At 38.5% G+C, this 137,823-nt stretch overlaps 15 protein-coding genes, 2 long non-coding RNA genes and 3 other non-coding genes across 26 annotated transcripts; 7 read left to right on the top strand and 13 right to left on the bottom strand.

The window, feature by feature from the left end:
- Nucleotides 1-12,549: 12,549 nt before the first annotated feature.
- LOC103999120 (uncharacterized) lies at nucleotides 12,550-14,980 on the bottom strand. The gene is made up of 4 exons (XM_018831400.2): nucleotides 14,717-14,980; nucleotides 13,909-13,978; nucleotides 13,087-13,146; nucleotides 12,550-12,968 (listed from the first exon to the last, which is right to left on the bottom strand). Exons 1-4 carry the CDS (start codon nucleotides 14,791-14,793, stop codon nucleotides 12,846-12,848), a joined length of 330 nt encoding a protein of 109 aa, XP_018686945.2. The 5' UTR covers nucleotides 14,794-14,980; the 3' UTR covers nucleotides 12,550-12,845.
- Nucleotides 14,981-17,885: 2,905 nt separating this feature from the next.
- Nucleotides 17,886-18,790, bottom strand: LOC135594402 (uncharacterized). Its single transcript, XR_010480086.1, has 2 exons — nucleotides 18,431-18,790; nucleotides 17,886-18,328 (listed from the first exon to the last, which is right to left on the bottom strand). It is a non-coding gene; the product is annotated as an uncharacterized LOC135594402 (long non-coding RNA).
- A 2,431-nt stretch (nucleotides 18,791-21,221) lies between these two features.
- Nucleotides 21,222-22,989, top strand: LOC135593845 (protein JINGUBANG-like). The gene has a single exon (XM_065084153.1). It carries the CDS (start codon nucleotides 21,270-21,272, stop codon nucleotides 22,746-22,748), a length of 1,479 nt encoding a protein of 492 aa, XP_064940225.1. The 5' UTR covers nucleotides 21,222-21,269; the 3' UTR covers nucleotides 22,749-22,989.
- Nucleotides 22,990-30,353: 7,364 nt separating this feature from the next.
- LOC135594155 (wall-associated receptor kinase-like 14) lies at nucleotides 30,354-33,689 on the top strand. Its single transcript, XM_065084564.1, has 2 exons — nucleotides 30,354-31,266; nucleotides 32,644-33,689. Exons 1-2 carry the CDS (start codon nucleotides 30,531-30,533, stop codon nucleotides 33,687-33,689), a joined length of 1,782 nt encoding a protein of 593 aa, XP_064940636.1. The 5' UTR covers nucleotides 30,354-30,530.
- Nucleotides 33,690-36,307: 2,618 nt separating this feature from the next.
- Nucleotides 36,308-42,723, top strand: LOC135593844 (NASP-related protein sim3-like). Its single transcript, XM_065084152.1, has 6 exons — nucleotides 36,308-36,607; nucleotides 38,494-38,729; nucleotides 41,089-41,307; nucleotides 41,384-41,474; nucleotides 41,609-41,975; nucleotides 42,205-42,723. The coding sequence occupies exons 1-6, from the start codon at nucleotides 36,348-36,350 to the stop codon at nucleotides 42,514-42,516; spliced, it is 1,485 nt and encodes a 494-aa protein (XP_064940224.1). The 5' UTR covers nucleotides 36,308-36,347; the 3' UTR covers nucleotides 42,517-42,723.
- Nucleotides 42,724-46,515: 3,792 nt separating this feature from the next.
- On the bottom strand, nucleotides 46,516-47,933 carry LOC135593843 (uncharacterized). Its single transcript, XR_010479848.1, has 2 exons — nucleotides 47,796-47,933; nucleotides 46,516-47,609 (listed from the first exon to the last, which is right to left on the bottom strand). It is a non-coding gene; the product is annotated as an uncharacterized LOC135593843 (long non-coding RNA).
- On the top strand, nucleotides 47,738-50,513 carry LOC135593842 (BTB/POZ domain-containing protein At5g66560-like). Its single transcript, XM_065084151.1, has 4 exons — nucleotides 47,738-48,215; nucleotides 48,289-48,358; nucleotides 48,435-49,817; nucleotides 49,905-50,513. The coding sequence occupies exons 1-4, from the start codon at nucleotides 48,178-48,180 to the stop codon at nucleotides 50,403-50,405; spliced, it is 1,992 nt and encodes a 663-aa protein (XP_064940223.1). The 5' UTR covers nucleotides 47,738-48,177; the 3' UTR covers nucleotides 50,406-50,513.
- A 2,100-nt stretch (nucleotides 50,514-52,613) lies between these two features.
- On the top strand, nucleotides 52,614-56,896 carry LOC103999114 (cold-regulated 413 plasma membrane protein 2). Its single transcript, XM_009420772.3, has 4 exons — nucleotides 52,614-52,885; nucleotides 54,371-54,478; nucleotides 55,086-55,156; nucleotides 56,438-56,896. Exons 1-4 carry the CDS (start codon nucleotides 52,689-52,691, stop codon nucleotides 56,689-56,691), a joined length of 630 nt encoding a protein of 209 aa, XP_009419047.2. The 5' UTR covers nucleotides 52,614-52,688; the 3' UTR covers nucleotides 56,692-56,896.
- Nucleotides 56,897-57,268: 372 nt separating this feature from the next.
- Nucleotides 57,269-59,318, bottom strand: LOC103999113 (RING-H2 finger protein ATL65-like). Its single transcript, XM_009420771.3, has one exon. The coding sequence runs from the start codon at nucleotides 59,030-59,032 to the stop codon at nucleotides 57,830-57,832; it is 1,203 nt and encodes a 400-aa protein (XP_009419046.2). The 5' UTR covers nucleotides 59,033-59,318; the 3' UTR covers nucleotides 57,269-57,829.
- A 10,447-nt stretch (nucleotides 59,319-69,765) lies between these two features.
- Nucleotides 69,766-73,584, bottom strand: LOC103999111 (pentatricopeptide repeat-containing protein At2g15980). Of its 2 annotated transcripts, XM_065084150.1 has the most exons (3): nucleotides 71,571-73,584; nucleotides 71,364-71,442; nucleotides 69,766-70,849 (listed from the first exon to the last, which is right to left on the bottom strand). In XM_065084150.1, exon 1 carries the CDS (start codon nucleotides 73,561-73,563, stop codon nucleotides 72,040-72,042), a length of 1,524 nt encoding a protein of 507 aa, XP_064940222.1. In that variant the 5' UTR covers nucleotides 73,564-73,584; the 3' UTR covers nucleotides 69,766-70,849; nucleotides 71,364-71,442; nucleotides 71,571-72,039. The 2 variants fall into 2 exon arrangements, with proteins under 2 accessions (XP_064940222.1, XP_064940221.1); XM_065084149.1 differs by lacking the exon at nucleotides 69,766-70,849 and having other exon boundaries at nucleotides 71,224-71,442.
- A 1,224-nt stretch (nucleotides 73,585-74,808) lies between these two features.
- Nucleotides 74,809-74,882, bottom strand: TRNAE-UUC (transfer RNA glutamic acid (anticodon UUC)). The gene has a single exon. It is a non-coding gene; the product is annotated as a tRNA-Glu (tRNA).
- A 194-nt stretch (nucleotides 74,883-75,076) lies between these two features.
- Nucleotides 75,077-80,470, top strand: LOC103999110 (BTB/POZ domain-containing protein At3g50780). Of its 3 annotated transcripts, XM_065084148.1 has the most exons (4): nucleotides 75,077-75,812; nucleotides 75,977-76,353; nucleotides 77,817-78,598; nucleotides 79,298-80,470. In XM_065084148.1, exons 3-4 carry the CDS (start codon nucleotides 77,960-77,962, stop codon nucleotides 80,240-80,242), a joined length of 1,584 nt encoding a protein of 527 aa, XP_064940220.1. In that variant the 5' UTR covers nucleotides 75,077-75,812; nucleotides 75,977-76,353; nucleotides 77,817-77,959; the 3' UTR covers nucleotides 80,243-80,470. The 3 variants fall into 3 exon arrangements, with proteins under 3 accessions (XP_064940220.1, XP_009419041.2, XP_009419043.2); XM_009420766.3 differs by lacking the exons at nucleotides 75,077-75,812; nucleotides 75,977-76,353 and adding an exon at nucleotides 76,365-77,502; XM_009420768.3 differs by lacking the exons at nucleotides 75,077-75,812; nucleotides 75,977-76,353 and adding an exon at nucleotides 77,525-77,670.
- Nucleotides 80,471-90,888: 10,418 nt separating this feature from the next.
- Nucleotides 90,889-91,895, bottom strand: LOC135594400 (probable calcium-binding protein CML41). The gene has a single exon (XM_065084781.1). The coding sequence runs from the start codon at nucleotides 91,764-91,766 to the stop codon at nucleotides 91,158-91,160; it is 609 nt and encodes a 202-aa protein (XP_064940853.1). The 5' UTR covers nucleotides 91,767-91,895; the 3' UTR covers nucleotides 90,889-91,157.
- An 862-nt stretch (nucleotides 91,896-92,757) lies between these two features.
- Nucleotides 92,758-95,081, bottom strand: LOC135594399 (protein DETOXIFICATION 29-like). Its single transcript, XM_065084780.1, has 8 exons — nucleotides 94,763-95,081; nucleotides 94,148-94,689; nucleotides 93,993-94,079; nucleotides 93,861-93,917; nucleotides 93,541-93,779; nucleotides 93,262-93,380; nucleotides 93,105-93,191; nucleotides 92,758-93,017 (listed from the first exon to the last, which is right to left on the bottom strand). The coding sequence occupies exons 1-8, from the start codon at nucleotides 94,958-94,960 to the stop codon at nucleotides 92,946-92,948; spliced, it is 1,401 nt and encodes a 466-aa protein (XP_064940852.1). The 5' UTR covers nucleotides 94,961-95,081; the 3' UTR covers nucleotides 92,758-92,945.
- Nucleotides 95,082-100,427: 5,346 nt separating this feature from the next.
- Nucleotides 100,428-101,810, bottom strand: LOC103999106 (probable galacturonosyltransferase-like 2). Its single transcript, XM_009420763.3, has one exon. The coding sequence runs from the start codon at nucleotides 101,760-101,762 to the stop codon at nucleotides 100,686-100,688; it is 1,077 nt and encodes a 358-aa protein (XP_009419038.2). The 5' UTR covers nucleotides 101,763-101,810; the 3' UTR covers nucleotides 100,428-100,685.
- Nucleotides 101,811-104,810: 3,000 nt separating this feature from the next.
- LOC103999105 (uncharacterized) lies at nucleotides 104,811-115,228 on the bottom strand. Of its 3 annotated transcripts, none has more exons than XR_010479845.1 (4): nucleotides 113,930-115,228; nucleotides 105,797-105,909; nucleotides 105,434-105,701; nucleotides 104,811-105,359 (listed from the first exon to the last, which is right to left on the bottom strand). It is a non-coding gene; the product is annotated as an uncharacterized LOC103999105 (transcript). The 3 variants fall into 3 exon arrangements; XR_010479844.1 differs by having other exon boundaries at nucleotides 105,797-105,894; XR_010479846.1 differs by having other exon boundaries at nucleotides 104,811-105,354; nucleotides 105,797-105,894.
- Nucleotides 115,229-122,106: 6,878 nt separating this feature from the next.
- On the top strand, nucleotides 122,107-123,966 carry LOC135593839 (fatty acid elongase 3-like). Its single transcript, XM_065084147.1, has 2 exons — nucleotides 122,107-123,184; nucleotides 123,624-123,966. Exon 1 carries the CDS (start codon nucleotides 122,173-122,175, stop codon nucleotides 123,127-123,129), a length of 957 nt encoding a protein of 318 aa, XP_064940219.1. The 5' UTR covers nucleotides 122,107-122,172; the 3' UTR covers nucleotides 123,130-123,184; nucleotides 123,624-123,966.
- Nucleotides 123,967-125,172: 1,206 nt separating this feature from the next.
- LOC103999102 (uncharacterized) lies at nucleotides 125,173-125,604 on the bottom strand. Its single transcript, XM_009420758.3, has one exon. It carries the CDS (start codon nucleotides 125,602-125,604, stop codon nucleotides 125,173-125,175), a length of 432 nt encoding a protein of 143 aa, XP_009419033.2.
- A 2,760-nt stretch (nucleotides 125,605-128,364) lies between these two features.
- On the bottom strand, nucleotides 128,365-130,916 carry LOC135594398 (glycine-rich cell wall structural protein-like). Of its 2 annotated transcripts, XM_065084779.1 has the most exons (2): nucleotides 130,841-130,916; nucleotides 128,365-128,824 (listed from the first exon to the last, which is right to left on the bottom strand). In XM_065084779.1, the coding sequence occupies exons 1-2, from the start codon at nucleotides 130,914-130,916 to the stop codon at nucleotides 128,610-128,612; spliced, it is 291 nt and encodes a 96-aa protein (XP_064940851.1). In that variant the 3' UTR covers nucleotides 128,365-128,609. The 2 variants fall into 2 exon arrangements, with proteins under 2 accessions (XP_064940851.1, XP_064940850.1); XM_065084778.1 differs by lacking the exon at nucleotides 130,841-130,916 and having other exon boundaries at nucleotides 128,365-129,124.
- A 2,973-nt stretch (nucleotides 130,917-133,889) lies between these two features.
- Nucleotides 133,890-134,448, bottom strand: LOC103999100 (uncharacterized). The gene is made up of 2 exons (XR_010480085.1): nucleotides 134,206-134,448; nucleotides 133,890-134,125 (listed from the first exon to the last, which is right to left on the bottom strand). It is a non-coding gene; the product is annotated as an uncharacterized LOC103999100 (transcript).
- Between the last annotated feature and the right edge of the window lie 3,375 nt (nucleotides 134,449-137,823).

The following is a 137,823-nucleotide window of genomic DNA, read 5'->3' as shown; positions in this document are numbered from 1 at the left end:
TCGATGACTTCTCATTTGTGTAGGGAGAAGAGAGACGACGTCGCCTCAATGAAAAAAAAAAAATATATATATATATATATATATATCGAGCGATATATCGAAATATATTGCTCGATATATAATATCGTATCGTACCGAGCGAATCTCAAAACTCCAATATGATATGAAATTTATCCTTGGTTAATACTTTATCCTTATAACTTATATGATTAGGGTTTGAACCCTCATTTTTTATTTTTGTTTCTCGATATTAATAAATCATAACTTTGTTCTTAATTTATGACTTAGGGAATTAAAATTCTATTTCTATATACATTACTTTATCTTATCTTTACAACAACCGATAGATCTTATGATTTGGAAATACTTTTATAATTTCTTCACAATCTGAATGGCCAAATTTCAGCGGATTCACAAAGTTATCTCTATCCCAAAATTCTCATAAGAGGCAAATTGCACCTAATTTCTTATCCAATTTTCATCAATTGTTCCTAGTGAGACCAACCTATGGTTGGCATGCCAAACCTCCTCACGCCGAAGCCGCCGTCGTTATCAATGACGGCGTTCACCGACTCTCCGTGACCGTTCCAAAAACTCGGCGGCTTTTGGGATTGTGATCGGGGCCGCTCTCGGTCATCTTCCACTTACACCCTTGTTAAAACTATAATTTAGTATCTACCCCTTCCTTGTGTGTTCGAATAAACGTTTTCATAATTATCATAAATCAATCTTGCAAAGGGTAAATATGCAAAAGACACCGAACGGTAGGCGTATGTATGTATACACACACACATGGGGGAAGAGAACAACATTGGTGTTTGGCGACAATTTGAACCTTCTTCTTTCTTCGTGTTCTTCTATCAGTTTTCGGTCGCAGTGTATGTTCTCGAACCATGGTAACCTCGGATTCATGGGAGTAATTTTAAATCTGCGTTTGGATTTAGTGGAGTTCTTCGAATCTTGCAGTTTTCCACTATTTTTCGGTATATTATTTGGTGACTTCAGCGAAGAAGGTATCCAGAATGGATTATGACGCTTCTGCCTTGATTCATCAAGAATGCTGGTTTTTTTAGCTAGATTGGATGCAAATGAAGTTCAGATTTTGGACCATAGAGTTTATGTTCCCTCCCTCTATTTTCCATTTTTGGTGGAGATTCTGCTCGGTTTTATGTTCTTGGGGTTGCAATTTTTTTCAGTATAGTGAAAATTCAAGCCAGTGGTAGTGTAATCTCTCACTTACGCCTCATATAACATCTGTTCTAATCTTTTTCTGGCTTCACTCCTAAAATCAAGCATATTAGGCTTGCAGTTTTGATTGGAGACTTCATCGTCTCAGTGGGAAACTGATTTTGATTTGGAGAATGTAGTTCATCAAGTGCTTGGTGTTGTCAAAACTAATTTTGAATTTCTACACAGTGGTCATCTTCATCGAGAGAACGTCCTTTCATGACTTTTCAGCCATGTTTGGCCCACTGGGTATCAATCAGATGGCATTTTGGGTAATTTTTCATGAAGGAACTAATGATCTTTCATCTAAGAGTTACCAATCTCGTAACATTTGTAGCTTTCTAGTAAAACCTAGGAGGACTGCGATTTGGTCCCTGATTAGAACTGCCAAAGTCGAGAAAAGTTTAAATTTTTTTCTGAACTCGAAATGGTCTCTTAGGGAAAACTGGATTTACTCAATTTGGACTGTATTCCGGTGAGCAGTGAAATTAAATTAAGACATCAACGAGAATACTTTTGAGAATGTTCTTCGCACTGGGTGCTGCTACTCTGTTAATATGGCCTTGCATTGTGCTTTTAAACTTGTACAGATCTTTCAATTTTCCAGTTCAATCCCTGTGACCTTCACTGGAACTCCATTTATTCTTCTGTAACCAAAGTTGGATATATGTTTTCTGATTACAAGGTAAGGTTGTTGACATCTAAAGATTTCTCCACACTAACACAATGTTGAATGATTTATTTTAGTCCAAACATGCTGTTTGAAAGTGTCAATCTTTTGACCTGTGAAAATATCATAGCGACACTGACATTTTTGGATTTTTTAGGAGAAACTGGAACACTTTGAATTCTGGAATATTTTCTAGAGTGGGATATGTACTTAATACGTCTGTACTGGTGAACCAGATAATCTTTGCTGAACCAATGCAAATAAACTGATATGACGACCGCACAGGTGGGATTCTTGATAAACTCAGTATAATATTTTAAATTATTCATCATCTGTAGTTTCTTTCGTTATTAATGTATATTCTATGGTCTTGCTTCATGTCTGTTTACTTGAATATACTACATATATGAGAAATGTTAAATTGATCATAATCACAGTTGTTTGAACTTGCATAAACTATGAGAAATGTTTCTTTGTTATGCACTGGGCTGAATTATGTCTGTGTACACCAAATGGATGACATGTTCTTTCTCTAACTACTTTGCCTCGTTTCCTTTTCTCAAGGAGTACATTTCTGCAGGATTCACAGAGAATAGCAGAGATCCAACCAGACTCACAAAATTTACATGAAATACAAACTTCAGTTACTGAGTCTCCAGGACAAGATCCAGGTTCATCATCCATTGCAGAGAGTAATAACAAAAATGTTTCTCGTGAAGACATTGAACTCGTAAGACATCCAGCTATTAGTGGCACCAAGTGTTATGAGTGCACTAACTTCAAGAAATTTTGTAACAGCTCCTTATTATTTGCATTCACTTGCAGGTCCAAAATCTGATAGAACATTGTCTGCAACTGTATATGAGCAAAGGGGAGGTAGTTAAGACTCTGTCTAGTCGAGCTAGTATAGAACCTGGTTTTACTGCACTTGGTGAGTCTTTTAATTTTGGAGAATTTGAATTCATCTCAAACTTTCTATGAGGTTGTAACTTGTAGTACTATTCTATTTATTATTTTGTGCACATTTCTTTATCTAGTTAAACTAGTTAAACTTTTATGAACATGGACATTCTTGTTTGTTGTGCTGATCAAAAACATTTCTTAGAGGTTCTTTTTTTTTCAGTTTTATTCTTGAGGATATATTCAATTGAAGCTTTATGGTACTGGTTGAGTTTGGAAACGGTCAGATTGGTTTTGCAACAAGTGATTATAAGATTATGTATACAATAGGTGTCATAGTTGAAATTGTGAAACATGAAGCCCCAAAAATCTAGGGTCAGCTAAGTGAATTTTTTTTCCCCATCATTGAGTTCCATTGAGGAAAAAATCAAATCACTATTTATTGTTATAATAAAGTTTTCTTAGATTGTCTTAGACCTTTCTTCACACTATTATTCATGATTGACTTGTATTGTTTGACTCGTTCATCTATGAGTTTCATTTGGAGATGGCTATGCCACCCTATTCCCTTATTTTGTCCTCTCAGAACTATTCCAACTTGTTCTATTATTTTATCTTTTACAGGAAACCCTTACACATGAAAAACTAAAGCTAAGCATACTAATCTTTTCCCTATCTTTCATGGGAAGAATGCACTATTCTTTGGTCTGATACTATCATTTGTTTTGCAGTGTGGCGGAAACTTGAAGAAGAAAATTCTGAATTTTTCAGAGCTTACTACATAAGGCTGAAGCTGAAGAAACAAATCATTTTGTTTAATCAGTTGCTGGAGCATCAATACCATCTGATGAAGTGTCCTATCCTTCCTAAGGTTCCATTGGCTCCAATGCAAAATGGAACTTACACGGTACATGGTGATTATTTTCACATCAGACCTCTGAAAAGTTATGTTTGTGAAGTTATAAAGTTATTTTCTTATCATTCTTTATCTTACTTACTGTATTAGGCTTAAAAGACCTTATGATTGCAATGCTGTTGGTCTTTCACAATGTTATGGATCCTTACATGACATGAGAACTTCATAATAAAAATTTGATGACACTGGAATAGGAACAATTCACAAACTGGCATCTTAGAGTAGTATCAGCAGCTAAACGTTTTAAGGCAGCATTATGTTTTACATGTAATTAATTTAACAAATTTTTTTTGTTTTTTGAAATCTTATATGTATCCTACAACATAAAGAGTATGTTGAAGAAATTATTACTGACAGAATCATAATGAAATGATTGAGTTATAGACAAGAATCTGTACTGTTACTTGGCCATTGGGTACCCTTAAATTAAAAGAAAAGTTATATTCACAATTGTAAGTTTTCATTGCTTTTTGGCTAGAATGTTTTACAGTTGGAACATAAAATATGCAAAAAATAAGGTTAAGATAGCAGAGACAAGGACATTGACATGACTGTTTGGTATGATCAGAAGTGTTAGAAAGAAATGATTATCTGTCAAATTTTAAGGGATGGAAAATCAAAGATAATTTGGATATGACTAAAAATGGCCTATAGATGCACTAGTAAACTAACTAATGTGAGTCAATTATTAAGATAGAATAATAAAGGGGATATGATGGCACTTAAATTATCTAGTGACATCCCCAATAATACTTGACAAAAAAAAAAATCCATGTAGCCAACCCACAGAATTGAGAGATCATCACTTGTTATCAACAAGTTATAAATAATTTAGTGATGCAAACTTAACAATACTCTCTTGTTTCTTCAGTGTCAATCTATTTTCAAGCTCCCTCATTAAAAATCATTAATAATCACAGGTAGATGATAATTCTTCACATTCTGGTGCCACTTTGTTCTTCATCACAATGACTATCTCATGCATTGGCCAAGTATCCCTTTTTATTAGTTCTTACATTCCATTTTTTTCTTGGAAAACTGAAACAAATATTTTGTTTCATCACATCAAACAAATCATTTTGTTTCCCCAAGTAAAAGACATTGGAAATTTTCTGAATTTTGTAGAGCTTACTACATAAGGTTGACGCTGAAGAAACAAATCATTTTCATGCTGGTCTATTCGGATAAAAAGTTTTTTCTTTATTCCAATTGCTAAAAACAATATTAAGAGAAAGTCAAAGAGATTCAATTTGATAATTTCTATTGCAAGATAGTCTAAGTTGCTGTTTCACTATAACTGGTTGTGACATTCATCATGACTTCCTTCTCCACAAGTTTCTTTTGGCAACTTTCATTTGGCATGTGCTGTCTTGTGACAACTTTCATTTGGCATTCATAAACTTCTTGGCAAGCTAGTATAATTTGCATTGCTAGGTAAGTAACACATAGTCAAATCAATCTGATCTGAAACAACAAAGGATTAACTTTTCATTGAAATCACATTATGATCTTGTATATAAATACATATGTGATAACTACTTTCTTTGAAATTGAATCTTGTTCTATAAGTTCCGGAAACTCCATTACTTTTGTATCAGTTGAATGTAAATATACTTTTTTCTTTGTAAAATTTCATGTCCATATTTCATAAGATTGTTGTTGAAGCGATCATGTTCTCGTAGGCCCAGTGGTATTGACTCTTTTATATAATTATTTCCTCCCACTATAACAAGTTATATACATATAGGACACTTCTATAATTTCATAGACTCAAGTTTTCTTCTGGAAAAAACTTTCAGAAATCATTCTAGATAAGTAAGAAGCATGCAGTCTCATCTCACTCTTATCATTCTTATTCAATGTCAACCTGTTATCAGTGCAGTTAACAGTTTACCTATGGGGTATTCAGTTCTTCAGTCTCAAACTCCAACTACAGGTCAGCTTCATGTTGATCCTATGGGCTGTGGATTGTCCTGCGGTCATGTAGTTAATGGATTTCCTGCTCCAGGCAATTTTCATCCCAATCACATGAATACTGGAAATGGGTAAGAGTGTTTTTGTAGCTTTACAGGATTTCTCCAGTTGTAAATGATTTATTTGGGATTGGGCAAGAAAAATTCCCAATTGGCAACCTTTAGTAAAACTCAAACCCAAAACTTATTCAGTCACATACAACGAGAAAAGAAAAGAACAGAAAAAAATAAAAACATTATTTGCCTTTCTTTACATGGGTATGGCATGGGATCTAAGACTTTTTATTCATATGTATGTTACTTATCAGAGAAAACTAGAAGTAATTGTGACTATGAAGTAATCCTGACTTTTAATACCTCCAAGGAAGACCCAGATTGAACTGGAAATTTGATTTTACAAGACATCTTTTATCTTAGCTAGCGTAAAGTCTAATTTATGGATGGCAAATTGCAGTCTTCAAGGAAGAAACAATTTTAGTTTCACAATTTCTTTGTACTTCTCCATTTCTGCAAATGGTATATCCATGCATTTTTAGTTTCACTTATAATGCTAAGATGGTGGGTGTTGCCATCCATTTTCTATAAAAAGAAAATAAGATTGACAAATAGATGCATTATTCTTCCTGCCGGCATGTCCATGTTGTTCATAGTATAAAACCATACCAAGATATACCTTAGTCCCAAGTTGCTGACCGGACTTGTATTATGCCTGTTACATTGTTATTCAATTGCAACTTGGCTCAATTCATGTGGTGTTTAGGTTCAGATTATATTTTAGAAAACTGTTACCGCAGATTTGATGACCATTCTTTCTTAACATAAAGGACTTATTGCCACTGATGTCCCATACTTGATCTTCCAACAGTAGGTCATCTTTTAAGATTAATTGTGTCAAAAGAAATTACAGCCGTATATTTCATTAGTTACCAAATTGCATATGGTGCTGTGTTTCATAAGGCACCTCTCTGATAAGATCCTAAAGGTCTTATCGTCGCTCTGATACCAAAAGATAAGACCCTAAAGGTCTTATCGTCGTTCTGATACCAAATGATAAGATCCTAAAGTCTTATCGTGGAAGAAAGAGGATGATAATGATCGTTTCGAGGGGATCGGCCTCCTTGATCGCTTCGAGGGGATCGGTCCTCCTTGATCGCTTCGAGGGGATCGGCCCTTCTTGATCACTTCGAGGGGATCGACCTCCTAGGATTTGTCCAAAGACATAATAGTATTTTTCATAGATTACTGAAAAGAAGCAGTTACATCCCTATTTATAGAGTTCCACCCAAAGTCCATCGGGACTTGAACTCTAATAATAAATAAATATTAAATAAACCTCTACTTCATTCCAACTGAATCAAACCAACTCAATAAACAACTGGACTAAACAGACTCAATAAACATTATTCAAAAGCTCAGAAAAAGGGTCCTAACAGTTCCTCCCTCTTCAAATCAGCCTTGTCCTCAAGGTTGAGCAGCATCAATCTCGAGGAACTTGTCTTTTAGCACTTCAGTCATAGGCTATCTGCAACGCATCACAACCCGTTGATCAAGTAAGTATGGTCTCCACTTTCTAATAGTGTAAGCAATAGGTCGATCTTTCAATGTAGTAATCGTTGCAAGAAATTCCTAGCCTTTGCTATCATAAGTTAAAATCTGTCCATCAGCATCGAATATATCACAACCTTCAATGTGGTGGGCTAATTGGACTACAATTTTCCTATCCACAAAATTATTAGTGTTATCTGTATCAATCAAAATAGTGATAAGTTGATGCTTCAAAGTTCCTCCGATTTTCATAGTTTGTGGGTTAGTGTAGCCAGCCAATGCATGTACTGTATGTGTGATGGCTTCAATATCTTCATCGGTTTTCATACCTTTATGATCGAAGTCTAACTCTTTTACTTCCTGTTCCTCTCTAATTGGCTCAATCATCAGAAGTTGCCCTTGTTTACATCGGTGCTCCATTCTCCAATTTTCATCATAATACAAGTCCCTTGCTGATCTTTCCTTGCAAATTTTTTTCTCATGTAGATTTGCAAATGAGATCGCAACTATCATAGTGCGGGGTTGACGAGCCTTAACTTCACACCGGATCTTTGGAATAAGCCCTTCAATAAATGTATCCAGAAGTTGTCGGTCTGACCAATCTCTAGCTTGATTTGACAATTTTTCAAACATACTCTGATATTCTAACACTGTAGTAGTCTGACGAATTTTGGCAAGCTGACAATCAACATTCTCATATTCGGATGGGCCAAAGCGAACAAGAAGTCCTCTTTTGAACTGCTCCCACGAAGGAACTCCGTGAAAAGTTTCATACCAATCATACCACTAGAGTGCATCTCCCTCGAGCTGGATTGAGACCACTTCTACCTTGGATTCTTCTGGGGTTCTGTGAAAATGAAAAAAATTTTCTGCCTTAGAGATCCAATTGGTCGGATCTCCATCTTTCCATCTCGGAAATTCCATCTTCATGTGTGAGTAATTTGTGTCACAATCTTGGGGCCCTGTATTTTCAGATCTGTGCAACGTAGAACTTGAGCCCCCATTTTGTTGAAATTTGTTGAGACTCTCCAGTAGGTTCTTTTTGAAATCATTAAGTGTTTCTTGCAATCGGTTCTCAATTCTGATTTCCAATGCTTCCATTTGTGCTTTCACCGAGTTATCAGTGGCTATTGCGTAAGACTACAAATCTGTAATCTCAACTCTTGTTTTTGGTGTCGATCAAGGGCATCAATACTGTCGATGCGAAGTTGCCGAGGAGGTGGACGCCAACGACAGTGCTGCAGTCGCTGCGTTGGAGGAAGAGTAGCTGCCCTGTTTCTATCGCTGCGTGAGGTGAGAGCGCCGAGGTTGGAAGGCGACTACGTTGATGTGGTTGCAGTTGCTGTGACCCAAGGGGCAGCGTACTTGCTGCGGTTGCTGCGTTCGCTGTTGGAGGGCAGCTGCTGCAGAACGAGGGGTTGGTCGTTGGCCGGGAGCGACGACGGTGGTTACAATCGGCGGCTGCGGCAGCAGAGGGTGCCACTATTTTTGTTGATGCATACTCTGTTTTTATCGCACCACCGAAGGAGTTGGATGGAAGGATCACGAGCAGTTGAGGAGAACGCTGCGGTGACTGGCAGCAGCGGTGGTCGCTGGCCGGAGCGCAGCATTGGCGGTGGAGAAGGAGGCAGCGAGGGTCGCGACCGGGATCGACGGGGGCTGTAGCAACAAAGGAAGCTCTGTTTCTGCAACCGTTGCAACGAGGGTTGCGGCAACCGGCGACTGTGGCTGCGACCCAAGGGGGGGCACGGCGAGGGTTGCGGCTAGGAGGCGGGCGACAGTGATAGAGCGATCGAGAAGCAGCGGCAGCGGTGGAGAAAAAGGCAGCGAGTGTCGTCGTTGGTCGGGAAGTTGCGATGCTGGAGATGGGAAACAGGGTGCTCTGTTTCTATCGCACCACAGCCGGAGCCGCTGGCGATGCTGGCAACAATGGTGCGGCAGTGATCGTGCGACCGAGAAGCAGCGACAGCGGTGGAGAAGGAGTAGTCGGCGGCTATAGAGGCGACCGACGCCTACGGCAGCAGAGGGACCGGCGGCTGCTCTGTTTCTATCGCACCACAGAAACAACGACGCCGACAGATCGCACGGCCGAAGCTGCAACCAAGGGAGGCCAGCGATGACGGTGCGGCTAGGGCTGCGTCGCCGACGGTATAAGCAGCGATGGGTGGTCCATTGGCTGGGAATCGGCGGCCGCGGCCCTTCTCACTCGAGCGAGATGCGGGCAGCGAGGAGGCGAGGTGAGAAGGTTGTTGGCCGGGGCATAGCGGTCGGCGTCGGGAAGCAAATGTTCTTCTTGGTTGAGAAGGAACAGCGTGCGTGGCTGCTGGCTTCGCACTCACAATTTTTTTTTTTTTAATAACGAACTACAGCGAGAATGCCAAGGATTGTCACTCTGATACCAAATGATAAAACCCTAAAGGTCTTATCATCGCTCTGATACCAAAAAATAAGACCCTAAAGGTCTTATCGTAGCTCTGATACCAAATGATAAGACCCTAAAGTCTTATCATGAAAGAAAAGGGAGAAATGGGGATGATAATGATCGCTTCGAGGGGATCGGCCTCCTAGGGTTTGTCTAAAGACAGAATAGTATTTTTTATTACATATCTATTTATAGAGTTCCACACAAAATCCATCAGGACTTGAACTCTAATAATAAATAAATATTAAATAAACCTCTACTTCATTCTAACTGAATCAAACCAACTCAATAAACAACCGGATTAAACAGACTCAATAAATATTATTTAAAAACTGTCCTAACTGAAGAAGCTCCTTCAGTTAAATATTGTGATGGACAGCAGCATAACTGAAGAAGCTCCTTCAGTACCTCAATGCAATGCAATGTTATCCATGTCAGAGATGGCTGTGAGTTCTGCATCAGCAGCATCAAGCAACCATTTCCCGTTCACCCCATCTGAGATACCTACAGGAATGGACGCATCAGTACTTGATACGACCTTCACATCAGATGTTTTAAGTAGTGGAGGATTGCAACTAGGAGCAGATGGTGTTGCATCATCAAGAGATTCAATCAGGTCATCAGGACAGTTTTGGAACTTCAGTTTTTCAGATCTAACAGCAGATTTGACAAACTTAGAAGGTGAACATTCCATTCCTCGAGTATAAAACACATTAATTTCAATCCTTGAAGGAGAGTGCTTTTTTATCATTCTAATTAAATTGTGACCCAAGGGTATTATAGGAACACATTTAAGCATGAACACTGCTGACTATCAAAAAGAAGGAACAAAGTCCACATGGGAAAAACCTATTTGATAAATTTATATTTGTTACAAAGTTAAATGTGGATATCCTTGGTTGGTATCTACGTATGGTATGCATGATTTCTGAGCTAAAGAACCAGAGTATATTGTATGGATAGAATATCAAGGAAATTACAGATTTGTTTTTGTTGAAATGCTGGCACTGTTAGGATCATGATTCTGTGGGCTCTCATATAGAGTAATTGAAATGAAAATTCTTAGTTCAAGAGGTTCTTGGAACTAAAACAGAGGATCTGAACCACAACTTGATTTCAGTGGGTGCTTCATTACTAGATGATAGCATGCCATAAGCCATTGCATTCTGAATAGGGAGAGAAATGATACTGAATGCAATTTCCTCTCCATCTCCCCTTCCTATAGAAGCCAATTTTTCCACAGACACTCCGTTCCTAATGTGTCCTGAGATTTCTTTGTTCAGATACCTCATTGGTGGAAATTGTAGAATACATGTCCATCATCTGAAAATTTAGTGAGAGATAAACATGTTGTCCTTGTACCTGGAAAACCTACATCTACTCTTACTAGAATAAAAACAGGTTTCGCTCCGTCACCGTGTTCTCGTTTGAATAGTCTCTTATCCCTTTCCGGTCCGATCCTTGTGCAATCCGCTCAAGTACGATGCCGTCATATTTCGCCGACCAATTGTTTGTAGATTGTCCACAATAAACGAACACAACATACTACTGGTAGACTAATCTTAGAGGCAGCGTGATACCGTGGGAAGGACAAGACTAATCTTAGATGACAATAAGTATGTTGGAATGATACATGGTAATAAATATGTTTCTAAGCATTCAGGAGCTTGCTTTGGACCATGACTTATGATTATGCTAAGTGGCATTTAGAAACACATGACAGATTGCGATAGGTTAATTACATGATTAAAAACATGACTGTAGAATTTTACAAATAACTATATTTACTAGAGATCACCAAACCAAAAAGATTCTCAAGGACCAAAAACCTTGTTATCTTCTGAAATCATATATGTCAATCTTTCTTTTCCAATTCTCTTTAGTTCAAAACTTCAAATCACTTTTAGACTCAAATATTTACATTTTGCGCGTTCACACTCACTGTGACTTACTATTTTCTTTTCCTGTGTGCCAACCAAAAATGAAAAATCCAAACCAAATCCAAGAATCCTCACTCCTCATAACTTTTCAGCAACTCTCCCTGTAATAACCATTCTCTCACCAGGCAATCGAAGGCCTTCACTGTTTGCTTGGTTGGATGACTCGTGCGCATGAACATCAGGCAAAATTTCAAGTATATCTGTTGTCCACGAGTCAAAATTTTAACACTCTTTAGTGGTGGTTTTTAGATATAGGCAGGTATGAAAATATTAGAAATTAAACATCTTGGTTTTTAATGTTTACCATAAACTTATCTTTGATTTTTCACATCCTTACAAGGTTATCAAATATAATTTATTAGAATTACTTTTCTCCTATTTTCCCGAAACTCATTTTCATCTCCATGCTGACCCAGACACTTAGGTGAATATCCACATCTGATTCAGTCATCCATATCTTGAGTGAATAAATAATGGGATCAAACTAGATTGCACCGATTTTTCCATTTGCTATAAAGCATGCACTTGCAGTATGTGACTTCATCCTTAGGAGTCCAACAGATGAAGAAGAAATAATCAGACTAAAAAACAAACAACATTGCGCACAGAACATGCTTTGACCTAGGAGTCCATCTGTGTCCCATATTGTTGCTGGCCTTATATGGGATCTAATTTGTGTCTAAACTGCATCACAACAGTCTGAAGCAAATATTTCTGATAACATGACATGTGCCCTGGTATCATAGATTAGGAAGATGTAACTTCTAGGAAATTCCCTAGTTCAAAGTAAGGTGCCTTTAGCATCAATAGAACTTGTCATGTAGATGTGCTAGTCTTCATTGATACTTGCAGGATATCATAATTATTAAACCTGGAGATACTAATTTATAAGTTGAGAATGTAACACCTGGATCTAGCTAAAAGCGAACTAAGAATATGTGCACTATGTGGGAATATGAAGATGAACAGAGGAGGAAAAAGATCAAAAAATATTAATCAGAAGGCCTTCTCTCATCATATTGACAGGGGACTCAGCTGACTTATACATTCTCCATTGTCTAAAGCTGACAATACAGCGGATAAAGAACAAATTATGAGAATGAGGTAAGAGAAGGGTCCATGACAAAAGTGAAAAACCGGTTGGTATTCAGGTATCCTCCATTGTTATGATCTCACTACAAAAACTACAGCTTTCAAAAATAATAGCTAGAATGTCTACCAATCATTAAACCAAAAAACAGACATTCTTTTCTTACTTACCAAGACCAACAGCCTGGAACTTATGATTCTGAGAAATGTTTCTGTGAGTCAATTGTGCCAATGCAAAATAAAGTCTGGCAACATCTATAAATCCAATTAATGCTTTGAGCAGTTCCTAATGAACACAACAAGCAAATTAGAATTTCTAGCAGGATGTATCAATATATATGTGTGTAAGTTTATGAAATTAAAATGCTCTAATTTTAGACATTCTAAAAGACAGGAGAAAGCACCTGATAAGGATCAAAGTTATCATTCTCTGGTACTTTAAGAAATGTTGCTAGGCAAATAAGCTGCATGTGGACTATGATGAGGTTAGCATAGGGAAAAACTAATCGCAAGTAAAGTGACATGCCTGACCAGAACATTCTGAGGGAAAATTTAATTCAAATAAATTGATATAGAGAGAAAATAACCATAAGACAAGGAAAATGAAATTTAAAAATACAACTTTTTTTTTATAAATGAATAAGTATGCATACAGCTCACCCAAGAGTAAAATAGTACACAGTTAGAAAGCATAATTGCACATTGAATGGTCTACTGTGTAAAATGGAGAAAAAAATAAAACCAACATGCAATAAATCTAAATGAGATACAATGACTCGTTAAAAGAGGAAATTTTGACAAAACAATGCAATAGTTCCACTGTGTAAGGTTTCTTGCAAGAAAAGAAAGATAAAGAGGTCCACTGCAATTTTCTCAAACAAGAAGAATAAGAAAAGAAGGGCAAAAAGTAGAAGGGATATTCGCCTAAGAGCCAAACTAGTATGTTTATTCATGGTCTCTACATTATCTCTATTTGAAGAAATGATGCAGATTGTTAATATCAAAGTTTTGAAGAGAAGAGAATATTGTTCAGCTTGGAAGTTGACAGGATTAATTTGTTCTCACTCAAAAAATATGTGGACAATCAGATCAACAAGGAATACCAAAATAAATTGAAAAGTGTATAGCAAGTTCATTGAAACTATAATTTCACCAAAATAATGAAATAAAATTACTCTTTTTTGCAACATCAGCAATACCACCACACAGAAATTGTGTTCACAAACCTTTACCAATGCAGTTCCCAGATAAACTATAGCAGCTTTAACAGATGTTCCAACTGTATCATACTCTGACCTGTATGCCAAAACAGAATGAGATCCAAGATTTACAATAATGCATAAAATGTGTTATAATAATCATATAAAACACATGCAAACAAATGGATGAAAAGGAATGCATAACGGATGAGATACAAATATATGTTATAATAATCATAAAAAACACAAAATGAGATACAAGAATTATGTTTAAAGGCATTACCCTCGCCCCAAAAGCTAAACAAGAATTGCACAACAGATGCACTAACTTCCAGAAGACACTCCAAAAATTAACTAACTTCCCATCCACTGATCATTGTCTTATAAATAATACATTGCTTGCCTAAAGAAGGGAAAGTTCATCTACTAATATGCCAGCACGAAGAGTATGGAGAGTCGAGCAAAAGAAATGTTATCCAATACTCTTCTTCAAGAAACATGAATCAACTCCAATGCCACAAGGAAACACCATAACGAGATCCGACCTGCATTCATTCACCTATCATTAACTCCACCAAGTAGCGAATATATCTGATCTGGCCACACAATTCTCAATGCGAACTTGACGACATTGGCATGATTACCAGATATATCTAAATATATCAACCGAATCAAAGCAAGCAGAACATAGGGTTAGGTTTCCGGTAATAGTCGCGTTCCAGTAATCTGGAACAAGGAGACACGAGAAACCTTCCATCGACGAGCGATAACGGGGAGATGAATTGGGGAAACAGATCAAAGTAACCGATGGATGAAGCGGGGTGTTGGGGCTTACAGAGGAGTGGCGGAGTAGTAGACGGCGTGCGGGCCGAAGGTGAGGATAGCGCAGTTGAAGAGGTGGAACACCGTCATCGCCCTCTCTCCTCTCCTTCCTATGTCCCTTGCTCGCCGCTGCGTCACCGATGTGATGGCCTCCTTTGAGTTGCTCGTTTCAACGGCGATTTGAGAGATCAAGAGGAGAGAGAAGACGAACAGCTTCTTAATGGGCCGTACTCTGTTAAGAGTAACACTAAACCTTTGGAGTTGTATTCAGACCGGAAATTAAATTGAAGCTTTTTAGGGCCCATAATTTTAGCGGGCTTGAAATTTTTTTTGGATTATTATTATTATTAGTATTATTATATACAGATTTTGAAAATAAAATATTTATTATTACAGATTTTAATACAGAAAATACATCCCTTCAAATAATAAGATACTCCAAGATAACTTCTAACCAACATTAACATTAATTTTTCAAAAAATTAAACGAATATATAAAATATCAAAACATAAGATATCTCTAGTTTTTTTTAAAATTACCTTTGAAAATATCATTTTTGCTATTGGAAACCATTTACTTTATATAATCATCTAAAAAATAATAAAATATAATTATATTAAATGCAATCCCTCAATTACCCTTACTTTATAAAACTCATTTCATTCATTGGTCAATAATCCTAGCGACAATGTCGGAACTCTAACAATGTCCTTTCTAACCATCTTCAATGATTAAAACGAAGAATTAAAATAAGAATTAAAGAAAAGAAAGGAAAGAAAAATGGTGATGATGAAATGAAGTGAAAGAGGGTTGGAATTAAATGATGAATTAAGAGTATTTATATTTATTTGTAAAGGGATATCTTATAAATATTATAAATTCTTAAAATGATATTGTAAATAACGAAAAAAAATTATCGATGCAAATCCATATGTTTTTTTGACCTCATAACTCCATGGAAATTAAACATTAAGATACCATATCCATAAAAATTATAATTCCATATCTTTTTAACCTCATAAATTCATATGTTTCAGTAACTTTTGAAAGAATAAAAATTGAATACTAATGATAGTTAATTACAAGGGATAATATATAATTAATCAGTTATACAACATTATCAAGCTTTTTAAGATCATCTTATCTTTATGGAATAGAGTTTTGAGTTTGAGTTCGATCGTTTGATGAAATGACAGATATCATATCCATTATCATCTCTAATCTTTCAGTGAAGCTACGATTAGCGACTAACTGTAGTTTGTGAAGATTAACAGCTTCGTCTACTTGATAGACCAATCAAAGAGACAAATTGATTGTTGGAAGAAACAAAGGGCTAAGACAAAAAGCCAATTTCCATTTCATTGATCTGATGATCTAATTAGTGTTCCAAAGTCCATTCAATCCTATGAAGGTGGTGGAAAAGACAACGTTCTAGAATGCATGCAATGCTATCATAGAACAATATTTTAAGCAAAAGGTTGTGATCCAAAGTACGTCCAACTATGTCAGAGAACAATAATTAAGTACTTATCTGAAACAAAATGCGGCGCTTAAGCAGGAAGAATAGACACATCATCTTGGAAGTATAATTAAACATAGTTTCAATATCATACAGGAACTGTTCCCGTTTAAGAGGACTGTTCCTCTCAAACATGCACTACATAAGGAACAATGCATCAAACCTTAGCCAAGTTGATGTATCAATAATTGGGTTAATTATAAATTAGTAAAAATATCATACGTGTTCAATGATAAATTGAAATAAGACAGAATCAACAAGTACTTAGTAATAAACCCTACAGTATATTCGTCAACAAAGTCAATAACATAAAAAGAAATAATATTAAATATTTTAATTTCATAAATATAGAGATCCTAATAATTTTTGAAAACATAACGAGCAAGATGCTAAAATAGCTAACTACAAAAGGATAATCTATAATTAATCTTGCTATTTAATTTAGTCTCATGAAGGATCACAATCGAGTGGATGAGACATTTAGAAAACTAAATGAATCATCATCAGGATATGTACATATTCAGAAATCATTGTCACGTATCTTGCTGCAATAACACACCACCTGCATAAAAGTCTATAGTACCTATATTTAATATACACTGACATCAGACACCTTGAAGCACATGCAATTCTTCCACTAAAGTTCCAGATTGTAAATTGATTCCAGTCAGCTACTAATATTATACACACTGATTTCCTTTGATTGATATGATAAGATCTGGTGTGGTTAGTTTAACAATTTGTGTACAAGATATTTTGCCAAGTCACACATATCAAAGGCATGACAAGATTAATTTACTTGAACCTGACGATACCCCCTAACCTAGCAAGCCCTTCCACTTCATTTGGTTGAATGATCTCATCCTTGGCACTTAAAGTACACTGAGAAATAATTTAGGAAGGTGGCATGATATGACTTGACAACTAAGATTCAAATATCTCAAAAGCAAGGTTTTCTACTATTGTATAGTGCAAAAAGAGTAACACAGATTGCTTACCATAGATTGCCTGCATAAACTAGTACTACTGTCATTATCATAGATGAAGAGTATAAGCATTTATCTAAACCAGCATGCCACGTTTCAGAAGCGCACACACACACATAATAGCACTGATGTCACTCACTTAGAAGTATAACTAAACTATGTTTCCACAAGATATGCATATATGTACATGATACTGCTTCCATTCAAGAGTTCTGTTTCCTCTCAAACATGCACTGTATAAGAAAATACTAAACCAGGCAACGTAGCAGTATAAATAACTATAGTCTTCGCACATTAGTTTCATCATCTGAATCTAATGATGCTAAGAAACTGTACTGCTGCAGGATGCACAGAGACATAGAAGCACTGCTGTCATCTGGATAACATCATATCCATTTTGAGTACTGTTTCCTTTCCAAAGTGCATGCACTCTGCAAGAAACTATATTAAACCTTAACCATTGAGTCATGGAAACAGGCCAGGTTGCACACTCTACAAGAATCAACATCAAAATATTGCATGTAGGTTTATAATCAAACAACTACTTTTGATCCTTTAGCTTAATCTTTCTGGGTCTTGTGAGGAACACATTAGTCAAAGACGCAAGTAGAGTGGAAAAAGGTGATCTTAGAAGGCTATATAAGCTGCCAAATAGTATCATCATCACAAAGTAACATAAGAAAATCTTTGTCACATTCATTGCTGCAATATTAAAAATGCCATTGGCATGATATATATCTTCCAAAAAGTGAAACAATAATGAAACTGTTTCCCTAATCCCAGTCTAATAATGATAAGAAGAGCACAGTAAGTTTTTGAGGGCACTAAAATATGAAAGTATGTTTCAGGTGGACAGAAGAAAAGATAATAGTGAGTTATATATACAGCTGAGAGGGGTCGCCACTCAAAGTGGCGGTTGTTGATATGGTGCCTGTTTGCAACAAGAGGACTATAGGGTCGACGAAGTAGAAGCTAACCGTGTACCGAAATGTGGGTAAGCTGGCTCCCAAAAGCTCCCTCCTCGGCTACTGCGCACAAAGATGATGGTCTTATCCCGTTGCGAAGGTGACAATGGCACCATCAGACTTTGACATCCACAACAAGGACAAGCGACAAATGCTGCGCGACACAGAGGGGCAAATTATCGAACAGTGGATGCGCATATCTCGGACTCTTTTCTATCGAAAGGTAGCAGGTAAGCACGGCGTCCCTGTCGCGTACCTCAATTCGATCAGACGCATCTGGGCGATTGCAATGACACTGCCTCCGATCACGAAGCTATCGGCTGCAATTGGGGCATGCATCGTTGTCTCTGCCTACCAAAGTGATACGTGGCCGTGGAAAGCAAATAGCTCGCAGCGGTGAGGTGTGGTTGTAATAATCGAACGCGCCCCGTTATATGCTACTGTTACGTGGCGGGTCACTGGCGCTGTGGAATCCGCCGGCTGTAGATGACGACGACGGTGGTGGCTTTCGGGACGTCAAAACCTAGAAAAGAGGTGCACGTTACGAGTCATAGGCAGCAGTCTGGCTGGGCATTAGACGGCCACTGTTGAATCGCGATCATGGCGCTGTGTTCACTCATTGTTTCTGTGGTGTCCATTAAGTTATGATTGATATCTTTGGGAATAATTATGGTCTCAGGTTCACGATTTGGAATAGCAATTAGTAGAATGTTCGAGAATGTTATTTTACCTATTTTCGGATCTAATGGATTATTCAAATGTGGTCGATAAGTACATTGATGTAACTTAAGTGAGTTGGATAGCTGCAAGTTTCCAAAAAAACAAAAGAAAAAAATTAACCTGTTGGATGAATGACGAAAAGATGAAAGTAAAATATTTTGATTTTTTATTATGAGATGGAATCTCACTTTCATCATTTATTATTTATATAAAAATTAAAAAAAAATATTATGAGAAAAATAATTATGATATGTAAGACTTGATGATAAGAAAAAAGAGGATAGATAATCGAAGAAGAAAGATGAGCACGAGAGATGAAGACGAGTATTAATCTTAGAATTTTATGATGAAATGATAATTTTTTTACTAGTCAAACTATTTTGTGCCATTTTTTATCTTGAAAATGTAATGATTATCACCAAATTTCTTTTATGATATAATTATTTTTTTAAGATGTAATTTAATTATATTACATATAGAGAAAAACATGAGATAACATAATAATAATAATAATAATAATAATAACAGTTAGATGATTCTGCGAAAAGAAGTGCAATCGGAAGGTATGTTTTATATAACAACCGTTATATAACAAAATCAATGTCATCTTCAAATTAATTAAAATGGACAGTATTTTGAGTGATTTTTTCTTGTTATCTCTTGTCGTGTCATAGTAAAAGTAGTTAAGATAAGCTTATTTTTTTATAAATATTTCATGTCAAGATGTTGAAATAGTCAAATAGGATGCACCTTTCCGATCTCATATCTTTCAAACATCATCATATGTTTTTAGTCGAATTAGCTTTGATAGGAAATATACTAATCGTAAATCATCATCTAATATATTAAAAAAAATTCAAATCGCCTTTCATCTATTTATTCTTATAGATAAATGTCTAAGATAGATTGTCTAGGGTTGTTTCTCTTTTTGTCCGTTAAACTAAATTTTTAACCATCTTCCTTCCTACCACCGGTTTCCTTGAGGATATTAGGGAAGGATGGAAGAAAGACCTAGATATCAACAACATCATAAAAAAATTGGAGGATCCAAGTGCAATAGTCTACTACACTTGGGATTCGAAGGATCTACGCTACAAATGTCGCATTGTGCTTATACCTGACTCCACTTGCATCAAAATCATCCTGTTCTATACCTTTATGCTCATTTTTGTCACATTGTAGTTGATTGACTTATGAAATATGCTCATTTTTGTGCTATGAGAAATCCCTACACTACTACTTGTATTACGTAAATTTTTATAGAAAATATTGTTAAACTACATGGGATGTCAATGTCCATTATAAGTGATCGTGATAGGATCTTCACTAGTAAATTTTGGACCGAGTTATTTTAGTTACAACGCACCAAACTCAAGATGATCACAACATATCATCCACAAACTAACGATTAAACAGAGATGATAAACATGTGTTTATATACCTTCGGTTAAACTGATAGTAAACATTTCTTGAAAAAAATTTATAGACTTCAATCATTAATCTGAGCGTTAAAGAGATAGAGTTGAAATTTTTTTCCTAATATAGACTTTTTGGTATAGATATCACCTCCAAGTCATTTCGAACATTCTAACACTCACATATTTGGATCATGTATAATTGACTCATTTTCTCAAACAAACTTATTGCTTAATATTTTTATTACCTTTCAATCATGAGATCATTTAACACTCATCTCTAAAAACCAACAAAATCCTAATTTAGATTGTATACACCATCTTTTTCGAGATGGAAAGGATCTCTTTTGTCATTAAGCATTCTTACACTGCACTCCATATGATGCACATCTACCTAACGATTGTTAAAGATCTGTGTTGTTTGCATTGTGAATTCGTGTTCGAAGGCTTGTACAAGTTAAACCGTGCCAGCAAATTACTCTCCGCGCCACTTTTCTACCCTTTTTCTTTTTCTTTTTCTTTTTTGTTCTTTTAATCCAAATTGATTGAGCGGTGGGCTAAAGTAAACACGCGTCACCAAAGCATCAAATTACGGCTTTAATCTAACGTTTGGTCCGACCAATAGAAGCCGAACGTGTCGTCCTTCGAAGTAAAAGCTAAAAACGCAGGGTCCACGGAGGACCTTCTCACCGAAAGTGAGGGCCCAGCGTCCTCGTGAAGCCAAAATTGTGTTTCGTGCCTCGGGCGAGACATGGGTCCGCGTGTTTCCCCCTTTAACAAGCGGTTCCGCTCCCGCAGTTTACCGAACGAAACGTTCCGTACATCTTGGAGTCACGTTTATCCACGTGGCGTCGCTTGGTTCTTTTCCTACCCCTATTTATACACCATCGGCGGCCTTTGGGTTTCGATCGCAGCAAAGCCTCCACCGTAGTCTCTCGCACACACTTTCAAGTTTCAATTATGACGGACAGAGAGGATGGCACGGCAAGCCGACCGCGCACCGCCAACCTGTTCGACCTTCTCCAGACCGATACCACGTTCCAATCTGAGGACGAGCTACCCCGTGGCAGAAGCAGTGGCCGCGGCCTGGGCTCCTCCTCCGCCAGCCTCGGCTACGACTCCGACTGCAACTCGGCCAGTGCCCGGGGCTCACCTTATGACCTGTCCCCATGGAACTCGGCGGCCGCCTCCCCCTTCGCCAAGTCACCTTGGGCCTACCACCCCGTCCTCTCCGACGACGCGGCTGACCCCGACGCCACCGGCCTCGTTGGGTCGCTCGTCCGCGAGGAGGGCCATGTCTACTCCCTCGCCACCGCCGGGGACCTCCTCTACACCGGGTCCGATAGCAGGAACATCCGCGTCTGGAAGGGCCAACATGAGCTGTCGGGCTTCAAGTCCTGCAGCGGCCTCGTGAAGGCTATTGTGGTCGCCGGCGACACGATCTTCACTGGCCATCAGGACGGCAAGATTCGTGTCTGGAAGACTTTCGCGAAGAACCCCGTGGTCCACAAGCGCGTGGGGACGCTCCCAAAGCTCAAGGACTTCTTGAAGAGCTCCGTCAACCCATCTAACTACGTCCAGGTGCGGCGGCACCGCAAGACAGTGTGGCTTCGGCATTTCGATGCGATTTCCTGTCTCAGCCTCGACGAGGAGGCCGGGATTCTGTACTCTGGGTCTTGGGATAGGACGGTTAAGGTGTGGAGGGTATCGGACTCCAAGTGCCTCGAGTCCATCAAGGCGCACGACGATGCAGTCAACGCGGTGGCGACCGGATTCGGTGGATTTTTGTTCACGGGATCGGCGGAAGGCACGGTTAAGGTGTGGCGTAGGGAGGCGGCAGGGAAAGTGGGTGCCACGAAGCACGTTCTTGTGCAGAGGTTGCTGCAGCAGGAGAGCGCGGTGACGTCTGTGGCCGTGGCGGAGGTTGCTGGGGTGGTGTACTGCGGATCGTCGGACGGGACGATTAACTACTGGTGGTGGGAGAGCGGGCAGTGGCAGCTGGCGCACGGCGGGGTGCTCCGTGGGCACCGGATGGCGGTGCTGTGCCTCGCGGCAACCGGGAGACTGGTGGTGAGCGGATCCGCGGACAAGACACTCTGCGTGTGGCGGAGGGAGGAGGGTGACGGCTCTGTCGGAGGCCCAGGCCACACCAAGCTGGCGGTGCTCGCGGGCCACGAGGGGCCGATCAAGTGCCTGGTCGTGGAGAAGGAAGACGGCGAGGTCGGCGGGGCCAGCGGTTGTCCCCGCTACGTGGTGTACAGCGGCAGCCTCGATAATTCGGTGAAGGTATGGCGCGTGCCGGAGCAAGGTGCGACGCCGTCGCCTCCGCGCGCGCGGCGCGTGGAGGCGCAGCCGCCGCAGAGCGAGAGCGAGGGCGCGAAGCTGATGGAGTTGGGCTCGCACGTGGGACAAGACTTTAGCGTGCCGGCCGCTGCGTGAGCGGACGTGCGGAGATGCACCCCCTGTTTCATGTACGTATTTGTTCCGATCTTGGAAAGCATGTCTTTATGAGTGTGTGTGTGTGTGTTGTATGAGAGTCCGTGTTGTTGAATACGTGGTGGGGATTAGATACTGCCGAGGAAGCACCACAGCAAGAAGTAATAATTCAGTGGCAAATGCGCAAAATTAGGAATCCTTTTGTGAACCAAAATAGAATGTTGCATGATTTCTTCTGAGTTCATGTTTGTGTGAAGTTGTCAATGTGCATGATATCAATTATATATGTGGATACGATATATGTGGAGATCCAATTTTAAAGTGTTCCTATCACTCAATTAGATTGAATAAATCTTGATTAAATCGATTATAATTTAATTAAAAATTATTTGATTCAATTAAATGATACGAGACATCTCATAATTCAATAGCAATAATTTTGTCACACGTGCTACGTGTATTTAATCCATAATCATAGACGATGTTGACCTTTGTATTTTTCTCTTTTTTGTTTTTTTCTTTTCTTATCACATACTTTTTTCTCTTGTCTATTTTTCTTTTGACTTCTCCTTTGTCGTAGTATCTCTCGCTCCTTATCATAATCATCCTCATTATCCTCTCATAATCTTGCCTCATCGATCATTGCAACTCTCGCCCCTTCCTCTATGATTTTTTCCTAATCCTCTTCATCTTCCCCCAATCTCTCCTTCTAGTTATAATTTTTTTAAATTTATTTAAATTTTATTATATATAAATTTAGTATTATTAATTATATTTGAATATTATTATTTTTAATTAAAAATTAATTAGAATAATATGAAGAACATATAGATACTTCGCTATTAATGGGGATTCCTAATCCTTACCCCCACCCATCTAAATGGGGATTCTGAGTTTATGTTTGTGTGAAGTTGTCGATCAATATGTGCATGATATCGATTATATCCGTGGATACGATACATGTGGAGATCCAATCTTAAAGTGTTCCTATCACTTTATTAGATTGAATAAATCTTGATTAAATCGATTATAATTTAATTAAAAATTATTTGATTCGATTAAATGAAACGAGACATCTCATAATTCAATTACAATAATTTTGTCTCACGTACTAATGTGCACTTAATCCTTAATGATAAACGATGTCGACTTTTGTATTTTTCTCTTTTTTGTTTTTTTCTTTTCTTATCACATACTCTCTTCTCTTGTCTATTTCCTTTTGACTTCTCCTTTGTCGTAGTACCCCTTGCTCCTCATTATAGTCACCCCTATTATCCTCTCATAATCTTACCTCGTTGATCATTGCAACTCTCACCTCTCCCTCTATGATTTTTTCTAATCCTCTTCATCTTCCCCCAATCTCTCATTCTGGTTATAATATTTTTTAAATTTATTTCAATTTTTTTTATATATAAATTTTAGTATTATTAATTATATTTAATATTATTATTTTTAATTAAAAATTAATTAGAATAATACGAAACATATAGATACTTCGTTATTAATGAGGATTCCCAATCCCTACCCCCACCCCATCTAAATAGGGAATGAAATGAGGATGGAGACTTATCTTATCTCATTCACATCAATAATTATGTGTTAAGTTGATTTATTATTATCTTTGTGATTTGAACATACTTATATAATATATGCTAATTTATTCATGATATATTCATGGAGAATTCAAAATTCTATGTAATAAAAAGCATGAAATATGACAATAAATGTGAATGCAAGCACATACAATATAGTGGATATGAATAAATAATGTAAACTGTTCTAAGCTTTTAAAATAAAATATAATCCATTAGATATATAAGATTTATCTAATGGTATTAAGCAATAATGTCCTAAATGATGATAAAATATAATCATACTGGATCTAAAAATACAATTTTAATGGAATAAAAATGCAAATAATTAATTTTAGAGGTATATATATATATATATATAATCCTTGAATCATAACAATAATAATAAGAAACTACTGTTACGGCAATGACAACAAAACCGGCCACCGATCGACCGAGAGCACGAGAGTGCGTTTCTGCCTTGTTTCCCGCGATCGAATGCCTCTCCGCCGTAGTCTTCCTTCCCCATCGCGCATCAGGCGATCTCATGCTTGTAGTGGTAGCCAGCGCTGTCGACCGGAAACGCCGGTTGGTTGGGTGTCGATCTCTTGGTTCTCTTGGTTGGGCGTCATTCCGGGCTGCATGAATTGTGTTCCCCGAAAAGCATGTCCTAATCCTCGCGCCGGCAATGACGCATGTGGTCTGGCGCCTGAGGGCGTTCTCGGTCTGCCTCTTGGAGTTCGCGGCTCTCTGTTCTGGTATAAGGTCTTCTCCTTTTAAGTTGTCCGAAAGGTGTTTGTGGAAATACAATAGATTTTTTTGTTCCCATCTTAATGATTGCGACATATTCTTGTGAAGGTGATCCATGGTTATGTCTAATACTTGGTGCTCTCTGTATGCTACTTGCTCCTCCATTGATGCATCTTTTGCATGGGTTCATCTTTATCGTGGAAAGAAATTCGAATTTGACGCAGTCATATGGAAAAGAACCACTTAATTCCATAATGTTATTTGTTGAATTCTAACCAAAAATCGTCGCAGTAACAAATAATGCCGTTTGGTTGGATAAACCTTGTTTCCACAGACAGTGCTGTGTTTTGCAGTTCGAACTTATGTAAGTTTTACAGGTTTCCTTTGAGATGACAGATAGTGACCATCTTGCAGCTTAGGAATCTTCTACTCATGATTGGATTCTTACCAGACAAGACTGCTGTTGTTAAGGCGATGGGAAGGAACTTGTCAATTCTTTTCTTTTTGTTCAAAAAGAAAACACATAAAAAACAACAACAAAGAAAACATGTGCAATTGAATGCACCTCGTGAACCTAACAGAAGGCACTGTTGCCAAAATCTTATTTGGTTTCCTTTCAAATTATTATGGCTTTCGGATCTCAAGATTTATCTAATCATACTTTTTCAGATATGGCATAACAGTTGAACCTGCAAAAAGAGAAAGGGCAGACTTTATGTCATGCATTTGAAATAAACATGGTAATCTTCTTTCAAGTTTGAATTCTCATAGAATGAGAATAACTATAATATGCATAAATTAGCTTTATCTTTGCAATTATCTGTTTTTTTCCTGGTATTAGTCATGTTTCCCTTCATGTTTGCTTTTATGAGATTAATGTACGTTTTTTTATACATGGTTGCCATGTTTGTGTGAACTACAAGTTTAGGATTTAAGAGAGCTTGAGTTGTATGATCCAACTCAAAATAATGAGAATATCTTAATGAGATAGCTGAAGGAAATTTTGTTAAAGAACATGAGCTGAATTTTGAAGATGAATCAGCTTACATGGACTATTTCCCTGGTCTCTAGTTTGCTGTTTTGTTTTCTTTCTACAAGGTAGTCCTTTGATTTATTCTAATAAAGACTTTTCACCCAAACTTAGAACTACTTGTAGTAGCTTGTTGTTGGAACATTGGAGGTACGTTTAGAAATCATGCATTTGTGCTACTATTATGAGGGTGATGCCAGTGCATATGCATTTTAATTGGCTGATGTGGACTGCAAAAATCTAATGCTGACGCCAGAAGAATTATCTGTGATTTTGGACAAAACTCTAAAATAGTTGGTTTCCTTTTCTTTTATAGAGCTGATATTAGTCTTATTAGAGATGGTAGCACTTTTAGTTTGCTCCTTGTTGTCCTATGGTATTGTTACGGTTTATATTCACTACCAATAGTGAAAAACTTAAAAGTACATACAAAAAACATGTTTGAGAGATTTGTTCTGATTTGTTGATTTTAGGAAATATGTACAAGTTTCTCGGAATTGAAAAAGAATTTGCTACTTTTCGAGGAGTAGATTGAGGTTTGGAGGCGAGCACAAGAAGACGTCAACATCAGACTTCCATGAAGTGTAGGACGACTTGATGGAGTAGAGACACAGCCCAAGTGGTCCAGACTATGGAGATATCCAAGCTGGTCATCATAGATAAATTGTGATCAAGTTAGATGGATCATTGCAGCAGTGAGAACAATTTGTGAACTGAGAGATAAAGCACAACTCAGCAAAGATCTTAACTCAGTGCCAATTACACACCTACCTGTATTGATTTCTTAGAATCTATGTAGTGTTCTCCAAACTCCCAGAGAACCTTAAACCACCTATTCTAGCCCTCATTAGCTTCTGGCCCAGCTGAGAATTGCTCACCAAAAAAAGTAGACATTAATTAATTTGATAATATGGAAATGTGGTCACAGAAATAAATTGTTGAAAAGTAGAAGTTAATTTGTAGCCCATAGGAGATACTAATTGTTGAAACAACCAATGCTAGGTGGACTCAGAACTGATAGATGTGGTAAACCAGGAAAAAGGAACATCTGCAGAACTGCTTATTCAAATTGGATCTGAATACATTGCTCAATAATTCTTCAAGCAAATGATGCTGCCTCTTCAATATCAACCTGAATGCTAGCAAATGAGAAGAGATCAGTATGTGAAACCACAGCCTATGTGTTGAGGCCATTGTTAAAAGATACCTAATAAGTATCACTCAACATAACTCTGAAAGAGGCAGCTACAGAGAAGCAGAATCTCACTCTACATATGATTAGAATGAAGCTCTTAATAGCAAGCATCTAAAAAAAATGTCATGAAGATTTCAGATCCAGAAATCATGGTTCATGTATTCACATCATATGTTTTGGCTTTATAGCTCCCCACCAATGCAAGAAAACCAAGGCATTTTTTATGATGTTCCACTGTCTTCAACTTCAGTGTGCTTTTGATCATGTCTTTGAAGTTTCTTATCCACATGCTTGATTTCTAGATTTTCATAGCAGATGGAGTTTTAGGTGTCCATAAATGATAGATTATTCAGACCTCAAAGGAGAAATCATCTTCTGTTACCACCAAATTCAAAATAGAAAGAGAAGTTAATGATTCTCAGTCCAATATAAGTGGAAATTAAGTAAAAGCTGGGGTAGAAAATGATGACCACCAAATATACTTTCTAAAAAACCGAGAAACATGAGCAATATTTGTGTTTCTAATGTTAAAAATAATTTAAAACATAAACAGTGCCAATCATGCAACTGATTACTTAAGATTAGAATGAGTGTGTTCAATTGTTGTAAACTTGCATTCTCGGATTAGATGCTTCAAGGGTGTATGCTCCACTTCTTGGTATTCCTCTTTTTAGCCTGGATTCATCTGATTTATCTGGGTAAGATAGATGAGAAACATGTTTGGGTAACTATAATTATCTACTAATGGTTTCTGTATCTATAATTAGTATGCATGCACTAGTGGCACAAAAAAGTCTTGTTAGTTATGCACATTATGAATATGTGGACTTCCATCTAGCATAATTTATCTCACGTTCTTATTATTATGTTAAGTATGTGGAATTTTCTAATTCACAGGTCTTGATGATGATGATGATGGAGTTCAGTGGAATGGATCACACACGGTGTGCAGCCACTGGCAACATCCAATGCTGTGGACCTGTAAGTTTGTTTACAGCAATTTTTTCATCTAAAACATAAGGATGATCTTCTCTTAAGCTTTCTTAGTGTTTGAGGAGGTTCCAATGCTGTTTATATTTTATCAAGAGATTATTTCCACATAAATATGATCAACCTTATTTGTACCTTCTTTCAACCCTGGAATAGTAGAAAATTGGGGGAGAAAATACTTCATGTTGACATTGCTACCCAGTCGCAGTATAAAAATACTCTGCAGAAGCTAGGTTTAGCTGTAGGGTGATTATGAAGAAGAATAGTAATCTTTGAGATCAATCATATTGTACATAAACTAGATCTATCAAAACCATTAACATGTGCCATAATCAATCCCGATTTCTGTTTCTTTATTTTGTTGCCAATGCAATGTCCCTCAACTTTGTGTAGTATCAGTTCACGAATCAATGATTATGACTCAACTTTGGCCTCTACTACTCTGACTGGAACTCTAGTAATTGGCTGTTCAAGACTTGGTCATCTCCTTGTTCATACTTGGCTGCAACAGTGAAGGATAGAGTAGAAACTATGGGTGTTAGTGTAACATCCCATTATTCCTACATCGGAAGTGGACAATGTGTATGATTAACTTATAAGGACCTGATGAGTGTACTACGTTAACTCCCGCTTAAGCATTTTGGTCCGTGGTTACAAGGACCAAAATGGAGTTATTAGCCAGTTGGCTCATCAGACCCGGGTCGTGAGATTTGGTATCAGAGCCGACCTAGTATTTGGGCAGGGTGAGAGGGCTCGAGTAGGAAAGGGCTACCCGTGGATGGAGTCAAAGAATTTATCACGGCGTGGAGCCACCACTGAGTTAATCCTCACATGCACTATTCTAGGGTTCGATCTGGGTTATGTCGGGCCTTGACGAGGATGTCAAGCTAATTGAGTTAGGGATATTGTAACATCCCATTATTCCCACATCGGAAGTGGGCAATGTGTATGATTAGCTTATAAGGGCCTGATGAGTGTACTATGTTAACTCCCGCTTAAACATTTTGGTCCGTGGGAATGTGTATGATATTGTAACATCCCATTTGTCCCACATCGGAAGTGGGGAATGTGTATGATTAGCTTATAAGAGCCTGATGAGTGTACTACGTTACCTCCTGCTTAAGCATTTTGGTCCGTGGTTGCAAGGACCAAAATGGAGTTATTGGCTAGTTGGCTCATCAGACTCGGGTCGTGACATTTGGTATCAGAGCCGACCTAGCATTTGGGCAGGGTGAGAGGGCTCGAGTAGGAAAAGACTACCCATGGATGGAGTCAGAGAACTCATCACGGTGTGGAGCCACCACTGAGTTAATCCTCACGTGCACTATGCTAGGGTTCGATCTGGGATATGTTGGACCTTGACGAGGACGTCAAGTTAATTGAGTTGGGGATATTATAACATCCCATTAGTCCCACATCGGAAGTGGGGAATGTGTATGATTAACTTATAAGGGTCTGATGAGTGTACTACGTTAATTCCCGCTTAAGCATTTTGGTCTGTGGTTGAATGATCAAAATGGAGTTATTGGTCAGTTGGCTCATCAAACTCGAGTCGTGACATGTGTTATACAGTTTAAGGATGAATCATCGGCATGACAATTTATGTGCTCGTTGGCTCATTAATCTTCTTTTCTTTCCCTTTCTCTAGTGGCTGTAAGTTTCTATTCTCTCTCTTCCTAACTACCATAGGTTTCACTAATAAGCTGGAGAGGCAAATTAAGCTAATCGAGATGTATTTTGCCTCTTTTCTTCTTTCCCAAAAACTTTAAATTATTTCTATACTTTTTCAGTATAAAGGATGAACATCAAGCAAATCAAGAGAACTGAACCAAAAAGGCATTATCCACCAGAGCTTTCATTGTTAAGCTAAGGAAGTCATCATCCTGTTTCCAATTAAGAGGTTTTCCATTTGTATATATTTTGTTATATAAAATTTTCCAAGCATAAAATGTGAATACCTTGATTTGCTAACCATACAACCTTCCTGCGCAGGTGACAATTAGTGTAGCGACCTTATCTTAGTGGGCGAAGAAACAATGGATCTGTTCAAGGTTGACATCCTTACACTAAAATGCACACCCCCTTTTACCATTTGGCAGCACCCACCAAGTCATCCAATCCTACTGTCCGACTTCCTTGCTTCGCCAACAACGAAGAAGAGAGAACCACAGACGCTTTATTCTTCCCAGTCTTCTTCTCCACTTTCAGTTTGCTTCCATTTGTTGTTTCCGCTGATCGACAGATAGAGAATGTCTTCGTCCCATCAAAACCCTGTTTTCTTCTTCTTCCTCCTCTTCTTTGAACTTGTCTTCTTCTGTGCCGCTACAAGAGCTTCTGGATGCAACCAGACGTGCGGCTCCGCTACTGTCTCCTACCCCTTCGGCTTCTCCGATGGATGCGGAATCCGGCTGAACTGCTCCGCCGCCGGGGAGATGCAGCTCAGCGGACACCGGATCACGGTCATCACACATGAAACCATCATCTTGGACGTGCAGCCGGTCTGCGACCGATCCATCCTCGCTGCCGAAGGGCTCTTCCGGAGCCACTACGCCATGACGTCGAGCAACACGCTGTTCCTGCGGAACTGCAGCTCGCAGAGGGACTTCGGGTGTATCATCTCCACCGAGAAAATCTCCCGGCGTCTCAACGTGACAAGTTGCGGGCTGCAGGGCGACGACACCATCTGCTACTCCAGCAGGAAAACGGGCGGGTTCCTCTCCTGGGAGGAGTTTTCGGAGGCCACCGCCGGGTGCGCGTTCATGTTCGCGTCGGCGAGGTACGGGGGGGCCACCTTCAGCAAGCCGTCGCTCGTGTTCGGAGAGGCCGAGACCGGGTGGTGGCTCAACGGAGAGTGCCGATGCGCGACAAACGCCAACTGCAAGCGCGTGGACACGCCGGTCTCCGGGGGGAGTACGGGCTTCCGTTGCAGCTGCCACGAGGGGTTCGTCGGGGACGGCTTCGCCGACGGCGCAGGTTGCGCGAGAGGTCAGTCCTGCGTCTTCTCTTCTATTAATCACCACTTCCATTGCATGCTGTTTCACTTACGGTGATCAAAATCTAGAGAGAGAGAAAGAGAGCTTGAAAATTTTATTCTAGCATTCATATGATAATAAAATAGATACTATCAATCTAATTAAAGATATTGCATTACAAATCCAATATTGGAAAGAAAAAAAAATCATACTGTAGTAATTTAATAATAGGACATTACAACCTCTTCTTAATATTGTTGCTGTGATTCTTGAAATCATATGGAATTTAGCAAAAATACTTTGTCTAAGTCGGATTATGTTTTCTAAAACTTGAAGTTTGATTTGGTGAACATTAAGATATCTTCTAATTGGGGATTAAGGACGACATGGTTCAGTCATATATATCAGTTTGACCAGAAATGAAATGGATTAGCATAATTAACGAAGAGATGTGTTCAAATTTTTACTGTCACTTCTTTAGTTAGTCAATATAGTTTAGATGAGGTAGGCCAATAACCATATTAGAATAACCCAAATTATGGATGAAAAATGTGAGAGTCGATTTCATCTTTAGTGAACCTTATAAGTTGTCAAACAAACAAAGAAGTGGATGAAATGCTTGTTATGATTCACAACATGTGGAAATTGTCTCAGAAGAAAGGTTGTGTGTTTCATTGGGCCATTATGATTGGAACCATCTTATAGTTTTTGGTTGACATGGAGTTCTTATGACTTCTGAGAGGCCAACTTCTACTGCCCATCTGTACCCATTAATGACCTACCTTTGTTCCTCTTAAATGACTCATCATTCTTCTCATTATTCATTCTTTAGCAATATAAGCTAAACATCAGTTTTTCCTTCTTCTTTTTTTTGTGCAGTACAAAATTGCAGGTCTTTAAGCTCCATTTCAGGCGATTGCTGGAGCGGCTCCAAAGTTGGAGCTTTTCTTGGAGGTATTATGTTTCTTCCGTTGGTGCTTCATAAAGAACATGATGAAATGATCAATGGTATTAACTTAGCCGTAATATATAAGCAAAAAAGTTCAAGTTATAAAATAGAAGAAAAAAATAATGACTAAGCACAATTAACAATTAAATTATGCTGAAGGTTATCAAGGGTAGAAAAAAGAAAACTATATAGTTAGATTAGTGTTTGGGAAAGTTTTAAATAACAATTTAAAATGATGCATATGTTCATTCAATGATTTCTAAATGTTTTTGTGATGTAGATCATGTTCAATGAAATTGATCTTTGATTAGGTGTCTTTATTATAGAATTAAGGCTTCAGCCCTTTAGATAGATAAAATTAACGGTAACTTCCACATAAAAAGCCAATATTTTTTATTTCAATCATTTTTATCAAATTAATTTCCGCTTGTCTTCTCACAGGCGTCCTTGCCGCAGTCTCTCTGATGCTTGGCGTGGCATTCTTCCGCGAGTACATCCGACGCCTGTCCACCGCCTCCAGAGGGAAGCAAATCACCCGACGCCTTCTCTCTCAAACATCCTGCACTGTCGCCACCTTCTCCCTCAAGAACGTCGAACGCGCCACCAGCAACTTCGCCGGCACCTCCGTGCTCGGCACCGGCGCCTACTCCACCGTGTACGTCGGAAAACTATCCAACGCCGGCCTCGTCGCCATCAAAAGGCTCAAACACGACGACGTCGACCTCATCATAAACGAGATCAAGCTCGTCTCCTCCGTCAGCCACCCCAACGTCGTCCGCCTGCTGGGCTGCTGCATCGAGAGCGGCGAGCACATCCTGGTGTATGAGTTCATGCCCAACGGCACTCTCTCCCAGCACCTCCGCCGGAAGCGAGGCGACGGCTTGTCGTGGCACGCTCGCGTCTCCATCGCGGCCGACGTTGCCACGGCCGTCGCGTACCTCCACACGGCCGTGCAACCGCCGATCTACCACCGTGACGTCAAGTCCAGCAACATTTTGTTGGATTACGACCTGAGACCGAAGCTGGCGGACTTCGGGCTCGCGACGCCTGCCATGGTGGAGTCATCCAACGCCTCGACTGTGCCGCAGGGGACGATGGGGTACGTCGACCCGCAGTGTCACTGTAACTTCCACCTCTCGGATAAGTGCGACGTGTACAGCTTCGGGGTGGTGCTGGTGGAGATAATAACGGCCATGAAGGTGGTGGACTTTGGTCGAGCGACGAGCGAAGTGAACCTGGCGGCGCTGGCGACGGACAGGATAGGGAAGGGGATGGTGGAGGACATCGTGGACCCGTTCATCAAAGATGACTGGGATGGTCGGACGAGGGCTTCGGTGCAGGAGGTGGCGGAGGTAGCGTTCCGGTGCCTCGCCTTCTACAGAGAGGCGAGACCGTCGATGGCGGAGGTGGCAGAAGAGCTGGAGAGGATTAGGACCGAGGACTGTCGGTCGGCCGTGGAGAATGCAACGATAGTGTTGGAACATTAAATTAAAATTTATAATTATATAAAAGATTAATAAAATTAGATTTTTTTTTAAAGTTAAATTTAATAGCTTGGCTTTTTTCCTTCTATAAATATATAAATAGAGAGATTAAGAAAGATACAGATTAGAATACACAAGAGATTAATGTAGTGTCATAAAGCTGAGAAATCTGGATTTTGAGAGATTGGGAGATTTATCTCTAATTTATAGGCCTCATACTAATAAAAAAAACATTTATATACTTTTATTATATTTATAATAATAACAATAAAAAAACATAATGTCCCAATAATTTGATATTGAGTTTTGTTTAATTCAAAGAAAGTTGTGACATTGAGGCCTACTTATAGAAATTGGAGATAAAATCAAATTGGCCGAGTCTGGTCCTAAGTGGATTTGCTAATAGGTCAAATTCGACCTTGCAAGGAAGAAAGATTTTGAGATGTGTTGAAGCAAAAAGTTCATCCAAAGTGAGACCTCCAATAATAGCTTTTACCAAAGAAACTGAATAGGAGTAAAAATTTAAAAACAAATCGATTGATAAGGACTAATTACATATTATCTTATATAGTTAAAAAAAAATTATATTAATTTTTTTATAGTTATAAAAGTGAAATATTTAATTTTATTTACCATAATATCATCGATTTTATCGAAGATAGGATGTGACAATAATAACACAAAGACGATGGAGAAAATGATAATTTCAATAATAATGATGAACTAACTATATTTTAAACTATGTAGTTAGACATCTTTAGTATATCAGTCCACATACTTCAAAAATTTATATTAAACTCTTTATAGTCATGAAAGTAAAATATTTAATCTTATTTAACCTAATGTCATCGGCTTTATCAATTGAAGATATAACACATGACAGTACATACATGAATAGTACGAAGATGATGGGTAAAAAAAGTAATTTTGATGATGGTGATGGATGATGGCATCGTGGGTGGCTATTATGACGATGAACGACGACAACGACGTGGTGGTCAGCCTTATCGATGTCGATCCAAATATCAACGAGGAGGAGGAAGAGCTAGAGGAGGAAGATGAGACAAGTGAGACATCTACATCTACGTTGGCTAGGGTTTCGAGATCGATCAATCGTATCTGCTCTATCTCACCTGCCTCATATTCCTCCTTTAGCATCGTCACAAATGTTGAGCAACATCGAAGGAGGAAGATTTTATTATGTTTTAAAAATTTATTATGTTTTAGGATAATTCCCCCAAATAACAATGATTTTAATTTTGATACACTAGAATATTTTTAATTAAATTATAAGTAACCACCATGTTATTCATCTCATTGTTGGCATTTTTCCAGTTAAATATACTTGTTTTTTTTTTCAAATTGTGCACATAATAAAATTTTATATCATAAATCTTAATTTCAAGTAATCGTAAAACGAGAAGAACATCTACTTACAATAGTATCATATAATCGATGATGACATAGTGATATCATGTGCTGAACTCTTTGGCAATAAATGGATGATACGTTACCGTTATACGGGTAACATTTTAGTGATATACTATTGTCACATAAATGATAAATCAACACCACGTGGGTGACACATCAACGTCACGTGACCCACATTTCAACGTCATGTGAATGACACATTAACGTCATATGGATGACATGAAATTGATATGGACAATACACTAGAACTATGTGGTTGACACATGACTAACAATGAAGAGAGTAAGGATCAAAAGAGATCACTATAAAAGAACTTTATAGGTTTATTTCCAAACTATTAACTAAATTATTTAAACCTAAAACTATCTTAAATATCGAAAGGGTATTTGTTAGTAACACCTACTATAGTTTTATAGGATTCTAAACCTCTATAGTTGAATTAGTATTAAACAAAATTAAATTGTGATAGATGTGAAAGGGACCACAATTTGCTCCCAAATTTTTACTTAACAACAACTAATGAAGAAAATTCAATCATGATACAAATTAAAAGTTTATATAATAATTGTGATTATTTATGAATATGAGAAATAATAATTATTTATTCTATTCCATTCATAATAATGGAACAATCATGTTAGGCAAAACAAAGAAAATCTATTAGATATCCATAAGTACATCGAACTTATCAAAATTCATTATGAAATAATATTCCAAAAAATTGACCGTAATATATCTGATTAAAACATAATATCACGAGAAATAGATAAATTTGTGACTGCTACTTGCTATTAGATTCTTTAGCTTTTTCATCTGAATTTAGATTAATTTTACAAGATCCGACAAAGTTGTATGAATATATTTAAAGGAACCCTAAATTGAATTAGGGAGTAAGACTAATAGTATATAATTTGGGAGAAATTGAAATATACTATTTTTTTTCCGAAAATAAAAATGATAATAAATTACTCCCATAAAAGAGATTAACTTTTTTTTGAATAAGAATAATTTTTAATATAAATTCATCGAGAAAGCCACATCAGCAATGGTAAATTTTGCCTTTCCCGGCAAACAAACACGCACGAAAAATTGAAATCGCTGCGCCGAAGCCCTTTAAGCATCATCGCTGATCAAACCAAATCCAACCGTCCGATCTCCTCCTCGCCAGCCAATTTAGTCGCCCGCCTCGCTCCTCTCCTCAGTCACGCAACGCGTTCCTCTTTCTCCGCCATGGCTTCCCCGGACCAAACCCACTCCGTCGAAGAAGCCCTAGCGCAAGATCCCGTTCCCTCCGAGGCCATGGCCCCCGAGGGGGCGGCCGCGGTCAAGGACCATGACTGCAGTGGCGGTTCCTCGAGTGCTCCCAAAGAAGAGGGGCCCGAGAAAACCCTAGTTCACGCGGACGAGCTGTTCGGGAAGGGGTCCAAGGCGATAGAGGACGGGGACTTCGTGGAAGCCGTGGATTGCCTCAGCCGCGCCTTGGAAATCAAGTTAGGGCTTCGTTCTGCGACCTTTCGATTTTTTTCATCCTTTAGTTGTACTCTTCGATGGCTGAGTTCGATTTATGCTTCTATTTGCATCGTTAATTTTGTCTGTGGAACCAACACGCTGACATATCTGTATATGTCTTACATCTTAATATTTCTGGAAAAATCGTATCTTTTAATATTTTGACAACCTTTTTTTCCCCGAAAGGTTGATATATTGAAATTTGTATCGTCCAAATTTACAATGACTCATGATGACAGTATGTAGATGTTTTTTCGTCATATGCCAATTCTCTTGGTTTACATGTTCATCTGTCTATATGTTTATCATATTAGAATTTGTGGGGGTATATATATGTATACACACATGTATGCTATACGGTTGTTTGGCAACTAAACTGGATGATTGCTAGCGTTAGTATGGTTTATTTCAGTAGTTATCTGTTAGAAAATTGATATAATTTCTGATAATTAAATACCTTGTGTACCCTTTTTACTTTACAAACTCATGCTAATAGACACTTTTTGTGTGTGAAAAGATAATGCCTTCAAAGTTGGACTGTCGCTAAATCAATGTATGAATGAGGAAATAGTATGCTGCTTGGTCTGCAGTGTTGTGGACGTTTCATGTTGGTATCTACAATGACCTGCAATGTTGTATACAAAGTGTGTTATTTATTTGTATGATTGTACTTTCAAGCATGATATTTTTTTTATGTTTTTGATGATCATTCCTCTGATGTACCTTCAGTTACCATTTTATTTGTAATGTAGTTTTAATTGTGATGTTAAATTGATTGATTAAGCTTTGAGAGAGGAAACAAAAGGGGAGAGGAAGCCAGTGGAGAAGAAAGAGGAGGGAGGTGAGAAAAGCATGAAGATGGAAGGAGGGAAACAAGAAGGATGGTTGTCAGCTATGGAGAGAAGAGAGAGGGGAACAAAGAAGAGAATGATAAAAAATGAGGGCAGAGAGGACAACAAAAATGGGTGTTGGTTGTAGAGAGAGAGAGAGAGAGGATAGGGTGGGAAAAGGAGGAAAGTTAGAATGACAACAGCAGAGGGTTCTGGCTACACATAGACGAGAGGTAGAGAGAAGGTAAGATGGAGGAGGGGGTGATAGTTAAGTACCTCTGGTCACACATAATTGAGAGATAAAGAGGGAAGACAGAGGAGAGGGCGATGACTAAGAACCTACAGTGACAGGGGAGAAAGAAGAGGTAGGAAAAAGGGAGTGAAGAACAGGGGAGATACACTGGACAAGGAGAGACACAACCAGTGGAAGGCAATCGATGGTAAGAATGCCAGCGCATAACACATGTATCAGGCATGGGGGATTATTTTTGGAGCAGGTCGAAGAGAGGGGGGAGAATTGAGTTTTTATCCTGTCAGTGGTATTTAGGTCACCTGGGCTAGTCTTTCTGAGTGCCTAGGATGCACAGCATGTTTATTGTTGCTTAGTTGAAGGTGCCTTGTGTATAGAAGTATAGCACACAGCTACACACTGAAGCCCTCAGCCTCATCTCGCCTTACCCGAGTGCTTCTTGACATTATTGAGTTTAGTTGATTTATTTCTGTATCTTAGATTATTTAAAATCCGACATTGTATAATTATTTTGAGAAAAAAAGCAAGTGAACTTTCGTTATGATTCACTTAAGCTAGAAAATAGAGCACTTAACTTGGTGTTCTGTCCCTGAAATCTCGGCTGGTGGGCATATTGGTTAATGATCAAGAAGATATGGCATGAGACAATTGCTTGAACTTTTTGACTGATAGGCATTATAGTAGTGTAATTTTTTGGTTAATTATTACTTATTCTTTCATATTTAGATCATGAATTGATTTGTTTTTAATCTATTGATGATAACTGTAATCTAACTTTTTGTTTCAGGGTTTCACATTTTGGTGAACTTGCTCAAGAATGTGCTAGCTCATATTATAAGTATGGTTGTGCACTACTGTATAAGGCTCAAGAAGAAGCTGAACCACTGGGTAACTTCCCTAAGGGCCCACCGACAAGTGTAGAAAAAGCCAAAACTTCTAGTTGTACAGTAGAGAGTGGAAGTTCATCAAAGGCTTCTGTTGACAATTCTAAAGAAACACCAGTTGGGAAAGAAGTACCTGACGGTACTATTTGACAATCCATCTCTTTCTTCTTTACAAGGTCCAAGATAGTGATTGCCTTATCTCTAACTAACCTCATCAACACTATATATATATATATATATATATATATAATACATAGTTCATTTTGTATAAGGTGATTCTCCTTTATGACCATTACATCTCAGAAATATTGGAGATTTCAGAGGGATTTGCTGCTTGTGCAGCGCAAGTTTTTAAAAACTTCATGATTAATTCTGGGGAACAAATCAGCAGTAATAGGGTCTTTGTTGATGACATCTTTATACCTGCATTGCCTTTGTCTTCTACGTAGTCATCATCATATTGAAAGAGTTAAGACTGATAGTACATCTTAGGAAAAAAAGGTTTATTGCTCCTATGGTTATTAACACCTACATACTAAGATTTTAAATATGATTGCTTCTTTTATTTTTTTTTAAGGGTATAACTTGATTATTGTTGTTGATGCCATTATGGATCATCTCAGTTGGACCAACCAAATTTTATCGTATTGTTGTAAGTGTAATTTTCCTCCATTATATTCCAGGAATGAACTGAATAATTTTACATTTTGAGATTGTGATTATAAATATAATTGATCAAGGATGCCTGTCTAGTGTATTGCTTTTGAAAATGAATTCTTGAGCAGCTAGTTTTAATCAATATAGATGTCTTATTATCATACTTCAACTCTGTGTTTAATAAATCAGTAATACAAGGTACTTGTCTATAAACTTAACCACCTTCTGTACTTATATTGCTGTTCTACTCAGTATGTGTTCTAACGCTAGTGCTGATGATGTGATACATTAAGCACCTATATATGTTTGATTTAGATAATAGGTATCTGTTGTCACTGTTGTTTTTCTATTTAGGATTTTTGTAACACTGGGTATAACATCTATCATTACTAATACTGATACAGTTTTTTAAACTGTCCTTTCATATATTACTGGGAGATGTAGATTAGTCAAAACTATTGTGATAGGGTTGCTGTATAGGTCAGCTTGCTTATCGAGCAATTTGTGCAACGGTTATTTAAGAGTCCCAAATGGTTCTAAAAGATTATCAAAGTGACATAATAGATTTTTGAGTTATATGCTCTAAATGTTTAGTTTTAATCAATATGCATCAATAATTATATTAAGTTTATTATATATTTACTTTCGGATAGTTGTATATTCTGTTGGGAAGCCAAAAGCCTTAAAAGGACTGTTGGATTGTTAATAGTTGATCATGATCATAACAGTGCCCTTAGGAGCAACCAATTTTTTAGGGCACCCAATTTTTTTGTTAGGGCTGTTTTCATTTCAACTTTGTGATGCTCATGATGTGTAAAGTTAATGTATTGAATATTGACTTATCTTGATCTTGATTGGTTGAACCAGATTTGGAACAAAGCTCATATAAACTACCTTTAGATTTTTGGTTCATGGTTTCAAATAGCGGTCTGTATCATTGGGGTCAAACAAGGCTGTATGGGTTATTATACAGGCTGGTTTACCAGTCTGCTATATTACCAAGCTGCTATTGGACCAAAATTTATGTTTGTGGTTTGGTTTAAGAATATAGTGGTAGTTTTGGCCGAAATCAGTGACACAAATTAGTCAAAGCTACCAAAACTCATGAGATAATCAAGTCTGCCCAATTCCATATTTGTTAATTTTTTATAACTTTTTTCTAATGAAGACTGTTTAGTGGACAACCGTTGATCGTATTTCAGATTGGTTGAACCAGATTAATCTTTCTAAGAGAAATGCTAAAATTTCCACAATGAAAAAACATTGATACTGCCAATGAAACTCTTGAGGGTTAAAATTGAAACTGAAAATAAAGGTGATGCTAGAAATCTTGTGTTATATTTTGGTCATCTTTAGAATTGGACACGTAGTCAATGTTTTGATAATTTAGTCAAGATTACCAGCCACCTCCTCCTCCCTCCCATTGTCCTTAGAATGCAGACATAATAACATAACAGAGGAATATACAATCAAATCTAATTCTAGTCAATAAGCTAGCACACTTGCTATTTATTGATTTTTTTAAAAAATATGAATAAGCTTATTATGTTGTTCTTGTAGATCTTATAAAGTTCATGTGGTGACCATAGCAAGTTATGGATCTGGTTGGTTTGCATGATTGCTGGAGTTCTAGACATCTTTGATAGTCATCAACTTTCCTGTTCCTAACTCTCTGTTTCTTTGGCAGTAGCTTCAATTTTAGCCTTAAGCATGCCCTATCAGTAGTTTCTGCGGCATTATTGTTTTAGCTCTCTTCAGTTTTTTTTTTTTTTTTCTGTTTCATGGCTAAACATAAGTTGCTCTACTGTTCCTTGTCATAGCTGTTCTTATTATGTCTGTAGGAGAAGGTTTAGGTGATGAGGATTATACAAATGATGAAGTTGATGATGAAAGTGGAGATGATGATGAGGATACGGCTGAAGCAGATGAAGATGAATCTGATTTGGATCTTGCGTGGAAAATGCTAGATGTTGCAAGGGCAATTGTTGAGAAGAGCTCTGGAAATACCATGGAGAAGGTGAATATCTTGGCTGCTCTAGCTGAAGTTTCCATGGAAAGAGGTTAGCTTCCTTTAGCTGCTGTTCCTACAGATATCAACTGCTATACTGAAATCTGAGCAACTTTGCTAACTTGCAGAGGACATTGAGACTTCGTTAAATGACTATTTGAGAGCTCTATCCATATTGGAACACCTGGTTGAGTTTGACAATCGCCGGATTGTTGAATTGTATCCTTTCAAGTGATATATTGTTACTACTTGCTACTTGTTAGCAATGTAAAAATAAAATTCTGACCTGGAAAGTGAGTAATTAAATGTCATTTACAGAAATTATCTTTTCTGCTTCTTTAACTTGATTTTAGAAACTTCAGGATAAGTTTAGTCTTGGAATTGGGATCTAGAATTAAAGATGCCATACCTTACTGTGAAAAGGCGATATCACTTTGCAAGTCTCGTTTACAAAGACTCAAGGAAAATACAACAAGCTTGACAACTCCAGCTGAAGCTGTCGGGAATTCTGTGTCTGGCTCAGAGAAAAGTGACAATCTAACTGCTGAAGATGCTAGGTCTTCTACAACAAGCTTGACAACTCCAGCTGAAGCTGTTGGGAATTCTGTGTCTGGCTCAGAGAAAAGTGACAATCTAACTGCTGAAGATGCTAGGTCTTCATCTAATTTTGTGGAAGAGATAGAACTATTCAGTTCGATATTAATTGAGCTTGAAAAGAAGGTATTTTTTACTAATGTTATTTTTCTTTGCAAAGTTGAAATTTGATTCTTAGAATTTTATTGCATTAAATTATATTACCAAATTAGAACCACTAGATCTGGCAATCGGTGATTTTCTTTCAGCTGCATTGTCAAATATCATGCGATAGCATGGTTGTAGCTTACAAACAGATTACATCTTTGGACACAACATCAGCACTTACAAAGTCTTTTACATTTTATGGATGTAGCTGGAAGACCTGCAACAAATATTGATGAATCCAAGATCTGTTGTGTCTGAAGTCATGAAGTTGATAGCTTCTAAGCAGCCTTATGATGAAAAGAATGCACCAAGTGCATCCAGAGCTTCATCTTTGAATTCTTTGCAGATGGGAGCCACAAATGGTGGTTTTGATTCTCCAACTATTTCTACTGCTGCATCAAATGGTGGTGTGATGGACCTAGGCGTCGTGGGCAGAGGCATAAAGCGAGCTACTATAAAGCCTATTGATGCTGAACCTTCTCAAAAGAAGCCCATGTTGGATAAGACCACAGAGAGCTGATCGTGGCAGCATTTCTGTTGCTCAAGATGTGGGGCTCTTGGCTCCACTCCTTGAGATGCCCAAGTTAAAGTAGTGCTGGTATGCACTTCACTTTTTGCCCTTTATATTTCAAGCTGGTCAGTGTGTTGTTTTCATTGGTGTAGTCTAAGCTAATAGGATATTTGATACCATGATCAGTATAGATGTCTAATGGAACTGTTTGTGATATTTAAATGTGTGCAAAATTTCTAGTGTAGTTAATCCTGCATTGAGCTTTGCAAAATATTGGACTCAAATCCATTAGTGGTGTACTTTCTTTGGATGAGTGCTGCCTTATGGAAGTCACATGTAGAGATTTACATATCAGTTTTCCAATGGATCCTTATTTTTCTCTTTTTTTTTTCTTTATGATGCCATTTTATACAGGTTTACTTTGTTTTTATATGGAGTGATGGTCTTTTTATCTTTATATTTTGCTTCATTGTTCATTGTTCATGTAGAATTTTTTATAAGAAGATTGCTTTAGTCAAAGTGCTAGCAACTTAGGACAGAGAAAAAGAGTTGTAAGAAAAATATCTAGAGCTAAGTAAGTAGTTTTGAGGATGACATTTTTATTTTGAGAGGAGGATTATAATAGTTGAGTCCCACACGTTTTCAATTATAACTAATATGCCAATAGAAGTATAAGTAATATATATATATATATATATATATATATATAATCCATATTTAGTAATATGATTTATGATGTTTATACTTCATAAATATGATAAATAATAAGTTTATGTTTTTGGATTTCATAATTGAAGTATATGTTTTTTAAAAATATTATCCTTCTTGTTCTATGAAATGTTGGTTGAGCATGTATAAGTATTAATGTTTACGTTAAGCATATTGCAACAAGTCAAAATGTGCTAGCGGATTTGACTATAAGGCTAAGTTATAATAATAAGCATGCATAGTAACTAGAAATGATGATTGAATTTTAATTGACCTTAAGTGAATATCGTTTGAATAAGTTTGACCATGATTATTATAAGGAAGTTTTTCAGTTTTATTCGTTATGGATGTGAAGAATCATAAGCTATTTAAGCATGGATGGAATAATAAAAAATTAAATGAAGAAGTAAATTAAAGAAGAATGTTGAGATATATAAGTGAGATTGAAAAAAGAGTTTAGAACAAAAATATCATCTTTATCAAACCAAATTGAACTTAATGAAAATTATTACAACATAAAAATTATAGTAGTAAAAGAAAAAAAAAATTAAAATGAGGTCAAGATTGAACCTTAAACCTTAAGGTAATCATTTTAACACCTTTATCTTATTCTAGCTTTATCTTCTTTAGCAACTTATAACTCATGACTCTTTCTTTTCTTCTTCAATTGTTCTTTTAGCTTTTCTCATGAAGGCTAGAAACCATAGAAGATTGAGGTAAGAAAAATTTAATTCTTTCCTTATTATACTTAAGTTCTTAGTTTTATAGATTATAGGCTGATATTTTTAATTACTTTTGAGTAACCTAAATTTTAAATTTATCTTTGATTGAATCTCTTATGATCCTAAGACCTTTATTATGACTTTAATATTAGATTGGTGCATATAGTTATTACTACCATAATATGAGGTACTTAGAATATCTTATTTTCTAAGAAGGTGTTTTATTCAAGTTGAATTAACCCCTTTAGGAATATGACTAGTCTTTGATCTTATGATATGTTTTAAGAGGTTCGGTGAGAGTTATGTGAGATTTGAAATTGAGTGAATATCATATTTGTATATGAGGTTTATAAGTTTAAATAGTTGTAATTTCAGTAGAACATAAGTATTAGTAGTTAAAATATGAGAGTAGTTTAGCCTTCAAATTATTTTATTTTAAGCTAAAATTTGATATGTATTTAGTTTTATATATTTTTTAGTTTTTAACAAAATTTTATGATAATTAAATTAAGGCATTTGATGATCCTATGCTCCCATTTTGATAGCAACTAGTTTAATTAAGGTATTTGATCTTATGTTCCTAATTTGATAAATGTTAAGGCATTTGATGATCCTATGCTCCCAATTTGATAAATATGTTACTTTTTAACACACTCTGTATTTTTATTTTTTTAATTCAATTAGGTAAGTATAAGTTTAATTTATTATAAAATAATAATTATATAAATTATTATATGCATAAGGTATTTTGGAATTCATGTTTTAATTAATATGGTAGTCATAAGATAAATATGAATATATATATATTTTTTATAAGTATAATAATATATAAATTATGATATATATATATATATATATATATATATATATATATATAATTATATAATGATGTGTGATATGAGAATACACGTATTTTTATGATATGTAATGTGAACATACATGAATATATTATGATATTTAATATATATATATATATATGTTATGATGTACGGTATGTGTATGTATATATTATAATATATTTATATATATTATAACGTACTGTATGAGTGTGTATATATATATTATGATATGAAGTGTAAGAGTTCATGAATTTGTTATGTTTTTTAATGTGTATATAATAATTTTAAATTATTTTGATATAGAATTTATCTTTTTATTTTGTATATGATATATTATATGGTTATGCTTGTTAAAAATTTTTTAAGATAAAGAGTTTACTGTTAAATATTTTATGTCAATAATTTTAAAATATTATATATATATATGACATGATATGATGTATATTTATTTGAATAAAGCTATAAAGGTTTATACTTATTGATTTATTGTTCATTATAAACTCTATTTTATAAGTTAGGATACTAAGGTACCAAAACAAATATGAAGTTATAGTTATATATAGATTTTAAAAATATTATGTAATTTTTTATCATTTTATTTTATAAGTTAATATGTTTTAATTTTAAAACTATATTTTTATTATACTCCTATTAATAAAAACAATAAAAATATTTTATTTTATTTTAATGATGAATGTTGGGTATTACGTTGTGTAAGCGTAGAATGAGACGAGAGTGGGACCAACCTAAGTTGACTCGAGGTCAACCCCAATCATAGCCGAGCACCCGTGCTTATAAGAGAACTCAATCACCATCCAACACGTACGATTAGAGCGAGAGAGACACGTTCCAAGTTCTGACCGGCGTGCCATGACTCAAGTCACGATGAGGTCGACGTGGCGCGCACGAGAGGGGCTCGATGGGATGTTTTGAGACTGCTGCCCACCACCCCACTTCATTGCACGATTGCAAAGGCTTCAAAAGCTGTCAACGATGGCGTTGCATCAGCGCCTCCAAAAGTGGAGACACGCCATCAACGTGCCCCCGAAAGCAAGCGTGAAGTGGTGACGTGGCTTTGACCACTCCACCTGAATGAACGCACGAAATCAATCTCCAATCCAGAAGCAGGGATCCCCGTGTCCCGACCAAGCCACTCACACGGCTAATACCTCCGGAGGCCACCGCTTTCCACCAGTGGAAGATCGATAACCCGTGTTTGGTGGCTCCACCCAGACGCAGGAACCATCCCGGGGTCCTATCAACTTTCGCACGCATCACAAGGCAAAGGCCCGATCGAGTATGTGGGGGGTCGAATGCAGGTGTGGTGGAGTCAGCATAGGATGCCATCCACTATGTACAGTAACCTTTTCTCATTGGTTGTGTGTGGTCGTGCATGTAAGACAAAGCATGTATGAATCAAGTACAATCAAACCGCGTATAATCCTAGCTGTCAGACGCCTACAAGACACCAAAGCCTGTCTTCCTGAGGACCCTCTATTAATGCCGTAGAAATAACTTCTCTTAATGCTCTTTAAATTTAAGTGAGAAAGAATATATATATATATATATATATATATATATATATATATATATATATATATATATATATATATATATATATATTAGATCCCTTTGAGAAGATTTCCCTGCAGAAGTTGACAACTTAATTTTCTTTCAAAGATAAAGAAGATAATACTAAACTTTTAACTCTAATTATAGGTAATTTTAGAAAAGATTGGTAAACCATGAAGAAATATGTAAAACATTAATTTCATTCCATTATTATAGCCCCTTGCCTCAAATCCCTCTGCCAAAATCTCCCTGCAGAAGTTGACATCTCAATCTTTTTCCCACAGACAAAAATATGATCTATGGAGGATCTAAAAGCAGACATTTAATTCCATTCCAATGTTACAACAAACCTTTTAGTACTCAGCACTTGCCACCTCTACTTTTACTAGGTTTACCTTACAGGTACACACACAGCCAATAAAGTATTTGTTTGAGTGCATTTAACCACAGTGCACTGGATCAGTGTCTCTGGTGTCTCTTGTTTCTGCACACAAACAACAGTGTTCCTTTGCCCTAAATTGTAGGTAATGTTCCCTACATTCACAAAAAGAGTCTCTGTTTCCAGATGATCTTACTTCACTGGCATTAAGAACCTATGAACAAAGCAGCTATGCATTATAAATGCAATGGGCCACACTTTTGTGCATCTTCTTGTCTACACAGCCTGGTATTGCAGACACACAGCATAGGTCTGTACAAGTCCAGAAACAGTATTTGTTTATGTGAACATGGACCAGGTTAGTTGTCATGGAATATTAGCATCCTGTTGCTAACAAAACTCCAAGTATTGTGGTGAGTAGCCTATGTATCTGGAATGTCTTGTACTACCTTTCCAAGATAGAGGAAAGAATACATCTATCATGTCGAGTCAGCTAAATCATAGAGTTTCTCTCTGTCACTCGAGGAAGCTTAAATGAGGACTTGATGCCAGTTTGTACTGGCACACATCTCACATCTACTCTGCCCAAAATTGTGGCATTAGTTTTGAGTCACACAGATTGCAGAGGAGCATGCTTACTGTGGCAGCAAAGCATCAAATGGGTAGAATGGTGATGGCCAATGTGCTTTTGAGTTTAAACTTTAAACAATTGAAAAGGTACAGACTAGCATGACAAGAGTCAAGATGGTTTGTACATGCATACCTTCACTGTTCTCTGCTTCCCCATTAGAGCTTGTCTCACACCTTTAATGCGCTCCAGCAGTGGTGGATAAACATTGATGAGCTCTGCATTTTCTGCAAAAGGTTGCATCCTTGCATGACCTGTAACACCTCAACAGCAGCAGGAGAAAGGAGAACAGAACATGAAAGAAAGAGAAATATAAGGACAATGGTTAAGTAGGAGATCAAGAGAGGAATTGGCAATGGCAAGGAATAGAAAGCCAATTGGCAATCAAAGAGAGAGATAAAAATGATCCCACGGTAGAAGGACATTAAACAAACACCTACCGTGCCTCGCTTTCCTCCCCCTCTCCTCCTCGAGTGAGATTCTCTTCAGATAATGCAGCAAAGCCTGCAGCATAATTCAATTAAACTAACAAGAAAGGATTAGTAAATTGGGCAAGGTAACTGCTTTTGAGGTGAAACGTTGTTCAAACGTTCCTTGTCCCTCTCTCCCACTTGGAATCCCCTCCCAACCAAACAAAATCATAATTTTTTCTTCTCCTCCCCCTCGCCTGCAGACACTTGAGCCCCATCTGAGCAAGGGAGTTTGAGCCATAGTGGTGGAATCTGGGAAAAGATTGGAGCTTGGAAGCAATGGCGAACGGTTTGGGGCTCCAGTGAGCTATTGGCAGATCTGGAGGAACTTCTGTTTGAGTAGAGGACGACAATGGCAGCCGAGAAGTCCAGCTCCAGAGGCCAAGCATGGTTTGGTCGTTGCTCCATCTAATTTTACTGGAAAGCTTTGATCTTTTAGCTCATCAGTCTCGTTTTCTTGAAGGTTTTGCACTACTGGGTTGCCTACTGACATTGTGATCGAGGTTGGTGAGATGAGCTTCCATCTCCACAAGGTGATGATCTAAGCCCCAAATGTATCAGCTTTTTGCCCTTTTTGTTGGTTTCTAACTCGGATTTTGGTGTCGACAGTTCCCCTTGATGTCGAAGAGTAGAAAGCTCCACCAACTGATCACGGAGATAGAGCAGAAAAATGGGGCAGACGGAGACGAGGAAGAGATCGAAGAAGTGGAAGAGGACTTCCACCACATTCCGCTGCCGGACTTCCCCGGCGGCGCTGAAATCTTCGAGGCCGCCGCGAAGTTCTGCTACGGTGTCAAAATCGAGATCACCGCCTGGAACGCCGCCGCCCTGCGCTGTGCGGCCGAGTACCTCGAAATGACGGAGGAGTTCGCGGAGGAGAACCTCGTGTCGCGGACCGAGCGGTTCCTAGCCCAATCCGTGCTCCGGAGCCCGAGGGAATCGGTGAAAGCCCTCAAGTCCTGCGAGGCTTTGCTCCCCATGGCTGAGGACCTCGGCCTCGTGCAGCGCTGCGTCGAATCCATCGCCACCCGCCCCGCCTCCGCCGACATGAGCTCCCTCTTCGGCTGGCCCATCAAGGAGGGCAGCAGCGGGCGGGCGGCCGCGGCAGCTGACGCCAAGCTCCAGTCTGCCGCCGCCGCCCTCTGGAATGGGATCGATACCGGGATCCGCCGAAAGAACGGCCTCCGCTCCACCGCCGCCTCGGCCGCGGCCGCGGTTGCCGTTGATTCCTGGTTCGAGGACCTGGCGGCCCTCAGCCTCCCTTTCTACAAGCGGGTGATCTCCGCCATGAGAGCCAAGGATCTGAACGCCGACGTGATCGAAGGCTCCCTCATCTCCTACGCTAAGCGGTCGATCCCGGGGCTCTCACGGTCGAACCGCCATCATAACGCCAGCACTGCGGCCGCCGCCTCCTCTGGCCCGCTGCCATCCGAGGCGGAGCAACGGGAGCTCTTAGAGACCGTCATCACCAACCTCCCCCAATCGAAGAAGAAGAGCAGCAGTTCCTCTTCGGGTCTGGTCACCACCCGGTTCCTTTTCGGCCTCCTCCGCACGGCTAACATCCTCCGCGCCTCGGAAGCTTCCCGGACCGCTCTGGAACGCAGGATCGCTTCGCAGCTCGAGCACGCCACCCTCGACGACCTCCTGATGCCGAGCTATTCCTACCTTGTCGAGACGCTCTACGACGTGGACTGCGTCGAGCGGATCGTGGGCTTCTTCCTGGAGGGCCTCGAGGAGAGACCGGCCACCGCTGCCGCCGCCGAGGAGGACGCAGACGACGGCGGTGATGGGGAGGAGGAGGCGGGATCATCCCTTTGTACTGATAAGAACAAGCTGCTGGTGGTGGGGAAGCTGGTGGACACGTACCTCTCAGAGATCGCGTCCGACGCGAACCTGAAACCAGACAAGTTCTGCAACCTCGCACTCTCGCTGCCGGACCACGCGAGGATGTTCGACGACGGCCTCTATCGCTCCGTCGATGTCTACCTCAAGGTACGGCGATTCCGGGGCTCTTGTTGGGATGTACATGAGGTGTTTGTTAATATGTTCGTGATGGATTATATATGTACGTGCACGTAGGCGCATCCGAGGATAACCGAGGAGGAGAAGGAGAGGGTGTGCGGGGTGATGGACTGCCAGAAGCTGACGCTGGAGGCGTGCACGCACGCGGCGCAGAACGAGCGGCTACCGTTGCGGGCGGTGGTGCAGGTGCTCTTCTTCGAGCAGCTGCAGCTGCGGCGGGCGATCGCAGGGACGCTGATGGCGGCGGAGCACGAGGAGGAGGAGGAGGAGGATGAGGCAGCGGAAGGGGAGAGGAGGGAGAGGGGCGGGTGGAGGGGGGCGGCGGCGATACAGGAGAACCAGGTGCTGAGGCTAGACATGGACAGCATGCGGAGCCGGGTGCAGGGGCTGGAGAGGGAGTGCTCGAGGATGAGGAAGGCGATCGAGAGGATGGACCGCGGGGCGGTGGCGGCGGCGGGGGGCGGCCGGGGAAAGCTGGCCAGACGGTTCGGCTGCAAGTTCGGCACGCAGGTGTGCGTTTCGCACCACCGGACGGTGGTGGCGCCGAGGAAGTCATGAAGGAGGATCAACAAATGGCTTAGCCAGATGATGTAATGCTGTGTCTTAAGCTACAATGATGTCAACTTTCGCAAGACTAATCGAGCACATGAGGCGATTTAGGTGAAACACTTGAGAATGGTTACCTGAAGAAGCCTCCATCGAATCATGATGGAGAAAGGCACAAAGTGCCGATGATGATACTTCAAATTGCTGTGACTAAAATCTTCTCAAATTAATCTGAACACTAAATTAAACACAAATTATCATTTCACTCTTCCCTGCATGATTGTATGAACATTTATGTTGTTACCAAACATTAGGGTATAAAAACATAAATTTGTTCCTTCCTCAAAGATTTTATAAGTTCTTTTTGTATAACCACAAACAATGAGAATATTCCCTAGAAATTGATATCTTTTTGAGAAAAAAAAATTGTTGATTACAAGATTATATAAAAACAACAAGTTTATATTATTTTTTTTAAATTATATGATCTAATTCTTCGCGGCTATGTGTAGTATTTCGGTCCTTATACTTTTAAAAATTATATTAATTTTTTTATATTTATAAAAATAAAATTATATATTATAATTAGTTTTTCTTAATTATTTTATTTTTATATTTTTAAAAATTATATTAAGATTTTTTATATTTGTGAAAGTGAAAAATATAGTAATAGAGATATTAAAATAACTAATTACGAAGACTAATCTATAATTAATCTCAAAACTTTTGAGAGAATTCTATGACAAAAATTTCTCATGCCATATTTCATTTACGTAAGAAATAAGTAAAAAATATAAATCTTATATAACAGAGATAGATATAAAAACACTTCAATTTACAAGCAACAGTGACAAGAAAAATACTATTAATATGAAGAGAAGAAAATAGTACAAAAAGATGGAATCATCGAGTCATGCATATTCATTTTCAGAAATACTCGCAATTGAAATGACAATAAATATCATAACATCATCGATTTTACCAATGAAAATATGAAAATAAAAAATAAAAAAATAATTTTAATTTTAATATTTTAGTTAGTGATGACAAACAACATTAGTGATAGCAGATGATATCGTTGTTGGGAATCATGAGTGGCTTTAACCAGAGGTGAAGACTGTTTTTTATATGTGTTGGTGTCAATACAATTGCAAAGTTATGACAGTCCTGTCGTCACTTTCTCATTCACAACAACCACCCAAGACTCTAGCGATCAGTTAAAATATTAAATTATATATATATATTAGTAAATTTAATATTATTAAGATAAATAGACTTAAATATTTTACGTTTGTAATGATATCAATATAATCTTTTTAAAATATAAATACTAAAATACTAAAAATAATTAACTAAATTCATAATATCTAGTCAGACTATGGACCTATCAAATTGTTTAAAGCTACGTCCCACCACAATTCAAAAGAGTCAGAACACAATTAATCACTTCCACAAAACCGTGCATTAAATGAAGAATACCCCATCCCACCCAACTGGCCAACTATTCATTATCGATTGCTGTGACGACATGGATGGATGAGCTTCATCTTCCTATAATTTCCCTCGACGGGTTCATGTTCATACACGTATCTCCTGAATCGATTGATGTTGAATTCGATGGATGTTAATAAGGGATGATTGAATTATATATAAATAAATATAAGAGAATTTTTCAGCGAAAGATATTATAATCCACTGGGAATTAATCACAAAATTCTTAACCATTTATGTCATTATTTCTCTATTAAATATTTATGTCATAAATATTTTAAATGAATCTTATACGAAGTCTGTATACTAAAGATGTTAATATTTAATATTTAGATGAATATATATAAATATTAATATATATTATTTTCAGATCTGGCGGAAGGGGACACGTCGGCAGCGTGGACAGTGACACGTGATGGAAGTGGGGCTCCGTTTTGTCGTTTCCTAGTGTGCCGCAGAGTACGGTTCCGGGCCGTCGTCACCCATTTGGCTTACCACTTGTTGCATGAGAGGAATGAGCTGGTTCCCTGTGCGGGACCCTGTGGGGCCTTCTGGTTCATTCCACGCGTCCCACGCGTCCCACGCTCGAACGAATGATCTCACTACTCTCCCTGACGGTGTGTACCCAGCTGTCGTGACTGAGTCCCTGCACGACTCTGGACACGAATCTTCCCTGATCCAAGAAAACGACAGGCCCCACCTCACTTGGGAATGGTAACCCCCCCTCCGTCCTTCAAACTCCATGGGAGTTCCTTCGCTGAGATCATATCCGGGGACAGGGAGGAGCGAACCTTGTGAGAGGGGATGGCGGAGACGACGAGGGCTTACCTGAGGATGAAGACGGATTACGCCCTAAGCGGCGGCGACGACGAGTTGATCCGGTCGGATCTGAAGGAGCTTGGCCTCGCCGCTAGGAGGCTCGCCAACCACGCCTTCATGCTCGGCAGCGGCTTGGGCGTCGGCACCACTTTCCTCAACTTCCTCGCTTCCTTCGCTGCTATGTCAGTTTGCTCGATCTTTCTGCTTTTCTTTCCTTTCCTACCTTCACATTTCTAGTTTGTTTTCGCGCGTGTTAACACCTGCCATTGTGGAAACTAAATTCGTGAATGATGCGGAAAGGTCTTCGGTTGTGGGTTGTCATCTAATTATTTGAGGTTGTTGTTTGAACATTTGAGTTATTAGATCTGGATTGTGCTTTAGAAGTTTCTGATGGTGATTGTGTGTCTTGGGCACGTAGATTGGAAATGAATCGAGATAGTATGGACCATTGGGTAGGGCATGTAGTCTAATCTTTTTGGTTGCTGGGAAAAATGGAGGTTCGACCCCCAAAAGCAATAACTTCATGGTCACTGTTTGGTGGTAAGAAAAGGTTCTATGGTAAACGGTGGCAGAATTCCCATGGATACTAAATTGTTTGATTAAGAATCAAATCTAACTTTCCTATGTTGGTTAAACCTTTTCTGCTAATGGTTGGAAACGTAAAGCCACAGCCACAGTTTGATTCCTTCATGTGGATACTAGATCAGATCCTTTCAGGCAGTGACCTACTCTGTCATGCCTCACATGGACCTTGAAACAGATTCATGCAAGGATATAATCCTAGCTTCTTCTTAAGCTTCAAATCTCCATTTTGACTGGGAATAGATTATAGTCAGCAATTTCATTATAGTCTTCGAACATACCTTTACCATTGCACCCTTATGGGTAGCTTTTCTCTTTTTGCTTAAACAAAAAAAAAAAAGGTGTTAACGAGAGCTGTAGCTCTTAGCATCCTGAGATGTAAATAGATTTTCTAAGATGGAGGTCATTATACTATGGTTTTTCTGCTTGGATCTTGCCATTTACCTCTTATTTATATGTGTGAATCTGTCTAATTATAAAATCCTACTCTGAGAAGAGAAAAAAAAAAATCCTACTTTCAGTAGTATCTGTGACTTTGAACCATTTTTAAGTGTGTACCTAGAAGATAACTATGGTAGCACGTGCAATTATGTTTCTTTTGTCAGGTACATCAAAGTTTGCTTGAGCAATTTTCTCATGTTTTATGTTTGTTCTGTAATATCACCCCTTCCAACTCTTATTGTATTTTTCCTCAAGAAAAAGTTCTCTGGAGTTTTTTTGATTAATGATTTCAAAAATGTGTTGGACCTTATCATACTGAGATACAAAGCAAACCGATGATCAGATAAAAGATCATGAATAAGATGTCTTTGTTCTCATAGGATATACATTGATGAATTATGTAGTTCTGCCATTAACTTTATTTAGGAGTTAGGACTACCATGATTTCATGTAACTGCCTTGTAAATTGTCATCACAAATAATTATATCAGTTCTGCAATTCTGGAAGTGTTGTAGTATGACTTGTTTAGTATAACAATCAATGCATTTATCTTAATAATCATACTGGTATCTGAAGCTAGATCTTTGCTCTGATTTCATACTTTCAGCTAAAATCACCTTCATTTTTGTTTCTTCTTCTGCAGATATCTGTTGATACTGGATCGAACGAACTGGAGGACAAACATGTTGACTTCACTTTTAATTCCATATATCTTCTTGAGCCTGCCATCGGTACTATTTTCCATACTAAGGTGATCACTTGTTCTTGTTTTCATTTGGATGTAATAGAGAATAAAGGTAAATGCCAATTTGACCAATCATCTTACAGTATTCTCCACCAGAATAAAATGTTGGATAGCTAAAAGGTTTTGGTTTTCCTGATGATGTGGAGATAGTATGGTGTCCTGGAGTTTTAATTATCAATCGCAATCACCAAATCACAAAATGTTGGATAGCTTAAAGGTTTTGGTTTTCCTGATGAAGTCGAGGTAGTTTGAAGGTCCATGAGTTTGTATTATCGAGAACAATTGCAGTAAAGGGTAAACCTTTGGCGGAATTGCAAGGGACAGCATCATTAATAAGCATAATAGGACTAGGTCAGGCTTCACTGTTACTGATTAAGAGTTTACTTATTATACTTAAACCTGTAGTTTAGGCAAATCTAGATTCTTTGTCTGGATTATTTGGTCTTCTGGATTCCTTTCATGCTTTCCATTTTATTTTTTTTAATATAAATCGTCTGCTAGATATGTACATCTTGCACTCTTGCCCATATGTATGGATAAGCTTTTCAATTGTTCTTATGATTATTTCTTGTTTATTTTTTCCTATGATGTGTATTTCCTTCTTGTCTTGCAGAGGGGAAGTTGGGAAATGGATTGCATTAATTGCTGTTGTTCTGCGCCTTTTCTTTCCTCGGCACTTCCCTGGTATTTGTTGCAATATAATCTAACTTGCTTTATCATATTCCTTACGCCAACTGATTATTCTTAGTGCTTATCATGCATATGGTCCTTAATGTGTGTAATATTGCTTTATTAATTGTAATTGTAATTGGCACCAAAATAACCTAACATATATGCTTGCTAAATAGTTTCTAGTTTCTATTTCATAATGTTAATTGCTCTAAATCCTTCTTCATTTACCTACCAGTAGATATTCTTTGGGCACCTACTATACAGGAATTTTAATATGATTTTCGAGTTCTGGAAATGTACGACAGTATGTGTTGGAAATTCATCCAATACTCTAATTCACTATTAAAATATTGTTTGATTGGGAACCAAATGTCGCCAAGTAAATCTTTATTCCCACCTTAGAAGTGTCAACAAGATATAGATGATTCTAAGTATCAATCAAATTGCACTTTCCAGTATGTACTGATGTAGAATTTCTCAACACACATTTAATGGAGGAATGGTGTACCTCTCAAACTGTATTTATAAGCTGGTCTTATGTTCATTTGGCATTCTTTTTTCTCCTCAGGTGAACTATCAGATTCTGATCACAGAGTAGATTAATTATTGACATTAGTATTTGAAGAACGTTTTTCCCATAATTATGGGCTTATTTGCAAATTTGCTACCTACTTTTGCCAAAATCTCAAGAAGCAGGAAGACAAGTTGTTCCTTTCCAACAAATCAGCCCTAAGTCCTAGCAGCTTATTTCTTTAAAATGATTCCTACATATGAAATTTGTCTGTAACTATCTAGCAATCTTTGATAAGGCAGCCATATAGGATGAATATATCTCCTGATTATCTTGTAAACATGGCTTTTTATTGGCTCATGCTTTGCCTCAGTCCAGGGCTATCACACCTGCTTTGGTCTTTGATCGTAAAGTATTGCACCATGCTGTTATTATTTTCTAAAATATCCATGCATTGTGTTGTATGTGCCAAGAACAGTAAGCGAAACATGTTAACAACCATTATGAGTTACTGAATTTTTTTCTGTAAATTTGCAAGGTTATCTAATAATACACTTCTATCAAGCTGCTTTATGCTGTTCCTAGTCTTTGCACAATGAACCTGTAATGAAATCTAAATTTCCTGATGGCATATATATTCGTAAAGGAATATACTGACATGTGCTTCGCATTTTAATATCTAGAGTATTTTCCTTTTGAAGAGCAAAATGTCTATTGCAAGCTACCATAAGAACAAGCAGATTATGATCATTCTGCTGCATTTGTTGTCTTTGGCTTTGCAGACTGGTTGGAGATGCCTGCAGCATTTATCCTTCTTGTGGTGGTCGCCCCTGGCTTTTTTGCTCACACTGTAAGAAATGGTCTTGCTGGTGTCTTCATATGTCTGGCTATTGGTTGCTACCTGCTTCAAGAGCACATCCGGGCATCGGGTGGCTTTAGAAACTCATTCACAAAAAGCCATGGTATCTCAAACAGTATAGGCATCATTCTTCTCTTGGTTTACCCTATCTGGTGCTTGGTAGTCCATTTTCTGTAGGCAGCTATTGTCATTAAGGTTCTTGAAAGTTGTGTGTGATTGAGCGTCTTAAGTTTGAGACATTTGTAGTTCACTTGTTTGCTAGATCTCAGTTCTGTTGATGTGGTAAGACTTGCCAAGTCTAGTTATTCATTTGTAAGGTGATGTTTTCACTGTGTAGATCTGAGATTAAATAATGATGTGCAATCTTCTATATTAGAACTAACTGATGAATTCCAATGAGCCAAGCAAAACTTTGATGAAGAAAGGTGGACACCGCAAGTACTTCAGTTCAAGCAGCCAATACTGGTAGGCTCATTTACATATGTACCACCTGTTGCATGCTTATTTTTTGATTCTGGTTGACCCAGAAACATTATTGTTCTTTTACTTGGTTACTCTAAGTCAACTCAAAAACTATAGTTTTCTTTTACATGTGCTTCAAACAGCTAATGCTGATGATTTAAAAAAGTCCATAAATGGTTCATTGATTTTGTTTTTCAACTGCTTGCGATATATAAAATAAGCAAAATGGTAGGTATATTTTTCGTATAATATTATACAAAAATGTTGCAAGTCAGATCAAACACTCAAGTCATTTGATATAGAAGCACAAACTCTTAGTTATTCAGCTGTTTATATCTATATAACAAAGCACAGGCATTGCCAAGTACAAACTAAATTGTCAAACAGACTCATTCCCACCCGTTTGCTTGACCTCACAGAGACTGAAGGCGGCTGTATTCCCCGTTGCATTGCCGGGCCCATTTAAAATGATGTGCGTTCGCCGCTGTGCTAAAGAGGGTGTGACGAATCGCGGTGTCCCTTTGAAGCCACTGATCCGGCCCATTGGCACGTGGCGGTCAGGTGCTTCCCATCGCTTTCGTCTCTCGGCCACTTCGATTCCCTCCTCTTCTTCCATTAACGGCCACGTTACTTGTCCACACCAACCACCGCAACAGAGATAAAGAGAGCCCCGCGAACTGTTCAAAAGCGGATCTCTCTCTCTCTCTCTCCCCCTCTCTCTCTCTGCTTTCATATGCTCATTAAAGAGGCAGGCAGATCATTAAATGGTGCATTGCGACCGCCATTAAAGAGCTCCACCTCATCCATTGGCTCCACCGTCCTACCCCTGCCCGCCAACGCCGACGGCTCCAGGTCAGCGTTGCGTGGGCGTCGATTGCTTCAGCCGCTCCGGGGACAGCAGCGCCTCCGGATCCCCGCATCGCATCCGGCTCGGTGAAAACACCAACGATGTCGATGACGATGACGATGACGAGAACGACGGCCGCGGGAAGAGGGACGGACCCGCGCTGCTGACGATAAGCCGCCCGCTCGGTTCCCACGAGAGCGGGAAGAACCCTCGCCGCTTAGAAAAGGCCGGGGACTTGGCCAGGGCCGCGGTGGCGCCGCGGAAGGAGAAGACCCTCGCCGCCCGCGAGACAGAGGAGGACCCCATGCCGACGCCCCCAAAAGGCGACGGCCACCGCTTGCTCCAGAAGCCCCCCGGCTGGTGGCGGTACCGCCATGGCGATGCCGTGGACGCCTCTAAGAGCATCCGCTCCGCCGCCAGGCTCCCGTCGAACCCGAAGGAGTATGAGCGCTTGAGTAGGAACCCTCGTGACACGAACCGTTCCTCGGCCGCGAGCGGGGATCCCGCGGCTGAGGCGATCTCGGGGCCGGTGTCGGGGTTCGGGAGGAGGATCGCGTCGCCCCCGCGGTCGGGCGGCGGGTCAATGAGGAGGATGTCGTCCAGGCTGGGGCGGATCCGAGCGGCGCGCATGGGGACGAAGGCGGCCTCGTGGCGGAGCACGGCGGCACGGCAGAGGGGGCAGGTGGGGTGCGATCGGAGCCACACGTCGATGCAGTCCATGTGGAAGGCGTGGGCGCACAGTGGCAGCGTGCGGAGAGTGTCGTCGTCTTCGAACTCCAACAGGCACACCGCGCACTCCCGGTTCGTGGCGGCCTGCTGCTTGGCCTTGGTCCGCGAGAACAGCGACACTGGGATCGCCTTGATGGCCGCGTCGTCGAGGCCGTAGGGAGAGAGAAAGAAGTCCGAGGAGGAGCCGAAGGAGCCGCCGCCGTTGAACGGTGGGAGGGAGTCCAGGTCCGACGTCGCGGCCATGGACTGCAGAAACCTCCGCCGCCGCCTCCACCGGCGCCAACGGCGCCGGATGAGGCGGAGGTATCGGGAGAGGATCCGGGCGTAGAGGACGATGAGGAAGGCGGTGCCAACGACGGCCACCATGGCGATTAGCGGGGGGCTGATCCACCCCGGATTGGACCCGCCGTCGCCGGGAACGCGGGGGGATGGCCCCCACTGGAACTCATACGCCGCCTCCGCGTATGACGGCGCCTCCATGTTCGTCGGCGCGGCGGTGGGAGGAAACGGATCCAATCAGAAGCCGCACTCGCAGGCTCTCTCTCGATCTTTATTTTCCGTCTCCTCCGGTGGGCTTCGTTACTGTTTACAGTTCCAATCTGTTCCCGCAATAGGCTTATAACTTAACCGGTTCCCGTGGAGTAAAGTGCGATAGGGTTGGGCGCTTTAGGTCGTGTCCAATGGGCGGGAGGCACACCGGAAGCTCCTCAGGGACAACGTGTCTCCATCGGTAGCCACCGGGTGTTGCGATCGATCATACCGGCTTTTAGTAGGAGGTCAGCATCGTCGTAGGAGACTTTGAACACGTGGAGTTCACGTGACTGTTTATTTGTCACGTCAATTCGAATGGAAACTAAATAATGATATTTACTCAAAATGTTAACTACAATTTAAAAGCACTAGTAGTGTAAGTTAAATTTTAATTAAAAAAATTAAGATTTGAGAAAAATATCAAACCTTGAATGGAAAATCTACTATGCTTATCTGATTTAAGATGACAAGAACAGTGCACTTTAGGCATGACCACAAGATTGGTTGCCCAATTAAAGTCTTGCAATTGGAATAAAAACGTACAGCTTTAGATCTTTTTCATCATTAATATTTTGACAAATTAAAATGGCACCATTATGCAAGATATTTAATTAATAAACAAGTTATATACATATAATTTTACAATAATAAATAAAAAGAATGGTTTAATTCACACGTTTTATAGCACACTTGTAATGGAAGAATTTCAAAATAAATGTGAAAAGGAGAAAAAAAAAACCAACAGCAAAATATATGTGTACACATCAAAAATCATATTTCTATTTGTTGGGGGCAAGACTACGTGTTTCTTATTTAACACATATACTTTAACCACATTTTTTTAATGAAGAAATTTATATAAAAAAAAGAAATACCAGTATATGTTACACATAGAAAATAGTATTTTCATTTGTAGGGACAACTGTACTTATTTTCTAATTAGAATACTTTAATCATATATGTTGATGGAGAAACTCCAAAATAAATGCGCAAAGCCAACTCCGCACTCAACCTCGCCGAATCCAAACTTAGCCCAAACTAAACCAGACACTTTTATTAGTTGGCTTAATCTAACCAACTAGTGATTCGCACGTCTATATATAGACACACACGAAACAACCCATTTGTTCTAACTGCTCTTTTGTGTCTATCGACGGCTAGGGTTTTGACGAGGGAGGGAGGGAGGGAGAGAAGAGAGATGTTCTTGGGAGGGTTTCCCCGACGGCCGGACAAGGCCACGGCGTACAAGCAGCTGAAGAGACATCTGGGAATCATGGGCGCCTTTATCGTCGTCATCCGCGTCACTCCCTACGTCCTCCATTACCTCTCCCAGGAGAAGGAGGAGCTCAAGCTCGAACTCTGACGGCTCCCCCTCTCCCTCAGGTTCTTCCCCTCTCAACCTAAATCTATCTTTGCTCGATTAGTAGTTCAGCTTGATCCTTCTGGATTTACATCTTCAGATCAGGGTTGTTTGGGCATTTGATGCTTCATGTATGCAATCTCTCCTATTCGACTAATGATTTGTTAGTTTCATTAACACAGGTGTTTGGGTCGAACTGTAGAGTATAATGTGGAAACGTACAGGCATTAGGTTATACCTGATCTTGTGAACTGCATTGACATATATTCCTCGTCTTATATTAGAGTCAGAAGAGGAATGTGTGCCTCATGAATGACGACCGTCAATTTTCTACAGTATTTTGATTGTTACATACTGGGTTAGGTTGTTGACAGTTCAATAATAATTTTATGACATAAGAACCACATGATCAACATCTTAAGTTGCCCATAGAACAGTACGGGACTTTACTTTTTGATGCAAGGTGAAACCTTACAAAAATATGGCTAGATTAACAGTTTAGTATCATAGATGGAGTATGAAATGAGTCACCTTCTGTGTTATATCTCTCTATAAGCCATTTCACATTCTTGCTACTGGCCAATACATCTGTCATATGGAATCTCGACCCTCTTTGTTTCTATACTGCTGTCACCTTTCATCACTCGGCTGCTTCAGAAAAGTTTGTTTAAGGCTCAGCATGTTGCTTATGAATAAGCTGCTACAGCAGCCGCGAAATAAGTTTAGAAGACCAAATGCCATGATAATTATACAGTAGCATCCTAAAGTGTTTTGGTTTGAAAATGGCTGCTACAATGGTCTGCAGTCATTATACATTGTTTAGATGACAATTGTTTCATATCCAGTGCTATATATATATTTTCTTTTTAAAGTTTAGTTCTTATTGATTAAATACTAACCCTATAACTGCCACTATAAAGTTCCTGACCTGTCCTGTTCAAGATAAAAAGTTATAAATGTTACTTGTTGTTGTTAGTCATGTAATGCGTTGATCCATCTTATGTTAATAATATTTTTGTGTCATTGTTCATGAGATTTGATGGAGTTTTACATTGGTGAGATTATTGAAGATACTATTTATAGAGTAAAAATAGGTTGGATATAATGGCGAGGGGCGTCAAGAGTCTTGTGTGATCGTATAAAATAAAAATTTATTTGACAGTTGCTAGATCAGTAATGCGATCTAAGTGTTAGAAAGTTAATAAACAATATATACTAAATTATATATTGAGTTGAGAACGTTGAGATGGATATACGAAATTATAGGAAAAAAATGTTTTCATTCGTGAACAATTATTTTCCTTTTCAATAGATGATAAAATGAGGGAGAATCATTTAAGATGCAATAGATAGAGGTGAAACGATTACAATTAGTGTTATGAATAGATAAGAGGAAGAATAAAATATTTAATAGAAATTATAATAAATATTTAAATACTTTTAATTTAACTAAACATATGACTTTGTTGTTGTTGTTGTTGAATGTTTCTATATCATTGATTAGTGAAATATATCTTCTTTACTATTCCATTGATGGTCAATCATCCAGAAATTATGTTTCCTTTCCATGGTTTAATGAAACCCATGTCAATTGATACTTTGAAAGAATACAAATCTTATGTTTTATTGAATAATTTTATTATTATCTAAATATTGGTCAGTCATTGTTGACCTGAAAAAAATCCAGATCTAATTTGTTTGGAAGTCATTCTTGACCTGAAAAAATCCAGACCTAGTTTGTTTGGGCATGCCTTAGCATTTTCATTGCCCTTTTAGACTGATAATCATAAGTAACAGAACTAATAAATCTATTTTTTTTTTGAGGTAATATAAGCTGAACTTAGTTCACTGTAATTGTTCTTTCAGAAGAAACAAAAGTTTAGTCAATCCTTATTATTACTAAAAGATCAAAAGGGACATCCTTGTTCTGTTAATAGGAATCATCTATCTAAATGTAGAGAGCCAACCTGCTTGTTGATTTTCATCGTTGATGATACAAGCAATTTTGAGAAAGTGACAACAGTAGTCTGCTAATAGAATGCCACCATTTGTTAAAGAGCAAACCCCTAATCAATGTTTGTTTAGCGCTAGAAAAAAAAAGGTCTTCTTCAAGAAAGATGAAAGGAAAACAGAAGATGTTGTCAGTGGAAAACAGATAGAAACCATTACAAGAGATGCCAAAGATACTTTGATTTTCTTTTTTCAGTTGTGCACCAATCCTTAATCTCGTAGTCATAGCCAATTTGCCTTGAAAGCCACTTGTCCTGTGCCATGATATGTTTGAGGGATGGTTGTCAGTCCTGATCACAAATCTCTCCTTGGCAAATATGATGCAGCTTGAGTACTGAAGTCACCATCGATAATGTCTCTCTGTCATATATCTCTTTGATCACGATTCAAAAAAATATTCATGCATAAAACAATTATATAGGTTCTCTTGGGTAATGAGTCGAATAGATAAATGCATACACAATAAAACTTGTTTTCATACTTTTATAATATTGATAAAATTAAAATATATTCTTACATCATCAAAATTGCATATCCCTTATTCTACTTGATGCATAGAGATCTCATGATTGATTTTGAGATGATAGACGGTCCTCTTGATAGAATAGTACTCTGGTGATATCACTGATTGAATTACTTGTAAGAATAATATCACTTATTAAATTAGAATATGAGGATCTACAAGCTGACAAACAATAGTGTCTAAAAGTTATATTGTGATATCAAATCCATAAAGTGATCGTCATCGTGTTTACCTGCCATCATTTTATAGCTTGGATCTTATGTCCTTGTGAACTCTCTGCAAGTTTGCAACATTAGTGGCTAACTCTCAAGAATTTGACTTTATGTATTAATGCATGGTTGTATTCTTTCTCTTGCTTTGGCAAAATGCTGGTTCACTTATTTGACATACCATTCTTAACTAATTTTCTTGATATTAATTTTCCCCAGTTCTTGATGACAGATAAATTGCCTGCAACAGGTTGGAGTATACCATGAAGAAGAGGGTGTTTTGGTTGATCTATTATGGCTATGCGTCAAGAAAACTATTTTGGGTTTCCATATCTTTTGAATATTAAAACATATACTTCGGTCGTCGTTCACCAAATTGCTCTGAGAAACCAAGTTATGGAGTGCTGATGTTGGCTTTAATTGTTCTGTTGTGTGATGATCCTCGTTACAGTGCTGCATTCACAGAGCTCGTTATATAACGGGCCCTAATAAGTCATGCTATCTCAAACAAATAAAGCGGCGGGAAGCAACACCAACTGATGCGGCTTTGTGTGATTAGCTATAGGGGTAATTATAGATTATTCTTTGTAATTAATTATGATTAGCATCTTAAATTTTATATTTTAAAAAGTAACATTAGTATTTTTACACTTAATGAAATATTTAATTTATTTTTTATATCGTTAATTTTATTGATAGAAAAAATTACATGTCATGTGAAAAAGGATATTAATAAAAATAATTTTATTATTTTTTTAAATTATTCATTGTAGATAAATTTATTTTGAATTTTTTTCCTCTCCTTTTCAACTTGCTCACTCGCTCATCGCACTTTGTTCTGTTGCTCATTGAACTTGCTTTTTGGTTTGAACACGTTATTGAAGGATGCTTCACAGGATGTATTTTGGCTAGTTTGATCACATTATAGTTGAATGATGTTTTTTGGTCGATTCGATCATAAGATTATCAAAGGATGTTTTCAGTTACATTATAGTCGAAGGACACTTCTTGTCTTATTCGATCGCACATGTTTTAAAAGTACCTTCTTGTCTTTTTCGATCGCACATGTTTTAAAAGATACTTTTTTGACCATATCATTGTCGAAGAATACTTTTTGGTTGGTTCGACAATTTCATTGTTAAAAAATACTTCTTGATCGATTCGATTGTATCATTGTCAAAGGATGTGTTTTGGCAAGTTCGATCGTGTAGTGATTGAAGGATGATTCTTGAATAATTCGACCATGTCGATATCGAAGGATGCCCCATATGATTCGATCGCATCATATTCAAAGAATGATTTTTAGTTGATTCAACTCAATCATGGTTGAAAGATACTTGGTTGATTCAATTGCATCATCATCGAATGACACTTGATTTGATCGCACCATTGTTAAAATATGTTTTTTTGACCATTTGTAGTCGAAGAACACTTCTTGGTCGATACAATCATGTCATTAGTGAAGAATATTTTTTGGTTGGTTTGATTGCTTTATAGTTAAAAAATGCTTCTTAGTTGATTTTGACCACATTTGTCGAAGGAATCATTTTGGTTAGTTCCATTGTGTTGTGGTTGAAGGACAATTCTTGGATGATTCAATCTCGTCGTTGTTGAAGAATACCTTTTCCCATTTTGACCTCATAGGAGTCAACTTGGCCTACTCGATCGACAAATTCAATTGTGTCATTATCGAAGGACACTTCTTGCTTGATTTGATTATACCATTGTTAAAAGATTTTTTTTGGCCATGTTATGGTCGAAGGACGTGTCTTGGTCGGTACAATCATGTCATTGTCAAATAGTACTTTTTAATTGGTTCCACATCTTCATAGTTAAATAATTTTTTTTGATCGATTTGATTGCATCATTATCAAATGATATACATTATGACTAGTTCAATTATGTTGTGGTTGAAGGATGATCATTGAATGATTTGACTATATCATTGTCGAAGGATGCCTTTTCACCATTTCAACCTTATAGTAGCCGTAGGATTTTCTTGGCTGATTCGATCACGTTGTATTCAAAGGATGCTTTTTTGTTGATTCAACTACGTTATGGTGCTTCATTGCATCATTGTTTTGATTCAATGGAACCATTGTTGAAAGATGCTTTTTTGATGTTGAAGGATGCTTCTTGGCCGATACAATCATGCTATTGTCGAAGAATGCTTTTTGATTGGTTTCATAACTTCATAGTTTGAATGCTTCTTGATCAATTCGACCGTGTCATTGTCAAAGGATGCATTTTGGTTAGTTTGATCATGTTATAATTGAAGGATGATTCTTAGATGATTCGACCACAACGATGTCAAATGATACCATTTCACAATTTTGATCTCATAGTAATCATAGGATTTTTCTTAGTTGATTCAATCACATCATGATCAAAGGATCCTTTTTGGTTCATTCAACCACATCATGGTCGAAAGATGCTTCTTGGCTGATTTTGTTGTGTTATCGTCGAAGGACATTTCTTGTCAGATTTAATCGTACCATTGTTAAAAGATGTTTTTTTGACCACGTTGTGGTCGATGAACACTTCTTAGCCGGTACAATCAAGCCATGTCAAAGAATGCTTGATTAATTCAATTGCTTCATTGTTAAAAAATGCTTCTTGTTCGATTCGATCACGTAGGATGCATTTTGGCTAGTTTGATTGTGTTACGATCAAAGAACAATTTTGGCTAGTTTGATTGTGTTACGATCAAAGAACAATTTTTAGATGTTTCGACCATATCATTGTCGAAGGATGCCTTTTTCACAATTTTGATTTCATAGTAGTCATAGGATTTTTCTTGGCTGATTCAACTACATTGTGATCAAAGGATCCTTTTTGGTTGATTCAATGAGCGTAATTATCGAAATATGCTTCTTGGTTAATTCAGTTGAGTTACTTCTTGTTTGATTCAATTGTACCATTATTAAAAGATATTTTTTCAACCATGTTGTGGTCTAAAAGGACACTTCTTGGGCTAGTACAGTTATGCCATTATCAAAGAATGATTTCTTTATTAATTTGATAGCTTCATACTTAAAAATGCTTCTTGTTTGATTGGATTGTGTCATTGTCGAAGAATGCATTTTTGACTAGTTTGATTGTGTTATGGTTGAAGAATGATTCTTGGCTTATTCGATCATATTGTCGTTGAAGGATGCCTTTTTGCGATTTTGACATCATAGTAGTCATATGAATTTTCTTGGCTGATTCGATTATATCATATTTAAATGGTACTTTTTGGTTCATTCAACAACATCATCATCGAAAGATACTTCTTGGCTGATATAATTGTGTCATCGTCGAAGGATGCTTCTTGATACTTTTTCAACCAAAAGGCGCTTCTTAATCGGTATAGTCATGTCATCATCAAAGAATGCTTATTAGTCAGCTTGATAGCTTCATAGTTAAAGTATGCTTCTTGATCGATTCGACTATGTCATTATCGAATGATACTTTTTGGCTAGTTCGATTGTGGTGTGGTTAAAGGATAATTCCTAGATGATTCAACCACATCATGGTCGAAGAATTAATTTTTGTCATTTAGACCTCATAGTAGTCATAGGATTTTCTTTTTAGCAATTCGATCACATCGTGGTCAAAGGGTATTTTTTGGTTAATTCAACTGCATCACAATCGACAGATGCTTCTTGGCTAATCCAGTTGCGTTATCGTCGAAGGATACTTTTTGTCTGATTCGATCGTACCATTGTTAAAAGATGTTTCTTCAACCATAATGTGGTCGAAGGATGCCTCTTGGCCGATACAATCATGCCATTGTTGAGGAATACTTTTTGGTCGGTTCAACAACTTCATAGTTAAAGAATGCTTCTTAGCCGATTCGATCGTGTCAGTGTCAAATGATGCATTTTGACTAGTACAATTGTGTTGTGGTAGAAAAACGATTCTTGAATTATTCGACTACATCGTTGTCGACGGATGCCTTTTTACCATTTCAACCACATAACAATCGTAGGATTTTTCTTGATCGATTCGATCACATCATGGTCAACAGATGCTTTTTGACTGATTCAACCATATCATGGTCGGAAAAAAAAGCTTCTTGGTTGATTCATTTGTGTCATCATCGAATGATACTTCTTGTCTGATTCTGTCGCATCTTTTTTAAAATATATTTTTGTGCTCATTTTATGATCAAAGGATGCTTTAAAGCTAGTACAGTCATGTTATTGTCGAAAAATACTTTTTGACTGATTTGACGGCTTTATAGTTATAAAATACTTATTGGTCGATTTGACTGCATCATTATCGAAGGATGCACTTTGGATAGTTCGATTGTGTTGTGGTTGAAGGATAATTCTTGGATGATTCCATTACGTTGTTGTCGAAGGATTCTTTTATGCCATTTCAACTTTACAGAAGTCATTGGATTTTTCTTGGTTGATTTGATCACATTGTGGTTAAAAGATGCTTCTTGGTTAATTCAACCATGTCATGGTCAAAAAACGCTTCTCGGCAAATTCAATTGAATCATTGTCGAGGATACTTTTTATTTGATTTGATCACACCATTATTGAAAGATGATTTTTCAACCACGTTGTGGTTGAATGATTTTTCTTGACAGGTACTATCATGTTCTTATTGAAGGATGTCTTTTTGCCATTTCGACCTCATAGTAATTGTACTATATTTCTTAGCCAATTTGATCACATCGTTGTCAAAGGATGTTTTTTTGGTTGATTTAATTATGTCATGGTCGAAAGATGCTTCTTGGCTGATTCACTTGCGTCATCGTGGAAGGACACTTTGTCTAATTTGATCACACCATTGTTGAAATATACTTTTTTGATGATGTTGTGGTCAAAGGACACTTTTTCGTCGGTACAATCATCGACAGCTTCATAGTTAAAGAATTCTTCTGGGTCGATTTGATCATGTCACCATGGAAGAATGCATTTGGCTAGTTTAATTGTATTGTCGTTGAAGAACAATTCTTGGATAATTCAACAACGTCGTTGTCAAAGGATGCCTTTTTCACCATTTTGACCTAATAGCAATAGTAGGATTTTTCTTGGCTGATTCAATCACATCATAATCAAAGGATGCTTTTTGGTTGATTTAGTTGCATTATCGTCGAATGATACTTCTTATCTTATTCAATAGTACCATTGTTGAAATATGCTTTTCCAACTACGTTGATGTTAAAGGATGCTTTTTAGCTAGTACGATCATATCATTGTCAAAGAATGCTTTTTGGTTGATTCGATCACGTCATTGTAGAATGTTATATTTTGGCTAGTTCGATTGTATTGTAGTTGACGCATGATTCTTGGATGATTTGATCACGTCATTGTTGAAAGATGCCTTTTCGCCATTTCAACCTCATAATAATCGTAGGATCTTTCTTGGCCATCACATCATAGTCAAATGATGCTTTTTAGTTTATTCAACTATGTCATGGTTGAAAGATGCTTCTTTGCTAATTCGATTGTATCATCGTCCAAATACACTTCTTGTTTGATTTGATTGCATCATTATTGAAAGATGTTTTTTCGACTACTTTGTGGATGAAGGACGCTTCTTGACTGGTACTATCATATCATTTTTCCAAGAATGCTTTTTGGTTGTTTTGATAGCTTCATAACTAAAGAATGCTCCTTGATCGATTCAACCATATCATTGTCGAAGGATGCATTTAGATAGTTCAATGGTATTGTGGTTGCAAAATGATTATTAGATGATTTGACCATGTTGTTGTCAAAATATGCCTTTTTACTATTTTGACCTTATAATAGTCATATGATTTTTTTTGGCCGATTCGATCGTATTGTGATCAACGGATGCTTTCTAGTTGATTCAACTAGAAAGCATCATAGTCAAAAGATGCATCTTGGTTGATTCGATTATATTATGCATCATAGTCATAGTCATAGTCAAAAGATGCATCATAGTCTATTTGATTGCATCATTGTGGAATGATACATTTTGGTTAGTTCGATTGTATTATGATCGAAGGATAATTCTTGAATGATTCAATCGCATTATTGTCGAAGGACAAATTTGATTACATCGTGGTCAAATGATACTTTTTGATCAATTTGATCAAATTGTAATCAAAAGAAGATGGTATAGGATGAGCAACAACAATTTTTTCTTATAATAGGAGAATAAAAAGAGAAAAAATGATAATAACCAAATAAATAATAAAAATAAAAAGTATAACTATGGCTCAATAAGAATATTTCCAATATTTCCAAGATGAATGTCTAGAGATCTTGCATGTGAGAACACATGTGACCTCGGACAACTCATACACAAGTGAGGAAAACTCATTCATTTCTCATTATCTAATGTTCTAACTCTTTTTATAAGTTCAAGTATAAAAAATATAAAAATATATAATATATAATTAAATTAAATTAAATTAAATATATAATTTATTCGTATATAAAAATTATTTCTATTTAATTTAAAGGATTTTTTTTTATGATATTATTGATTAATAAACTTTCAGCAATATATAGATAAATATTTAAAATTTACAATCAAAATTTACTATCTTCAATGATCAATAACAAACTTAATTTCTTCAAATCGACGCCCCCATCAACTCCATGTCGGCGATCGTGTGGGATTGAGTTCCGGTTGATGCATCAAACGACAGGATATTTTCTCGTATGATGGGACTGCGTACATGTGACGCAACCCCGTATTAGACAGGAAAATGATTAGCAGAACACAAACGTGTAACTTGGGGAAGCCGCTTCTTCGCCTAGCAGCAAAAAGACCCTCACGAAAAGCAGCAGCCTCGTTGTACAAGCTGCATTTCTCAACTTAGTTCCTTAATAGAAAACCAAGTCCCCAACTCGCATCTGATGGTCAGAACAATCTACATTCAATCTTACCCAAGACCTAGCTTTATGTATGAAAGATGGTTGTTCATCTAATAGTTCATTGAGTAATAGTTTTTATGGCTGAGCCTGAGCTACATATCCAACCTGGTGCTGACTAGCCGAGATGGCTGATCTACATATCTAGTTTTCTTGGCAGTGTCTCTTTGTTCCATGGCAAAACATATAGGGTTTTCAGATTCACTCCACATCCTTGTATACTATACAGTATTGTCTTGCAAGTTTACTTGTACTTGCACCTATACTTGCAAGGACAGAACACCATTTAATTTTCATTTTCTTTCTTTCAATAGGACGCCTTTCGTTTTCTTTCTCATCTCGTTTAGTCTTTGCTCACCACATTCTTACACAAACACAACAATTTAATAATGGAGCTATTCTCTTGTTGTTCATTGCATGACCAATTAAATTTGTGTACTATGCGATATGCAATGAACAACATGCTATCTATCCCGATCTTTTTGGACAATATCATCAGGAGCAACTCAATGTTTTATTTTTATTTTTCTAATGGAGGATGATTACCTGGAGATGCTACTCAGGAGGTTCCTTGGACAAGTGTGACTGGATCTTTCTTCTAAACCTATTTGTTTTACCTCATTCTTCCAACTCTTAACTATTTCTGCTAGAAAATGGAAAGCATCCTTTTCACATTTTATTGGGAGCCAGTCTCATTTGTGATCTCCACTTGACAGCTTCCTAGGCACAATCATGGGTCTGTTAATTCCCATGGAGCTCTACACTGGCCATCATCTTTCAACTTGTGGCTTGTTGCTTCCTAGTGATATAATTTGACTGTTCAAAGAAACACCAGAAAAAGAAAAGAGATAAACATAGCATTAACACCATATTTACTACTGAATTCACAAAACAAGCCTCGACACCACAGTAAGGTTGCTCCTCTTTGATCAGGTGACCAATGGTAAGACCATATATATATTTATCCTTCCAAATTTTGGCATTGATGAGAAGTGAGAACCTTATGCATTAATCATACTCTTAGTTAATTTTGTTATCTTGGATGACTCCATGTATGTGCTGAAAATTTATCCTAAATCTTGTGCATATAGCAGCTCTAGATACTGCACAATTCTATCTAGTTAGACCATATAATTTTTGTAACATCTGACTAAAATGGCCAAAAGCTTAAGAATATGGAAAATAAAAAGTGAGAAGAAAGAATGCAAGTACTAACATGATAGAAAGAAATCTGAAGTTCTAGCTTCTTAAGGGAAGCAAAATAATAGGTCTGTGGTATATAAAGAACTTAAAAAAGATCATTTCCATACGGAGCTACGTAATAAATTACCTGATATGATTTGCAGCACTGATCCGTCATCATTATTAGATTTTGTCCATTGTAGAGAGGCTTCCAAAATTCGAGTAACCTGTATTGTCAGTATTAGTTTCCTTCTAATCAATACAAGCTCAGAAAGAAAATTTAGTTCATCTTCATGCTTTTACAATGAAGCTTCAAAACATAATGTTTAAAGGCTCAGAATGGGGAGAGGATCACCAGACATCTCTAGCCAACCATCTAATACATAGCTTCGCAGTAGGTTCATCAAGACCCACTATCTTTCCCCAGGTCTTGGTTATTACTTCAACATTTATTTGCTGCAGAAACAATCACCGGCAGAATTCTTTGAAGCTTATATGACAGACAGATGCTAGCCCATTTATTTCACATCCTACTGCCAAACCATTTAATTGACATTGATGTTGCTGTTCTTCTCCTGCAAAGCAATCTTTTGCAAATGCTGCATCAGTATTTTGTGTGATGATAAAGATTATTTGTGCATCTTCCTGATCCCAAAACTATACAAATTTCATGTACTTGTACAGAAACAGTGAACCCCACCAATCAATATGAAGCCATCAACATGTTGCGGAATTGCATTAACTTCTGACTTCCACACTCATGGCAATGGCACAGTGAGCGTAGAACTTGTGAACAAAGCTGGCCTGTTTCCGATCAGTGATACCTACTCTCCTTTTCCTACACCCATCACAATCATCTCATCCTTTAATCTCTCTACCTTCTCGATATCCCCTTGCTTCCTGTATCCATGTATGAATGCACTATAGACCTCGAAGCTGTTTCCAAACCCTTTACCAGCCATCTCAGCCTGAAGCTTCAATGCCTGCTCAATATCCCCTTCTTCACACAGACCTCTGATCAACACCTCATAGCTCAACCGACTCGGCGTAAACTCTTCTCTCCTCATCTCATCTCTCAAAATTCTCAACGCCTCTGCAACCCTCCTCCTCTCACACATTGCTACAAGCAACTCATCAACAACTGAGACCTCCATCCCAAATCCCCTCCTCCTCGTATCCTGGTACAGAAGAAGCCCGGAATCGATATCTCCAATCTTGCAATGACCCTTAATCAACTGCTCGAACGTGGTCACGGTCGGCTCGATCTCACTCAATATCATCTGTCTGTAGAGATCTTCGGCCCTCTCCATCTCTTCTACCTTGCAGTAACCACTGATCAAAGTGTTGAATGACATGATATCAGGTTTGATTCCCTTGGCTGCCATTTCTTCCCAAAATCCTCTCGCACTATCCATCATGCCTTCGTCGCAGTATCCAGCCATTAGAATACTGTAGGTGAAGACGTTTGGATCGCATCCAACACTCTCCATCTCGTCTCTGATCTCCTTCGGTCTCTCCAAGTTCCCTTCTCGATGGAGAGCAAGGAGAAGGGTGTTAAAGGTCCCCACATTGGGAGAAACCCTAAGCTTAACACCAACTCCATCGCAGCCAGCAGGTTCTGGTTTGAAGATATGGTTGTAAATTTGGAAGCCGGCATCCGATCCCTTCGCGCGAGACACCGATCGGATCAAGGCGTTGGAGGTGCCGATGGACGGCTGGATGCCGCGGGATCTCAGGATCCGAACGATCTGGACCGCCCGATCGAGCCGCTTGACCTGGAGGTAAGCCTGCACGAGGAGGTCGAAGACGAAGGGAGCTGAGTCGAAGGCGTGATAGGTCCTCGATAGGGTTCTGAAGATCTCCGGCGGCCCGTTGATCCCCTCGACGTCGGTGTAGGGGGAGGAGGAGGGGTCGAGGGAGCGGACGGCAGCCTGGAGGAGGGAGAGGGCAGCGGGGCGGCGACGGTGGCGCGCGAGGACGTGGGCGGCGGCGGCGAAGGAGAGGGGGTCGTGGCGGCAGAGGGAGTGGCGGCGTGAGAAGATGAAGAAGCCGAGGGCGAGGCGCGGGTTGTTGCGGATGCGGAGGAGGATGTGAGCGAACTGGGCGGTCGAAAAGCCGGCCAGGTGGACGGACTTGAGGAAGGTCCAGCGGCGCTTGGAGCGGAGCTCCCGCAGGATGGAGACGGCGGAGGAGACGACGGCCTCGTCATCGGGGGCGAGCTGTGGGAGATCGGACACCATCGATGAGGCGATGGACGGGTGGGATGAAGAGGAGTGGACGAATCGGGTGGAAGCGTTGCGGATGGAGAGAATAATAGGTTTTGCTCTTCGGATTCGAATCGCCACCATCGGAGCCCGCCGTGGAGGAGGAGGGAGTCGAGGGGAAAATTTGCCGGGCAAAATGTGCCCATAAAGGTACAAACCACGACGGGTCGGGTTTTTCATCTATGGGAATTGATCCGACCCGTTAATTAATCGAGTTCGAATTATACGATGGTAAAATTAGATTTTTTGTTTTAATGCCCACACAACAATTGAACTGAAGAAGTTGTTGCTTAGTCAAACCCTAAACGGAGAATTGAAACTGAAAGCAGAACATCATTAGGAAAGAAAGCCACAAAATGGTAACATCGAAGGCAGTGAATCAGAGAGCAAACTGACTCAAATATTGATATGACAACTGACCATATTAGCAATCATAAAAAAAACATGAGCTTATCGGATTCTCTAAGTTGGGGATTTGGATCTTTGGGTGTTCCACAGGAGCTCCCGTTATTCACGGTCTCTAAGTGAAAGTTAAATTAGAAACAAAATAAATCGTTATTTGAAAGCAAAAAATATAATAATAGAAGGATAAGTAAAATATAAAAGGTAAATTTCTCAAAACGAAAAATCAAGTTTTATTTTTCTTATAGTGCCTCCCTTTGCTTTATTTCCACATGACGCTAGCTACGGACAAGATGGTGCAGCTACGCGTTGAAGTGAGTGAGAAGATAATGAGTGTGATTAGGTATCTAATGGAAAGGAAAGGAAGGATGCAGAGGCAGTGATGCAGAGGCGACACATGATATGATACAATGATAAAATAGATGTGACTATAATAGGACATTGGAGCAAAAAGGATTATGGCGGGGCATAGATCAAGGGTAATCTTATCTTTAAGAAAATAAAAAATACTCGATAGAATAAATAAAAAAATACTTAATAAAAAATAAAAAAAAGTGTCGAGACGGAGGCTTCATGTTTCGCGAGGGTGGGGCTTGGGTCCTACGCAGAAGGAGGTGGTGACTATTCAAAGGGATGATGACGATCGCACAAAGATGACATACGGTACGATGACAAAGTAGATGTGACTATAATAGAGCATTGGAGTGAAGACGATTATAGCGGAACATAGATCAAGGGTAATTTTATCTTTCAGAAAATAAAAAAAAATACTTGATGGAATAAAACAATAAAAAGGGACACTAAGTGGAAAAAAAGAAAACCTTAGGGCTTTCTTTTTCTTAAGGAATTTGTCCAACCGTAAAAGATCAATAAATCATTTGAAAGCAAAACTATAATAAGAAAAACCAATTTTTGTAACAAAAAGCTTTCCATTGCCGGGATTTGAACCCGGGTCGCCTGGGTGAAAGCCAGGTATCCTAACCGGACTAGACGACAATGGATCTGTGAGATGTTCTCTTAGTTCTTCTATACATGTTGAACTAGAACGTTTAACACCATACCGTCACGGAGTTCCTACTTGACCCAAATTCCAAGGGCAGTGAGAAACGAACAAAGCGGAAAGGGGGAATGCAATGTCGCAACGCGTGCAACCCCGAGCGAGCACTGCACACCCACATGACGCTCTTCGCCATGGGCGAGGTCAAGCCACAGCGGCCAACTTGGCGCAAGAAACAAGGGCCGCGTCACGGAGTGCAGCTCCTGCTCGATCACCACCCCTTTGCTTTCCTGCACATGAAGCCCTTGTGACCTAAGGGACCTCGGCCACGGACGGACACATGCACGGCAGTCTAGGCACTGTGACTTCGTCTCTTTCTTTGACTTCCATGGACGTCAGAACGCCATCGTCCCCGTTCCATTAGGTCTTGTTCCTCATATCAGTGCATGTTTTCTTGTTTGGAGCACTTCCATGGCACCATCCAACTAAAGCTTTGAATGATCCCTGTGAGTCCAGGAGAAACAACAGATTCTGTCGGATTCCAACGTACGATTTAGATTTCACCGGACCCGTTTGATTGTATGAATGTTGGAAGTTGATGTCTATTCTTCTTTTGTTCAGGCAATAGACGATTACATAGTTGTAGGCATCTGTGTTGTAGACTCGAGCATCCATACCCGCTCAACATGTATCCATCAGCCTTTCCATGTCCTTCCTAATCTTTCATTCCAGTTTTCAAGATAAAAAAAGGATGGTAGCTCCTGAAATGTTCTTCCACTCGAATCACTTTGGAAAATGAAAACCATGACACTTGTAGCTACAGAATTAGCTGGAGAAACATTCTCAAATTCACTGTGCAAACTACTGGCAAGCAAGATTGTCTGGTTAATGATGTCGGGAGCCTTAATTTTGCAGGGAAGATAGATGTTTGCAGGTAGCCCTGTTCTGCAAAGCATTAGAATGGTGAATCAACTAATGTTTTATGTGACCTTTCAATCAACACAATTTATGTTTTCTGAAAAATGGTAGCTTTTCCTTTTTCTTTGTTTGGAAGAGTATCAAATGAAAACTCGACTAACAGAAAGACATTATTGCAAGTGTGACAGCTGAGCTCCAAAGTAAGGCAATAAAGCAGAGTCAAAAGAGGAGGCATTATTTATGCAGTGGTACCAATCCCCAACTCTCAGGTTTTCTTTGTGTTTCTTTGCTTCTGCTTTCCCAGTCACAGCAGTCTCTTTCGCATGGTACTGCAAAAACAAATTAGTTGTGTGAGATTGCAGTGACAGGTACCACAGGAATGACTGCTTTTGTTGCTCCTGGGGTTCCATCAGACAAGTCTAAAAGCAGAAGGTTCCACATGAGGCTGATGGCTGCTCTTGTTTTTGCTGTCACAGAGTTTCAAATTTTGGCAAACACTTGATGTGCACCAGCTATCAGACTATACCAATCACTAATCTGGTCTTCAGGTTGCTCAGGTCACTGTACTTACTGTCATTTTACTTTCTCCCTGTTCCTCTATCAAGAATTAACTTGTGAACATGCATATCTCTGAAATCATGACATGTAAGAGGAAATGAAATGTAGTTAGTAAGGGTAAGAAAGGTGACTTTTCTGCAAGTATGCCATGGTATGTCACATCAATTCTTATGTTCAAGCTTAGTGGTCAAATTGTATAGTAGCAGAATTCACTATCTCAGTGTTTTATACCTTAAAATTCTACATTTGCTTTCTAGATGGAAACCTACAGTTTAAATCAGATTAGGAACAAAACCCAGACAGACTTGTGAGGGAACATGGAAGCAGTCTTTTTAATTCATTAGACAGATCATTCCTTAAAATCAAAGCTATCATCAGTGTCTAGAGAGTCTTCCAAATAATTTATAAGAGTCAAAATATTTTAGAGAAGGCATCTTCACTTCTAAGACTCATTCCACACAACCATGTGCACTCTACCTATTCCACCAAGCTCCAACCTTCCACCTTTTTATGTCCTATTTCTTGTTCTACCCTCTTGTTTTTGCATTACAGAGTGAGGAGGCCTCAGGAAGTTCTAATAAACACTATCAAACAACCCAAAAAGGCTTAGTTACTTCTTCCAAACATTGAATCTCTTGTTGTCTGTTACCTTTTACATATGTTAACATTATTCTTTTTGGGACTCGAGAGTTGGATATTGGTGAACAGTAAGCACATTTCGAGCAAGCTCACAGGCTTCCTTTATAATCAAACTCCTCATCCAAAGCTCAATTTAGAGACAGAGAGGAGCCTGAGTAGAATTAATTGCAGGGATTGTGAAACAGAGGAATGAGGCTGTGATAACAGCTCTTTTGGCATTCTATAAAGGTGGTGTCCAAGTCTCAGAGTAATACAATGGTTTGGGGAGAGGAAAGTAGTTTTACTCTCATTTGCTTGAACTAAAGTTGTCATCTTTTTCGCTCCCTAAATCAGAGGAAATGATTTGAAAGAGCCATCATTGCTATCTGTGATTCCGTCCATCTCCTGTTGGCTGCATGCTTGGCATTGGACCATGGTTTCATCATTAGTATCCCCAAAAGAGAAAGAAGAGACATGGAGTAAAGGAGGGGTGGGGGGGGGCAGTGGAAGGGGCTGACTTAGGAGATGAGGTAAGTGGACATCTTACTGCATTTTCTTGAATTCTTTCTCTGTATGTTTCGTATGTCATCCACAAGACAGGTTCCTTACACTCCAAAACTTCAAATCTTCATTCTTCTCTGAGATATGAACAGGGAAAGGCAGAATCTTTAGGTGTTCTAGAGAGAAATGGAGTTCAAGTTGGAACCCTTGCCTTGTATTCTAGACATAGTCATCTGCATTTTGATTATGTTTCATCCTCCCTTTCTCTTCCTTTTTTCTCTTTCTTTTTGAGGTTGAACAGGATACCCAGCTTGCTGAAGTAAATTTCTTGTTGCTTATGCAGGTTTATATGTAGGAATTCATCTTGTAAGAAACACAACTTGATGTTCTTCATCTTAATTGAAGGTTTCTAAGCTGTCAAACTCACAGTTGACAACCTCAAATGTGATTTCTCTCTTAGAAAGACACCATTAAGCAGACATTAGAATGGCAGAGTTTACACTCAGAAGGCTTGAACAAGGCCACACAAGGATCAGAAATGTTCCCATTGCAGTAACCCCAGAAGGATTCTGGTGTTGTCCCTCTCCTGCAGCCATCCAGAAGACCCTTAAGAATCAAAATCTTCAAGACAGACACAGAGCCACATCTCCACTGCACTCAAAGGCCTCATCTCTTCAGAGGCCATCACTTCCCCCTGTGGACAAAAGATCAGTCTCTACGTCACTGAGGTCGAGGCTCATTTCTGATGAGCAGAGATGTCCCAACTCTAGCACTGCTACTTCCGTATCATCAAAGGCTCCTGAGAGACCCCAGAAGCTAAATGTTGAATCTCAGCAACGCAAGATATCGGTCGGCTTTGGTCAGCTGGAGACCAGTGACTTGAAAGTTACTCTGCATGGAAAGGGAGCTACTTCTGTGAGGATGAGTGTTCACAAGAACATTCTTGCGGAAAACAGTAGCTTCTTTGCAGATAAGCTCTCTGGGTTGTCTCCAGTGCCCCAAATTGAAATGGCAGACTGCGAAGATGTGGAAATTTTTGTCGAGACCATGGGGTTGATGTACTGCAAAGAAATTAAACACAGACTGATCAAACAAAGTGTTTCTCGTGTACTTCGTATTCTGAAGGTTTGTTGGTCCATCACGATTACATCATTGTCTTCAGCTGTTGCATAATATTTACCATTTATTTCTATAATCTTTGTGGTCATCTGACTAGTATTTAGTACTACAATGCCGATATGATATTTGGCTTCAACAGGAGGTTCTTACCATTTTGTGCAAGGAAAGATGATTCTTATCACGGAAACAAATGATTCACCAGCCTATCAGAAGGACCTGTTTAAGTATCATCATTGCTATTGTTTTAGTCTTAGTAGACTCCAAGGATTGCAACTGTTAACCTACAAATGTTTCTCTTTCTGCTATTTAACTTGTAGATCATAGCTTAAGTATATTCCTTAAGTTTTAGTACCTAGAATAAAGGGATGCCAATTAGTTAATCACTGCAGAGCTTCAAATATGAAGCAATCAGAGATGAAAATGAACTCTGATAATGCACCTGAATTCCTTGTAAATCCTAAAGAGTAAATTTGTAGTATTTCTGATGAAAATTTTCAGCAACAGATTACAGAAACACAGATAACATAAACCATGAATGTAGATAAACATTTTGCAGTAGCTTCATAGATATCTGGCTTTATCATAGCATGTATTTTTTGTATCAAGTGAGGAGCTTATAGATATTATTTCTTTCACTGCTACTAACATCCTAGAACTTTATGAAAGTGCTACTTACCCAACTTAATAGAGGACAGTATTTTACAGGTTGCTGAAACGCTTGGCTTCCAAGCATGCATCAAATCATGTCTGGATTACTTGGAAGCAGCACCATGGATTGGAGAAGAAGAAGATGATGTCGTCTCATCTGTTCGACGACTTCAGGATGACAACTATGGCATCAGTCCTATACTAAACCGAGTAGCTTCTGATCTATCCAACCAACCAAATGACACACTCTCTCACATAATGGAGTTAGTCCTTGAAAGCACTGAGGATAGAGGTCGACGGGAAATGAAATCCTTAGTGTTGAAACTTCTGAAGGAAATTAACCTCAAGACAAATGGAACTGTTGAGATTTGCACTGAAAGTTTATACAGTTCGTGCCAGCGATGCTTAGAATCACTGCTGAATCTATTCAGACAAGCATCCGAGCCTGATTTTTCTGATAGATCTTTGGAGAGCAAAGATCCTGTGGTGCGACAGATCACTCTCGAGGCAGATAATCTCATCTGGTTACTTGAAATTTTGGTTGACAGGAATGCAGCAGATGAATTCACATTGATGTGGACTAGCCAGAATGAACTTGCAGAACTGCACACGAAAGTGCCAACCATGTCCCGTCACCTGGTCAGCTGCATCACCTGCAGGCTCTTCGTTGGAATCGGAAATGGCGAGATGCTTCCTTCGAAGGAAACCCGCAAGCTGCTGTTACATGTATGGTTGCAGCCACTGATCAATGACTATAGCTGGTTACAGCATGGTAGCAGATCGTTTGATCGAAAAGTGGTGGAGGAAGGAATTGGCCGAACGATTCTAACGCTTTCTTTAGAAGACCAGCAAAGCATTCTGCTGTCTTGGTTGGGATGTTTCCTGAAGGCTAGTGATAACTGTCCTAATCTTCAGAGAGCCTTTGAGGTCTGGTGGAGGAGGACATTCATCAGGCCTTATGTTGAACAGCACGGGAGCGATCTGCAGTCAGGCAAAGCTTGACTTTAGGCTGGAAGACAGAATGCCTACCTCTCAATTGCATGGTATCAGTTCAATGGCACATATGTGTGCAAGCATTACAGAGTGATGTGCTCTCTGTCTGGGAGATGTGATTGCATTTTATGATTATGTTTGCTTGTAAGCTATGAAAGAAATTTTCGAGTTGTTAACTAGTGACAATCTTGCTATATTGAGTTTTCAGAGAAATCAGATGTATGCTTTATTTACATATTCTCACACTCGAATCTTCTCAATCTTAACAGCTGAACTTGATATCATTGCATGCACATCATGAAGATTTACATGAATTGGATGCCTAAGTCAATGTTCATGATCATATCCATGATTTGTTGAATCAAATTAGTCTGGCATCTATCCGCTTTCCCTCCTCTTCTGAACATTCAACTATTCATTTCAGATTTTTACAGCACTCATTGAATTAATGTCTTTGCCTTATGATCAGCCCCAGGATAGAGTGAAAAAGCATGCTGTTTAGAAAACAATCAGAGATGAAATTTTATGTTGTTTCTGTCTTATCTATCTTTTTGTAGGATTCTCTTTGATATGTTTTTATATATCTGAGGCTACTTAGTCAACTACCTTTTGTTGACCGCAACTCTTCTGTCAAGTTTTGATTGTTTTTGGAGGATATGTTGGAGTGCATGAAATCATTCCATCTCCTTTGTTTTACAATCAGTTATCACACATTGTTCATCTTCTTTGTTTTACTTTCTTATTTTTGCAGGACATTTTGGAGCATATGAATTCATATCATCTTCTTTGTTTTACTTTCTTGTTTGTGGAGGATACTTCCTTGTACCTAATTATTGAAGAAATGAAAATGCTTCAATACATTAACATGTTCCCTCTCCTATTTATACAAATTAGTAGAAAGGATTTTCCTCAACATAATAGAAGATTTTTCTCAACAAAATAGAGAGATTTCCTCGTATAGTTGAGGAAATTTTATTTTCTATCATGCCCCCGTAAGATGGTGCTCCTGATAAGAATATCAATCTTGGATCGATGCAAAGAATGGTTTACAAGCGAGAGACTTCGTGAGTAGAGCAAGAGCAGATCGTTGCTACTGTTGCGATTGCTGTTGCTGTGAGGGCATAGGCATTCCCTTCGTTTTCCTTAAGTCCATCCTTCGTTCTCCTCAAGTCCATCGACTGTTGGTAGAACAGCAAAGGCTACCGTGGTGAGGAAGATGAGGATTGGCCTTGGCCGTGGAGCCTCTTAGGAATGTGGCTGCAGCGGTGTTGGTCGCTAGCTGAAGACAAGACCGAAGCTTTGTTTTTCTCAACGACGTTGGTCGCTGGCTAAAGATAAGAGTGAAACTTCGCTTTTTTCACTGTTCTGATACCATGAAGAAAAAAATAGAAGATAAAAATATTCCTTCTCCTATTTATACAAATTAAGAGAAATAATTTCTCTCAACATAATAGAAAGATTTCCTCGTGTAGTTGGAAAAATCTTATCTTCTATCACATTGCATATTCAAAAGCGAGAACGAGAGCATCTTCTTTGTTGACCACCGGCCAATTATGGTGTTGACTATCCGGTGATTAAACCCCATTATAATAAGGTCACCATTATAATATTATAAACTGCCATTATGGATAAACTGCACAACAAAAACGCTGAAATGCCCTGCATTTTATACATAATATTATATACAGAACACACATGGAGTACAGTAATAATTTGGCAGGTTGAATGAGAAAGAGAAGAAGACACTGATACATGTAAAGCTCGTTGGACCCACCATGCAATATTGCCTTCACACTTGCTTATTGGCTTACAAACATTAATCAATGCTTCTTATAGTGGGAGTCGATGATAATAGTAAAAATCTTAGAAGTGGTATCTTCTTTTTGTTTTTTATTCTTTTTCTAAAAGATAGGGGATGAAAGGTTTAGGTTAATTGAGTTTTATATATGACGAGAGAAAATATTATTGATGACTTGGTTAATCTAATATACTCCAAACCTAAATATATAAGGTTATCCGAGATATCTCCAAGATAAAAATGTTAAGCTCTCGAGGTACCACATGCATTAAGACTGAGGTCGGGATAGGTTTTCCGACTCGATCTCTTCGATGCCCAAGGTGTATGAAATAGTGAGAAATCATAAGCCCCATTTTCCCCCACCCGAAGATGGACTTTTGTACCTAGTCTAAAGGGCACAAAATATTACGTTTGATATTCCATGGTAAGATAAACTCTAGTCGCCCTCGACAACTTGCTCTTAGCCTCTTATCGAGTAAAGGTGGGGTCGGGCTTCTCGACCTCTACGCCTTATGCGGGGGCAAGGGTCGAACTTTTGAATCTCCATCAGTTAGAGGTAGGGGTTGGCCTCCCGATCTATGTGCCTCGAGTATTTTTCTTTTTTTATTTTGTGCCTTGCACTATGGTGAATTTCTTCTTATGTAAGTTGAGTCTTCTGAGATGATCTTTGTGTGTCAGTCTCTTGGGTCGCATGCGCATTTTTCGAGGTGGTCTTTATCTATGGATCTCTTGGGCCACTTACATGCTTTTCAAGAAGGTTTTTATGTATCGGTCTTCGTGCATCGATCTCTTGGGCCACTTGTATATTTTTTCGAAATGCCTCTTCATCAATCAACATCCCTTATGAAATGATCCGAGGAGACACTTATCATCATTATGGGAGGAGAGAGACTAATCACCTTCCTATAAATTTCCCTCGAACATGGGGGGTTGAGCCTCATTCCTCTATTTGAGCCTTTAAAATCCTCTTAGGAGCCACTTCTACTTAGCCTTAGCTGCATCCAAGCCAGGTCAGTTTTTTAGCTTCTTATCCTCTCGGCGTGTCGACTCAGTAACACCTCGATCTTCCAACATCACGCTCTTCAACCCCCACATTCATAGGTTGGGTTGTCTTTCCTTTCTCGTGCTTAGTTCCTTCCAATCTTATGACTGCTTATCAATCGGGAGATCAATGCTTCATCCTTGGACAACCCAAGGGTAGGGAAATTCCTAACCTCTCCCTCATTAGGGGAGTTAATTCTCGTGAACCCTAAGGTTCTTCGAGCCCTACAGTATATGAAAAGTATATACGACAAATACTAAATGTTGAGTGCATAACTATAACTCTTGGATCACTTATGGACCAAGTACTCCATCTCAGTTGAATTTGATCTACAAATCCCTTAGCCCAATTATCATCTATTTGACCATATGTTTTGGTTCCTTTACTTGTTTTCTGACACTCTAGAGGCGAGACTCAATTTTTCCTTCCACTTAGTGATGGTATCTTGTCTCCAAAGGTGGAGGATATCACCTCACATATAGTGCCCAACTTGTAGCTGTCACATCCTGAATTTTTTTTTGTATTTATTTATTTCCACAGGCCAAATAGATAAACATCACTTTATTCATCATCTATAACCATTTATTACAATTCATTTATTCATCAAATTACAAATAGAAAAGTAAACATAGTGATGTTAACTTCAAGAGTCATCCAAGTGACTCTACCTAGCGGTAGAGGAAGGTCCGCTCTCCACTGGAATCCGATTTAATACTAGAGGGAGGCTGCTCTGAAAATCAAAAACAAAGAAAATTCAGCAACGCTGAGTAGGAACCCAAAAGTCAAATCAAGATAAATACATGACCAAAATTCAATCAATTATCCCATTGATGTATATTAAATACCCGAAGGAGCACTCCCCCAACAGCGGATGGAGAGGCTTTATCCTATGGGATGAGTATGTGTTCTCCCAACAGCGGATGGAGGCAAACTCATATCACACTCCCAATAGCGGATGGAGTGGTGTTCCACACCCGCCAAAGTGGGGACACGTTCCTCCCAACAGCGGATGGAGGAACCGTCCAGCCGCCACGTCTGACGGCCCGCTAATCCTCGAAGGGAATCGCCCTACCTGCCCTTGGCAGGGAAATAACATAATCTCACACTAGTCATGTCCATATAGGGATGAAATAACACATTTAAACATTTCTTTTAAATATCATCAATACCAAATAATATAAATTAGCCCTCAATTGACTTGAACTCTAGTTCAATTGATCCAATTGAACTCAATTTACTATGACCTAACTGAACCGATCTCTAATCCTTATTTAACTGGTCTGAAACCACCCTAGACTAGTATAATTTGGATTAGATTAGGTTCGATTTAGGTTAAACTAACTTGAATAAGTTAATCAATTTGGAATCACCCTGAATTAATCTAGACTAATCAAGCCTAGTTTAGTTCAATTAATACTTGGGCTCAAATCCAACAATAATATTGAGTTAGATTAAGCCAGCTCATCTACTAGTCATGTGCATTATACATGACTGGGCATGCATCACACAAAACTGGCCCAGCCTTGGCCCATGGAACTGGTCATGTGCATCGCATGTGACCGCCCATGATGGTTAGGCTGGGTTAGCCTACGGGCCAAGGCCTAATCCGTGGGTTGGGCCTGGCCTACGGGCTGGGCCTGGTCTACTGATTAGGCCTAGCTAATAGGCTGTGGCCTGACCTATGGGTTGGGTCTGGCTTGTGAGTAATTTCAATCCAAATAATATATAATTTCATACCGCAACATATATTCATTAGCAATACAAACAAAAAACATAATAACGCATTGAATGATAGACAAGGAGATAAGCTTTAAAACAAGAAAATAACATTCTAATTTAAATGAAAATCATAATATATTAAAAGACATAAACTTTAATATAATGAAATAACCTTCTAAATTCACATAAAAATCATACTTTCAATACATATAAAATTTTAACATATTTAGTCAAATTCTAAATCATTCAGAATAGTATATTTTAAATTTCAAATTAATGAATATCACAAAAGATTTTAGATAACATATTTTAATCTAATAATATTTTAATTCAGATAAGATTAAAGATAAATAGTAATATTAGGAAATATCAGATAAAACATATAAATTTTTAACATCTTTAAATCTACAATAAAAACTTAATCATGGGTCAACATTATACAAGTGATTACTTTAATGTAATAATAAAAAAATTTAACATTTAAAGAATTGATAAATATTTTTTCAAACTACAAGCTTTCAACGTTCAAAGAATCAAAATAAAAACTAAAACTTTTAAATTTAAGAAAAGCAAGGAAACCTACCTCTTGCCAACAGAGTGTAACTCCTCGTTCTCTTGTCAACAGGGTGTAACTCCTCATTCCTCCTGTTGCCAGGCTCGACTAGGTGAGGAACGAAGGAGAGAAATCCCTCCCTTTAAATAGAAGGAGGTGAGCCTCTATTAAGGGAAATAAATTTTAATTTTCATATTTATTTAATATAAATTATTTCCATTTAATATACTAACAAATATGATATCATCATATTTGGAATACTTACTAGTTATTTCCTTAATTCATATCAATAAACAAGGAAGTAGATTAAGATTTCCTTAAATTATAATAACAAGTAAGGAAAGAAAATCAATTCCTAACTTAAATATTTGATGTGATTACAGTAACGCTACTTAGTGTTAATCAGAGAATATCATCTTATCATCAGAGAATGTTGCCTACTTTTGATTATGAAGAAAAAAACTACTACTATTTGGTTACTCGGGATGGCTTCGAGATTAGTGGAACCCTTTCCAACAATAAGAGATAGAATGAATGATTTTTCCTTATAAGTTCATATCAAGATTAGAGGTTCAACCTCGCCTGGTCAGCACACCCCCTTAATAACACATTTCCCTTCTTATTGAATAGGGAGGCGGATCAAGTGCTCTAGTTGAGAGATATACTCTTTTTTTCTAAGGTTGTTCAAAAGATGGACAAGAACTAACTAATCGATGCTGGTCTCAGCTTGGCTCCTCGAGATATAACTTAAACATCTTGGCCTCCTCTTTTCTTTTTGTACCTTAAAGAAAGCTAACTCTTATAGCCTCGTGGTTTTGATCTTTTGTAAGTATAGACCTTCGAAGAAGAAAGAACTAGTTCCTATTCAGGTAGGATGGTAGCTCTTTGGCTCCTTTAGCTACTATTCATGAGTCATCCCTCGAAGCTTTAGGCCCGACTCGATCTAACCATCCTTCCTACACTAACAAGTCAAAGAAGAAGAGAGCCGTGAAGAAGGTGGCTTGCCCTCGATGGGATGAGGAACCTAAGGGGGATCAGATTTTTGCAGATAAGTCAAATGAAGTGCTTCTTTATTTTAAGGTGCCAGCATCCTCAAAGGGCCCCCGAAGTTCAAGGTCCTCTTCAAGGAAAAGAGGAGGGAGGCAGATATCGATGTTCCGATAGCAATATGTGCATCAATCGATGATAGAAGAAGTGTGTTTGTGATCATTTGATACCATTCTAATTTGATTATATCTTGAGAATGCATCCATAAATGTAAAGAGCTAGTGACCTTTAATGAGGAAGATGATAGTTGTCATTCGGACATGTCTTGTTGAGATCGGCATAGTTAAGACATATTCTTAAATTTTTATTAGATTTTTTAATAAGTATAACGTTGGCAAACTATTGGAGATACTACAACCCGACAATAAACCCAGCTTTTAATTACTTATCTACCTCATCACTAATTGTCTATTGGCGGTCGAGAGCAAACTTATAAAGCCTTTGCTTCACTAGTTGTGCATCAAGAGTAATGTTCAAGTGATGCTGAGCTACATTGGGGTTGATTCCCAATATATCTCTCGGTGACCACGCAAACACCTTAATATTCTCTAGAAGAAAGTTTATGAGTTGCACCCATCTTTCCAAGGGGAGTGTTGCCCTAACCTTGACAACTTGATGAGGTCGTGCTATATTTAGGAGTGCTTCAATCAGCAGTTCTGCTGATTTAAGATGTACGGTGAACTTGGCGAAGTCTTGGGGGTCCATAGGTGGTGCCTTGGATTAGACCTTCTTTGGTAGGAAGATCATCAAGCAACACTAGCGTGGCTCCCTTGGGTTGCTTCTTAGCTCTCAAATGTCAATTCTCATTGAAAACTTTATCACCATATAGTAGGTCTATGCCACCACCCTCAATTTGTTCAACATATGTTAGCTAATGATTACGTTTTATAGCAGAGAAATGTCCACCATCATGAATCTAGCTAGTATCATTTTGGAGCAAGGCTTATCTTCGAATATGGCATACAAATTCACAATCTCGATAGGGGAGACAAAATCACCAATAATCATGTCAACGAAAAATTCATAGAGGTAAAGTAAACGAAGAAGTCATAAGGGTAAGGTCATTAGTTGAGAGCTCGAGTTTTTGGAAAGCATCTAAGTAGAAGTTATTGGTTTGAGCTACTTGTATCGATCATGACCTGCTTCACCCGAGCATTGATCATCCTTTTATAAACTACAAAAGTATCATCATGGTTCAGGTCGAGATATTGTCTCTTCCTCCTTGAAGGTTATCTCTAGATTGGCCTCTATCTTCGAGCATTTTTCAATGGTAGCTCAGGCATAAGCTTTATGACCCGAAGAGCTATCTCCTCCTAAGGCTAATCTACTAATGATGATGTAAATTTATCTTTCCATTGACCCTTGAGGTTGGGGTGAGGGTTCCCGACACTTTTTGGATGAACTACCCGAGGTGTCCCTGATGTATGTCTTTTAATTTTCTCTTTCAACTTACGGTAATCCTATATTTCGTGATCATAATCCTGATGAAATTGATAGTATTTGAACCCATCTCTTTTTGCTAATTGAGTCTTCATTGGGTGAGAATCTTTTAAGAGCCCTTTTTTTATTTATAGAAAAACTTTACTTCTAGACATATTCAGGGGTCGGCTTGGACTTTGGGCAAGGTAACTCAGGTCATTTGTTCCTCCTTCGCCATGGTGATCTCGAGGTCGAGATGGATTGTGCTCACTCTTACTTCGACCTCTTGTGTGACTTCTTATATTTACCAGAGAATATTATCTCGATGATAATGTATTAATTAATCCTCTGAAGTACCTTTAGCACTATTGCCATTATCATTTCCACTAATGACCGATAAGAGGGTTTGAGACTTATCATAAATGTATATATTATAAGCGATGGATGGATATCTACTACATTTCGAATTTCATTAGTAAAGCATATGACGAAGTCTACTAGTGTCTCCTCCTCCCCAGACCAAGAAGCGTCACTACCGATGGTCTCGAGTGCACATTTCTAAAGAAGTTAAGTTTGAACTCTCTCGCGAGCTAGGCAAAAGAGATGATAGAAAGTAACTTCAAGCAGATATACCATTCTCATTCTGGGCCTCTTAACGTGGTTGGAAAGGTGTGACATATTAGGGTATCTGAAGTGCCATACAATGAAATTTTATCATAAAAAACTGTAATGTGCTCCATCAAGTCGACACTATCATCGAATGCTTCTAACAACAGGAGGTGAAAGTTTAGCAAAATTGATTTTTCTTAGATTTTCTAGGTGAATGATGACTAACCCAAGGTGGGGTCAACCAGCATTTCCCTTTGGATTGTTTAAACTCTTATCTCCTTTAAATATTGATCCATTTGTTATACTTAGATCTACAAGGAATCCTCCATAGAATCTACCGATTGAGTCTCAAATTCATATAGGATAGAGTAGTGGTGTGATCTATTGAATTTTATGGTTGGAGAGCAAAGTGCCCTCTCGACCAACGATTTGATGAGTCTTTTGTGCTCTTGAGATGTCGACACCAAGTCAGGTGGAGGAACATCGATGGGTGCTGGAGCTTGTGGCGGTTGAGATAGTGATCATGGTTGAATTCATGGTATTGCATGTTATGCTAACTAGTACAAAAGTGGGGCAATGACTTATAACATGCCTGTTAGCATCAGCATTTGTTTTAGTGCTTTCGAAATAAAGTTTTAATTTAAAAAAATTTTATCAAAAAATACATATCGAAAATACGTTTAACTTAAAATGTGAGTAAGAATAGTGAGCAACTAAATCAGTTAGTAATAGTAAGAAAGAGCATAAAGAGAAATGCAAACCACAATTATAGTGGTTCTATTGTCTTGATCTACATCCACTCTTGATTCCTCTTTCCTCGAGGCCATCGGTTTTCACTACCAATTTTTTTTTCAATAGGCGAGGATTAACTATCCTTGTTGCAACTCTTTTCATTTTCATAGGCTTAGAGAGAACCTTCGCACATCTCTTTTATAAGAAAACCTCACACCTCACTTAGAATAATCTTTAAACTCAAGGAGGAAGAGACTCAACACTTTTCAAAAGAGTTTACACACTTCAAATCATAAAGTTTCATGCTTTACTAAGCAAGCATGAGTATGGTATTTATAAACCCCAAATGACTTCAAAAATTGAGTCAAAAATTTAAATCTCGGGTTTTTCAAGCCTACGCTGGGCGATGCTACCACCGTATAGAGCCTGGGAACCTAGGCTTTGGCGATACCATCGCCTGCTTGGGCGATACTACCGCTAACATTGGCGGTACTACCATTGGGATTTTCAGAAAAGCATAATCCATACTTTTTAGCTCACAAGTAGTACCATTGCCTAGCCCAACCCCAGGTAATTAAATTAGTCTTTTAATATGCTCAATTCAGTGCTGGTTCAAGCCTAGTGGATTTCTAATTAAGTTGACATAGTTACAGCCTAGAACCAACTCAATTAGACTCTAAGTCACTCCGATCAAGATATAACCACTTATGAAGTTTTCAGTACATTGTCTGGCATGACATTTGCTCATCCAACACTTCGTCCTAACCTCTAACGTATCGTCTTTTTCTTTGGCGTATTGCCCGACATATAGACCTCTTACAACATTTGATCTTCTGGAATAATACTCAATCCTTCTAGCTTGATGCCTGAACTCATGGCACAAAGTTCATCCTTCGATACGTCGACCAATCCTCTAGTTCGACGTCCAATCTCTGACATGATGCTTTCCGGCCAAACGTATGATTCTCTTACTTCAACAATGTATCTTTCGATGGTTCAAGTCCATGATCGAAGTTTCTCTTGCGTCACTTAACTCAAATGCTTATTAGTTTATAAATTCATCAATTGATTTCATTATCAAAATATAGAAATCAACACTATCATCCTTGAATGAAAATATTGTGTCAATGGGTGAGTGTTTCTGTGACATTGGGCTATACTTCTAACTTAAAAAATGATAAGAAAAAATATTGTTGACATCTTGGTTAGCTCTATGTGGTCCAGACTCATATGCATAGGGTTATCTAAGGTAAAAACGTCTAACTCCTGAGGTACGACTTACAATTAAGATCAAGGTCGAAAGAGATTTTCCTATTTGATCCATTGATGCTCTAGTTAATAACTCAATGTGTATGAGTGCATATGCGTCCTAAAGGGCGTAGAATATTCCATGGGATATTTTAGTTTTTTCTTGACTTATTATTCATGTGAGCGATAAAAATAAAAGACAACCCATAATCATTTGTCATAGACTCTTGTCGACATGATGGTTACATATTAAATTACGATTGATTGAGTATATATTCCCTATCACTATCCATCATATTTTGTACACTTAAGCTATTTTATAAAATAATATATCTAATTTAGTTTTTTTTTCACTGCATTACTGACTGTTTTTATCATTTTCACCCAACTGTTTTAGTTTTTAATCTCACCTTGCTTTATTAATCTGAACAATATTGGAAAAAGGGAAAGAAGCGCTCGAAACAAAAAAAATAAAATCAAGAGATTAATAATAAAAATATAAAAAAAATTTGATATAAGATTTATATGAATCACATGGTTGTACACCCTTAATCTATATTCACAGAAAAAAAAAATCAAAATTCTTATCAATTACCAGCATCCTTAATTATCCTCACACACACACACATAAATATGACAATATTTTCTGCCATATTAAAACTTAGATATAGTACGAGGATTCATTGTTATTCATATAGTATAGCCTAATTTACAAGCTTTTAAGCTAATTAGATGATGAGTATATATATATAGACTCTTAACTCATCATCTGGTGGAACTCATGGAAGTCAAGTTCGCCATCTCCGTCGAGGTCGTAAGCCCGTATCATGGCCTTGCAGTCCTCGACCGAACTCTCCTCGCCGAGCCGGGTCATCATTCTCTGCAGCCCCTTCGGCGTGATCCTCCCCGACCCCTTCACCACCTCGAACATCTCGAACGCCCGCCTCAGGTCATCCTCCTCCTCCCTCTCCATCATCCTCAGGAAGTCCCCAAAGTCCAGAAGCCGATCGCCGTCGGAGTCGAGCTCTGCGATCGCCGCCTCCGCCTCCTCCATCGGCATCTCCTCGCCTATGGAGCCGAAGAAACCGAGCAGCTCCACGCCGGAGATCTTCCCATCCCGATCTTGATCGATGTGGCGGAAGACTTGGAGGAGCTCATCGACGCGATCCCTGCGTGGGGAGGAGGGGGGAGGCGAGGCCACGGGGGCAGCGGCATCAGCCTGGCTGCAACAGAGCGGCAGACTAAGCTTGGATCGCTTAGGAGAGAGGGATTTGGATAGCTTAGAAGACATGGTTGCCATGGCCATCGTCTGTGGATTAAGCGATGCTATATATATGCACACGAAGCTGAGGGTCGTAAATTGCATGGAAGTTGCGGTGCAAGAGGATTACGTCGAGAGCCGGTACGCCATGAAAGTTCGAGGGAGCTTCGTGGGAGAATTGCTTATCTCTGTGTACTTTGTCGGTCCCTCTTGCACGCCAAGTGTTTGTTCGATGTGCTGTGTAACTTTTGGACTGGCCTACACAGTACGTAGCTTACCTGCTTTCAAGAGAAGGTGATACAACATGATAAGGCAACCGACTTACTGTTAGTATTTCTTGGATTCCTTCATTGAAAATAGAGTGATTAGAGGACAGAAAATTTTCAAACAAAGAAAAAAAAAAATTTTCTCAAGAATTATGTGACAATATGTAAAAAAGGGCTTAAGCTTGGATTAAAGTTTGGATTTGCTTAAGAGGGCTTTCTTTTTATTATTGCTCTTCATAGTAAAATAATTTGAATTTTTCCTTATGGATGTAGTCAAATGATGCCACCCAAATCTTATGCCTATTAAGTATTTTTGGAGTTGTATTATAATTTATTATTATTTTTGTATTTGTTCTTTTGATGCCACAGTTTTGTTTTTCAACATTTACTGTAGTCAAAGTTTATATAACCAGTAAATTAGTTAGGTTTAGACTTAGAAGTTATTTTAGGCTCGCTCCTAACGAATTCAATAATTCAAATATCAAGTGACTTACTTATATAATAAAAACAAAGTAATGCTTTATGATTTTAAGTATTAGATAATTAAAAAATTATATTATTGTGATGAGAATATCGAGATGGATATATGGATTGATAAAAGGATAAGAAGAAAAAATATTTTTTTTTGTGAATAATTATGTAAAGTTTCATTAGAGAATTAGACGAGAGAGAATTATTTAATATGATATAAACATATGCTCGGCAGAACTATCGATACGATAGTCAAAAAAAATAAAAATAATTAATGTTAATAGTACGAGGAGAGAAAAGATAGGGAAAAACCTTAATAGATAATACTAGAAATAAAAATTTGAATACCGTAAACTTAGTTAAACTTATAACCTTTTGTAGATCTCATTTCTCTTCTTTTTTTTCCTGAAAAATTAGAAGGTTTCAGAATCTGGAAGTGATCTAATTGATGATTACATGTGTTTTCTGCTAAGAATAGAGAACAATGAGGTAATGATTTGTCCAAATTGCTGTAGTTTGTCATAATGCACTCGACATGAAGCAGTTCTCAACTTCGTGAGATGGATTGAAGCTCAACTCTTCCTTCCCATTCTCTTACGCGCTCTTCTGCTTTCGCGGCCTGTCGATCAAAGACGAAATAAAGAAAAATAAAACAAAATCTTCGAGAAAAAAAGGGGCTAAACTTTCGATGTGTTACACTCATTACCTCTTTCTGCCATTTAGTTCTGAACATAATCAGCAGTAGAACAGAGGTCTGCACCAACGTTCCAATTAGCATCCCGATCCAAATGCCCTGCAAGATGTGTTCACCAGCCGTATCATCATCTGATCGATACAATGAACACCTTCTTTCAGTGGCTCACCAGTTCATCGAACTTGAGCTTGAATCCAAGAACAGCTCCAACAGGCAATCCTAAGAGGTAGTAGCATGCACAGTTTATGAATGCGACCGAGGTTTGCCAACCTGCTCCTATTGCCACTCCTGCAATAGTTGAGGAGACGATGCTACTTTTCGGTTCGATAAAGGATAAAATAAGTCGTCGAAGAGAAAGGAAAGAAAATATTTTAACTTGATAGAGAATCGTTTAAACTGATATGGTTAGATGTGATTCGGGTTTTCGATATGGCACAGAGAAGAATACCTGAGAGAACAGGTTGAATGCTGTTCAGAAGAATTATGGCACCGAGAAAATACCCCAATTTTGATGCTTCGTTGATCACTTCTGGCACATCTGTGAAGAATTCCGGCAGTTTCTTCCTGAAGATGAGAGCCATGGCCATGAAAACTGTGCCTATCAACACTGATGTGGTTAGAACAACGACCACAGAGAATTTTGCTGCTTTGGGTCGATTCGCTCCTAGTTCATTCGATACTCGAACGCTGATGCAAGAAACAAGAGAATTCAACTTGTTAGCGAACCGTTTGCTTGGTGAGATTAAGAGGTTGGAGATGGATTGCTACCTGACTGCAATATAGAATCCCAGAGTAATCATCAATGTCCAGATTTGGTAGTTCATGCTGTCAATCGGATCAGATCATGTTACTGTGCGGAACTCAAGAATGAATCATGGACACGAAGGAAGAACAGCTAACCAGATGGAAATGGCAGCAACCGCCACATCTGGATTCTTCAGGTAGCCCACGAGGATGATCACTGCAGTGTAATACCAGAGCTCCAAGCTGCAATCGCACAACAGATGAGTCAACACATCCGAAGAAATCTGAAGGAGTTGCAGCAGAGCACCAACCATAGCATTACAGCTGACGCGAGCGACAGCTTGAAGAAAGCAGACAGGTTTTGGAAGGCCAGCAGAGAGAACCCCGTCCATGAATCTCGAAAGCAACCGGAGAACAGATAGACCATCTGAGCCAGATTAATAAGCCACCACGAAACGTTCCCGATGATGGCTGCTGCTGCCAATCCATAGCCAAGTCTCACCACGAAAACCCAGTTCAGAAGGATGTGAAGGCCGAGCACCGCACCAGCAATCTCAGTTATCACCCAAACCTTCCTCTGAGACTGGAAGAACTTCTGCAGCGGGAAGTTCACAGCGTAAGCAAACAACTGTGGGATCACCCAGACGCAGAATTCGCCTGCTACTTCCGAGATGTCGGTCGGCTGCCGCAAGAGCTTCAAGATCGGCGCTGTGAACACGTAGAGTGGAGTTAGGACAGTGGCCGTCGCCAAGGTGATGACCCACGATCTCTGCAGGTAGATTCCTAGTATGTGGAATTGCCCGGCACCCACAGCTTGGCCGCAGAGAGTCTCCAGTGCACTCCCCATGCCCAACTACAGATGAAGAAGAAGGTAATGGAGGAAGTTCGCGTGATCCGACGACTCATCTGGGGAAGAACACGATTACCAGTATCCCATAAGCGAAGCCTTCGATGACGTTCTGAGCGACGGAGACCGCAGCAAGCGCAACGGCGCCAAGATGGCCGGCGAAGGCGGCAGTGACGAAGCTAATGGAGAACTGGAAGACTGATCCAAGTATTGCAGGGCCTGCTATGTGCCATGTCTTCTTTGATTCTTCCCAGCTCTTAGAAAGGAGCCTTTCCATGATAGGAATGCCTCAGAACGATTCTCTCTTTCTTTACTTGTTCCTTGGTCCTCAAAGGAGGGGCTCTCCAGGCTTAATGAGCCTGTTGTCTGTTCTCCATCTGGTTCTTATTTGGACACGAGAGAATCGCAGTACCAAACTATGATGCCACATTGGTTGCTTGTTGCTAAGAACCTACCAGATAAGTTTAGGATGATTAGCTCAAGTTCTACTGAAAGACTATCCTCAACTTGATGTGACATTGTTCATGGAATCAAACCATTTTCTCCCTGCAATTGCATCAAGTAGTTTTTTATGGAGATATTGTCTGGTGGCCAATCTTCTTCACCAAACAGAGATTAATGTCTACCTGCTATATAGCTTAGCAAATTGTTCCATCTGTCAGATTATAATAGGAAATCTCACCAAGTCCTTGGAGCCCTTGTCAGTGCTACTGGTGGTAGGTTCTGACTTTTTATGCACAAAATTCAACATCATGAGGAGAATTCAGCACAACAAATGATTGATCATATGAGTAGATGATCATGTACACATGAGGTTGTATTTTGAGCAAGTAATAGCCATCAAACCACTGAATGCAATTGATAATGTTTGTTCTTCTCCACCCTCTGGTAGACATGGACAGTAGGTTGTCTCTGTCAGTATTGTAGGTAGGTTCTTTTGTTCCTTGTTTTTCTTTTAATTTTATTTTGGTTGAGGGGTTAAAAAATAATTGAAGAGTTTGTTTCTATTAGGAAAAAAAACCCTAATAAATTATGGACTTATTCATGATGATGAATTTCTCATGGCAACTGCAAGATTCCTTATCAATGTCTCATAACTTCACTCTTTTTTTTCTCTACTGTGAGTACTATTGCACCAAATCTAGACTGCAGATGTTTCTTTAGAGGACAGATACCTGCTACCACAAAGGTGAGAAAATTGATCAGTTATTGGTTTGATTTGACTTCATTTTCTCTATATCACAATAGAAAAGGTAATCTAATTAGGGCTGTTAAGGATGCAGAATTCTTTGAAGAACTATTTATGATTGGGCATCTGCAGACAGATAGAATTCCTTATAATTATAATCATCACTCCATACTAGCTGATTAATAGATCAGACCCAGTCTGATGCAATTTTGTTAGAATAGGATATGTTCAAGCTTATAAACTGATGGCCTAATGATATGTTTTACCATGTAGAACTTTTATCATAAATTTACATCATAAAGTTATCATTAATATTGTATAAGAGTGCATTTGCTGTGTGATTAGCAATAATATTTTTATTTTATATGACTAACTTCTTTAAATGGTCACTAAAACATCTTTCTTTTGGTGAACTCCTCCATAGCTAAATAGTCATCTTCCTTCAGAATATATATGAAAGCACTAGGTTGAAGACTTGAGCAATTTTCAGGATCACATAATATATAAATTTCATGACAAAATAAATTAATAATAATTTAATTACTAAAACTTGTTTTTTGGGGTATACACATTTATGAATGTATCTTATGCCTAGCCAGAAGAGTATGAGGAGCAAAGTGTATCCATGATACAGAATTTGGATTGGGCCATACCAACATCAACAAAAGATCATAATGACTGGAGAGAAGAAGGAAGAATTGTCATTTGTTTGAGACAAAGAAAAGCATAATTCCTAATAAAATTTGGAGCAATTTTGTGATAGTGCAAACCAACTGCACAGTGGTACCTCATTGGTAGAACATCATTCAAAGCATTAATGACACAGTATGAGAAATTATTTTACAGTAGGCATGAGACTTCAGATCTACAGAATTTTTTATGCATTTGCTGTATACAGAATTTTGATGGATTTAATGATAAGCTTGATGAAAAATCTATCAAGTGTATTTTTCTTTGATACAGTAAAGATTAGCCAATCTATCATTTTTTTTTTTTGTGGATATATTTGGCTTGGGCTAGAAACATGCTTTCGAAACCGGCCCGGCTCGGCCCGGCCGGAAATTAATATTTTACACACACACAATATTTTCCATATTTGTGTGTACATGGATCTAATATTTTACACAAACAATATTTTCCATGTTGCAGGAGAAGAAAGAATGCTTCTCAGACACAGGATCTGACAATTCTTCCATAGAATTCTTCTGCATAAGAATAAAATGTATGTTTTACTACCACAGCATTGCTTTCCTAATCTTCAGAACAGAGAATATGACATCTTTTACATTTGATATTTGGGAAGAAAAGTTTAGAAACCTGTACATAAACTATGCTACAAGCATGTCAATTGAAAGATACCAAGAAGTTGACATTGACAATTCATACTCCATTAACGCTTGTTCTCCTTTGATGTTACTCTTGACTGATCACAGCATGTGCAAGGCAACAATCAAAACATCATAGGAATAGGATGTGCTCTAATCAAAACAATTCAACCTTCAGATCCATCATGTTCAATGATGCATATTCTCTGCCCTGAAGTGACAGCACTGCATGGTTTCATATGCAGTAGTTTTCAGTAATTATAAAGTTCTGATACAGATTTGAGACTTCACCTTCACATTCACAATGAAATGTCAAACAGTATAAGAAGCACAAATTGTGTCTCTGTGAAGTAACAACACCACTCTGGTTTTATATTCAGAAATGTTATATTATAATACAAATTGAGATCTCAAAAAAGTGAAGGATGGATCCAGTTGCATGAAAGGCATGTGAATCCAGACAGCACCAAAAGGGCAGGGAGACAGATGTGCATGGCTAGGAAAATGATGGAAAACTGCTATTCTTCTGCTTTAAGTGTATCATGATTTCAACCGACAATCCATACCATCATTAAGTAAGATGAAAAAAAGCAAAAGAAAAGATGGTAAAGTGAATGTTCTTTTACCTTTAAAATCCTTTAGGCACCAATGTTTTTTTTATTGTTGTTAAATTCTAAAAAAGTCTTTAAATTTTATTTTTTTCCACATAGATTCTTTTTTAATTTATTCCCGTAAAATACCCTTTATTTTCTAAAAAATAAAATTACCCCTAGTCTTCGTTGTCATTTTCGTCTCATCATCTCTGTCATTCATTCGTCACTATCATCATATACTTGTTTGTCATCTTATCTTTGTATACTGTAAAACCTCACGGCCTTCGTCTCATCGTCGTCATGCTTATCGTCATCCTAAAATAATCTTAATATATTTAGAATCATAATAAGTCTTTAAAGGTATTTTAGTAAATTAATAACTTATAGTTACCAAAAATTAATTGTGATGATATATATAAGCTTTCATATTATGGAGGTATATATATATATATATATCCCCACAGACTAAGTACATGGCTTTCCTTGGAAGCAAGGCTAATGATCAACAGAAGAGACAATTTACTACCACCCACCAACCAAAAAGCAAATCACTCAGGTGATCTATCAAAGTCATGATCAAATAAATTATAAGGTTAGTGCTCCTTATTTAAGGACAAAATGTAAAAAATAATCAGTAAGTTGCAAGTGTTGCTTCACTTTTGCTTTATTAAACTTGAGTAAAAGTTATTACTTGTGTTGTGTCTTTTACATTTTGTTATTCTTTTATGCAACCAAAAAGCTTGATTAACTTTTTATTTAGGTGAGGATAGTGCTCCTCCTGAGTGAAAAGAAAATAATTAATCTATTTACTAAGATGAATGATTGATTAAAAATCCTTTATTTTAACTAATTTTTTTACTTTAGTCAAATCTCATGAAAACCTAATTTATGGCACTTGGAAAAAGTGTGCATAACTGTAACCAAATATAGTAGATTTAAAATATAGTTTTAAGAGCCATTCACATTTAATACATATTATTATCTCAGTGTATAGTAGATCGAGAAATTGAAACATCAAAAATAAATAAGGTCAAATTTGTTCTCCTATTCAATACCACTAAATCTTATTCGACTTAGTAAATTTTTTAAATAATCTTCCCTTAATCCAAGGATATTTGCCAATATGATTTCCGACTTCGCCTAAGGTAATTTTATCCGAGGTGATGAGATCATGTAAAATTAATGGTATGGATGCTCTTGATAAAATCTATTTGATGCTCGAATCAAAAAAATATTTGAGTAGTGTAAGGGACGTAAACACTTAATCTAGAGATAAAGATGTTTTTTTTACGATTAAGTAAAATCTATTGTTTTCGACTTGTTAAGAGAGTATTAGCAATATAATGTTTATATATTAAGACGATATAAAATAATCGTGGTTGGATGAGATGAATCAATGAAGAATACTTATGTCATGAGACAAACAAGAAGGTCAAAGAAAAGAGATTTGGTTTCTCTCGATTCGATCATAGATATAATTCCGAAGACATTGTGACCTGTTGTCGTCGCATATAGTAAGCTAAAAATCATAGGGTTGGACAAATGGCAAAGTAGCCTCTGAGGACTTTTCCCCACACCGCTGTGGTCATTTCCTTCAACAACATGATCTAAAGTACAAACGAAGCATACCACCGTGACCAACACCCAAAAGCTAGTGGAGAACGACCGCACATCTCACTCCGTTGGCACAAAGCAACCCTCGTCGAAGTCGTCAATGCAAAGAAGCCTACTGTACCGAAACACAATTGGAAGGTGGCCTAAACCCACCTCAAAGACTTGGACTCCGAGTGATGGCCTTTCAACATCAGCTGCCGTCGTCTTCTTTGGTCAATCAGTCTCACTTTGCTTGTTCCTATCCACTGTCTCTCTCTCTCTCTCTCTCTCTCTCTCTCTCTCTCTCTCTCTCTCGATCTTGAAATGAGATTTCCCATGTCATGAATGCTGTGTGAGGAGCTCATTCGCTCACCGACACTGCGCCATGGATAAATAACCATATCAATTCGCAGGTTGGCGAGCCGGAAATATCTTTACGAGTAATATGGCTATTCTTATCGTCTACTTATGAGCTCGAAGCTTCTGTCCCGAGGAGTGTGAACATGGCCGTGAGGTTCTCATGTTTGGAGCATGTGGAGAAAGCCAAGCAGTGGGACATCCTGAGGCTTTAAGCATAAATGCTGACGAGCGTCCACATGTGCCATGGCATTTTGTAGTACCAAATAGAAGATTAATGGTTTTATTATGAGTAATAGAGAAATTAAGTATGATCTTTTATCCTTAGAGATGTCTTTTTGGATTCATCCTTTATCAGTTCTCAAGTCTTAGGATCAATATCTTAAGACTTTATACTGATATACATGTTTAGTCTTATATCGACTAAATGAGATATATTCTACTGATTGTTTGCAGTGATTAGCATGTCGTCCTCGAAGCTCTCGATAGAGCATCGCCAGCTAACAGCTTCCATTGAGAAAGGCCTGCCTTTTTTGCTGTCAGCCAAAGAAAATAATGGAGTTAGCCATCGGAATCTCCAGCTTCCATTTCTTGGATCATATTCTTAGATCTTGTTTACCTGCGCAGCATCTGTGTAGCCCCCTCAAACATCAGCAAACAAAGAGTAACACAATGAAGCTAAAGCTCTTAGAGAACAAGTATTTTATATCTTGCCTTTATTATATACACCCCCATATTCTTTCCTTTCGAAACATATGAGATCCAAAATTTCATTGCATGATACCATATAATTCTCCTAGCTAGCATTATTATGCATCTTTACTGTGGCTTCCTCTTTCTCCTTACGTACTCTACAGTTGGTAAAAGAGCCTTTAGAGTGAAAGAACAGGAAGAATAGAGTCAAAGTGAGGTGGAAGAGGCCGGTCATGGCGGATTTGGATTGGATCAGGAGTCGTTGATGGCGAAGGATGCGCGGAGGAGGAGGTCATATGGCGCCCAGAGGGCGTCTAGCGGGCACGGCCGTCCTGCGTCCATGCGCGCCCATGGCTTGCCCTTACCGCTCCAATGCAGCAGGCTCACCGGCCCCGGATGGAGGTTGCGGCACAGACCGCGGTAGTTGTCGCCGCCAAGGCCGTGCTGGTTCCACCGGTGCTCCACCGCTGCGATCCGACCGGCGAAGACCAGCAGGAACGGCGGGAGCGAGCCCAGCTCGTAGATCCGCATCCGCTTCTGGAGCTCCATCCACTCCTCGATCTTCTCCGTGTACCCGCCGTCCCGCCACCGGCCTAGCTCCATTACCATGACGCCGGTGTTGAAGTAGCAGGCGCGCCGGCCCTCGAAGGCCACGGAGAGCGCCGGATTGGCCCAGAAGGTGGGGGTGAAATAGGAGGTGAAGTTGGCGTTGCAGTACTCCGGGGCGGCGAGGGCGAGGCCGTCGGGGATCGGGGTGGAGGCTAAGCCGGCGATGTCGTCGACGAGAACGAGGTCGGAGTCGAGGTAGACGACCCGGCGGGCGCACTCCGGGAGGAGGCGGGCGAGGTAGGAGCGCGCATAGTTGAGGGGCCGGTCGAGCGCCGCCCGGATGGAGGTGGAGATGAGCCCTGCAACGCGCTGCTCGTCGGCGAAGGGGTAGATCTGGAAGGCGAGGGAGGGGAAGGCGTCGGCGATGGTGGCGTCGAGGTAGCCTGTGGCAGAGGAGGCCACGAAGTGAAAGAAGACCGACTGTGGGCAGGCGGTGTGCTGGAGGACGGAGAGGATTGCGGCCATGGACCCGCGGAGGTAAGCCACGTCGAGGGTCATGGCGACGTGAACCAGCGTGTTGGGAGAGCAGGCAGCGCCGGGCCCGGTCGGCAGGGGCGGCGCGCACGACGGGGAGTTGTAGAACTGCGGTGCCTCGCGGAACCTCGGCATGCTCGAGGCGGCGCCATCTCTCCCTTTAGCTGCCGCTGCGGCAGCGGAGGAAGGCGACGATAAGATAGCGAGCAGGAGAAGAAGGCTCGAAACGAGCGGTAATGGAGGCATTTGGAGATCGTATGGAAGGGGTTGGCGCACTCAACCCGTCGAGCGGAGCAGAGGCGACGTTTATAGAGAGGGAGAGCGAGGTGAGGGGAAGTCAAACGGCCGGTAAAACTCAACGCTATTACTCACGCTTCGTGGGGAGGGGGGATCGCGATGGAACCGACGGTTCTGATTAATCGATAAAATACTCGATTTCGCCCACTAATACTCTTTTTCTATTCTGTAATATGCCAAAGAGCGAATGCGCGTGGGGCCCGTCCTTTCCCCAATGGCGAGGTAGGTAGCTTGCACCGCGTGAAGAAAGTCTGATTCCCTCCCTTACATATCGAGTACGATGACCCTTTCTAATGTGCCGGACCAACAACGCGATATGGGACCGGCAGGTTGACGGAGGCATGAAATAACCGTCTTGCCCTCCCACTACGCGATAGGGTGTGTGTACTGCGCCGTACGCGGTGGGAGGGCACGGCGGTCAAATGGGACCCGAACGAGAACATGCCACGTGATGGAATGACTTCCATGATGATGAAGAGCGATACAACTACACCGTCCATTTTCTTCCTTCAATTCCTCCTCAGATATATATATATATATTAATTGGAAGCAGTCACTTTCCATCTCTCTCTCTCTCAGCGACTACCAAGAAGAAGGTTGCTGCATCTCCATCATCAAATGAAGCCAGAAAGATCCACCTTTGCTTGTAATTAATCTTTTCGGTGTAGGCTTGTATGTAATGTCTAACACAAATTTTAAGCTAAGACTTGCATGTCGTGCAGTTGGGAGATCATCTTCGCAAATGTGACATAGTTCTTTGCCTTTGGGGTGCTGCCGTTCATGTGTCAGAAACATGTTAGGTGTGGATGAGTTGCTTTGCTTGGGAGAAACCTCAGCAAATATTCTCTCTCTCTCTCTCTCTCTCTAATGCTGGCATCCTTGAGGTTGTCTGCATGGAGTTCTCAACAATGAGGGTTTTGTCTGTTGATTACCTGAGTGAATGCATGCAGACTAACTTGAGAACTTCTTACGTCTTCAGTACAATGTTATCCATCCTCCTCTAACAATACCGAGGAGATCAGCATCGTTGACTCGCTTGCCTTCCTGCAGTAGTACTCCATCTTCTTCTCACCATCTTAAATTCTTGTCCAGAGGATGCAGGGTTTTAGTGTGACTCGACTGCATCTGTGTCTCCTCCGTAACTTGTTATCTTTCTCATCCCCATAACTTCATGTCTAGTTTAGTTCAAGGAGAAAGAACACCTAACTAGAAAAGCATGGCGTATTCCATAGGGTGACCCTTAAATTGTGAAGGCTTGATCCTATTAAAGTCATTATTATTATTATTATGAATTTATATTGTGCATATGTTTTATGCGTGATTGTATCCATTTTGATGGCTCTGTTATAGCGACTGTAGACATCCCTTGTGATCCAACACCGGCAATCATAAAGGCAACAGTGCCCTGTCTCTTAGATTTTGAAGAGGTCATTTTCGAGAGGTTGCAGGCATTGAATGGATACCGGACATCCATGGCTTCATAGCCAATGCCATGCATATTTGGTCAACTTTTTACTCTTCATTTTACTATTATTATTTAGGAAACACTTTATCATGTGGTGATCAATATAATCCTAACTCCAAACCAAACACCATCTTATGAAGTATTGTCTTGTTTGTGATGGTTCGACCTTTTAGAGATACAACATCTTGTCATGGAACAATGAACTTATAGGGTTTCTATGATACAAGATTTGAGAAGAATCGATGTGTAACATTACTTTCATGAAATTATATAGGTATTATTTATATTAATAGTTGTCGGTGTGTGTTTTGAATGGTCTAATGGATGATAGCGGATCAATACTAATTCGTACGGCATTGGGACCTGTGCTTATGCTTCAACTACATGTGAAGGAGCGTGAGATCTAACTAGTTTCAGGTGGATCACGTGGCACAAAGCCAGTGGTCGCCGACGCCGGCGCGAGTCGAGTCGAAACCAGGCGTACGGAAATATAAAGCTCGAACGCATGGCACCTGGTGGCCGCGCGGGTGATCTGCTACGCGAGCCGAATCAACGGGCACCGTACCGCGCGAGGCACTGGCTTCCACTTCGGGCCGTCCCGAGACGCCAGCACTGTATTCGCGCGTTCCGTAACACCTACCGTATACCCGACCCACGGAAATTATCAATTATAGTTAATTTTTTTAATATTTCGGTTATTATATTTAAAAAAATATATTAACATTCCTATAATTCTGAAAGTTAAACCTGTCGATTCATATTATCGATTTTACTAATAAAAAAAAAATAAATTATAATATTTTAATTGATGATAATGAATAGCATCGATAGTATTAAATAACAATATCGTTAGAGGTCATGCGGCTGTTGTGAACGAAAGGAATAGTGACGAGAGGTGAGAAATGCTTTGTGTCCGATATTAACTTTAAAATAATTATTAAATAATTCTTTCATCATTATATATCTGTGTCGACATTGATGTAGATGTCTATCAATAAAAAAAATATAAATATAGATATCGAACAACTCTCACATCTTGTCGTCGAGAAGAAGTGTCACCATTTATCATCATCAATTAAAATATTAAAATTATTATTTTATTTTTATATTTTTATCAATAAAATTAATAAAATAAATATATTTAAATATTTCACGTTTATAAAGAATGTTAATATATTTTTTTAAATATAAAAATTTGAGATATTAAATGTAATTAATACATAATGTAATATACAATTAACCCGCATGAAAAATACCGGATAAGTATTGCTGACGCTAAGGGCGTGTACGTACGTGAACCAAAGGTCAGCGCCGCCATGTGAAACTTTGACTAACGCGGGAACATCACTGCATCAGGACCGACAACAAAAATAAATATTTTGACCGCAATAAAAATAAAAGAGAACTCCTTTAAACTCGCATCCTAAAAAAAATCATTACCCAGCTTAGGAGACAATAATACGAATCCATAAAAAGCCATCACAATTTTAGCAGAAAATGACAGAGCTTGGGACTGACAAAGAACAACAAAGTCAACTCCAGAAATGACTTTAAATATCTCAGAATCAGCTCAGATATAATTTTCTAATGTCCAATCTGTAGCCCAGAATTCATTAGAGGTGATGAGGTATTAATAAACTGATAAAAGAAGTGAAAAGGTTCGTAGGTAAGCCAATTACATTAGAGTTCCTGCGACAATGCTCGTCGATGTAAGCAGGAGAAAACAAGTAGCTTTCGTTCACTAGGAAATTTCTGCTGTCTTTCCACGTTACGAAGACTCCAATGTGTGAAACCTTTGTGGATCCAAGGAATAATGTACAGCCGTCAAAGCGGAAATTGACTCTCAATACTTTTTTTATCAACAGAGTACGCAGAAAGGACTGGAGATGGGTCTTTTCTTCGAGCAGCAGACCCTCGGAAGACCAATAGAAGAACAAGACAGGTTTGCCAACTCTCTGCGCATATCCGGGATGTGGGTCTCCAGAGAGGTACATCGATGCCTCTTGCTAGGGATTGGCTTGTAGGTCTTGATGGGCAGTCACCGAACACAGTTCAGCACTACTTTAATGAACATCTCTGAACTGTGTCACAGACAGAGAGAGGGGGTTAAATAAGTAAGAACACGAAAAAAAAAACCACAAAATTGCAAACTTACAGCTACTGGTGTTCATGAGTTCAATTTTCTCTCTATGGTGCAGTAAATCTATGGCACATCTTGCATGGATCTGGTGGACCACTAGTACAGGAGAGGATCAATGATCATGTGGTGATATTAATGCTGCTGACATATATTTTCTTTACTTATTTATGGCAGAGGGAAGTGCAGAAGTACTGCAACATACGTTTTCTGCAGTTATTATGGCAGAATGCAGTAAATGGCTCCAATTGTTTGAATCTCTACCTCTTGAGTTCAAACTTGGCAACTGCACATGGAGACACACGACATGGTGAGCTATAGAAAAACCTGATGAGGGTGTGAAGGAAACACCCAGGAAACTATTGATTTCTCCTCACACACCTTTTTAGGTGTCAGAAACCAGGGGTAAGTAGTAGAGGTCATCATCCACATAACGAGAGGCCCCACCTGGATGTCACACTGGGTTGCATTCATGCCTCCTGCAGAGGGAGTAACTGGAAGACATGAGACAATATTGTGAGGAAATTTACCAGAACTTTAGGGTTTGCTGAAAAGCAGAGGTCACTATAAATTTTTTAGAACTAGAGTAGATGGTAAATGATGACATATTATGATTTCTACAACAGCTGCAGGTATGGATGCAGAGATAATTAAAGAAAAGTAAAATTCAACCACAGCAATTTGTGTTCTTGTCACTAAGGCATATTATGATTATTCAAATTAAAATGATAAAATGGTTTCACTTAATTTATCAAAAGTTCTTACTCTATGCTTTTGGATACTATTCCAACAAAATTTCTTTTCCTCTATGATAAATAGATTGCAGATGCAAGTCAATTAATTATTATTTATCAAAATTATTAACTAATGGTTTTAATATTACAAGGTTCAAGGTCAAGCATTGGCCTATACAAGCATGCCACATCATCTCTCTCTCTCTCACTCAGCACATAGCTCAGGATACTTGAACATTGTTTTATGTTTCTTAATTAACATTTTTTATAATCATTTTCTAATGATTTTGAAGACAAAAATTTAAGTGTTTTATTTGCACTTGATGTGATCATTTGCCAATGATTTTAGTTCAAAGGATAGTAGGGTACCACAACACAATAATAACAACAACAAAATCGTAAGTCTCAACCATTTAAAATCGACTACATGAATCATTTATAGTCAAATAAAAAATTATTTGTTTTGTTAAATTTAGAATAATTAAATTTTTATTTATAATTTTTATTAAGATCTTTTCAAGTCTTCCTCTATCTCTCTTGATATCACAAATATTAATTATATCAATTCTTCGCATTCGAAAGTCCCATAAGCACATGCCTATACCATCTTAAATGATTCTCTTATCCTATCTCATCTAAGCAATGCCTAATTGCTTACGAATAAAAATATTTTTTTTCCTATCTTTCCTAATAACTCTATACATTCATATTAACATTATTGGTAATACAAACTTTTTATATATATTGTATATTAATTGCCCAACACTCAGATCCATAAAATGTTATTGGTCTCACAACAGTCTTATAAAATCTTATATTTAATAACAAAAATATTCGATGATCACACAAGACTCTTAATACCCCTGGCCATTTTAATAATCTTAATTTTATTCTATGAATAATATTTTATCAATTTCTCTATTTTGTTGAACAATTGATCTAAGATTTTTACTTAAAGAGACTTCTTGTTTATCCAGTTTAACTACATTCTCCTATTTATTTCTAAAATAATTAAAATTATATTTTATATATTCAATTTATAGAACATACTTTGAATGGTTGAGCTATAGATTGTCTCATTAATATAAGCCAACTTATATGCTCTCAGCTCATCTCCTTTAATCACTATACCTATTTGGATGGATTTGTTATATTTCCTTATTTGTTGCTTGCATTGATTAGTGAGACTTGTATAGTTTTATATTTTCATTTTAGTAAATTCCACTAATTTTGTTTCGCATTTTTCCAACCAAATTAACCACCAAAAGAAGAACAAGAATATCAAGAATGAACTATAGTGGGATATGGACATCATAAATGTGGATTCATCTTAATTAAGCATAAATGACACCCAGCAGTCCAAGTAATATTTGCTCAAAAGCATACTAGCAGCCACTAACCTTAGACACAAATCCAGACCAACATAAAGATGGCTTAGAACTGAAGTCTAGTCTCACAATTACCTATTCTGGTGTAATCTTAAGCTAGTAGATACAACATGACATTCTAAATCCACTGCTATACTAGTAATTAAAGGACAATCCAGAACAAGTTCATGTGTTCCCAGAAAAATTGGAATTAAAATCCAGTTTACAGAGATCTAAATAATGTGATCCTGGTTTAAAGGTGACAGGTACATGAAGCTCATATGCATGAATGAGAAGTACCATGCCATGGTCACAAAGATAAGGCTTATATCAGTAAATGATCAAGTTACATGAGGCTAATTTAATTGTTAGAAGAGAACACCATCAAGCTGCAGAGAAGGAAGCTATCAGTAGCTCCATGCAATATGATACAAACAATCAAGGACTTCAATGAAGTTAAACTGGAAGCCACATGATCTCAAGACAATACAGATAAGCATCAAAGAAGGAAAAAATCTAACAAAAATGAGCAACTGAATGGTTTGTGATTTGTGAACGTCACAGTACAGTATGAGAGACTGAAAAGACGACCCACGCAAGAAATATGAAACATTCATAGGACTGTCATCAGCAATGTTAAAAGCATAAGAAAATATTACTGAACAATATACAAACACGTGCCATTTAAATTGAAACGAGGAAAATGATTTCTTGGAATACATGGATAAATCAACTCTGTTCACCCGATAACTTGAACCAATTTATTACATGTCACACCAGAATTGGTCTACGACAACTGAAGGGCAAAAGGGATAAATTATAAGAACCTTCTTCATTTGCATTTTAGGTTCAGACAGCAAATGAACATGACCTTATACTTCATCATTACAGTTGAGAGACAAAATGTACTCCATGAACCAAAAGAAACCATTTTGTCTTCACATACCCCATATAATCAATCTAAATCTCTATGGATACTTCCTCATCTTTCTTTTAAAATTGTAAGCCAAATTTAATGAACACTGCAGCATAGACCAATATCCTCACTATAAAAAAAATTTGATGAGTTTGTACATTGACACAAGTCCACAGTTGATAATGATAGACTCAACAAAGATAATAGGGGAAAAGATTAGAACAATGAGATCATTGTGATTCTATTGAAGAATTTGATAGCTGAAAAAGCAAAGAAAAAATAAAGAGAAAGCTTGAATCAGCGAAAAGGAATCTCCAAGCAATGATAGAGTTTGAACTCTTTGGTTTTATGTAAATATTTTTCTACAAATCCACAGAACTAACACATATTTTCTTGGTGAAAATAAATTCTCAGAAAAGAATCTCCACATACTTTCTAATTCAAATTGCATTTCATCTATGCAAAGGCTTGTTTCACTGTAAGCAATTACTGGAGTCCACAAAACACTGATGTGGTCAATAATATGGCATAGCACAGTACTCCTCATTTAGCCATGATTCTCAACAGTGATGAGTACAACAAATTCTACAATCAAAGTACGTGTAAAACCTCAAATCCTCAATGAAATTTAAGTTTCATGAATAATTCCCATTAGCTTAACATCAAAATATCCAACATAAAAAATGGTAAACAAAGAAACAATAAGCATCAATTGTTTAGCATCTGAGATATAGAAATGGATAATCCAAATAAATATGATAAAATTAGAATGTAAAAACATGGAAGTTGATCACATAAGTTTTTCAGTAAAATGTAGGGTATACAGTTTCGAATAATACCACTCAGTACGGGTGGTACATACCAGTCCGATAGGTTACCGGTACGTAGACCGCTCGTTATCGGGCGGAACGCTTAAAAGCGCCCTGTATTAGACGATACGGGGTTATATCGGGCGGTAACAGTCAAAATTTCGATCGTTACCACCCGACACAGCTTGGTAATGGTCGAAATCGACCGTTACAACTTGGTAATAGTGCTCCAACGGTCAAATTGACTGTTGGAGCCCCTTCTCATATGTTTTTAAACCCTTCTTCTCTCATATTTCACTCCATTTCATTCTCATACTCTCTTAAACTATCTCAAACTCTTTTTTTCTCACATTTGTGCTCTCCTAAACTCTACAAAACAACGATTTGTGAATTGAATCGAAGCTAATTTGGGAAGATTAAGAGGAAGAACTTTCTAATCAAAAGGTATGTATTCTCTTTCTTTAATTAGAGAGTAGTTAAGATCTTTAATGTTATGATTAGTGCGTTTAATATTGATCAATTCAAAATTAGATACTTAATAGGTCAAATATTTATATTTCATACATATTAAATATTGAAAGATATTTATGATAGTAAAATACGAACCTTGCACAAGACTATTCCTCAAAGTCCGAAAAAGGTTTGTGATACTATTCTTACCTAATTTACATTGATTTTGCTAAACTTATACTATTACTATATTTATTTCTAACTTAAAACCCCTATCTTAACTTTTTTTTTTCAGGTATTTTCGGAGTATTTTACACCTAAATTAGGTGTACCGCTCGGTATGCTCTGATGTACCGCTCGGTATACGGTACCGTACCATACCGAGCCAAGCTCGAAACACCGGTACGATACGATATTTCAATCCTTGATAAAATGTATGCATAAAAATGACACAGGCTGTTGGTTGTTCCCTTCCCAAAAATCACAGAAGACAATGAAAAGAATCTGACATAACCAGCTGTAATCTTCTATCTCGAATAATAAACCAGATACATATTTGCAGGTCCATTTAAGCTGGTTGGTGTCCGAGAAATTGCCCAACAATCTCCAGCCTTGAGAAATCTATTAGTACTCAGATCTTTGAATAAGTAATCGCTATATATAAACTTGCAACATGAATAGCAAATATAAAGGTCAAAGACAAAAGTGTAGTAGCAACAAAGTCAAGTTTCAAGAATTGAAGTGTCACTGTACTCCACCTCTTATTGATTGTTATGCAACAGTTCATGACTGAAATTCGAATACAAGATTAGACCAATTGTTTCAAACTATATTCTATCAGGAAGGATTGTATCACTTCACACTATTCTCATAGTAAAAAGTTAAGAAAGAAGTAACAAAGTGCTAAATCTTTTCCACTTGAGTTCTTGAAAATAAAGATTAGCTTTTAACCTGCCATTACAATAAATTCATGCTTTTTGGCAAAACATTTGTTGCATCTCCAAGGAACCAATCCGTAAAAGTAGCCTCTCGACCACACAAACCTCTGGTGAAACATGATAATTTTCTCGAATCCTCATTAGGTATCTTCATTGTGGTCCAAAATCATTAATTTTTTTTTTCTGATAGAGCACCCATGATTCGTGTCCCTTGATCATGGCAAGGTTTGTAGCATTGGGATAGGAATTGATGTTAGTGCTAGGATAGGTCCAGGGATTTGAACCAGGATTGGGTTAATATCAACCTAGGATTTAGAATCAAAATCAACTTAATCAGCTAGATTTGTTCGATCTTAAAATCATAGAATTGAACTAAAAAAGATAGGTTTAAACTAAAAAAAGAACAACACAAAAAGAAAAAAAATAAAAATCATGTGTAGCAAGATATGCTAAAATGTAATTCTTTAATGTACAAATATCGTTCTTGGATTTGTGAATAGGTAGGAACATTATTTTGAAAAAAACAACAAAAATCCTCTTAATCTTCTGAATGCACTACTATGGCTTTGTTTTTTGCATTGAGTTATTCATCATAGCAGTTGGTCTACATATTCCCTCACTACTCAAAGGAAAATCAATCACTTGATCTTACCATCAAAAACCTATGTAATTCACTAAAACTCTCATCTCTTTCATACTCAAGTCTCACTCTTTTTTCACATTTAAACTCATGATAAATCATTAGGAACTCTCCTCAGTCATTGAAATGCAGGAAGCTGCTACCAACAGAATGAGTCTAGTGAGCTGCAACAAGCACATATTTATTCGCTCCTCTTTCCCTCATCTCCAAGCAATTGGAAGTCCAGACATCCTATATCAGTATCATTGCCATTAGCCTCACCTGATCCTCCTAATCTCGTACAACCCCTTAATTCCTACAAACACCTACCTCAAGTGACTACCAATTTAACTTTACCAAGGAAGATCATGGCCACAATTCTCATGAATCCCTCAATATTCCATTTCTAAGCACATTCACTTTAGATATCTCCATTCATCTAAATAAGCTTTTGAAACACGAAAAAAAAAAACCAAAGAGAAAAAGAATGCGCCATCATTCAGTTGAGGCTTTGAACCATCTCTTTGAATGAAGCATGTAACACAACATATTTCAAGATAACTTAATAAAGAACTCTAGTCCAATGTTTTAAACATATGCCACTTTACTATTATATGCTCTCATTATAATTTTTGTGACAAAAAACTCTTTTAAGCTTTTTGAAGAAAATACCCTCCAAATCCTGAATTGGGTAATTGTCACACATCCCTTGACTCAGTAAGACACGAACTGAGCACAACTAAGTGCAGACAAAATTCTTTGCATCCAAACTCCAAAGAATACGTCTCCACATCTCACCAGTTATGTTTGCATCTCAATGAAAATCCCCACTGATTTGTGTGCTGTTTTCCAAACTTCATTGATTCCTTAGCATATAAGACAACTACAAGCTGTTCTTCTCTTCAGGAATTATAAACAAGTCCATTCAAAACAAATGAACAAAACATCAAAAAGATGTTTGACAAGCATCTTTCTGATATATTTAATTTCACTTAATTAAACAAAATTCATAGTTCAATCTTAACCTCCCTGCTCATGAACTCAAAACTTCAAAAAGAAGTAATAAACATGCCAACTAGATGTTAAAGCAAATTTTAGATGACAAGTATACATAAATGAACATGCCAGCCATATGCCAAGATTCAATCTGTTCTTTATACAAACCAAGCAAACACCAAACAAGTATGTGGTATTAGCTACATGCCAAGAGCTCTCTGCATAAATCCAGGCGCATACATGGAATGGTGAGTATGATGGTATGTATGGCAGTACATATCACGTTACTGTTGGCTAGAATTAGCATGACAAGCAGCATTTAGTAAAAAAAAGACTGAAACATGGTTTCAGATATAGAAGATTAGGTGGACAAAAAATGTAGTACAGATATGTTGACCACACATATGGTCGATAGGACAAGGTTAAAAACAAGGTATCAAATATGAAGTCGTATCAATCAGTATTTCTTAGTCTATCCTTAATCCTCATAGTCGTATGTGGCACATCGACCATACCAAAGCAATACCATTGCATAAATATACTTCTAATATTATTGTCCCAATGGTATGCATACCATGGTTCACCATACAATCAATCCGACTCAATTTACAGTATGTTAGGTGCATAACAATATTTAATTTTTTTGAGTAAAAGTATAGCAGTACCTCCAAAGCATATGAATTGGATTCAATAGTCAATACTATCCACAAATGCACGTATACTTGTCAAATAAGTTATGGCTAAAGCATATTTACACATTTTTCTTGTGCATTTTACTTTCCACAAGTAAAGAAACATAGAATTTTGTGGATACAAAGTAGCATCCAAATATCAGAACCACACAAACGTGTTTGTTAAAAAAAGGATAAGGTCAAAAAATAAGAAAGCTTCGAGAATGAACTTAATATGTCAAAATATCACTAAAAAGACAATAGCACTCTGCTTGAGAACATATGCCAACAGTATACAATGATTTACCATCATAACAAAGCATGAGCATCATGTACGTACAAGCAACCATCTTTTTTATGTAATTCACAAACACAGGAATACCTGTTCAATGCATAAAGCATTAAAAGATCACACTTAATATTACAAACAGATAAAAATAAAGTAAAAGTTTTCACAATTGCTCCTTGTTTCACCTATCTACTCATGAAACTTTTGAATGATTCCAAACACCATAAGTACCACCAGAAAGTTATCAACCTTCATAAATGCCCTTTCAATTAATAGTCATATAGAATTTGTTAGATTTCAGAAGCTATACAAATTTTGATCTGAACCCTTTTTAGAAAATACACTTCACCCCTTGGATTGCCTAGCTCATCAGGGTAGCAATATAATGGAAAAGATAAAATCAAATTATTACAGATTGTAGTTTGTCATTGGAGCAATGTGGATATAGTCTATCTATAACTCACCATCATGGCCTCAAGCAAGTCCATAAGCACAAAGGGTGAAATAGGAATAACATATAAGGGAAAGGTGATAATTCTGTAATTTAACCCAAACTTGGCTTTAATCCAACCTCAATTTAATACCAATTAAACTGACATCTATGAGTCAATAATAACATGGGCACATGCCAAAGAATCTAAGATTTGCAGAACCATTTATGATATTATATTGCTAATTATCAGAGCAAGGAACAGGAACAAAAGCAAGTTCCACATGACATCAACCTGTCGTCCACAGTTTGCATGTCGCCAGAACCCATAAGCATGACCGAAACCATAAGCATGAGGTCCATGACCATGGTGGAACCAATAAGAATGCTGGCCATGACCATGGTGGAAACCATAAGCAGGCAGACTATGAAATACATTGGCATGGCTGCCATGGTCGACATCATTGGCAGTTGCATCCTGAAACATGAAGTTTCTCTGATTTATGCCGGCCATTTGATTCCTAGCGGCAGCAGAATGATTTGCAGGTGTATTTGGGAATGTGAAGTTCCCAAGCCCCGTTCCAGCCAAGTGATTTGAGGCCATGACCCATGGCTCATGATGATGGATATGGTTCATGTTACGATGATAGATATAGTTCAAATCGGGTTGCGGTTGCAAGGCTGTCGCCGGCGTCCAACCAGCCGTGTGATGGATATGATTCGTGTCATGGTGATATATATGGTTTGCATCGGATGGCAGTTGTGGGGCTGTTGCCAACCTCCGACCAGCGGCGGGACGGCTGGGAATGTCCACACGAGTGGTCGACCTGGACTGAGGGTGCGTGGAGCTATTTCCTCCACAGTAGAGAGGGACGATCTCCTCCTCCCCAACAGTGGCCTTGCGGACAGGGCATTCAGAAGAGCGGGAATGATCATGGAGCCATTCGTAAAGGCAAGGCCAGCAGAAGAGGTGACCGCATAGGGTGACAACGGGCTCCTGCGCCAGATCTAAGCATATGTTGCATTGGAAATTTCCGGCCTCCCTGTTGCTACTACTTCCACCAACCAAGCAGCTTTGGGAATCTCCATTATACGACTCGCCAGATCCACTGCCCATCTAAAATCAGCACAAGAATCAAAATTACATCTTCACGACGCGACATTACCAACAAGAACCGAATGTCCTAAACTCCAAGAAAGAATTCAACGAAGAAAGGACCAATCTTGAGACTGAAATATCAAACCCTAAGTCAGACGAGCACCAAAAATTGAGGCCAAAGCTCAGACTTTTCCTTCACGAGCATAGAACCAAATAGGCCACAACTCACATGCCAAGCACCAGTCAATCGATCGACCAGGAAAAGGCCATGACTTGCAGATCGAGTTACAAGCAACGAAAGAGAACTTCTCCAGAAACCAATAACAACACATTACAATCAACAAAACAGAACTAGCAGAGGCAAATGCACAAAGATCCTACGAGGGGAAGGGAGAAGAGAAGAACGAATTCCGTGGCGAGGGAGAAGACTTCCTGCCGCTTTTGGATTCTTCTACCCACTCCATCATTTGGTCGGAGTTCATCGTGTGCATTATAAGCGACACTTCAGAGACATTACAAAGCCAGTGGACAGTGACAACAGTTGGGGGGTAAATTTGCATATATGTTCCTCCAAAGTAAGTAATTTGCATATATGCGCTTGCAATTAATCTCATGGAATTAATTATATTTGACATAACTCTATTTTTCTTTTTTTTTTTCTAATTCTCATTTATAATTATGATTAAGTGTATTAAATTATTCATTTTGTCTCAAAGAAAATATAAAAGAGAAAAAGTTGAATGAGGTGCGAGAAGAGGAAAATAGAAGAATAGAAATGATGTGAATGGAATGTTTATTTGGATTATTGAATATGTTACTTATAATTATGGATTATGTTTTCAATTAAGAGGTGATATTCCTTTTTAACTAATAGATTTTAATCGTAGAGAGTTAAATATAACTTATTAGAAAATTTGAGGTGTGAATTAGAGATATGGATAAGAGAAGATGGAATCAGAACATTACAAATATAAAAGCCATAAAATAAAATTTTCTTTAATGGGTTATGGAATTATGTAGTCCCCAATTAATGATTGATGCATTATATTGAGAGTGGTCGAAATAGCATATTCTTGTTCGTCGAAGAAAATAAAAAGCTATAATCTTATTTTATTTCTCCAAAGGTCTTAGGGAAAAGAAATTTTTTTGTTAAGTTGATTATTTTTTTGATTATGAGGAAAGGCAAAAAAATATAATGAAAGAAATATGTTTTTGTTATGATTATGAATATGATATATTGTTATTAAGTGAAAAATTTTAATGATAAAAATATAAAATCAAATAATAATAGATCTAAAGATTATTGTGCTTACTTTTCAATATTATTTAGAAATCATTTTCTCACGTCGTCATCATCATCAGATTCAAAATTTATAGTAATATCGATCGGTACTCATTTTTCCTTCTTTTCCTATCATACAGGATATAAGTAATTAAAAAAATTTCTCCCATCAAACTTATTTCGTAAGTAATCCTATCATAATGTTTTGCCCGATAACCATAATCAGAATCCAATCATATCCATAATATATCTTATCTAATTAAATAGGATCAAATAATCTAATAATCTAAATAGCATATTCCGAAGAAAATGGAAACGAAGAAAAAATAAGAAAGCTAAGATATTATTTTATATCTCTAAAGGTCTTAGAGGAAAGAAATTTTTTTGTTATATTGATAATTTTTTTTCACTATGAGGAAAGGTAAAAAATAAATAAAATAAATAAAATTTTGTTATGATTATGAATATGAAGTGTTTAATATATATATATATATATATATATATATATATATGCTTTTTATTGGTAACTTAGGCTATCTATTTATTTGAAAATTCTCTAATTTTTTATTTTTTTTATTAAAGCTCTTTTTATTTATTCTTATAATATTTTTAAAAAATGATTAAATTACCCCTACATCGGCTCGTTGCCCATCGTATTCGCCTTTGCATGCTCCCTCTTGCCATCATCGTCACCTTCGTCACTACGAGGCCCCTCCTATCATCTTTGTTGGCTTTGTTATCGTGAGGCTCTCATCCTATCGTATTGCCTTTATTTAATGCCCTGTCTTCCTTAACATCTCATTGCTCTACTCATTATACTTTTCCTTGACATCGTCACCTCGATCGTCAATCCTACCTTAGCGATCGCTAAGTTTGCTCAACTCATCAGCCTCTCCAAGCCTCATGTCACCTTTGCCACCTCTAAAATTCTTCGGGCTTTGCTTTTAATCACACTTGCTTCACCATCTGTCATCTTGTTTACTCCCTCTTCGGGTATATTGCATAGAAAAAGGAACGAATGCATACTAGTGTAGAGCCCACTTGCCTCGTAAACTTATGGATGTAAAACACAATGTGTAACGAGCAAAGTGAGTCGAGAGGAAGGTGATGATGATAGGGTCTCACAACGGGCAACAACAACCATAATGATAAAGAGCAAGAGGTCAAAGAAAAAGAGGAGAAGAGACAAGAGAGGTGAGATCGCAAAGGCAATAGGCGGCAAGCGAATCCCTTCCCAAAGAGGTGAAGAAAGGTTAGCACAAAATAATTTGGTCTTTTAGAAAAAAAAAAAATTTCATAGGAATAAATGAAAAAAGAGATACTAACTCGTGAAAAAAAAAAAAAGCGGCTTTTAAAAAAAAAATCCTATATTTATTGACTTCTTGTATATTACATATACATTATGATCCTCCATTTAAGACATGCAATTGCAAACAAAAAGTATTAGACCTAAATATAAAGATCATATTAATAATGTTCAATAATTTTTTAAAACATAAAATAGAAATTATAAACCTACAACACATGATGAAATATCATAATTTTGAACTTAATGGCATAATTATGATGATATTTGAATTAAAAGTCATGCATGAATAACATAAATTTAATACTATAAATCATGGATGAGACTCTACTTATACAGCATTCATGAACAAAGATTAATTGGGATTTAGGTTAAATAGGTCTTAGAACTTTAATCGAAGTATTATGAACAATAAACCAAACCATTGCATTGTTATTATCATGTACGCCAAATACATCGGAAAATTAAACCAGTTAATTGAATCAAGAATCAATTGTGACTCGGTACCATCCAATTTTTCGAATTATTATTATTATTATTATAAGTTATGGATTATTTAGAAAGAGAAATTTTGGTAGTCCATATTAATGTATTCACTGTATTCTATTAGCTGACGTGGAAATGTGCAAATGCATAATGACACCATTGAGTGTGAAATATAAATTGGAGTAAATGTTCTTAACCTAACACTTGAGAGAATCAAAGAAATGGAACATTTTGTTGTACTTAAAATAAAAAGATGATTGTTTGCATTTGTTGATACTATTTCACACACCACGCTTATAAATATATAATTAAATTTCGAGATCATCAATTATATTCCTAAGAATTTTTTTTTGAAGTATAAGTAACAAAAATAAAATTCAAACTCAAAACCTTACGATATACTATCAAAGTCCTTACCACATCTAAGGTATGAATTTTAATTATTTTTAGACGATCAACATATAATATATATAATCATGATGAGGATATTCATCAAGAAGGATAAAAAATAAAAAGAAGATGGAAATATTAATTTCATTCATTTAGTTTGGATGTAGGATAAAAATAAATGAAGATGTAAATATTATGGTTAGAGGAAGGATATCAATTGGTACAAATGAATCTAAATAGAATCCTAGGGAGATGTAAAAGAATTTTTTTCAAAAAATAATATTCTTGATTTGATTAGAGATATGTTTTATTGCAGAACATAGTGAGTATCTTACCCTATATAATTGAGATATTAACTCTTTTTAAGATTGCAGTCTAAGCTAAGCATTATTTTTACTGCAAAGCTCTCTAACCAATATTGTCTTTCTATGAGGGGAGCTTTTCTTCTCATTTCTTTTTATTGTGCAAATGCAAATACTACTTCTGGAGTCTCTAAAACTATTCTCATCCAACTTTTCATGTATGTTGCAAGTGTGATGAGTCCCTCTCAACACCCTGTAAAGGTGAGCAAAAAAGTTCGGTAGCAGATGAGGGATACCTTGTTCTGTGACCATCACTTCTTTCCCCCATGATAGACAGAAAAGTTCATGGGATGATCTTTCAAGGCCTGAAAGGAATGGATGTGTGACTCAGAGTGGCAGATGTCTCAAACATCATGCATGTTCTTGAGTGTGCAAAATGGAAGAAGAAATCGGAATCAAAATTCCATTGTAATACAGAAGGTGAAGTTTGTTTATCCATTGATGAAATATAAGAAAAGAGAGTAGTTTAAAGACCCATAGAAGGATAAATTTTGCTTCAATAGATACAGATTAGCTTTGATCTAATTGAACAAAAGTGTTTTGTGGTCAGAAAAAATTATGAATCATTTGGTTTAGAGAGCTTTTAACTTCTGATGAGAAAAGGACAACTTTAAATTAAGATTACATGCAGCATGTATACTGCACAGCACTTGGTTATAGGACCTGCATATATTTCATTTGCAAATCACATGATATTACAAAGAAATAATGAAACAAAAGAGATGAAGATAGTTTTGGTAGAATGGAATTTGTGAGACTATGAACTCATTGTCTGGACTTCATAAGTCAATAATACATTTGTTGGATGTTTTACAAACAATGTGAAGAATCTTACAACTTTTTGTCTTCTTTGTCCACAAATTGACATCACACCTAAAAGGATGACTTATGGCATGGCATGACATTCTAGATATTTAGATGTGCTTGGCCAGAAGACAAACCTATCAAATAGGTGGCATCCAGAATAGTTGATAATTACCGTTGGACTGAATCATTGCAAAGGGTCAAATCACCAAAAAATTGTAGGCCATATAATAAGGATAAACATTCTTGCTTTGGTACATCCTGGCTTTTGAGATGAAGTTGTTGTGTATATTTGTATTGCATTCTTATAGATAAGGTACAGCATAAAATTTGACTTCAAATTATCCTTGACAAAAATATCAATAATTTATTAATAAATGAGAAATAGTTTTCTTTTGGAATTAATAAGCAAATTACATGTCAATATTTAGATGATAAAGAGCATGCTTAGAAAACATTTGGTCGTCATGTGTTTGATCCTAATTAGGCATTGGGTTATAGTTTTTATTACCTATGTTAAGAATATATTTTTTCTCTATTTACAAAGTTATTAGAGTGCTAGATAATATAACTTTATTTCATAAATAGGAAGATTACTTTCATGACTCCAACCCTAATCAATTTTAATCTCAAAGTAGGAATATTGTTTCCATGTCTTGAACTATAGTAATCCAGCTCACAATCAAATAATGGTACTATGATGTCAAACCTCATCCTCTTAGTGTATAAAATAATTGACAACTAAATCAACTAATTCAATTTAATAAACTCTACCTTGAAAGAGACTCCAATTGTAATAAGGATTGAGACATTTGACAATAGTAGTTTTTTTTCTTTATTAAGAGTCTACACTTAAGAAAACATTCTATCCAAATCAAATTCTGTCAACTATCAGCCAAAACTTTTGGTTGGTATGCCTGATCATCACAGCAGAAATTTCTGATAAAGATGTTGATGTTGCCAATTCATGATTCCTCAACTAATTGTTCTCACCATCAAGAATTGGTGTCTTCAAAAGTTGCTTCCAAGAGTAGTTCTTAAGCTTCAATGAATTATTGTGTTTCAATGTGAGGGATTCTTAACTTTTATTGCTAAGCAACAAAGCTGCTGTTATGGCTCTTTCAGGTTGAAATAAGGAGAATGGAACAAGAACAAATCAATTAGGGGACTTCTTTTGTTACTTGTCATCAACTCAATGGCTACTGAAAGAAAGCTTGAAAGTTCAGATATCTTCTAAAAGTTAAAAGTCAATGATTCAAATCAAAGTTTGTCAACATTTGCCATTAATTACACATCATAAGAATCTTACATGGATTAAGTTCATTACAACCTTTGCAAAATAAATTGCTAGAACTTATCCAAATTAGTTGAGTGAGTTGACATGAGTGCAGCTTAAGCTACAATGTGATTGTTAATTATGTCATCTGTTGTTTCTTTCATCAGCTTGTAATATAGAAGTCACATAAGACTATTAGGAACTAAATCAACACCAAAACAGAAGCACATTGCCATTCACTTTGGATTTGATGTGCAAGTAATATTTCATTAGATAATGGTCAACTAATGACAAACAATTATTTAATTCCTAGCTTCACTTCCCCACAAATAACATTATATGACCTCACACAATAAAGTGAATAATAGAATAACATGAAAATAATTCTTTTGTGCATTCTTCTAAATGTTCCATCAGTATGTTATTGAGCTCATATATGCAGTTTTTGTAGATACTATTTATTTGCATTGAATCACACATCCAAGAATTTTTCTAGACTAACATATACAACATAGCACATCACTTGATTGGAATGTGGAAAAGAAAAAGAAAATATCTTTTATTTCCTTATTTTTTTCTTAATTCCTTTATTCCCCAATTATTACTTTCTAAGTTATTAATTATCACTATAAATACTTTTTATATTTCTTTTCCTTTATTAACCTTAACCACAAATTTATTCTTACAATAATCCCCATCATAAACATTCCACAAAAAAAAAATTGTGTTTCATATTTTTATTTTTTTGAAAATATTATGCATGCTTAGGTCAGAGAAGCACATCAGAAAAGCCTCCATCTTGTTGTCATGACACATGATTGGCCTGCATTCATACTCATCAAGTCCCCCTAATCTTAAAGCACAAACACCTGCTGAGGACCGACCGATACCCACTCCACCACTTTTGATTTCCATCGTGTTCTTCCTCTGTCCCCCATTTATTATATTATCCTCTTGTCGACGATATCCTTTTTTTAGCCTATGGATTATATTATATGATTCACATATGTATTAATTATATTTACAAAACGGTAAAAAAAGTCGTGTCCAATCCGGTTCGATGGAGCCGACTCGGGTCGGTGTAGACCTAAAAAAGAACGGGGTGGAATTAGAAGAGGACGGTTCGGTAATAACCCGTGCCTTTCAAGAAGGTTATTCTCACCACCTTTGTCTACGGTCAGCTGTGGGCCGTAAGGGTGGGGCCCGGGTTTGTAGACCGGTTGACCAATGGACACGCCCCTTCACAAAGAGCTTGGCCGTTAAGAATACGCCGCCACGTTGGTTCGGTTCGTCCCCATGGGAACTGGCTCGTGATTGGATCGATAACATCGTGTCATGCCATGTCATACGTACGTTGACGAGTCACGTGTCATCGAAGCTCGATGACCTTGACGCGTCCCCGTGGAATATGGTATCCCATCGCTACCCCTGGTTGCTATATATCAATCGATGTTGTTTTACCCAACGCCAAATTAAGGCAGAAGCAACCAACGGAGAGAGAGAGGCCGGTTGCGATATCCAATTCCATCGTTCATGATGATGGGGAACGTCGGTGATGGCTGGAATCGGGGGATAACGTATTGGCTGGCGGAACAGCCGGCCATCGTGGGGTTCCGGTGGAGCCACGTTTACTCCTGGGGCGCCACCTGGTCCTTCCTCGTCTCCTCCCTCGCCGCATACGCCGCCCTAGCCCTCGCCCTCGACCTCTTCCTCCGCCTCTTCCGCCGGAGTCGGCCAATCCCCTTGGGGCCCCTTCCCGCCCTCCACTCCCTCGCCATGGCCCTGGCCTCCGCCGCCATCTTCCTCGGCCTCCTCATCTCCGCCGCCGCCGAGATCCGCGACGCCCGCTGGTGGTGGCGCGGCCGCTTCCGCACCACCGCGTTCGAATGGCTCCTCTGCTTCCCCCTCGGCACCCGCCCCTCCGGTCGCGTCTTCTTCTGGTCCTACGCCTTCTACCTCTCCCGCTTCCTCCACCTCCTCCGCACCTTCCTCTTGATCCTCCGCCGCCGCCGCGGCGCCCTGCCCAGCGTCTTCCGCCACTCCGCCCTCGTCTGCATGTCCTTCCTCTGGCTCGAGTTCTCCCAGTCCTTCCAGGTCGTCGCCATCCTCTCCGCCACCCTCGTCCACGCCGTCGTCTTCAGCTACCGCTTTTGGGTCGGTGTCGGCCTCCCCGCGGCCGCCCGGAGCGGGGCGGTCCTCGTGCTCGCCTGCCAGGTGGCGCTGACTGGCTGCAACGCGGTGTGCCACCTGGGGTTCCTCCTGCTCCACTTCGCCAAGGGCGGGTGCAACGGCATCGGCGCCTGGGTCGTCAACTCGGTTCTCAACGCCGCGCTGCTGCTCCTCTTCGTCGACTGCTACGTCAAGACGGTGGTCAGGAGAAAGAAAGGCGAAAGCTTGGAGGATGACAACGGCAGCAGCCACCATTTCGGTGGCCATCATCATCACTATCAGAACAAAGCTGAATTCTTCGAGGCGAAGAAGGAGCAATGAATCATTTAGCGATCTAATGAAGAAAAAAGAAGGGGGAGGACTTGATTCAGCCTCAGTAAGTTCTCTCCTCTGTATAGATTAAAATCTTCTTTTGTAACCAAAGAATTAGAGTTCAGATATATGATCATAATAATTGTAGGGGAAGAAACAAAATTATTCCCTTTTAGTGTAGATTCAACAACTACATCAAAATGAGTTCCATGAAGGAGAGCACTTGATTCTGCTCCACTTGGTTCTATCTGTATACAGATCAAATAAAAAATTCTTCTTGAATCTTTTTTGTGCTTTTTCAACCTAAGGATTATAATTTTAAAGAATTTTGAGGGGAAAAAACACAAATTGATCAATTCAATTGTGGATTCCTGTGGCCATACTGATGCAAAGTGCCCCAAAATCACTGTTGTTTTTTTCTCTCTATATTTCTTGCTTTCTACCTAATTGGAATCAATCCTCTGATTTCATCACTGTGTGTGGATGACATCTTTATTTTGCAGTAAACAAAAGAATTTGCCCCTGCAAATACTACAACTGTAGAAGCATCTCACTCTTCGAGTTTTTTTGGTCAGCAAAGCTATTAGTGTCTTCCCAGATGGATCCAAACTTGGGGCTCTTTTTGCTGTACTTGTAAGCAACTTGTTCTGCAACCTTGAGTACCATAGTCGGTGCCATGCCTCTTCTTCCACTCCTCTGCTTCGTCTGGAAGAAAAGATGAGACTCCAGAATGTAAACAATTTTGCAGAGAGAGAGAGATAGAGAGAGAGAGAGAGCAACAAAAATCTTCCGTTGCATGTAATAACTCTCATATTCTTTTTGCTTTAATGCACCCACATACCCACACATCTATCTATCTACAAGAACAACCTTTTCGGTTCAGTTCCAACAGTTTACTTGCAGCATTTAATGGTGGGAGGCCATTGGGACCAACTCGAGCACAAGATAGGTAACAACAGAGAGGCAAATAATACTTTAAGCTTCTCCATCACATATTTTTCTTGGCAACTCTGTGACAGGCAAATAAAACAAAATCTGAAGCATAAATGACTGTTTTTGCCTCTTGTTTTCTCTGTGTTTCTTCCTCTTCTCTTCTGTATCACATCTTGTCTTTTCTTTTGATTAATTGATGGACCAGCTACCTCATCCTTCCCTAAGAAAACCTGACATATGTGTATACTAAATGGTGTCCGTATACAGTGAAATCTACTAGAAATTTGATCTTCTCCATTCTGGAGGACAAGAAAGGAGTCTTCAGGACAGAAGAAAGTTGACCTTCTAGACCAACACCAACTCAGTTGTGGAATAAACCATGTAATGGAAGCAAAGGTTGAAGGAGTCAAAGACGCCAATATTGACCATTGTGCACCCAGTCACAGATTCTTAAGCGTAAAGGCCTTCCCATTGTGTGAAGTTTGGGGGATGCATGTGTCTTTTCCGGTGAGAAAAGAGATTCTTTGAATTCTTTCATGTTCAGAACCCTCTTTACCCTTAGATTTCGATTCCATCAATGGCTATTGAGTTGAATGGTGATTCACTTGTTCATGCCTACTCATTATAATGAGATGGAAGCAGTCGACTTGCAGCGGAGTAAGGAAAGAAGAAGACTCCCCATCTTCCAAAGAAGTTCCTTCTCACTCAGCTCAACGTCGTCGAACAACACTAAATCTTCCTGGAGATTGTTTCACCTGAATTTGGTTGTGTTTTGTGCTCTGACGAACAGAGCGATGGTTGTTTCAGACTGCTTGGTTGATATGTAAATTAAAATCATGTCTCATCTGCAAGCTTAAGATCTTAGATATAATGAATGATATGATCTTAGAATATAAATTAAAATCACGTTATGAAGGTGATTGCTTCGAGACATTAGTCATTGCATCCCTGTTTGGGCGAAAGCATCAAACAAAACCACCACATCTTCGTCTACATTCTAGCCGAACTTTAGCCAAAGCATTCGAGACAAGGCACAGATCAAAGCACAACCTAATCCCTTCTCCTAATCAACCATTCTTACAGATCCAATATATACACAGGCAACCTCGTCCTTGGCCATCACACAAACGACCTCGCCCTCCTCTTTCCTCCCGCTACACAGCTCCTGCTCCTCCTAGCGAACACCAAGCTCGACCCGACCTCGACGTCGTCATCGAAGCTGAGACACGGCTTGTCCTCGTCGATCCTTCCGATGGCCATGCTTTGGCTCTTGCGCACCGCCGGCGCCGGCGCCGCCCGACGAGGCAACGTGCGGGCCCGGGCCAGTGACGCAGCCCGTATCAGCTCCCTGAGGTCGTCGTCGTCTCCCGCGCTAGCCCTCGCCGGCGTGAAGCTGTAGTTTGTCGATGCCATCGCCGGGTACGCCATCGCCGCACCATGCTGCATGTGGTCAGCGAAGGCGTTGAGGCCGCGCACGTACATGTCGCGCGCCCGGCACAGCATTCGGAGCGGCGCCTTCATGCAGCGCCCGAGCCGGCTCGACGTGCCCATTACTGAAAGCTCTTGTTACACAACTGTAGAAGACGAGAGAGTGGAAGAAGCAAGAGAGAGCATAGAAAGAGTCGGGGCATGAAGTGGCTGGATTAATATAGAAAAGAGGAGGCTCTTTGTGTGGGATCAAGACAGGTTTTGAGGATTCCTTTTGGATGTGAAGGGATGAGGATAAGCACGAACGAGTTGGCGGGATTCGAAAGAGCAGTACCCCAAACCACGGCTTCCGAAAAGCCACACCGACTCCTCGCCGCCCCCAGTTTTGCAAGCTACAGCTCCACTTTAGTACAATATAGATAACATTGTGGGTGAGGAAGAGAAGCTTTCAGAACCCAAAAATCAACGATTCTCTCGTGATTTACCTCCAAATCAAAATTCTATACCTTTTATATACCCTTTCACGTAAATTCGATTTTTTTTTATATCTAAAGTATTTTCCTTTATATATATCTCTCTCATCAACAATTAATATCTCTCTCATCAGAGGCTTTATCTCTGTCACATTTTTGTGGAGCTAAGATGAGATTACCACACAGAAAAGAAGAGACTTCTGTGACGCTACGCTCAATTACAGGCGTCGCTCCCACACTGCGAGCCATTAACTATTGTTGACTACTAGGAAGAGACCATATGATATGCTGACGGTGATTCTTTCACTTGAAGAGGTCGAAATGCCATGGCCGGATGTGTTGCAATGAGGAGATGGCGATACGTAGCTTGACAGAAGCCATGTACGTATTATTATGAGTTCATCTCGTGTTATTCTGGAAGATCGAAAAGTCGAGTCTTTGTTTGCGTGGTCATCATAAAAAAAGGTGGGAAGAAATAATTGACGGTCAGTGATGTGGCACTTTGACGATGCATGACGTGGGGACTCGGCAGTCTTGCTATGACCATCGCCGCCGCCGCCGCCGCGGCGCTTACGTGATCGTGTCAGCGCCGATGCACCTCGTGACGGTGATCTCTCAGCTTTCTCCGTCCACACCACCTGATCCATCTCTTTCCAACATTGGCCGCGCAGCGACCTTCTCTTCTGGAATCACTACCCACCTCCTCCCCGGAGAAGACGCGGGCAAAGCCGTGGGAGAAGCCCATCCCACCGCCGCCACTGGCGCAGGCGAAGGTTTACAGGGTCCGGTGCTGCACAGATGCTTCGGCAGTACTGCCGCAAAGCTCAGCCCAGAATCCAATGGTCGTCATATGGGCTGAACAGCCCATTGACCGAAACCATGGCTTAACACAACAAGAAGATGACCTTTACGGTTTCAACATTGTGGTCAGCGCCAATTTTGCATGATCGATAGTCGATGCTTTATGTGGAGTATTTACCAGTAAATATAGATAAATAAATATATCTTTTATCAGTGTTCATAAATGATAAAATAAATGAATAAATATGACTTGGATGGAGAATAAAATGAGAAAAAAATTATTTAAGATAAGATGACTCTGTTATAAAGAGATATATATAATTATGCCAAGACAAGAAAAGGAAGGTCAAGAATTTTACAAAAAATATATATAAATAAAAAATTAATTTCTCTTTTGATTCGACCCTAATAGATAAAATTTTTGAATCGTCCTTAGAATTTTGGACATTGGTGCTAATTCAACCAAACTCCCAATTGTTTTATACGGACACCATCAAATTAGCTAGATATAGTGTATCCCTCTACGACCGAGAAGTTTGTGTTTTAGGGATGCATGATAGTCATTGAAATTGTGAATTATTGATATGTGACGATTGAGCGAAATACCAAGTTCGATCAATTGTCATGTATTATTATCCTACATTACTGAGATAAAGAGAATGGTGTTAGGATGAGTGGACATCGATGACACTAATATTACATATTATAGTCGATACGGTTTGGTTTGATTTCGAAAGCGTAAGCACAAAGGCGCATGGGAGATCACATGAGGAGATTGGAGTGAGAAGTAGTTTGGTTGACATGATCTCAATGTGTTGCTTATTCACCGTAGATAGATTTGGTATCGTTTTAAGGTACACTTTAATCTCGTCGAAGTCTTTGCATAAGCGGTTAACGTCGGGGGATGTTCTCGACTCGGCCTCTTCGATGGTAAAATCAATTGGGAGGTAGAAATAGTAGATGTGCTTGTCCTTTTAAGTTTTGGGATTGACTTTTATACTTGAGTGGTTGATGGAGTATGGTCGGTAGTTTGTCAAAAAGCTCCTCATATCGTCCAAGGGTTCATTTATGTCGACGACTTGTGAACACGTTTATCCAAGGGTAACATTAGGGAAGGATGATTGTGAGAGCGTCGTTTATCAGTGTCTATATGGAATAAGTAGGGGATGATTTCCAATTTCAGAGATTAATGTCACTTGAAATGGTCTCCTGTATTGCAAAAAGGAGACAAGACAATGTCGCTTAGGATTAATGCCCCATACAGTTCGCTTCCCAAAATTATGGAGGGTGACAGGTCGCTTGCGATAGGTGACACAAATGAAAGAGGAAATTAAGGGATGAGTTTTGTCGTCGAGGATTAATACACACTGCGATTGACTTGTGTGACCCTCCTAGAAATCGAGGTGGACAGGAGCCAAAGGATCGTACTCCAATCGATGATTACGCGGGAGAGCATATATATATATATATATATATATATATATATATATATATATATATATATATATATATATATATATATATATATATATATATATATATATGTATATGTGAAAGCATGAGAAAAGATGGACGAGAAGTATTTGAACTCTCCATCAAAAGATATGGGTAAACACAATAAAACACTTGCAGTACTGATAGTCTTACACGTATATTTATATCAAACTATGTAGAGCCCTCCTTATTCGTCTACATATCTTGTTTATATATCATATCATTCATGATTTATATCTTTTATATTTGGAACACCAAGCCATACTGCTTCATCACACACCACTCGTACATGAGATCAGCATACGTATACATAATATTGATGTTATGACGTATAGAGGGCGGAATGTGAGGAGAAAAGCCTCAGCAGTAGGCGACGCAGTGCTTCTTGCAGTCCATGGTGCAGCCTCCGCCACCACCGCCGCCGCCACCACCCTTGCCGTAGTGGCTGTAGGACGTGAAGCAACTGGCGGGGCACGTCAACTTCTTCTTGTAGCACGGCCCCTTGTCGGAGCACACCACCGAGGGCAGGACCACGCCGTCGTGGCCATACCCGCCTCCGGGCCCGCCGTATCCCGCGCCCCACCCGCCGCCGAACCCTCCTGGCATGTTGAACCCCCCGCCGGGTCCGAAGAACCCGCCGGGGTCGGCCCCGTACCCCGGGATGTAGGTGGCGGGGCCCGCGCTGTCCTTGGAGGATTCGGCCTTCTTCTTGTCAAGGTCGCGGCTAGCCACAGCGGCGGCCAGCAGTAGGGAGAAGAAAATGAGAGCGGTTGTCTTCATGGCTCGCCTTGTTTCTTTCTCTCCGTTGCTCCCCTTCTCCTTATCGTTGATACTCCTGTGTTTTGGATGAGCTATGGCTGGAAAGGGTTGGTTTTATTAACCCAAGTAGTGGAAAGAGAGAGAAAGGGAGAGAGAGTGAGAGAGAGAGAGAGGCCGGCATGCCGTAATAAAGGAGCGGTGACTTCTGTGACCGCAAATATGCACTGTTCTTCTTTTCTCTCTCAAGAAATGATATTGATGCAATCATATTCACATGTTTAAGCTGTTCCCCTTACTGTTTGACGTACGAAAAAGAATACTTATCCCCTTACTGTTTGTTCTCTTGTGATCCATTTACGATATGAAAGATTGATCGAAGCTTAGTTAGATGTTTATAGAAACCACAAGTTACATATTTTTGGGCAAATTATGATAATATTAGGGTAAATAATAAAGAGTAATATTGGAGCAGACTCCCGTCGGCACGTAACATTGGACCCAAGTCTCAACACTTCGCTGCCAACACATAGTGGCACCATCTATACATACGTATATATTATAGCCGACATGTCGTCTCTCTCAAGGAGGATGAAGAAAGCTAAAGCTAATCTCAAATGTTTAACTCAGCCATGGGTTATCTTGTGTGGACATATGTCCCAGAATTCAAAGTAAATCTACTTCAGTTGCACTAAGCCTACCATCGTCATTGCTTCTATCATGCATAAGGTTAATCCATGGCGTCGAAACAACATTGATCAGATCCGTGATCATTGGCTTTCCAACATAAAGGCCGGAAAGAAAGGATGAAGTCTTTTAGCTTTTGAGCCTTAGCAGTTCACATTAATTTACATAAGACCTACACCTTTCTGGACTCCATTATTCCTCAGTTGTTCCTATCCACAAGAGGTAAGACGACGCCGACACCGGGACACGGAATAAAGTGAAGGGCCATGAGAGTCCATGGCTTCCCACCTGCACTTCTTCTTGCCCACAAGGTGTTGCAGGAAGTCTTTCGGCTGTAGACCAGAATGATAAGAGTGGTAGGCGCCCCACCCATCAGAGCATCACACCTCCTCAACTTTGAAGGTTTGGGAGGTGGATCATGTGAATTAGATGACTCTTCCTGCAACATTCTATAGTTATTAATATTAGTCAGATCAGAAAATTGTTATTATCATTATTTAGTTTAGAAATACAATAATGATAAGTTATAATATGACAATTATTTGATGGATCTTTTACTATCGAATCTAAATTTTTATTTATAATTTCTACTAAAATCCTTTTAATTTCTTCACTTTTCTTCATCTACTATTAATATTAATTATCTCCCATATTGTCTAACCATAATACCTATATTTATATCATCCAAAATGATTCTTCATCATTTTTTTCTTTTACAATATATATATATATATATTAATTATTCACGAATGAAAATATTTTTTTAATCTTTTCGAGTAACTCAATGTATCCACCTTAGCATCTTCTTCTCGATGACATGAAAAGGTAGCAACTAAAATAAGATATTCTAATTTTTAGACAAATTATTATAGAAAATAAGAGAATAACTAGAAATATCAGACTGTTGAGGATCATTAACACCTTCAATCATCACAACCAAGACCTTATACCAATTAAAGTGTCATCAGGTTCATGTATAAGCCAACAAAAGCTTCGCTTCATGATAACTGTTGCAGAAGTTCCATAACTATTTAATGACAAAAGCATTACCTGTGGCTGATTTCAGATTTGATGGATAATGGTGTTAAACTTCTGCAAATGAAAGCAGTGAATCTAATGAGTTCAGAACTCCTTTATGCTTCCTATCTATTTCATCCTAAGAGCTTGAATAACACTTACTAACTGTAACATCAATATTTGTATGATAATAATTGATCTAAACATCACAGATCAATTAATCAAGCTTAGCAAACAACTAAAGACAACCAATAACAACTGAGAGAGTATGTTTGAATTAAATTATGGCTTTTTGTAGTTGATTCAACAGTTAAATAATCCTTGTGGCCCATGGGAGAACTTAGATTCAACAGATTCATAAGAAGGGACATGACTTTAGAAAAGCTAATCCTGGGCATTTGAATGATGGTGGAACCCTTCAAGCATGATTATAGATGCCAAAGTAGGGCCGCCAAGATCATTAATCTTTGGCATCTGATTGGGATTCACATGAGCCTCCATTTGTCGATGGTGGCTCACAACATGCAAAGATGCCAAAGCAGGGCCACAAAGTGATGCACAAGATTCTTCTGAAACTAGTCTCTTGGTCCATTAAATGATTGGCTATTTAATTTGGTGAACTCAGCAACTTTAATTCTGTCACATATAAAATAAGATCCATATCCTTTGTATATGTATTACTGCAACATCATATATCTTGCTTTCCATGGTTTGCCAAACTTGGACTATCCAAATGTATCTGTTTTGGTATCTCTGCTGCATAGCAGACACTTGATATCATGTTCCTGTATCATGTTTTATTTTCTTTTTTTTTTTGGATAAAAAATGTCTGAGAGAGAGAAGATTTGGAGGCAGCAGAGGTGAGATCAGAGACATGGTTTATGAGGCTTTCTGCCTTTTCAAATTTCTTCCTCTCTTAAAAAGTGCATCATTAAGTGTGAAAGGATGCATGGTTCTGAATTGTGCTGAATTCTGCAACTATGTTTGAAATTAATAGAAAAAATGCTTCCCAAATGAGATGCATGGATATTTTTGCTGTCGAAAAATTAACATTTTCACATAAGCAGATTTACTTAGACTTTGAGATTATTTGTTGCTTTACTAGCATTAAGAGTACTTGTCAGTTCACTGAGTGAGTCCTGATCTTTATACACATCATTTTTCCTAGGTTTTCCAGGTGCTTACTGTAAAAACAATGTACAACCTATATGCCATGCCATTAAAAGTCTTTTTTCTTTCTGCTTTTAGTGTCAGCTTGGTTTACTGCTCTATTAGTTTCACATCTTGCATTATTATTAACTTTGAGATTATTTTTTAGTACCTTTCTGAAATGGATACAATAAATACCATGTCAGTTCATACTTTGGAAGGCTGAACTATAAACACATTTGGTGAATTCTGGGTATGTCATATAAGGATTTCCCAAGAGCAGATATCATGGCTGGACTGTTTGTGATCATGAGAAACTGTTCTTAGAAATAACATGATTGTGGTTTATATTTTCTTAAACAATCACTAGATTTCTTCATTTTGTTTTCTCATTATCTTTGTCAATCAGATAGTTTACACTTAGTTCTGAAAATTCACTCAAACTGAAATTAGAGGAGGAAATTCTCTGAATTAAAGAAAAAATCACAGGGGGAACAATGAGCAGAGCACTGCCATAGGAACACAATAGTTGCATGGTCATGTGGCCACAGTTGTTGTATAGGTAAAAATGGCAGAGGAACCTAACTGAAGCAAAGTCTAGTTGGTATGCATTTACTCCCTTGATTGTCCATGCACTCTTCCCTTGCTGTTCTCCCTGAACTCAACTTTCAGATGTTCCATAGCACAGCCATGGCCATATCCAACCATATATTTCTCTTAGACAATGTATATAACCATTTAACAAAATAGATATTTTCTTTTTCGAAAGAAAATGCCACACATTTAAGATTCTATTCTGATCTTTTAGTTTGTATTGAATCTTAGTCAATGACCTCACTCCCATAATGTATTGTTGCCAAGTTCACAATAGTTATATTTTCATGATCATGTCTTGAAATCAGAAAACCTCATAGCACCTAATTGGTGATCCTCCCATAGTCAAACATATACTCTTTTCACCTCTCCATTTGCTGCTAAATTCCGTTGACCTTTTAACAGTTCATCAAGAGAGATATAAGGCCAAGAATCTGATACAAGAACACTTTGGAGATGATGACCATTTCATTTGAGTCCCTTTCAAAGATCTTAAGATGACATCAAGAATGATGTCTACATTACCCTGTGGGTGTTATACTAAGTCTCCAATTGTATCATTTTAGTGTGAAATGAGAAATGATGCTATGTTTTAATATTTACTTTCACATTGATATGCATCATCTCTAATTGCATAACTTGTCAATTAGTATAACAACAATTGATGGCTCTCTTCATTTGTCCATTTGCTACCTTTCAGCTTCATCATTTATAATACATCTGTTCTTGTGAGGATTTCAATGGCTTAACATGGTTAATTTTATTTTTTATAATACTTAGATCAGACAAATGTTTACCCTGATTAATTATATATATATATATATAATCCATAACTCAACTAATAATCTTGGTTGTGATTAAATCATCCACTTTGATACTAATTTTGGCATATAAATCTCAAAAAAAAAAAAGAAGAGTTAAAAATAATATTTCTAGAAGTGAATTGTTTTAGAAATGCATGCTCTAAAAATTTTGATATCTAACAAATTGGTAAAGTAAGAGATTAATCACCGGAAACAATTGCAACATCAATATTTGCGCATAAGAGTTAAGGCAGAAGGAAGCTCAGCATGCAGGGTGGCAAACAACAGGCAGCATGCCAAATGATATTTTCTGAGTTGCAAGCTTTCAGATTGTTGTTGAAAGCTTAGTGATTTCCTCGTTGAGAGTTCAGAGAGAGAGAGAGAGAGAGAGAGAGAGGGAGAGAGAGATTTATGTTTGCAGAAGCAGGCACAGGATGGTCACTGTTCTAAGCAAGTACGAAGAACAAGGAGATACAGTGAAGAAGGTTGAGCTTAAATCGATACCGATCGATTCGATACTTGATATTGCATGCACCTGCATGATGTCAATCGATGATGTGCATATACTGTATATATCACTCAATCCATTGAAAAACCTATAACCATGTGAACAACAAAGGAACAGCAGGATGAGAAGTGATTTACATGGTCTCTCCAAACTTCCTAGAGAAGAAGAAGCCAAAGAAACCCAGACACTAGGAATCCCCACTCACGCAGCATAGTTGTAAGCTATCCTACAAGTCCCTAATGGTGCTCCTGGGTGTAGATGTAGTCAGTGTGGGCAGCAAGGGTCCTCCTCACCAAGCATTCATCCTCCCCAGCTCCTTCACATCCTTCCATTCTCCCACCACCCATCTCCTTCTCAACAGCCTGCAATAATAATAATGATGATGCTGATGATAGAAACCTGTAAGATGATGGAATGACTAGAATCAAAGAACAAGGTGTACCTGAAGACTGCTCTTCTTTGGATCCATTGGGTTTGGCCTGCCTGCATGAGCTAAGGACAACAGGAGGAGAGCAATGAACACAACAACCATGATCTTCTTGGACATGTTTTATGATGATTTAGGAAGATTGGATAGGGGAGAGAGAGAGAGAGAGAGAGAGAGAGAGAGAGAGAGGAGAAGCTTCTGATGGATTTGGTGAGGAATGGTTGAATAGTGGGGGGGGGATTTAAATAGCATGGCCAGACACTGTTGGGATTTTTATCTTTGGTTTGGTTCAACAATTTCTTTCCTGCAATTAATTTGCTTGAACATGTGGCAGAAATGTCTGCCTTTCCGATGATTTGTGGCCACTGTGTTGGATAAGGTCAGCTGTAGAGACTATCATTCATTTGATATGTTCACACTTCACATCACATTACTAAAGAATAGATTATGCTCTACCAATACAGGATTTAGGAATGATCAACATGAACAATAAATATAAAAAATATAATTTTATAACTCAGAATCGATTTATCAATTTATAAAGAAATAATCTTACCATCATCTCACATCATCAATCTCTAGAACATGCTATAAGTCTTCCAATAAGACAAACAAGAGAAGCTTTGGATTTATATCAACAGAAAACAGGGACAGCATCTTGTTCAGATCTCCTACAATCCACAAGTTATAATCCTGGATTCAGGTTGTGAAGGCTTGCATTACATGGGAGGTCGAAGACTTATTAGTGCTTTGAATTCAGTGCAGATCATTTGACTTTTCTTGCATGTTGACTTTCTGCAAGACCACAATGTGCCACCAAATAATTTTGAAGCCCAGAAAGTATATTTCTAGATAACATTAGATGCCATAATCTGAGACTTTTAAGCAAGTTTGATCTCTTAAGTCTGCCAAAACCACAGCCTAATTTCATATTGAGCTAATAAATTCAATCAAAGCAGTCAATTTGAGTCACAATTGGGAACGCTGTGCCACACAAATCAAGTGACTTGTTTCAATCACAGCCATCTATTTACCTGTGTAAGAGGACAGCAATGTCACTTCGCTATCAGGGATGATGGATCACCTGGTCTTGCTCCCGGATCACGTGATCATGGACCCATTTTGATAGGACACGTCATATATATATATATATATATATATATATATATATATATATATATATATATATATATATATATAAAATACAAATTGAAAATGAGGAACACTTACATTCAGGAGAAAAATAAATATTTATAATATACAATAATAAAATATGAAAGAAGCACTGATATGAGTAGACATAAACCGAAGTCCAAAACTATTTTGTATGCTGTAAAATAAATCATCAATAATTCTCTGTCAACTATAAAATAAATCATCAATAATTCTCTGTCATCAATAATTCTCTGTAGACATAAACCCAAGCAGTCCCATTTTGCTTGGGTTTCATGGGCCGTTCTCATAAGCCATTGTTCCGACCTCCATTATAGGAAAACGCATGTAGCTAAATTAAATGAAAAATAAGGTTGGGCAAGTTCTCCGAAAACAAAAAATAAATCTCAATTTTTTTATTTTTTTATTTTTATAAAACACTTTTTAAATTTTTTAAAGATGAGATGGTCCTTGATCTTTGTTATGTCGATCGTTGTTGTTTGTGAACAAATGTGTCGTGGCTCGTTGGTCAGCACGGCCTGGTCCACGGGTCAATGTCGAGAGTGTTCCGTTGGCTGAGCTGGACGTCGAGACGTCGATCGACCCTCGATGTCGGGTTCTTGGTCAGCGCTTCTCAGCATAGGAGCTGAACAGTCGATGACTCACCTGCGAGGTCATCGATCGACGACTTTCGAGGTTGGGGTGCCCGTGAATCGTGGGTAGCCGCTTTCCTGCAGAAAAAGACCTTCGTCAAGTGATCCCCGGCCGTGGCCCCTCCGACGAGCAAGTTAGATGAATCTTTTTTTCTTCCCCCCTATGGGTATCCACGAATGATTATTATATTATGGCATGAGGGTGGACCGTACGCGGTTCGAGGTGATGGATATGTCGGACAATATCTCAGCACGCATGGGCTCTGACCTTGCGTGCGAGGGTGTTGACGTCCTGGATTTATCGGAATGAGATGTGTGGGATGTCATAACGTGTGACATTTTGGTACGGGTTCTGACTTTGAGTATGAGATATGGTGACATGCCTGGGGTCCATAATTTGTCATATCGAGATAAACAATATCTTTTGGAAGGTGACCAAGGAGGTTTATTTACTAGCTAAGAAGGAAGTATCGTATATAGCTTGATACCCTCAATATTATGAGAAGGTCGCGCACGCCTACGATGCTGCCACCAATCAACTAAGTATCTGACCCCAAGGCTGGGACCAACTTCTTATGTCCTCACCCTCTTGATGGCTAGTGCAGGCAACAACATCCTTTAACTCTAGTATTAGCATTGTTGAATCTTTCACCTTACCTAACAAGTCCTTATGAGAGATCGCTTGCTTGCTCAAGTCACTAGAACAATAGCTATGAACTAAAAGCAAAGATGACGAAACAATAACAAGGGTTGAGACAACGAGACGATACGACACAAGTGGCAAGACGAGACTTAACAATAATCTATCATCTTCTAAAAAAAATATTCTAAAAAATAAATAAAAAAAAGGACACTCTTGAGGAAAAAAGCTAAAAGTTGCGACTCTTTGTTGAATTTGGCCAATAAGGTTTCAAATACATTTTTTTTCCCTGCAAGTACCAATGGACATTTAGATAACCAACAAATTATATTGTTTATTATTTTCTGTCATTGCGCAATCTCTTTGTACAATATCATTACATGTATTCATCAATATAACTATGCTTTCAGTAGAATATTACCGTGTCACCTATAACATCTATCATTCCGACCTGCATAAATCTTTCTACTTCCAAAGTACTGCTGAAGAAGGTGATTCATGGAGCAAGAACCACAGGATCAGCACAACAGGTTCCCCATGGATTCCAAGCCTCTCATCACTCTCTCACTTCAGGAAGCTGTGACAGCCTCACAATGGCCTTCTCCCTAACTCCACTGCTACCCGTACAGGAGAACAACCCAATCAAACCATCTCTCTTCCTCCTCCTCGAACCCCTCCTCCCTTCCGTCCGAACGTTTCTGGTGCACTCCATGTAAGCTGCGAAGAAGGGGTCGTCCTCCTCCTTCAAACCTTTCTTCGACGAGCTCCGCGACGGCGGCTGAAAGATGCACGGTGGGAGAGGAACATGTAGGCCATGCGCCGCGGACATGGGGCTGTCTGATTTGCATGGTGGCGGCGGCAGCTTGAGGTGATTCTCTTCTGCTTGTGGTGTGACCTTGGAGATACCTGGCTGGTTCTCCCATGAGAAGGGGATGCTACCTACACAGTAAGACTTATGGTGGCTCATCTCTCCCTGATGAAGCTGGAGATCAAAGGAATGATTCGTAGAGAAGCTGTCATGCACTCCTTGCCCTCCCTCAACCTGTAAACTTGCTTGTTGTGTGAGCAAGCTAAGCTTGAAGAAGAGAAGGCTAAGACCAACAATAGTAGAGGAAGAAGATAAAGACCAACTATATTGTCAGTCTACCATAGGAATTGCTTGGCTCAATTGAACTTTGCTTCCTATGG

Source organism: Musa acuminata, chromosome BXJ1-9, assembly GCF_036884655.1.
Source record: "Musa acuminata AAA Group cultivar baxijiao chromosome BXJ1-9, Cavendish_Baxijiao_AAA, whole genome shotgun sequence".
Classification (NCBI taxonomy): domain Eukaryota; kingdom Viridiplantae; phylum Streptophyta; class Magnoliopsida; order Zingiberales; family Musaceae; genus Musa; species Musa acuminata.
Note: the sequence above shows the minus strand (reverse complement) of the source record. Positions and strands in the feature narration are given on the sequence as shown.

Excerpts from the sequence above, each read along its gene's own strand:
- LOC135594155 (XM_065084564.1), top strand. The coding sequence starts at position 30,531 with ATGTCTTCGTCCCATCAAAACCCTGTTTTCTTCTTCTTCCTCCTCTTC. Across the intron at positions 31,267-32,643 it reads CGGCGCAGGTTGCGCGAGAG|GCGTCCTTGCCGCAGTCTCT; the intron begins GTCAGTCCTGCG and ends GTCTTCTCACAG.
- LOC103999120 (XM_018831400.2), bottom strand. The coding sequence starts at position 14,793 with ATGACGGTGTTCCACCTCTTCAACTGCGCTATCCTCACCTTCGGCCCG. Across the intron at positions 13,147-13,908 it reads TGGGAACTGCATTGGTAAAG|CTTATTTGCCTAGCAACATT; the intron begins GTTTGTGAACAC and ends GTCCACATGCAG. Across the intron at positions 12,969-13,086 it reads ATAACTTTGATCCTTATCAG|GAACTGCTCAAAGCATTAAT; the intron begins GTGCTTTCTCCT and ends TGTGTTCATTAG.
- LOC135593839 (XM_065084147.1), top strand. The coding sequence starts at position 122,173 with ATGATGATGGGGAACGTCGGTGATGGCTGGAATCGGGGGATAACGTAT.
- LOC103999114 (XM_009420772.3), top strand. The coding sequence starts at position 52,689 with ATGGCGGAGACGACGAGGGCTTACCTGAGGATGAAGACGGATTACGCC. Across the intron at positions 52,886-54,370 it reads CTCGCTTCCTTCGCTGCTAT|ATATCTGTTGATACTGGATC; the intron begins GTCAGTTTGCTC and ends CTTCTTCTGCAG. Across the intron at positions 54,479-55,085 it reads GTACTATTTTCCATACTAAG|AGGGGAAGTTGGGAAATGGA; the intron begins GTGATCACTTGT and ends CTTGTCTTGCAG.
- LOC103999110 (XM_065084148.1), top strand. The coding sequence starts at position 77,960 with ATGGCAGAGTTTACACTCAGAAGGCTTGAACAAGGCCACACAAGGATC. Across the intron at positions 78,599-79,297 it reads GTGTACTTCGTATTCTGAAG|GTTGCTGAAACGCTTGGCTT; the intron begins GTTTGTTGGTCC and ends AGTATTTTACAG.
- LOC135594399 (XM_065084780.1), bottom strand. The coding sequence starts at position 94,960 with ATGGAAAGGCTCCTTTCTAAGAGCTGGGAAGAATCAAAGAAGACATGG. Across the intron at positions 93,381-93,540 it reads CATTCAACCTGTTCTCTCAG|GAGTGGCAATAGGAGCAGGT; the intron begins GTATTCTTCTCT and ends CAACTATTGCAG. Across the intron at positions 93,192-93,261 it reads AGCTCAAGTTCGATGAACTG|GGCATTTGGATCGGGATGCT; the intron begins GTGAGCCACTGA and ends CACATCTTGCAG.
- LOC135594400 (XM_065084781.1), bottom strand. The coding sequence starts at position 91,766 with ATGCAATTTACGACCCTCAGCTTCGTGTGCATATATATAGCATCGCTT.
- LOC135594398 (XM_065084778.1), bottom strand. The coding sequence starts at position 129,029 with ATGAAGACAACCGCTCTCATTTTCTTCTCCCTACTGCTGGCCGCCGCT.
- LOC135593845 (XM_065084153.1), top strand. The coding sequence starts at position 21,270 with ATGACGGACAGAGAGGATGGCACGGCAAGCCGACCGCGCACCGCCAAC.
- LOC103999111 (XM_065084150.1), bottom strand. The coding sequence starts at position 73,563 with ATGGTGGCGATTCGAATCCGAAGAGCAAAACCTATTATTCTCTCCATC.
- LOC135593842 (XM_065084151.1), top strand. The coding sequence starts at position 48,178 with ATGGCAGCCGAGAAGTCCAGCTCCAGAGGCCAAGCATG. Across the intron at positions 48,216-48,288 it reads AGCTCCAGAGGCCAAGCATG|GTTTTGCACTACTGGGTTGC; the intron begins GTTTGGTCGTTG and ends GTTTTCTTGAAG. Across the intron at positions 49,818-49,904 it reads CCGTCGATGTCTACCTCAAG|GCGCATCCGAGGATAACCGA; the intron begins GTACGGCGATTC and ends ACGTGCACGTAG.
- LOC135593844 (XM_065084152.1), top strand. The coding sequence starts at position 36,348 with ATGGCTTCCCCGGACCAAACCCACTCCGTCGAAGAAGCCCTAGCGCAA. Across the intron at positions 36,608-38,493 it reads AGCCGCGCCTTGGAAATCAA|GGTTTCACATTTTGGTGAAC; the intron begins GTTAGGGCTTCG and ends TTTTTGTTTCAG. Across the intron at positions 41,475-41,608 it reads AATCGCCGGATTGTTGAATT|AAACTTCAGGATAAGTTTAG; the intron begins GTATCCTTTCAA and ends ACTTGATTTTAG.
- LOC103999113 (XM_009420771.3), bottom strand. The coding sequence starts at position 59,032 with ATGGAGGCGCCGTCATACGCGGAGGCGGCGTATGAGTTCCAGTGGGGG.
- LOC103999106 (XM_009420763.3), bottom strand. The coding sequence starts at position 101,762 with ATGCCTCCATTACCGCTCGTTTCGAGCCTTCTTCTCCTGCTCGCTATC.
- LOC103999102 (XM_009420758.3), bottom strand. The coding sequence starts at position 125,604 with ATGGGCACGTCGAGCCGGCTCGGGCGCTGCATGAAGGCGCCGCTCCGA.